Genomic DNA, 144,179 nt, shown 5'->3' on the forward strand with positions numbered 1-144,179 from the left:
ATAGACACATCAATGTTTATAACAGCTCAATTCACCATAGCTAAGCTATGGAACCAAGCCTAGGTGTCCTTCAGTAGAATAGATAAATATAATGCAGTACATATACGTAATGGAATATTACTCAGATATAAATAAGAGTGAAATTATGGCATTTGCTGGTAAATGGATAGAACTGGAGACTATCATGCTAAGTGAAATAAGCCAATCCCCCAAAACCAAAGACTGAATGTTCTCTCTGATATACGGATGCTGACTCACAATAGGTGGGAGAAGGAGGGAGGAGTGGAGGTTCACCCGATTGGACAGAGGGGAGTGGGGGGAAGCAAGGGAGGATGGGAATGGGGAAAACAGTAGAATGAATTGAACATAACTTTCTTGTGTTGATATATGAATACATGACCAGTGTAAGTTTCCATCATATACAACTACAAAAATGGGAAGTTATATTCCATGTTGTATGATATGTCAAAATATATTCTATTGTCATGTATAACTAAAAAGAACAAATAAAAATTTAAAAGAATATATACTGGTTCTTTCTCAAGCCCAAAATGTTTTTAATTACTAATAAAATAATAAATACATTATAGACTTGATCTTATAATTTTTTCATGTAAGATTTAATCATGTTTTATAATTAAGGTTTTTAAAGCTTTAAATAAGAATAATTTAATGTATTTTGTGGTAACACTCTTTCATACCTATATATATGTATGTCCTATATAAAGAGAATAAATTTACATTTATTTTTTCACATTTTCTGAATGATTCATTTTTAAATTCATATCCAAAACCACTTTCTTTCACAAAATTTAATGTACCATGTTTCATATATGTGATTGTAAAAAAATATATATCTGGATCAGGACTAAAAAGAAATACACCAAAACACCCCAATAGTTCAGAAAGAGAAACAAGATAAACATGGAGTTTAGTTTTATAAACAGCAAAAGACAAAGATTATCTAACAAAAATTCTTTTAATTCTTTTTTTATCAATTTATTTATTCTTATTGGACACATGAAAGTTGTACATATTTATGGGGTGTCACGTCAGGGTAAACATACCAATCTCCTTAAATTTATCTCACTTGATCCCATGCTCGCTCTCGCTCTCTCTCTCTCTCTCTCTCTCTCTCTCTCTCTCTCTCTCTCTCCCTCTCTTACCCCCCCCCCCCTTTGTGGTACTGGGGATTGAATCCAGGGGTGCTCTACCACTGAACTACATCATCCTCAGTTTTTTTTATAATTTTCGAGACAGGGTCTCACAAAGTTGCTCACACTCAACCTCTCAATAGCTGAGATTATAGGTGTGCACCACTGGGCTTGGCGCATGTACTATTTCTTTGTGTGAAACCATTCAAAACCCTTTCTTCTAGCCTTTTGAAATACATAGTACAAGTGGGGCATGTTGATGCACACGTGTAATCCCAGCTACTCAGAAGTCTGGAGCAGAAGGATTGCAAATTCAAGGTCAACCTTGGCAACTTAGTGAGACCCTGTCTCAGAAATAAAAAATAATAATAAAAAAGGGCTGGATATGTAGCTCAGTGATAAAGCACCCCTAGATTCAACCCCCAGTACTGACAGAAAAAAATATACATATACTCATACACAATATATTATCGTTATAGCACAGCAGAACTTTTTTTTTTTTTTTTTTTGGCACTGGGGATTGAACCCAGGGGTACTTTCCCACTGAGCTACATCCCCACCCCTTTTTATTTTTTATTTTGAGACAGGGCCTCACTAAGTTGTTTAGGACCTTGCTAAATTTCTGAGGCTGGCCTTGAACTTGTGATTCTCCGGCCTCAGTCTCCTGAGTTGCTGGGATTATAGGCATGTGCCACCATGCCCCGCAGAACTTCTTGCTCCTATCTAGGAATAACTCAGTACCCTGAAAATTTTTGTGTCTGAGCACCATCAAGGAGAAACCTGTTCCAAACTCTTTCTCATTACTCTTGTGCAGGATGATCCATATTTTCCATCTGTTTCATAAAGGACATGGGTAAAGAAGATTTCTTTTCATGTTAGCACGTCTGTCAAATAAGGACTAGAAGCCAAAAGCCTTTACCAAATATAAATTGTTATTAGAACACTATCACCTTCAAATTGAAAATAAACTTAAACAATTGGATCAAGCCATGCAAGTGTTTATATAATCACAGCAGATTCAGGAATTATCACAAATACCTGTCATCGAGTAGAGATAGTCACCATATGCTACCAAGCACAGCTATATTAAATTAAATGCATTCACTCATTTTATTAACAGTGTTGAGACTATACTTTATGTCAGGATAAAACAAACAAGTAACAATGGTATTTTTTATTTATTTTTGGTGCTGAGGATCAAACTCAGGGTTTTGTACATGCTAAGCACATGCTCTACCACTAAGTTACATCCCCAGTCTGATAACCATAGTTTTAATCATGATTTTTTTAGTGAATGATCATCACTTTATAAAAACAAAAGGGTTACAAAATTAGTCAACAAAAGACTTCCGAGGAGCCCATCACCCATAAGGATGCTCTTGTCCGTTTGTGTGTGTGTATGTGTGTGGTGTGTGTGTGTGCGTGTGCTACTAGGGATGGAACACAAGGCCTGTGCATGCTAGGCAAGTGCTCTACCTTGAGCTACATAGCCAGCTCTACACTTGTCCTTTCATGGTCTCAGGACTGCCAGCTACACTGGCCCTGTGATAAAGGGAATCTGCATCAGCAAGACCTTGGAATACAAAATAGGATTTTGAAAAAAACAGACTGGACAATTTTTGTACAGCAACTTAATTCAGATGGCCAGATACTTTGTGGCTCTACAGACACCTAAAAAATGGAACTTTGCTTCTGTGGAGTCAGGGTAGACCCCTAATGTTATTCCCTACACATTTATTGAATGTAAACGTCTTCATTGATCTATTGAGCACACATTTGCATATGTTTTTGAACATACTAAGAGGTTTTTTTGTTGGAACATATTGATTATATTTGAATATGACTATATCACTAGAATTTTATCTGACAGTCCCATCAGAGATGCAAAACATTCCTTAAAATAACACTGCAAATATTTTCACTACGCATGTATTTTATGATGCAAAGGAAATTGAAGGATAAAGCATAAAGTAAAGTGATAAGGTATAGGTATAAAGCAGACAGGGTGAAAGGACTGGGATAGAAACTCTATTTTACTTGATAAACCTTGTTTTGTAGATTTAACTCTAGAATTACATGAATGTTTAGTACAAGAGTAAAACAAATTTAAATCAACATGTATTGGCAATTTTCATTTTCCTTTATTTTTTCTTGATCAGTCTATCCAGAGGTTTATCAATTTAATTGATCTTTTCAGAGACCCAGCTTTTGGTCTCACTGATTTTTTTTTTCTCTAATGCCTTTTCCCTATTTTATTGATTTCTTCTTTGATTTCCTTCTTTCTACTCACTCTGAGTTTAATTTGCTTTTCTTCTTTTTAGTTACTTAAGGTGGAAAGTTGACCTGAGAAATTTCTTCTTTCTTAATACAAATATTTGCACACCTATACATTGACCCATCTGTGAGGATAGTGCCTATGTGCCTGTGTTCATGTGTGTGTGTGCTTGTGTGAGGTTTTGTGTTTTGGTTTTAAATTACAAATTCATTTTTAAGATGGAAACAGGGATATTCAGATTACTTAGTTCTTCTTATTCCAGTTTTGGGAATGTGTGTTTTTCAAGGGTGAAAAAATGCCATGGGTGTTTGTTTTAGTCAGTTTTTTGTTGCTGTGACCAGGAAAAATGCAGAGGAGGAAAAGTTTCACAAGTTTCAGTTCACAGTTGATCTTCTCCACAGCTCTGGACCTGAGATGAGGCAAAAATCATGGCAGAAAGACATGGCAGAGGAAAGTGACTCAGAACATGGTGACAAGGAAGCAGAGACAGAACTCTGCTCCCAGGATAAGACACATACCCCCCACACCTTCAGTGACCTACCTCATCTAACTACACCCTGCCTGCCTGTAGTTAATCCATATCAGTGGATTAACCCACTGATTATGTCACACCTCTCATAATCTAACCATTTCACTTCTGAACCTTCTTACATTGTCTCACACATGAGCTTTAGGGGGACACCTCAAATCCAAACCACAACAGTGCTCATTGAGGTCCCTCTACTTAGACTGACATCTCTGAACTCTGCAGGAGCTATGGGAATTGCAGCCTTCAGTTCTCCCATAGTTCTTTCCTTGCTCTGCATTTCTGGACACTACTTGTGTATTTAACTTTAAGAGGGTTGCTTCTCCCAGACCCTCTCAGGGGACAATGCTAGAAAGTGTAAGTGTATATCCATACACATACATGTGTCTATATTTATTTCTCTACCTGTGTACTTGGAAAACTATGAGTCCACAGGACACCTCAAATTGCAATCCAATCCCACAAAGGATATGTTAGCTTTTCCTTTTCCATATTTGCAGCTCCTTTCTCTGATAGTGAGAAACTCAGTGTCTATTGTTTTCAATAAATTATTTAATGATTCTCTCTCATATGTAAACAACCTTTTAATGCTGCTGCCCTGCTCTGCTACGTGTATGTGTTTTTCTCTCACCTTGGGCTGTCTCCTCATGAAGGGTCACCTCCCCTGCATCATGCCAGGTAGTGCCTCCATCATCAGTCTTCTAACCCTATTCAAACTCTGATGTCCCATGCCAGGCTGCCCCCTGGTGGGAACCCCTCCTTACCCTGACTCCCATGGACATGGACATGCTTCTCATTGTAATTCCAGCTGCTTCTCCACGCACACTTGCTCCACCCTCACTTGCTCCACCCATCCAACTTTTAGTGCTGAATTTTTCTGAAAGAGGAAGACTATTCTACAATATTTTATTTATTCCATATAAGATAGTTATTCTATTAAATTTCTTCAATTTGTTATTTTCAACTAGTAGTATTTTTGGTGGTACTCGGGATTGAACTCAGGAGTGCTCTACCACTGAGCTACATCCCCAGCCCTTTTTATTTTTCATTTTGAGACAGGATTTCATTTAATGGTCCAGGCTGGCGTCAAACTTGCCATCTTCCTGTCTTAGCCTCTCAAGCAGCTGTGAATACAGGCCTGTGCCACCATGCCCAGTTTAATTTTTATACCTTGATCTTATATCCAGAGACATCACCAAACTCATGTTATTAGTTCTAGTATCATTTTCTTCTATTGCATTTTATCAGTGGTCACTGGTGGTATTTAGAAATATTCATTTTTTAAAATATGTGCTCCTGTATCTGGCTACCTTGCTAAATTTACATATTTTAGAGGTTTGAAGCTGCTTCTCTTGGAGCGATGCACATGACAGTTTTATCTTTTCCTTTGTAATATTTATAATTCAAAAATTCTTGTTTTAGTGAATTAGCTATAACATTTTTTATAATGACTACTTTTTTCACTGCTACATCCCCAACACCTAGAACAGTGCATGACATATGTCAGATGCTCAATGAATATTTATTGAATTAATCAAAATTTGGATTTAGTTCCCTTTTATTGTGCTGTTTGAATCCTCATTTATATTGGTTTGGGGCTTCTTCCAAATAAGAATTTCCTATCAGCTGCCATTCACATTGCAAGTTTATATATTGGAAGGCATAAATCCCCAATTCTGGAGACACCTTATCCTCCATGTCCATTCTGTCCATGTGTCTCTGTCTCCAGGCTGCATGCCCTATTCAAAAGTTACTGGAAAAATAAGATAAATGATGCCTTTTATTGTACCAATAGTATGTGAAGACTTCTTCATGCTCAGGAGCTTCTGGGTAGAGAATGGATTTGAATAAACAGCAGGAAGTGCTGTGCACAAATAGGAGACACTTCCATTGTGTAGGGGACCAAAATATACCACCTCTACTGTCCTGTTTAGAGATCCAGGCATGGTGGTGCATGCCCGTTATCCCAGTGACTCAGGAGGCTGAGGCAGGAGGATAGTAAATTCCAGGTCAGCCTCAACAACTTAGCAAGATCCTGTCTCAGAATAAAAAATGACAAGGATTAGGGATGCAGCTCAGTATATCCTACTTGGGCATAAAGATTATTTTGAGTCTGGAGGCAAATGACAATCAACAGATGCAGAAAGTAGCCCTCCCGGGACTTCCCTTATGTGATAAAAAGCAGAATCTTCTGAGAAATGAGGTCCACCACAAATTCACACTCCCAGGGAAATTTTACGGCCTTGAAAATGAGGGAAAGTTGCCTCCCGGGTGGACCTGCAAAAACAAACTTTCTCCGTTCATTACCCTGTGTGTTCACGTTTTGCTCTCTGTGGGAGCCTAAAGCCCTTTTCCTTTGTCCTGCCCCTTCTCTACACATGTATTGTCCTTTGCTGAGATGCTATATAGGCCCAGGTTCTACCACCCCTTTAGGTTACTAATCCCTGAGGTTTCTCTTTCATGATGTGCACTGCACACGTTAATAAACTTCTGTTTGCTTTGCTTTTCTCTTGTTAATCTGCCTCTCATCAGTCTAGTTTGGAGGACCCCAGCCAGAAATCTGTTCTCCTTCTCCTGTAATATCCCAAAGTTTGAATGTGGGTGTTGAATCCAGCCGCAGGATTGGCTGGCTGCTGTGTGGTAAACTGTGGCCACAGGCAGTGGGGAATCACTAAATTCTACAGAAACCACAGCACTGGACATTTTCAGGGAAGCTAGATATCTCAGGGAAAACATTTGCCTTGAACTTGAGAAAAAGCTTAGATTAAAATGCTAATTTTTTGTCTTCTTGGTCTTATGATTTCTAAGTGTCTCATACTATGATGACAATTTCGTCTGCTCTTTCTTAAATTTCCTGATCCTCCCACACCCCAGCACTGGGGATTAAACCCACTGTCATTCTATGGCTCATCTACATCCCCAGGCCCTTTTATTTTCTGTTTTGAAATAGAATCTTTCTCAATTGTCAAGTCTGACATTGAACTCATGATCCTCCTACTTCACCCTACCAAGTCGCTGGGATTACAGGCACCACCATGCCCTGCTGCCACCTGGCATATTTCTGTTTTATTTATTTATTTTTGTTTTTGGTGCTGAGAATAGAATCACAGGCCTCACACATATTAAATATGTGCTCTATGACTGAGCCAAATCTAGCCCTAGAAAGTTTCTATTTTACTGAAGTGTATGTGTGTATACTATAGATTTCAAAAATCCAGAAGAAAAGACTTTGAATGGTTTTATTGCAAGGAAATACCTGATCTGGGGATTAAATTCAGGGCCAGGCACAGGGTGAGCACATGTTGTGCCATGGAGGTACACCTGCAGCCTCAAGAATATTATTAAAACCATGTATGGGTGCTGAATTTTATCAAAACCTTTTTCTGTATTTATTGAGTGTTTACATGTGTTTCTCTCTCATAGTCCTTTTTTAAAATTTATTTTTATTGTAAACAGATGGGATACATGTTGTTTCTGTTTGTACATGGAGAAACAGCATACTATTTGCGTAATCATACATTTACATAGGGTGATGATGTTTGATTCATTGTTATTTTTTCCTCCCCCCCACCCCTCCCACCCCTCTTTTCCCTCTATACAGTCCCTCTTTCCTCCATTCTTCCCCCCTCCCACTCCCCACTATGTGTCATCATCTGCTTATCAGCAAGATCATTCATCCTTTGGTTTTTCAAAATTGGCTTTTCTCACTTAGCATGATATTCTCCAATTTCATTCATTTGCCTGCAAATGCCATAATTTTATTATTCTTTATAGCTGAGTAATAATCCATTGTATATATACATACCACAGTTTCTTTATCCATTCATCAATTGAAGGACATCTAGGTTGCTTCCACAGTCTGGCTATTGTGAATTGAGCAGCTATGAACATTGATGTGGCTGTATCTCTGTAGTATGCTGATTGTAAGTCCTTTGGGTATAGGCCAAGGATTGGGATAGCTGGGTCAAATGGTGGGTCCATTCCAAGTATTCTAAGGAATCTCCACACTACTTTCCATAGTGCCTGCACTAATTTGCAGCCCCACCAGCAATGTATGAGTGTACCTTTTCCCCCACATCCTCTCCAATACCTATTGTTGCTTGTATTCTTGATAATCGCCATTCTAATTGGGGTGAGATGGAATCTTAGTGTAGTTTTGATTTGCATTTCTCTTATTACTAAAGATGGGGAACATTTTTTTCATGTTTGTTGATTGCTTGTAGATCTTCTTCTGTAAAGTGTCTGTTCAAATCCTTAGCCCATTTGTTGATTGGGTTATTTGTATTCTTCGTGTAGAGTTTTTTGGTTCTTTATATATTCTGGAAATTAGTGCTCTATCTGAAATATGAGTGGCAAGGATTTTCTCCCACTCTGTGGGCTCTTTCTTCACATTGCTGATAGTTTCCTTTGCTGAGAGAAAGCTATTTAGTTTGAATCTGTCCCATTTATTGATTCTTGCTTTTATTTCTTGTGCTATGGGAGTCCTGTTAAGGAAGTCTGATCCTAAGCCAACGAGTTGAAGATTTGGACCTACTTTTTCTTCTATAAGATGCAGGGTCTCTGGTCTGATTTCAAGGTCCTTGATCCATTGTGAGTTGATTTTTGTGCAGGGTGAGAGATAGGGGTTTAGTTTCATTCTGTTGCATATGGATTTCCAGTTTTCCCAGCACCATTTGCTGAAGAGGCTATCTTTTCTCCATTGCGTATTTTTGGCACCTTTGTCTAGTATGAGAAAATTGTATTTATTTATTTGGATTTGTGTCCGTGTCCTCTATTCTTTTTTTTTTTTTTTTTTTTTTGTGGTGCTGGGGATCGAACCCAGGGCTTTGCGCTTACAAGGCAAGCACTCTACCAACTGAGCTATTTCCCCAGCCCCTGTGTCCTCTATTCTGTAGCATTGATCTACCTGTCTATTTTGGTGCCAATACCATGCCGTTTTTGTTACTATTGCTTTGTAGTATAGTTGAAGGTCTGGTATTGCGATACCCCCTGTTTCACTCTTCCTGCTAAGGATTGCTTTAGCTATTCTGGGTTTCTTATTCTTCCAGATGAATTTCATGATTGCTTGCTCTATTTCTATAAGGTACATCATTGGGATTTTAATAGGAATTGCATTGAATCTGTACTACTTTTGGTAGTATGGCCTATAGTAGCCCTATAGGTTTCCAAAACCTTTTCTTTAAGGAGAGATCAATATTAGCAGTGCCCAATTCAGACACTATGCAATCCTAGACCAAATAGCCCCTATGAGGACAATAACAATATTGTCATAATAAACAGAATGAGTTCAAATATTATCTTCAGTATAACAAACAGATATGCAATAAGGTCTGCACTTTCTAATTGAGGACAAAGAGGATGCAGAGGGATGTAGAATGTAGCTGTTAATGGGATAAGAAAAGAATATACAGAAGTTCTAGATAATAGAAAGATTGAGAGTGTAATCAAAAGATATTGGATGTTAGCATGCAAAAAGCTAGAAAGACTGATGCCGTCCAGCGGCGTTGATTTGGCGCGGGGGACAAACGAGTAGGGAGGCTCTTGAATTTGGAAAGGTTTATTGTTGAATCAGGAAACCCGGGAACCCTGGCTCTTGAACCTGGAACCTCCAACCTCGAACCTGGAACTTGGGACCTCCAATCTTGAACTCGAACTCAAACTCTGAACCCCGGCGCTCGAGGAGAGCCAGCTTATATCCCCTCCAGGAGGTGAAGGGTAGGGCTGACGCCAATTATGCAAAGATTAGGCAAGGAGTTAGCTGCCCAATCATGGCAAAGTTCAAAACGAGCAGGCATGATCAGGAGCACTTGGGAAAACTTGTGCACATGTTGTGTGTGTGGACTTAGATAGAGCACTTGTCAGATGTGCAAGGTCCTGGGTTCTATCCCCAGTATTTCAAAAACAACAACAACAACAACAAAGGAAATGCCCAGAGCAGATGAAGCAGCATTTTATTTTTGTTATTAGGAGATGTGAAACCTTCCTTGAGAACTTCTGGTGTCTTTAGGAAAACAATCAAACAGAATTGGGTGGGCTGGGGAGGTAGCTCAGTGGTTGCACACTTGCCCAAAATGTGTGAGACCCTGGGTTCCATCCCTAGTACCGCACAGGGATAGGGGAGAATTGTTCCCTATATTTGTCTCATATTTTTGTTTCATATATTTTATTAGGTGCATATGACTTTAAATTTGCTATAACTATTTGGAGAATTAAGTCATTTATTGTAATACAGTGGTTCTTTTAGCTGTGATTATGCTATGTGAATTAAAGATCATTTTATCTAATATTAATATCAGTTAATATTATGTTAGTTTTTTGTCACTGTGACAAAATACCTGAGAAAATCAACCAAGAAGAAAAAAGATTTATTTTGGCTCACAGTTTCAAAGGTTTCAGTCCATAGTCAATTGTACCCTTTGCTGAGGGCTTGTGTTGAGGCAGAACATCATGGTGAGGAGCATGTGGCAGAGCAGAGCTGCTCACATCATGGGAGCCAGAAAGCAGAGAGAGAAAGATAGGCAAGGATGGGGACAAGGTATGCCCTTCCAGGGTACCCCCTCAGTGATTTACTTCCTCAATAGGCCCGACTTCCTCGTTTCCACCACCTCCCAGTCATGCCATCAACTGAGAACCCATCAATGGGTGAAGTTGGAGCCCTCATGATCCAGTCACCTCTGACCATTGCTGCATGGAGGACCAAATGCTCAACATGTGAGCTTTTTGGGGGGACATTCCAGATCTAAGTCCTAATAATTATATATCTTTCTTATATTTGCCTAATATGTCTCTTTCCATCCTTTTTCTTTCACCAATTAAGTTTGCTTATGTTTTAGGTGAGTTTCATTTTATAAATAGCATATAACCAAATTTTTAGAAATCTAATAGGTCTCTCATTATCTCTTTTTTTGGGAGGGTAGTACTGGGAGTTGAACCCAGGGTCTCATATATGCTAAGCATGTGCTCCACCATTGAATTATGCCCACAGCCCCAAAGACCTTTTTTGTATTTTAATTTTTATTTTTTGTGGTGCTGGGGATCAAACCCAGGGCCTTGTGCCTGCTAAGCACATTTTTTATGTCTGAGCTATATCCACAGAAGTTCCTCATTATTTTTTTTTAATTTTTAATTTTTTTAAATTCGTTGTAATCAGTTAGACATGACAATAGAATGCATTTTGACACATTGTACACAAATAGAGCACCACTTCTCATTCCTCTGGCTGTACATGGTGCAGAGTCACACCAGTCATGTAATCATACATGTATATAGGGTAACAATGTCTGTCTCATTCCACCATCTGTTCCACCCCCAAACCCTCTACTCTTCCCTCACTCCCCTTTGCCCAATCCAAGCTTCCTCTATTCTTTCTTACCATGCCCCTCCCCCACCACTATTATGGATCAGTGTCTACTTATCAGAATATATATTTGGCCTTTGTTTTATTGGGTTTGGCTTATTTCACTTAGCATGATATTCTCCAGTTCCATTCATTTACCTGCAAATGCCATAATTTCATTCTTCTTTAAGGTTGAGTAATATTCCATTGTGTACCACATTTACTTTGTCCATTCATCTGTTGAAAGGCATGTAGGTTTGTTCCATAGTTTAGCTATTGTGAATTGAGCTGCTATAAACATTGATGTGGCTATGTCACTATTGAGAATCTTGGTTGAGAAATCAGCTGAGATCTGAATTGGTTTCCCAATATATGTAATGTGATATTTTTCTTTCACAACTTTTAAAATTCCATTCTTATTCTGAATGTTAATCATTCTCATTATAATGTGCCTTGGTGTGGGTCTGCACATTTGGAGTCCTGTAAGCCTCTTGTAGTTGATTTTCCATTTCATTCCTTAGATTTGGGAAAATTTCTGATATTATGTCAATGAAAATATTGTAATTTCTGGGCTGGGGATAAGCTCAGTTGGTAGAGTGCTTGCCTTGCAAGCACAAGGCCCCAGGTTCAATCCCCAGCACTGTAAAAAAAAAAAAAAAGTGATTTCCTTTGGTTTATATCTCTGCATCTTCATCTATCCTGATAAATCTTAAATTTGATCTTTTCATGTTATCCCATAATTCTTGGAAGTTCTGTTCATGGTTTCTTACCATGTTCTCTGTGTGGTCAACTTTATTTTCAAGAGTATATATTTTGTCTTCATTGCCTGAGGTTCTGTCTTCCAAGTGGTCTAGTTTGTTGGTGATACTTTCCATTGAATTTTTAATTTGGTTTATTGTTTCCTTCATTTCAAGGATTTCTCCTTGATTCCCTTTTATAATCTCTGTCTCTTTATTGAAGTGATCTTTCACTTCCTGTATTTCCAATACCATCCTTTATTTTGAAGATCAGTGTTACTATGTACCTTCTAAACTCCTTCTCTGACATTTCTTCTACTGTGTTATCTGTATATTCTGTTGTTGGAATATCTTGGTTTGAGACCCTGTGTTCCCTTGTTATTTCATGTTATTTGTGTGTCTTTCCATGTAGCAGTATGGATCTGAGGCAGTACAGTTTCTACTCTGTAGTCTTAGAGTGTCCCTGAAGGTTTCCAGTACCTCACCTTTGAGGAGGAGACCAATATAAACAGCATCCACTGCAAACAATTTAGACCCTTACACCAAATAGCTCCTATTAAGGCATCTATAGTTTTGTTGCAATAAACAAAAATGATGGGTTTGACTATTGTCTACAATATCAACCGTAAGTCTGCTCAAAGGGTTTTCCATCTCAAATGATGGACAAAGAGGGAACAGAAGTAATGTGGGTTGTGATGTTAATGAGTGAGAAGGAGAGAAGATAGAGGTAAAAATTTATAGTAAGAGCAAAGGAGGAATTAATAGAGGTTGTCTGTTAGCATGAGAGAAGTGAGAAAGAAAATCCAGGGAGACAGATAAGTGAGAGGAAAAAAATGTACAGATTTAAAAAAAAAAGTATAAATTTAAGAATCCACAATAAAACTATAATATTCTATTAAGACATCCCATTCCTCAATAAATTGATGAATGAAAAATATTTGGTTTCAAAGATGGTAGAGATGTCGGGGGGGGGGGGGCCAGAAAGACTCAATGGAAAATCGAACAATTACTTTCAAGTTTTCTAAGCTTCCCTTCTCCACCGGTAGGTGGGGTTGTGTGAAATTTGATGTTAGCTCCAGTCTGTTGGGTGCCTGACTATCACTGAGCCACAATCCTAGCCCCCTCCCTCATCTTTTAAGACAGGAATTTAGAACTTTTAAAATTACTTTAGAGGCAGATTCAGTGACCCATGCCTGTAATTCAGTGACTCTGGAGACTGAGGTAGGAATGCAAGTTTGAGGCCAGCTTGGCAACTTAGTGAGACCCTATCTCAAAATAAAAAATAAAAAAACTGGGGTTCAGTGGTAGAGTTCTTTTCCTAAGCACGTATGAGGTCCTAGGTTTGATCCTCAACCCTGCAAAACACAAGAAACAAAACCCCAATTACTTTGTCAATGTAATTAGAAGAGTTCTTACCAACTTAGTTTATTATTCTAATTTTCTTTATTTTTTACCTTTTCAAAAACTGTTATCTATAGCTCCCCTTTAAGAAAGTGATAGCTCTACTATATTAATAGAAGTATGTTTTCCTTTATTTTCACTTTAGATTTTTTAAAAAACAAGTGTGATTGCTTTTAATTTTTATACATCTTAGAGCATCAACTAGATTTGTCTCTCCTATTATTTAAATACTTTGTTGGAAAGTATTTCTAATGTGGATCTTTTTGTAGTGAACCTTTTCAGGTCTGCTATGCTTGATGAGGTTTTTAAATTATGGTCTTACATTTGAATGAAAGTTTGGTTGTAAAATTTTAGGTTTTAAAATTCTTTTCCTTCAAAAGTTTGAAAATAAGCTTCCTTTGTCTTTTGTATTCAGCACTGCTGTTGAAAAATTGATGTAAATCTGATCTTTGTTCTTTAGAAACAATCTGTTCTTTCTCTAGTTAACTTTAAAATTTCGCTTTGTTGTTGAAGTTCTTAAATTTCACTATTATTGCCAGGTGTAGTGGTATATGCCAGTAATCCCTGTGACTTGAGAGGCGGAGGCAGGAGTAGCACAAGTTCAAGGCCAGCCTTAGCAACTTAGGAGGGCTCTAAGCAACTTAGTTAGACCTTCTCAAAGTCAGAAAATTAAAAGGGCCAGGGATGTGGCTCAGTGGTTAAGTGTCCCTGGGTTCAATCTCTTACCAAAACAACCCAAATAAATAAATAAAATTTAAAAATCACTATTATTAGCTAGGCACAATAGCAACTGCCTGTAATCCCAGCTACTCAGGTGGCTGATGCAGGGGGAGTACTTGAGTCCAAGGGTTCAAGGCCAGTAATGGGCAACACAGCCAGACCCTGTCCCTTAAAAAAAAAAAAAAAAAAGGCATTTTTTCCCATTATTATTTCTCTAGTTTAGCCTTCTCTCTCCTCTTTGACCCTTGTGGCCTACTTTCATGTGAAATCTTTTGTCTTGGTTTAGTTCTGGTGAATTTATCTCCATTATTGTTTTTTTCAATTATTTTTTCCTTCTTTTTGGACTTTCATTACTTTTTTTTCTGCTTAGTTGTTTACTATTAGCAAGACTTTTTTGTGGTAGACAGAAAAATGTCCCTCCAAAGATGTCCACATCCTAATTCCTGGAACCTGTGAGCATTGCTACTGTACCTGGCAAAAGGGAATTACAGTAGCAGGTGGAATTAAGGTTGTTAATTAGCTTATCTAAAAATAAGGAGATGATCCTGAATTTTCCTGATGGGAACAACATAACATTGAGGGCTCCTAAATGTGGAAGAGGGAAATAGAAATGTCACGTCTGAGTGATGGGAGATGAGGAAGTCTCGACTACACTGGCTTTGAAGACAGAGGAAGGAGCAAGAAAGAGCCCACAAAGGTGGGCAGCCTCAGAAGCCAGGAGAGGGTAGAAAATGGAATTTTCCTCATAGAAGGAGGCAGCCTTGCCCACACCGTGACTGTGGCCCTGCAAGACCTGTTTCCGACTTCTAACTTCTAAAACTGTAACATAGTAAATTTATATTGTCTTAAGCCATTAAGTTTGTGGTGATTTGTGATGACAGTAATAATAAATGAACATCCTTTTTTAAACTAATCTTTAAATTTTTTTGCAATGCTAGGGATGGAACCCAGGGCCTCATGCATGCTAGGCGAGCACTCTACCCCTGAGTTGCATCCTCAGTCAACTAACCATTTTTTAAAAATTGTTTTTCTAGTTTCTTTTCCTATCATTTGTTGAATTGATTACATTTCCTTTATTCCATTTTTTTCCTCTCACAATTGGTTTTCAAGGTATGTGGAGTATTGCTGTTATTCTGGTAGTTATCCTTAATATTTTCACCTTTATCTATGTTATACCATGTATTTGGCATAAGAGTAAAAATTTTTGTATAAGTCCTTTTATTTTTATTTTTTTTATTTTGGTACTGGGCAATTAATCCAGGGGTACTCTTCCACTGAGCTACATCCCCAACCCTTTTTATTTTTTATTTTTGAAACAGGGTCTTACTAAGTTGCTGAGGTTGGACTTGAACTTTCAATTTTCCTGCCCAGTTTCCCAAGTCACTGAGATTACAGGTGTGTATCACCTCGCCCAGCAAAATTTTATATAAGTTTTGTCATGAGAAATAGCAGTCTCTTTATCCACCCCCAATCATTTCTTCCTCTCCCCTGGAAACAACATTCACTCATTGGCTGATTCTTCTAACATTTATTACTTTACTTTTAGTAATATGGATATTTTGCTATTTCTTGATTTTTTAGATTTGGACATTGTTGATTTTCCACTGTAGAAAGTAAAGACTGAACTCTTTAAGTATCAATGCACATATAAGCTCACCCCTTCCCAGTTCTCCCAAGCTGGTAGGAGAACGAATAAATAAACTTTGGTATGTTAGTACAATGGATTATTATACAGCTTTGAAAATGAAGGAACTATAGGACCAGTCAACAAAAGGTGTGATTCTGGTAGGAATTGCCATGAGTGAATAAAAGCACATTTCCAACGACCATGCAAAGTGGTACCCTTTTAATAAGATTCTAAACCAGAGGAGATCCTAGATGGCGGATAAGAGGGAGGCTGCATTCCTTGTCGCTCCGTAACTCCGGTTTCAAGCAGAGGATATCTGTTTCTTGGTAAGGCAGTTTTTGCTGCTTATCGATCCCCTGATGTTTACCCCATTTGTCTACTGTGATCACTGCAGTCTGCCAGCTTATCCACGCCTTTTTTGAGTGCAGATTGCTCACTGTCAGGCACCTATAATCCGCCATTTGCCTTCTCTCGCCTGTCCATCACCTGCCTTACACCTATCCATCACCCAACGCACAAGGTTGACCTCCCAATCGTCCGACAACACTCAGAAACTGACCGCAGACCACCAGTGGAGCACCAGCTGCCTGCTGTTGCCTGGAAGTTCACCATTACAGTACCTGCAGGTTTGATTACACGTGGCTGCCACCATTTTGAGACACCAGCCAGGCCCCATAGGACCCCTGACCAGACTGACTGAGCCCCATCTCCAGGAGCCCTCAGCTCGACTGATCACACCTTGCCTCTGGGGCCCTCACATCAACTGTCTGCTCCCTGCTGCCAGGACCCCCAGACCAACTGACTGTGCCCTATCACCAGGACCCCAGACCGACTGATTGCACCTGGCCTCCAGGAGCCCACAACTACTCCAAACACACCCGACCTCAGGACCCCTGCCTGACCAACCGCACCCTGCCTCCAGGACCTACAGCTGACCACATCCACACCCTGAGCTGCAGCTCCCCATTTGCCAACACATTTGGAAGCAAGAGCAGCCATCTTGGATAATCCTGGAAGCCGTAGCTCCGATCTTTAGGTGGGGCAAATCCCATCCTGAGATGCCTGCTGGAGGCTTGAAGCTCATTGTCAGGTACCTCTCATGCATCAGGCTACTGAAGACTGGGAGGATTCATTACTATATGACTGTTATACTGCAGATTTTCTTTTTTCTCCTTATTGAAAAATTTTGTTTTTATTTCTTTACTTTTCTTGCTCTCTTTTCCTTTTGTTTACCTGTTCCTTCAGAGTCTCTTTCTCCCTTTTTTTGCATGCTAACATCCAATATCTTTTGATTACACTCTCACCCTTTCTATTATCTAGAACTTCTGTATATTCTTTTTTATCCCATTAACAGCTACATTCTACATCCCTCTGCATCCTCTTTGTCCTCAATTAGAAACTGCAGACCTTATTGCAAATCTGTTTGTTATACTGAAGATAATATTTAAACTCATTCTGTTTATTAGGACAATATTGTTATTGTCCTCATAGGGGCTATTTGGTCTAGGATTGCATAGTGTCTGAATTGGGCACTGCTAATATTGATCTCCCCTTAAAGAAAAGGTTTTGGAAACATGTAGGGCCACTATAAGCCTATAGGGGGAAATCTGCAATACCCCAGATCTGCACTGCTAGAGGGGAAGATACATGAACAACACGAAAAAACAAGGGAAGAAAATGATCCAAACAAATCTAGATTCTATATTAATAGAATCCAATGACAGTATGTTAGAAGAAATGTCAGAAAAGGACTTCAGATTACACATGATTAAGATGATTCATGAAGCAAAGGATGAGTTAAGAGAGCAAATGCAGGCAATGAATGATAATACCAATAAGCAGTTGAAAGAGCACCTGCAGGAAGCAAAAGATCATTTCAACAAAGAGATAGAGATTCTCAAAAAAAAACCAAAAAAACAAAAACAAACGGAAATTCTTGAAATGAAGGAAACAATAAACCAAATAAAAAACTCAATGGAAAGCTCACCAAAAGATTAGATCACTTGGAAGACAGAACCTCAGACAATGAAGACAAAATATTGAATCTTGAAAATAAAGTTGCCCAAACAGAGAAGATGAACAGAATCTCCAAGAACTATGGGACATCATGAGAAGAACAAATTCAAGAATTATTGGGATTGAGGAAGGCACAGAGATGCAAACCAAAGGAATGAACAACCTATTCAATGAAATAAGAGCAGAAAATTTCCCAAACCTGAAGAATGAAATGGAAAATCAAATACAAGAGGCTTACAGAACACCAAATGCACAAAATCACAACAGATTCACACTAAGGCACATTATAATGAAAATGCCTGACATTCAAAATAAAGATAGGATTTTGAAGGCTGTGAGAGAAAAGCATCAGATTACATATAGGGGGAGACCAATACGGAAAGCAGCAGACTTCTCAACCCAGATTCTAAAAGCTAGAAGGGACTGGAACAACATATTTCAAGCTCTGAAAGAACATGGTTGCCAACCAAGAATCCTATACCCAGCAAAACTAACCTTCAGATTTGAAGATGAAATAAAATCCTTCCATGATAAACAAAAGTTAAAAGAATTTACAAATAGAAAGCTGCATTACAGAATGTTCTCAACAAAATATTCCATGAGGAGGAAATGAAAAACAACAATGTAGGTTAGCAAAGAGAGGAACTACCTTAGAGAAAAACCACTCAAAAGAGAAACCAAGCCAAGTTAAAAACCAAAAATAAGCCCAAATGACTGGGAATACAAATCATATCTCAACAATAACCCTGAATATTAATGGCCTAAACTCATCAATCAAAAGACACAGACTGGCAGAATGGATTCAAAAGAAAGACCCAACAATATGCTGCCTGCAAGAGACTCATCTCATAGAAAAAGACATCCACAGACTAAAGGTGAAAGGATGGGTAAAAACCTACCATGCACATGGACTCAGTAAAAAAGTGGGGGTTTCCATCCTTATATCAGATAAAGTGGACTTCAAGCCAAAGTTAGTCAGAAGGGATAAAGAAGGACATTTCAGACTGCTTGAGGGAACCATAAATCAGGAAGACATAACGATAGTAACTATTTATGCCCCAAACAATGGTGCATCCCTGTACATCAAACAAATCCTCAATTTCAGGAATCAAATAGACCACAACACAATAATTCTGGTTGAGTTTAACGTACCACTGTCACCACTAGATAGATCTTCCAAACAAACACCATAGAACTCAATAACACAATCAATAACCTAGAATTAATAGACATATATAGAATATTCCATCCATCAATGAGCAGATTCACTTTCTTCTCAGAAGCACATGGAACCTTCTCGAAAACAGACCATATGTTATGCCACAAAGAAGTCCTTAGGAAATGCAAAAAAATTGAGATACTGCCTTGTGTTCTATCAGATCATAATGGACTGAGAGTAGAAATTGATGACAAAATTAAAAACAGAAATTACTCCAACACCTGGAGACTAAATAATATGCTATTGAACGACACATGGATAACAGAAAACATCAGGGAGGAGATAAAAAAATTCTTAGAGGTCAATGAGAACGACGATACAACATATCAAAATCTCTGGGACACTATGAAAGCGGTACTAAGAGGAAAATTCATTGCATGGAGTGCATTTCAGAAAAGAATGAAAAGTCAACAACTAAATGACCTAACATTACAGCTCAAAACCCTAGAAAAAGAAGAACAGAATAACAGCAAAAGTAATGGAAGACAGGAAATAATTAAAATCAGAGCTGAAATCAATGAAATTGAAACAAAAGAAACAGTTCAAAAAATTGACAAACCAAAAAGTTGGTTCTTTGAAAAATTAAACAAAATAGACAAACCCTTAGCCACACTAACAAAGAGAAGGAGAGAGAAAACTCAAATTACTAAAATTCGTGATGAAAGAGGAAATATCACGACAGACAACACTGAGATACAGAACGTAATGAGAAGCTACTTTGAAAATCTGTATTCCAACAAAATAGAAACTATCGAAGACATTGACAAATTTCTAGAGACATATGCTCCTCCCAAACTGAACCAGGAGGACATACACAATTTAAATGGATCAATATCAAGCAATGAAATACAAGAAGCCATTAAAAACCTACCATCCTTCCAAAAAAAGCCCAGAACCAGACAGATTGTCAGTTGAGTTCTACAAGACCTTCAAAGAAGAACTCATTCCAATACTTCTCAAAGTATTCCAGGAAATAGAAAAGGAGGGTACCCTACCAAACTCATTCTATGAAGCTAATATCACCCTCATACCCAAATCAGGCAAAGACACATCAAGGAAAGAAAATTTTAGACTGATATCCTTGATGAATATAGATGCAAATATCCTTAACAAAATATTGGCAAACCGTATCCAAAAACATTCAGAAAATTGTGCACCACTATCAAGTGGTGTTCATCCCTGGAATGCAAGGATGGTTTAATATCTGTAAATCAATAAACATAATCCATCATGTCAATAGACTTAAGGATAAGAATCATATGGTTATTTCCACTGATGCAGAAAAAGTATTTGACAAAATACAACACCCCTTTATGCTCAAAACCCTAGAAAAAATAGGGATAGTAGGAACATACCTGAACATTGTAAAGGCTATTTATGCTAAGTCCATGGCCAACATCATTCTTAATGGAGAAAAACTGAAACCATTCCCTTTAAAAACGGGAACAAGACAGGGATGTCCTCTTTCACCACTTCTATTCAACATTGTCCTCGAAATTCTATCCAGAGCAATTAGACAGACTAAAGAAATTAAAGGGATATGAATAGGAAAAGATGAACTTAAGCTGTCACTATTTGCTGATGACATGATTCTCTATTTAGAGGATCCAAAAAACTCCTCCAGAAAACTTCTAGACCTCATCAATGAATTCAGCAAAATAGCAGGCTATAAAATCAACACGCATAAATCTAAAGCATTTTTATACGCAAGCGATGAAACATCTGAAAGGGAAGTGAGGAAAACAACTCCACTTGCAATAGCCTCAAAAAAAAAAATAAAATACTTGTGAATTAATCTAACCAAAGAGGTAAAAGATCTCTACAATAAAAACTACAAAACAGTGAAGAAAGAAATTGAGGAAGACCTTAGAAGATGGAAAGATCTCCCATGTTCTTGGATAGGAAGAATTAATATTGTCAAAATGGCCATACTACCAAAAGTGCTATACAGATTCAATGCAATTCCAATTAAAATCCCAATGATGTCCCTTACAGAAATAGAGCAAGCAATCATGAAATTCATCTGGAAGAATTAGAAACCCAGAATAGCTAAAGCAATCCTTAGCAGGAAGAGTGAAACAGGGGGTATCGCAATACCAGAACTTCAACTATACTACAAAGCAATAGTAACAAAAACAGCATGGTATTGGTACCAAAATAGACAGGTAGATCAATGCTACAGAATAGAGGACACGGACACAAACCCAAATAAATACAATTTTCTCATATTAGACAAAGGTGCAAAAAATATGCAATGGAGAAAAGATAGCCTCTTCAGCAAATGGTGCTGGGAAAACTGGAAATCCATATGCAACAGAATGGAACTAAACCCCTATCTCTCACTCTGCACAAAAATCAACTCACAATGGTCAAGGACCTTGAAATCAGACCAGAGACCCTGCATCTTATAGAAGAAAAAGTAGGTCCAAATCTTGTTGGCTTAGGATCAGACTTCCTTAAAAGGACTCCCATAGTACTGAAATAAAAGCAAGAATCAGTAACTGGGACAGATTCAAACTAAATAGCTTTCTCTCAGCAAAGGAAACTATCAGCAATGCGAAGAGAGAGCCTACAGAGTGGGAGAAAATCTTTGCCAGTCATACTTCAGATAGAGCACTAATTTCCAGAATCTATGAAGAACGCAAAAAACTCTACACCAAGAATACAAATAACCCAATCAACAAATGGGCTAAGGATTTGAACAGACACTTTACAGAAGAAGATCTACAAGCAATCAACAAACCTGAAAAAATGTTCGCCATCTTTAGAATAAGAGAAATGCAAATCAAAACTACACTAAGATTCCATCTCACCCCAATTAGAATGGCGATTAGCAAGAATACAAGCAACAATAGGTATTGGGGAGGATGTGGAGGAAAAAGGTACACTCATACATTGCTGGTGGGGCTGCAAATTAGTGCAGGCACTCTGGAAAGCAGTATGGAGATTCCTTAGAAAACTTGGAATGGACCCACCATTTGACCCAGCTATCCCACTCCTCGGCTATACCCAAAGGACTTAAAATCAGCATACTATAGAGATACAACCACAGCAATATTCATAGCTGCTCAATTCACAATAGCCAGATTGTGGAAGCAACCTAGATGTCCTTCAATTGATGAATGGATAAAGAAATTGTGGTAGATATATACAATGGAATATTACTCAGTTATAAAGAATAATAAAGGGCTGGGGATATAGCTCAGTTGGTAGAATGCTTGCCTTGCAAGCATAAGGCCCTGGGTTCAATCCCCAGTACCGCAAAAAAAAAAAAAAAAAAAAAAAAAAAAAAAAAAAGAATAATAAAATATGGCATTTGCAGGCAAATGGATGAAATTGGAGAATATCATGCTAAGTGAGATAAGCCAATCTCAAAAAACCAAAGGACGAATGATCTTGCTGTTAAGCGGATGATGACACATAATGGGGTGGGGGAGGGGGGGCAAGAATGGAGGAAGGAGGGACTGTATAGAGGGAAAAGAGGGGTGGGAGGGGTGGGGGGGAAGGAAAAAATAACAGAATGAATCAAACATCATTACCCTATGCAAATGTATGATTACGCAAATGGTATGCTGTTACTCCATGTACAAACAGAAACAACATGTATCCCATTTGTTTACAATAAAAATAAATAAAAAAAAAGAATCCAAACCAAATAAAGGAACAAATAATGCATTGTTCAGATACCCAAATATATGATAAAACTATTTTTAAAAGCAAAGGTATGATAAATGGAAAAATCGAAGGCAGTACCTTTAGTTGGTGGAGGCCAGGGGAACAGGAAAGGCAAGGTGCTCATACGTGTTATTGGTAACTTGGGTCTTAGGTTTATGGGTTCATTACATAACTGAATGTATAAGCAAATCACAGTAAATAAAATGAAAGAGGTAATACACAGACTAAATCATGATTCTCTTGTTTTTCTGTACTGGTGATAGAATCCAGGAGTGCTCTACACCCACTAAGTTGCTTAGGCTGGCCCAAAACTTTCAGTCCTCCTGCCTCAGCCTCCTGAGTTGCTGGGATTACATGTGTGTGCCACTACACCTGACCCGGCTGGACTGATCGTATTTTCTATTTTCATCTCTTAGTCTCTTTGCTTTATTTTCTGGTGAGATTTCCTCCACTTTAATTTTTCACTCTTCATTTCTACTGTTAATTTTTTTATTTCCAAAGGTGCATTTTGGGGGGCTGATTGTCTGAGTGTTCCTTTCCTCTGGTATCCTTTCTTTGCAGTATATTTGCCTTTGACTTCTGCATTAGGATTTGGCTTTCTTGATTCTGCTGCATCATTTACTATTTGTCCATTTACTTATTGTCTTGTTCCTGTTCTTACTATTCTCTTCTTCTTTGTGGGCACTTGCCTCCTAAGCAATACTCTGAAATATTTTTTTAAGGAAATTTCTATCCCGAAATTTTTGATATAGATATTTGTAACTATATTCATATCGGTCTCTAGATTTTAATAAGAATCTATATTATCCCTTTAAACAAAATGAGATCTTTTACTTCCCTCTCTCATTTCTTCTCTCTTCACCTCCCATGTTGAAATAATTAGATTTTTGTTCCAGATATTTTTATTTTTTAATCAACACCTTCTTGGAAATATCAAAAAATTATACTGAATTTTTTTGCCCATCACTCCATCTTAAGTCTCACATTTCCTTCCTGGATTCTATAAAAATTATCTATTGCATAAAAAAAAATCACATATTTAGTGGTTTAAAACAAAATACATGCATTATATCACAGTTTCTGTGTGTCAGGATCTAGGCTTGGTTAACTGAATCCTCTGCTTTAGGCTGTCTCTCGAGGTTGCAATCCAGGGCTGGAGTCTCATCTGAAGTTTTGACTGGGGAAAGGGTCTAGAATTTGGTTCTGTTTGGACTATTGGGCTGAGGATCTCAGTTCCTAGCTGAATGTTGACTGGGGACTTTACTTAGGTCCTTGCCAGAGGTTCCTTTCCATAGGGCAGTTCACAACATGTCAGCAGACTTCCTCTGGCAAAAGGAAAGTCATAACTTTTGCTGTATTCTAATGGTAGAACAAAGTTGCAGGTCCTGTTCATACTCCTGGGGAGGAGACTGCACAGGGAAATAGTGCCAGGAGGTTGGGATCATTATGACCCATCTCAGTGTCTGTCTGCCACAAATTCCTGTTTTTCTTGTTGTATGTAGTATATCCTTAAGTAGTTTTTTAACATGTAGTTCTCAGATGGTAAGATGGATTAGAGCCCACAGATCTGAAATGTAATGTAGATTGGGGTGGAATTCTAGGTTGAAAATGTTCTTCCTCCTCAGAACTTGGCCATTATCTTCTTGTATCCAACATTGCCAAAAGAAAGGCTAAAGCCAATCTAGTTTTTTATCCCTTTTTAGTTGATATTTTTTTCTCTTTAAGGAATGCCCTTTTACTTTTGGCATGAAATGTCATTACTCTGTCTTTAGATATAGATCACTTGTTTGTATTCTTTCTTTTTATAATTGAAAGATAAAAATCATATATATATATATTTATGGTGAACAATATGACGTTTTGAAATATACATGTTTTGGAAAGGTTAAATCAAGCAAGATACACAATATCTCACATACTTCTTGTATGTGAAAACACTTAAAATCTACTTTCTTAGTAATTTCCAAGTATGAAGCACATTGTTATCGACTGTAGTCACTATGCTGCCCCATAGTCCTCTTGATTCTATTCCTCTTGTCTCATGGAACCTTTGAATCCTTTCATAAACACCTCTCCAATTCATTCCCACCCCACCATTCCAGCCTCTGGAAATCACCATTCTACTCTGCTTCTATGAGTTCAGTATTTTTAGACTCCACATGTAAGTGAGATCATGCAATACTTGTCTTTCTATAGCTAACTTAGTTCACTTAACATAGTGTCCTCCAGGTTCATCCATGTTGTTGCAAATGGCAAGATTTCATTTTTTTAAAAAGCTGAATAGAGGTAGGTCTAGTTGTGCACACCTGTAATCCCAGCTACTCAGGAGGCTGAGGCAGGAGGATCACAAGTTTGAGGCCAGCATGGGCAATTTAGTGAGACCCTGTCTGAAAATAAGAAATTAACAGGATTGGGGATATAGCTCAGTGGCAGAGCATCCTTGGGTTCAATCTCTAGCACTGCAAAATATAAAAAATAAAAAATAAAATAAAATAAAGGTAAATTTTTATGAGGGAAACTCAATGATACTGGCCCTTTTCCTTTTTTGTCCTTTAACCCGATGTGATATCCAGAGGACAGAAGTCATAATGAGACCATGAGGCAACTCTATACTAAGCATAGTGAGGTGGAAAGGTAGAAAACCTGTTTTCTTTATTGGGTCAGGGGCACTAAACCTGAAGAAACTTATCTCTAGACGTGTGTGTGTGTGTGTGTGTGTGTGTGTGTGTGTGTGTGTTTGTGGTATTGGGGATTGAACCCAGGGGCACTCTGGCAGTGACCTACAACCCCCAATCCTTTTTACTTTTTACTTTGAGGCAGGGACTCCCTAAGTTACTGAGTGAGGCTGGCCTCAAACATGCAATCTTCCTGCTTCAACCTCCTGTGTAACTAGGATCACAGGCATGTGTCACAGTACACCAGGCTCTCTAGACATCTCATGATGTGATTTAATTGAATGCCTTTTTTTGCTTGAGCCACTGTTAGACAAATTTGTTAATATTTAACATTCCTAACTAAAGAGGCCAGTATGTGAAAAATGTCACTGTTTGCTATGTACTGAATCTAATCATTTTGTGAAGGAATGGGACAATCTGCTGGGTGGGTTAAACCAATAACTTTATCTTTTTCTTGCTTCTCAGTGTTGGTGGCCTTCCAGGGCACTACTCTACTTTTTGAGCTCAAGTATCCACTCCTGACTGCAGGCAGATGCCTCTGTTGTACTCTATTTGAAATCGGGGCGAAGTCCCAAGTTTCTACTGCAGTGCCTCAACTAACCATCTTCAAAGTTTCCCAGAGCTTGTGGGCATGATGCCACACACACCTGTAATCCTAGCTGTTCAAGAGGCTGAGGCAGGAGGATCACAAGCTCAAAGCCAAACTCAATAACTTAGTGAGCCCCTTAGGAACTTAGCGAAACCCTGTCTCAAAATAAATAATAAAAAAGGGCTGGGGATGTGGCTTAGTGGTTGAGAACCCCTGGGTTCAATCCCTGGTACCAAAATCATCATCATCATCATCATCATCATCATCATCATTATCTTCATTTCCCCAGAGCTTCCTTCTATTCACCATATCTCCCATCTCTGAGCACAGAACTTCTGAGGTGCGCTAGACTTCTAGAGCAGACTTCTCTTGCATGTGGTTTATTCTGTGGTTTCCTCCTTCGGTCTAGCTCCATTCTCCTGTCTTTCAGGGGCACCTGATCATTTCTGTCTACCGAGAGCACTCTTTTCCGGTGATATCCCACCATGGTTCGTGGGCCCACATGCCTTCCTATCTCACATCTGATCCAGTAACTATGATTTATATTCATGAAAAGAATAGTCAGCATTATTTTTTAAGTATCTAAGTTCTCTTTTAGGACTCTATCCAAAGAAATAGCAGAATTGTGGTCCAAGTTTTATATTCAAAGATTTCTTTTCCAGTGATATCCATGTAATAGGATTGATATCTCAGAAAGTATGAGTCTTTTTAAGAACATGACCTTCTTTCTGTGTGACTTGAAGCATTCCACTGCCTAGAGGCATAGCAGAGTTGTGGGAAGAGAAGAAATATTAAGGTTTACTAGAATTCATCATTTCTAAGGCATTCATTTCTTTGAGATTGGATGTGTCCTACAATCAATATTGCTGACTCTAGCTGTTGGCCAGGCAGCAGTTATGATTAGTTATTACTGTCCGCACATTTGCAAATTTGGTCTGAATGTTTTCTATAAGATTTTAAAAAATAATTTTTAAAAGGCCAGGAGGTACAGGATGATAACTTGCAGAATGGTTATCAACAGCTTGGGAGAAAATTCTAGAAGCTGTGGTGGAGCCTTGGTTAAGAGATCCTGTGTCAACAATACTCAGAATGCACAGGCAGGAACGATGTGTAAAAAGACAGTCACTACCAGCTTCTGAAAAGGGATTCAGAAGCCAGGTTTGATGGCACACAACTGTAATCCTAGCTACTCAGGCTGAGACAGGGGCTTACAAGTTCTAGATGAGCTTCAGCAATTTAGGGAGACCCTGTCTTATCAAAAAAAAAAAAAAAATGGCTGGGGATGTAGCTCAGGGGTAGTGTCCCTGGGCTCAATCCCCAGTACCAAGAAAAAGAAGAAAGAGAGAGAAGAAAATGGATTCAGAAGAATCAGTCTCTAGGTTAAGAAATATTCATTTATTTATTTTGTGGTGCTGGGGATTGAATCCAGGGCCTTGTACACGCTATCTGAGCTACATCCCCAGCACTTTTTACTTTGTTTTGAGACACAGGTCTCATTGAGTTGCTCTGGCCTTGATTGACCTTGAACTTGTGATCCTCCTGCCTCAATCTCCCAAATTGCTGGGATTATAGGTGTGCACAACCATGCTTGGCTATAAAGAAGTTTTGTTAATACCTTCCACTTTATGTCCCTTAGATTTTCCTTTTTATTAATGTACAAGAGCTAACTATAATAAAATATGTGTTTAAATATATCTAAAAAGAGCTTTTTCCCCACTAAGTTTCACCAAAAATTCTAAATAAAAAAGCATTGTTCATAATTTAATTGGCAGCTTGTTTTTCTTTCTCAGGAGTACCTAAAATAACAGTACAGCTCACAGCTGACGGCACTGGTTTCAGTAAAATGAGAAATCAAGGGAAAAAAAAATGAAGAGAGAAGAAGGAATTAATACCCAGATTCTGACATTCAAAACAGAGCTGGTGCAGCGGTAAACACCAGCGAATGGGAGGGAGGTAAACACCCCTGGGTTCAATCACTAGTGGAAAAAAAAAATTATGCAGCAACATATCAGACTTGCCAAAGGGCAGTTTGTCTTAAGAGAAGATCTCCTAAATTATTTTCTTTTGATCCTCGGCACATACACACCCGCCTTCTTTATCATTTCAACAACCAAGCCTGGAGGCCCCATCTTGCCTGTAGAGTCCTCCCCTAAGTGGAGATGACAGCCCTTCTAGCTGTAGGAGTAACGCGGCAGAGCCAGGTGGAAGATGCCCATCAGGCCCTGGGGAAAGTGGGAAGGTGCAAGAACAAAGGAGGAGAGCAAGTCAGGCTGAAATGCCACCAGAGTTAGGTAAGGCAGCAACGCAATGACACGGCGAGGAGGAGGCTTTGCAGCTCTTACCACTTGGACCCCCCCACACACCCAGAGGAGGCTGCCTGGAACTTTTTGGCTCAGTCACGACAATTTAAGGCACAGCTTGGGCAGGACGGGGGAGGCCTTGCACTTCGGCCTTCCAGAACCTCTACCCAGCGTAGACCAGATCCTGATGCCACTGGAATGGGCTATGAAGTTGCAAGAGGGGTCATCCTGAATTCATTCAGAGGGACCTGAGGGCCAAAGACCCTGAGGTCTCATGGGCCACCCTGCCCCTAGATCTCAGGGGCCTCAGGCCTTTTGCTAACACTTCCCTGTCAGGATTTTGGATAGCAGCGAAGGACTACCCCTTTGTCCAAGAGGCTGAGCCTTGAGTGTAAGGGTTATGAGATAGCACTAAGTTTTAAAGGCACCCCCTGCCCATTGGCCAGAGAATAGAACTTGGGAAGAAAAGAAAAAATAAAAGAGCTACATTTTTTTTCTTCTCATCCCAGATATGATTAATCTGCATTTTGAAATCCTACTGCAATCACAAAAAAGAAAGTGTGGAAACAACTTAATTGTACTGCAAGAGAAGAATGATTTAAACAATTATTACATATGCCTAAAATATATTTTCTCATAGTTATTAAAATTGTTTTATTTTTATTTAAACATTTAAAATTTTATGTTTAATTTTAAAATTAAAAATTTTAAATAGAATAAATATTTCTAACAATAAAATTTTAAATAAAGAAATTTTTAATTTTAAAATTATATTTTAATTATATAATAAGTGGAAATCAGGAAATAAATATGGATATATTAGAAGATCTCAGTCACATATAAAAAATTCTTGTTTCGGTTCTGGGGATTAAACCCAGAGGCAGTCTACCACTGAACTTTACCCTCCACCCTTTTTATTTTGAGACAGTGTTTTACTAAGTTACTGAAGTAGGCCTTGAACTTGCAATCCTCCTGTGTCAGCCTCTAGAGTAGCTGGGATTATAGATATGTGCCACTGCACCCAGCATAAATAAAAAATTGGGGAAAATTGAACAAAACATTAACAACATACCAATCATGGTGGTGCATGTCTGTAATCCCAGAGACTTGGGAGAATGAGACAGGAGGATTGCAAGTTTGAGGCCAGCCTGGATAACTTAGAAAGAACACCTGTAATTTAGCAAGACTCAAAATTAAAAATTTAATGGACTGACGATATAGTATAGTTCAATGGTAGAGTACCCCTGTGTTCAATCCCCAGTACCAAAAAAAAAAAAAAAAAAAAAAAAGACAAAGAAAAAAGAAGCCATTAACAACAGCTATTTTGAATAGAGGACTATGAATGGTTTTAATTTTCTATACTTCTCTATATTTTTAAAATTTTTCTATAATGAGCATGTAGATCTTAAAAGTAATAAATATTAAATTTTAAAACAAAAACTCACATAGAAAATGTCACAAATGAAGTTCTGAAGTCCCTTGCTCTTGCCAAATCAGCACAACCCAACTGCAATGGGATAAGGATGGCCTGACTGAGGGACAGTGTGGGAAATGATCACTTTTCCCTGTTCCCCAAAATCCAGTTCAAGAATGACAGTTGTCTAACAGCAATCCTCAAAGCAGAAATATGGCAGTAGAGTTTCTCCAAGATTTGTTCCAAATGTTACCATTTGACAGTACCCATTTCTTTATAAATCCATCGGTGAGGAATTTTCCATTCTGATGGACGGTGCTGGCAAACTCCTGAAGGAACTCGCCATTCTGTCATTCTAATTCTCAAAGATCATTTATTTCTCCATGGGGTACATAAGACAAATAAAGATTTAAATATGATCAAAATGTGTCCAGATGTCCAAGCAGTCAGGCTATCTGTTCAGGCAGATGATCTTCAGCTGTCAGACCAGAGGAACCAGTGGGCGGCCCTGGAATGGACACCCACGGGAATCACTCTGCCACATTTGTCTGGCCTCCTCTGCTCTGTCAAAGGGTTTCCCTTAAAGTCAGCTTTAAGGCATTTACAGTATAAGGACAAATGTTTCTAAAACTCAGTGTCTAGCAGATAGCTTCAAGGAGAAGGGGCAAAACATCAGGAGTCAAGTGTCTGGGCATCCCCGTAACCACAGTGGCCCCTTAACAGAACTGTGCGCACTAAGGAGGCTTCTGGTCCAAGAAAAAAAAAATGTTTAACCTTTTCCTGGAAACAGAAAAGTTTATCAGGGGCTCTGGACAAATCAGCAGAGTTAAACAGCAGGTAACAGCAGGGATGATTGAGTGAAAGAGGACACTATAATATTGTGGGGAAAGTGGGTCTGGAAGTAAGTGGGAACACTCTCTGGGGTTTCTCGCTTCAAATGGCTGAGTGTGAGTTACCATCACTCTGGTTTTAGTGTTCCTGCTCTGCAGACAGAGACCACATGGGAGGGGCAGCATTATGATGTCCTAGGCCCTGAAGATTGATTGACTCTAATTGGTCCAGAATAAATATGCCTAGAAAGCCAAGAAGGAAAATTCAAGGTCAGACAGAGGTGCAAAAGGGAACTAAACATATTGGTTATTAGAATATCTTATAGAACATGGACAAATCAGTGGGTCAGAATAAAAGGCTAAGAAATATTTGTGAGTACCCCTATTTTAAAAAAAAGATGTCATTTAAATATCATTCTATTCTAGTTCTGAATAGAATGACAAATTGGGAGAACATATAAGGAGCTGTTATACATTAATTAAAAAGAAATCAACCTATCAATGCAAAAATGGCTTTGAAGTCACCCACTAGTACTTCATGGGACCTGGGTGAGGGTGGACAGGCACAGGCTGCCAAGGTTCCCTGAAATCCTTGCCTCGCTGGTCCTGCTGCTCATGCTCTCCACCAACCTTCCTCATATATGATTTTCTTTAGAAACTTCCTTCTTTCTCCTGCTAGTACAGCCTCCTTTGGCAGACTTCAGCCCATACGGTTCTGTGTATGTATGTGTGTGTATATATGTATCAGTCTTCAAGTTCACAGACATGGAGTATTAGAACCCTTGTGCTCTATTGGTGGACATTAGAATTACCATATGATCCAGCAATTATAAGTTGGGGTATGCATCCAAAAGAATTGAGGTCAGGGCAGGTGTAGTGGTGCACACCTGTAATCGCAGCAACTTAGGAGGTTGTGGCAGGAGGATTGTAAGTTCAAAGCCCAGCCTCAGCAATGTAGTGAGACCCTGTCTCAAAATATAAAATAAAAAGTGCTGGGGATGTAACTCAGTGGTAAAGTGCCCTTGATTCAATCCCCAGTACTAAAGAAGAAGAAGAAGAAGGAGAAGGAAGAGGAGGAGAAATTAAAAGCAGAGGCTTGAAGTGTTTTTTTGTTTATTCCTTTTGTGTGTGTGTGTGTGGGGGTGCACCAATCCTTGAAGTACGCTATATCAGGGTAATGTGTGGAGTAGACAGAGCAAGTTCCTGTTCCATCTCCCTGCTCCAAACATCTACTTAACATATTGTCTTTGGATAGATGATGGATCAGATATTAAATTGATAAGAACAGATACTACACATGATCCTAATCAAAAGGCTGAGAAACAAGATGGAAGCAACCCAAGTATCCATTACTGGGTGAATGATAAACAACATATGGTATATACATACAAAAAAATTATTCAATCCTAAAAAGGAAGGAAATTCTGTCATAAACTACAAGCAAGATGTCCCTTGAGCACATTATGTTAAGTGAAAGAATTCAGTCATAAAAGGACAAATATTGTATGATACCACTTACTTGAGGCACCTAGAACAGTAATATTCATAAAAACAGAAAGTGGACTGGTACCTGCCAGAGAAGGGAGTTGCCGGGAAGAGAAGAAGGAAATGGTGTGTTGCTATTTAATAGGCAGAGTTTCAACTTTGTGTTTTGTTGAGTGCGCGTGTGTGTATGTGTGGTTGGTTGGTACTGGAGATTGAACCTAGGGGTGCTCTACCACTGAGCTACTATACTCCAGCCCTTTTTTATTTCGAGACAGGTTCTCCCTAAGGTACCCAGGCTGACCTTGAACTTGCAATCCCCCTGCCTAAGCCTCCCAAATCACTGGGACTACAGGTGTGTGCCACCGCACCTGGGATCAGAATTTCAGTTTTGCAAGATGAAATGAGATCTGTGGGTGGATAATGGTGAAGTTTGCCCAATAATATTTAAAACCACTGAAGTGAACACATAAACATGGTTAAGATGGTAAATGTTATGTTATGGGTATTTTTACAACTGAAAAATAAATTTGAAAAGCAAGGGAATGATAAACACAAAATTCAGAGTGGTGATTACTTTTAATTGGGGGAGGCTGGGCTTGGGGTAAGCCAGGAGCCATAGATAGTTATTTGCAATGTTCTAGATGGTGCTGGGTTAATAAGAGTTCCTTATAGAAATAAAAACATATACAAATGTGTACATGAATGAGTCAAAGTAAATAAAATTAAAGCAATCATACATAGATTAAACCATGAGAATGTGTTCTTAACTAAGAATTACACTCTAAGTACATACATTTGAGGCCCAAAAAAGTAAAAATTATTTTTTATATTCACCATAAATGAAGAGACTGTGCATAGTCTAAGACTTATTAACTTTTGTTAGTTTTTGCAGTCTTCATAAATGTATGGGCACATGCTAAAATTGGAATACAGAACCTTCTCCTTCTTAGCTTTTTCATCCAATAACAAATTGATAAAAATTTTGAGGGTCATTAAATATTCTTTAACAGTCTTTAAAATATAGACATACAATTCTATTGTATAGATGTAGCCTCATTTATTTATTTATTTATTTATTTTTGCGGTACTGGGGATTGAACCCAGGGCCTTGTGCTTGCGAGGCAAACCCTCTACCAACTGAGCTATATTCCCAGCCCAGCCTCATTTATTTAAATAAGTGACTCATTAGAATTTAAACTGTCCTGTCATTTCCCTGATATCAACATGCTGGAATGACTATCCTTTGAGCTCAATATTTGCACCAGTCTGTGGTTCTTTCCTGTGGGGACATTCACGGACAAGGAATGATTGAAGCAAGGATCTACCAAAACAGTTAAAGCCCTTTGATATCAAAATAGTCAGATGATCCTCAGGCAAGCTTTACTATTGCTCATTTCCATAAATAAGATATACAAACAGTAAAAAAAAAAAAGACTTTTTTTTTCATATTCTCATCAACTGTGAGGTTTATGAGTTTTTAAATCCTTCCTAAAAATCTTATTTCCTTGATGTTTTAATTTGCATTTCTCTGATTACAAATGAGATTGAATATTAAGATGTTTCCACAGTTTAAAAAATTAACTAGTTTTTAATTGAAAAAGTAATTCAGGCACATGGTAAAAATATCAAACAGCATTTAAAAAAACTACGTCGTGAAACATAAATCTCTTTCCTACCCAGTCTCCCTGAGGCAGCCACCATTATCAGCCTTGTTTTCTTTCCAAAAATATTATGTACATAAACAAGCATATATGCAAGAAGAAATACATTTTTGTGTATATGTATATTTTTAATTTTTAATTAAAAAATTTTTTTTTGCACACTGAGAACACGTTTCTAGAACAAAATGCAAATTCCAAGACTGCCTACCTCTCAGACCTGATCTTACTACTCTTCCCTACTGGTCAGTCACTGTCTTCAGCTTATGATATTAATGGACAACTCAGTACATTTAGCTCTTTCCTGCCTCTGGGACCTTGTTGTTGCAGGCCCTGCTGCCTCAACTCAGATGGCACCTCTTAGAGAAGTCTTCCTTGAACCTGTTCTAAAGCAGCACCCTGCACCAAATCTCTCACAGTCCTGTGTCTTAGTTGAATTTCCTTCTAGCATTGACCCCTCTATCTGAAATCTCATTTCTGGGTTATTTTACTTGCTCATCATTGTTTTCCTTTACCAGAATGTCAGCTTGAATCTGACCTGTTTGGCTCACCTCTGTATCTCCAGCACCTAGGACAGTTCCTGGCAGAGCAGAAGTTCTCAATATTTCAAAGACTGCTGGGTACCCTATACTGTGCTTTCCTTTTTGCACTTAACAATAAGAGGAATATTTTAATATTGTGCATACACACGTAAGCATATGTTGTGTATATATCTGCTTCATTCTTTTTTATGGCTCCATAGTTTTTTTTAATAGATTTTTTGTTTTAGTTGTAGGTGTACACAATATCTTTATTTTATTTTTATGTGGTGCTGAGGATCAAACCCAGGAATTTATGCATGCTAGGCGAGTGCACTATCACCAAGTCACAATCCCAACTCTCCATAGTACTTTTTTAAACATCTTTTAGTTGTCAATGGACCTTTAATTAATTAATTAATTAATTATGTATTTTTATGTGGTGCTGAGGATCAAACCCAGGAATTTATGCATGCTAGGCGAGTGCACTATCACCAAGTCACAATCCCAACTCTCCATAGTACTTTTTTAAACATCTTTTAGTTGTCAATGGACCTTTAATTAATTAATTAATTAATTATGTATTTTTATGTGGTGCTGAGGATCGAACCCAGGGCCTCACACATGCCAGGCAAGCACTTTACCACTGAGCCACAACCCCAGTCCTCCATTGTGTTTCTTCGAACTATTATTTCATAAGTATTTAGCCAGCCCCATATGAATGGACATTTAGGTTGTTTTTAGAGTTTTGCTATTTTGACAATAAGCACATACATATTGTTTCACACACAAGTATTTCTTTTCCTAGAAATAGGACTGCTGAAGCCAGGCTTAGTGGAGCATACCTCTAATCCCAGTTACTCCAGAGGCTGAGGCAGGAGGATTGCAAGTTCAAGGCAAGGGATGGGTTGTAGCTCAGAGGTAGAGCATCCCTGGTTTCAATCCCCAGTACAAAAAACATAGCATTGCTGGGTCAAAAGACACATGTGTTTATGATTTTAAAAGACACTGTCAAGTGTCCCTTAAAAAAATTCACATCAGTTGACATATGAATTTTTCCTCAAAATGTATGGAAGTGTTTATTTATTCAAGATGTAGTCAAATCTGTATTAATAAAAGTTTTGACCTTTACCAAACAGGGGCAGGGAATGGGTGAAAGTCAACATCTGCTTTCACAGAAAAACTGAATATAACTGGTTTATAAAACATGTTAAAAGAAGCTCAGCCTCATTCATAATTAAAGGTATACAAATTAAAATCATGGAGTGAGGTTTAGCACAGTTTAATATGTTGACAAGCCATTTAAATCAAGAATAGTGCTTCTTCCCCACCACCACCACCCTTTTTCATGCTACTGACACATGAGTGCAAAAGCATGAAAATTCATGGAATAAAATTTGTCATTTTTTTTTTATAGCTGAGCTTTAAACTTTTTTTTGTTGTTTAGAAAGGCCATCCCACACTTAGACTAGTAAACTTTTCCCCATGTTTTCTTCTAGTATACTTACAATGCTTTTATATTTTTATCTTTAAGGGAGTTGTCCTAACACTTACTGGATGACTAAAAAAGAATTGGGTCAAAACTCATTAACTGTGTGAGTTCTATAATTTGTGCTGCTTCTTCCTCTTCCTCTGCTGCTTCTTCTTGGTACTAGGAATTGAACCCATGGACACTACCAGTAAGCCACATCCTCAACCCTTTTTATGTTTTATTTTGAGATAGGGTCTCCATAAATTGCTAAGGCTGACTTCAAACTTGCGATCCTCCTACCTCAACCTCCCGAGTAACTAAGATTACAGGAGTGCAACACTGTGCCTGACTCCATAAACCTACTTAACAGTAATACCACGATGGCATTGCAGGTCTCCTAGTTGCAGCACCAGTTAAGAACCATATTTAACAATCCTGTAAAATTCTGAGTAGTCTCTTTGCCCTAGTGCACAGTTATCCAGTCAAGTGGCCTCTGATTCCCTGGGAGAAAGACTAGAGGACTACTTGCATACTACTTGGGTTGGTGTTCCTCACAGGGGCCCAACTTCTCCTACAGTCAATAGACTCTGCAACCAAAAATTGACTCAGGTCAGGAAATGAAGTAGGCACTGGAATTTTCCTTTTCAATGAGGATCTTTTGCCCCTTAGCTCTAGATTTTTTTTTTTAAAACACAAATCAAGGGCTGGGGAGATAGCTCAGTCGGTAGAGTGCTTGCCTTGTAAGCACAAGGCCCTGGGTTCTATCCCCAGCACCCAAAAAAATATAAATAAATAAATAAAACACAAATCAAGCATCACTCTTGTGGGTTCTGTTCATCCACATTCAAGTCAGACCACAAAGCTTGCCAAGGCATCCTAACTGCCTGCACTGTCCTTGCAGCCCCGTTCAGTAATTACATCTACCTGGTCTGGCAGGGAAGGGCTCCACAGGCCTCTGCCATCCCAAATACTTCATTCGCTTTTACCTGGGAGTCTAGTTCTTTGGCAGTGTCTACTCCCATCAATCCCACAGGGAATTTCAAAAATACTTACCTAATTTCCTCTGGGTCTGTCTGAGCAGGTCGAATGGTGGGGTCTTAGGTCTTACCTAGTAGACCCACTCTAACGTTCCTCTCTCCTTGAACCTTGTGACCTCTTCCTCAGAACTGTGTCAAGGAAGCTCTGGTATTTCCATCCCATTGTCATGGGCAAGTTTCACACTCAAGGTATCACCTTCAAGGTTCTCAAGGTACAAGGTTTTCAGGCTCACCTACCGCAGGTCCCTAACCCAAGTTCCACTCTTTTACCCTGGTGGGACCATGAATGGGACAGGAGAGTTATCAGGACAGCACTTTCAGACTCTGTTGGTCTCTCTGTACTCTCACAATCAGTTGCTGAGCCTAACTTTCAGCAGTTGACCTTGAAACTTTAAGACATGAGTCTCTTTAAAAACTGCAAAAAGGAGCCCCATGGCATTCACATGACTTACTTTGGGTGTTAGTTACCCTGAGCCTATCATTCTGTTTTGCTGTTAATAAAAGCTGGCTTTGGGACGGGGCTTGTAGCTCAGTGGTAGAGTGCTTGCCTAGCATGTGTGAGGCACTGGGTTCCATTCTCAGTGCCACATATAAATAAATAAAATAAAGGTTCATTGACAACTAAAAAAAGTATTTTTTGAAAAAGAGGTTTTCAAGATGGCGGACTAGAGGGCGGCTGCATTTCATGTTGCTCCAGGACACAGGATTCAAAAGAGGAGATAGTGAGAGACTTGGGACCAACTCAAAGCCGCCGGGTGAGTCTCTCCTGTTGGGGAGGCGTCCCGGATGGGGCAGTAGCCCCGGAACACAGGGAACTTTGTGAAGTAGAGTTGCTCGGCGAGACGCCCCTCCCCCCGCTGGAGCGGTAAACACGGACAACTGGGATCATGGCAGAGGAGGCGGCTCAGCACAGCGCTTGGACTCGGAGCAACCACTGGGGCTCCGGGCGGCTGCCTGAGGAGAAGCTGCGTGGCGAGCTGTCTAGACTCAGAGCGACCACTTCTGAACACCTGGGGGGTTGGCCGGAGGAAGAGGAGAAGTGCGGCGGGTCGCTTGGTCTAGGAGTGACTGCATCAGAGCCACAGGCGGTTGCCAGAGAGGAGGTGAGTGGTGAGTTGTTTGGACTCAAAGCGCGCGGTGGGTCGCTTGGTCTCCGAGCCACTGCTCCTGAACACCCGGGGGGCTACCCCGAGGAGGAGGAGGAACAGGGCAGGGCACTGGGACTCGGAGTGACTGCCTAGGGCTACAGGCGGTTGGCGGGAGGAGGAGACTCGAAGTGAGTTGCTTGGACTCCTAGTGACTGCGTCGGGACACCGGGAGGCTGTCCGGAGGAAGAGGTGTGTGGCGGGTCTCTGGGTCTCGGAGCTATTGTACGGGGCTCCAGGTGGCGGCTCAGAGGAGGGGCCGCATAGCCAGGCGATTAGGTGCAGAGCAGGGTCCCAGGATCTAGGCGGCTTCTTGCTGGAAGAGCCGCACAGAGACACGCCTAGGGGAGGAGCAAAGTTTCCAGGACTGCAGGCAGATTCTCTGAGGAGAGGCAGCCTAAGGAGACTCATCTGTGAAGGGTGAGGCTCCCAGGCCCAGGAGGTAGGTCCGGGCCCCTGGGAACGTTGCAGAGGAAGACAGCCCACCCCAGGTGGTAGTTGTAGATTGAGGGGAACCTCTAGGAGGGCAACTGACCAGCGAGACCTCCCCACCGAGTGAGTCTTCCCTGCCGGGTGAGGTTTTCCCACAAGGACGGTAAAACCAGAGACACAGGCACAAACAGGCCTTGCCTCAGCCCACAGCCTAGTTCCCCTTTGGATGACCATTGGTCAACAAGTGGAGGCACCTCTGCCCACTATCAGGGAATATACCCCACCTGAGGGTCACCAACCCTAGAGAGGCAGCTTCCTTGTGGAGCACCACATTATCAACTTCCTCTAAGACTGCAGGCTACTGTAGGATAAGAGGGGATATACTAGCAATCTTCAGGGACATTATAAGTCAATAGAGGAAATCTGCAATATCTTAATGACCCACTGATTCCTGAACAATATGAGAAAACAAGGGAAGAAAATGCCCCAAACAAATCTAGATGTTACATCAATAAAATCCCACGACAGCATGGCAGAAGAAATGACAGAAAGGGAGTTCAGAATGTACATAACTAAAATGATCAGGGAAGCAAACGATGAGATGAAAGAGCAAATGCAGGCATTGAATGATGAGATGAAAGAGCAAATGCAGGCATTGAATAATAGCACCAATCGACAGTTAAAAGAGCAAATACAGGAAGCAAAAGATCATTTCAATAAAGAGTTAGAGATATTGAAAAAAAACCAAACAGAAATCCTTGAAATAAAGGAAACAATAAACCAAATTAAGAACTCCATAGAAAGCATAACCAATAGGATAGAACACCTGGAAGACAGAACCTCAGATATTGAAGACAAAATATTTAACCTTGAAAACAAAGTTGAACAAACAGAGAAGATGGTAAGAAATCATGAACAGAATCTCCAAGAACTATGGGATATCATGAAAAGGCCAACTTTGAGAATTATTGGGATTGAGGAAGGCTTAGAGAAACAAACCAAAGGAATGAACAATCTATTCAATGAAATAATATCAGAAAATTTCCCAAATCTGAAGAATGAAATGGAAAATCAAGTTCAAGAGGCTTATAGGACTCCAAATACACAAAATTACAACAGACCCACACTAAGGCACATTATAATGAAAATACCGAACATACAAAATAAAGACAGAATTTTAAAGGCTGTGAGAGAAAAGAAACAAATTACATTCAGAGGGAAACCAATACGGATATCAGCAGATTTTTCAATCCAGACCCTAAAAGCTAGAAGGGCCTGGAACAACATTTTTCAAGCTCTGAAAGAAAATGGATGCCAACCAAGAATCTTATACCCAGCAAAACTTACCTTCAAATTTGACAATGAAATAAAATCATTCCATGATAAACAAAAGCTAAAAGAATTTACAAAGAGAAAGCCAGCATTACAGAACATTCTCAGCAAAATATTCCATGAGGAAGAGATAAAAAACAAAGAAGAAAATCAGCAAAGGGAGGAATTATCCTAAAGGAACTGTCAAATAAAGGAGGAACCAAGTTGTGTCAAAAAAATAAATCAATAAATAAAATTTAAAAAATGAACCAAATGACCGGGAATACAAATCATATCTCAATAATAACCCTGAATGTTAATGGCCTGAATTCATCAATCAAAAGACATAGACTGGCAGATTGGATTAAAAAGAAACATCCAACAATATGTTGCCTGCAAGAGACTCACCTCATAGAAGGAGATACCCATAGACTAAAGGTGAAAGGATGGGGAAAAACATACCATGCACATGGACTCACAAAAAAGCTGGAGTATCCATCCTCATTTCAGATAATGTGGACTTCAAGCCAAAGTTAGTCAGAAGGGATAAAGAAGGACATTTCATACTGCTTAAGGGAACCATAAATCAGCAAGATATAACAATCATAAACATCTATGCCCCAAACAGTGGCTCATCCATGTATGTCAAACAAATCCTTCTCAATTTTAGAAACCAAATAGACCGTAACACAATAATACTAGGTGATTTTAACACGCCTCTCTCACCATTGGACAGATCTTCCAAACAAAAATTGAACAAAGAAACCATAGATCTCAATAACACAATCAATAATTTAGACTTAACAGACCTTTATAGAATATACCATCCAACCAAGAGCGAATACACTTTCTTCTCAGCAGCACATGGATCCTTCTCTAAAATAGACCATATATTATGCCACAAAGCTAATGTGAGCAAATACAAGAAGATAGAGACACTACCTTGTATTCTATCAGATCATAATGGATTGAAGTTAGAAATAAATGAAAGTAAAAAACAGAAACTACTCCAACAACTGGAGATTAAACAATATGCTATTATATGATGAATGGATAACAGAAGATATTAGGAAGGAAATTAAAAAATTCTTAGAGGTCAATGAGAACAAAGAAACATCATATCAAAATTTCTGGGACATTATGAAAGCAGTACTTAGAGGAAAATTTATTTCATGGAGTGCATTTAATAAAAGAAGTAAAACTCAACAAGTAAATGACCTAACACTACAGCTCAAAGCCCTAGAAAAAGAAGAACAGACCAACACCAAAAGTAGTAGAAGACAGGAAATAAACTCAGAGCTGAAATCAACGAAATTGAAACAAAAGAAACAATACAAAAACTTGACAAAATAAATAGTTGGTTCTTCGAAAAAATAAACAAAATTGATAAACCTTTAGCCACACTAACAAAGAGAAGACGAGAGAAAACCCAAATCACTAAAATTCGGAATGAACAAGGAAATATCACAACAGACACGACTGAAATACAAAACATAATTAGAAGCTATTTTGAAAATCTATACTCCAACAAAATAGAAAATTTTGCAGACATCAACAGGTTTCTAGAGACATATGAATTGCCTAAACTGAACGAGGAGGACATACACAATTTAAATAGACCAATTTCAAGTAATGAAATAGAAGAAGTCATCAAAATCCTACCAACAAAGAAAAGTCCAGGACCAGATGGGTTCTCAGCCGAGTTCTACAAAACCTTTAAAGAAGAGCTCATTCCAATACTTCTCAAAGTATTCCATAAAATAGAAGAGGAGGGAACCCTCCCAAACTCATTCTATGAAGCCAATATCACCCTGATACCTAAACCAGACAGAGACACATCGAGGAAAGAAAATTTCAGACCAATATCCTTAATGAACATCGACGCAAAAATTCTCAACAAAATTTTAGCAAATCGCATACAAAAACATATTAAAAAGATAGTGCACCACGATCAAGTGGGTTTCATCCCAGGGATGCAAGGTTGGTTCAACATCAGGAAATCAATAAATGTAATTCACCATATCAATAGACTTAAAGTCAAGAATCACATGATTATTTCGATAGATGCAGAAAAAGCATTTGATAAAATACAGCACCCCTTCATGCTCAAAACACTAGAAAAAAATAGGGATAGTGGGAACATTCCTTAACATTGTAAAGGCCATCTATGCTAAGCCCATGGTTAATATCATTCTAAATGGTGAAAAACTGAAAGCATTCCCCCTAAAAACTGGAACAAGGCAGGGATGCCCTCTTTCACCACTTCTTTTCAATATCGTCCTTGAAACTCTAGCCAGAGCAATTAGACAGACCAAAGAAATTAAAGGGATATGAATAGGAAAAGAAGAACTCAAACTATCCCTATTTGCTGATGATATGATTATATACTTAGAGGAACCAGGAAATTCCACCAGAAAACTTTTAGATCTCATAAGTTAATTCAGTAAAGTAGCGGGATATAAGATCAATGCACATAAATCTAAGGCATTTTTATACATAAGTGATGAATCCTCAGAAAGAGAAATTAGGAAAACTACCCTATTCACAATAGCATCGAAAAAAATAAAATACTTGGGAATCAATCTCACAAAAGAGGTGAAAGACCTCTACAATGAGAACTATAGAACACTAAAGAAAGAAATTAAAGAAAACCTTAGAAGATGGAAAGATCTCCCATGTTCTTGGATAGGAAGAATTAATATTGTCAAAATGGCCATACTACCAAAAGTGCTATACAGATTCAATGCAATTCCAATTAAAATTCCAATGATGTACCTTACAGAAATAGAGCAAGCAATTATGAAATTCATCTGGAAGAATAAAAAACCCAGAATATCTAAAGCAATCCTAGGCAGCAAGAGTGAAGCAGGGGGTATCGCAATACCAGATCTTCAACTATACTACAAAGCAATAATAACAAAAACGGCATGGTATTGGTACCAAAATAGAAAGGTGGATCAATGGTACAGAATAGAGGACACGGATACAAACCCAAATAAATACAATTTTCTCATACTAGACAAAGGGGCCACAAATATGCAATGGAGAAAAGATAGCCTCTTCAACAAATGGTGCTGGGAGAATTGGAAATCCATATGCAACAGAATGAAACTAAACCCATATCTCTCACCATGCACAAAACTAAACTCAAAATGGATTAAGGACCTCGGAATCAGACCAGAGACCTTGCATCTTATAGAGGAAAAAGTAGGTCCAGAGCTTCAACATGTCGGCTTAGGATCAGACTTCCTCAACAGGACTCCCATAGCACAAGAAATAAAAGCAAGAATCAATAACTGGGATAGATTCAAACTAAAAAGCTTTCTCTCAGCAAAGGAAACTATCAGCAATGTGAAGAAAGAGCCTACAGAGTGGGAGAAAATCTTTGCCAATCATACTTCAGATAGAGCACTAATCTCCAGAATCTATAAAGAACTCAAAAAACTCTACACCAAGAATGCAAATAATCCAATCGACAAATGGGCTAAGGAAATGAATAGACACTTCACAGAAGAAGATCTACAAGCAATCAACAAACATATGGAAAAATGTTCAACATCTCTAGTAATAAGAGAAATGCAAATCAAAACCACCCTAAGATTCCATCTCACCCCAATTAGAATGGCGATTAGCAAGAATACAAGCAACAACAGGTGTTGGCGAGGATGTGGGGAGAAAGGTACACTCATACATTGCTGGTGGGGCTGCAAACTAGTGCAGCCACTCTGGAAAGCAGTGTGGAGACTCCTTAGAAAACTTGGAATGGAACCATTTGACCCAGCTATCCCACTCCTTGGCCTATACCCAAAGGACTTAAAATCAGTATATTACAGAGATATAGCCACATCAATGTTCATAGCTGCTCAGTTCACAATAGCCAGATTGTGGAACCAACCTAGATGTCCTTCAATTGATGAATGGATAAAGAAACTGTGGTATATATATACAATGGAATATTACTCAGCTATAAAGAATGTTAAATTATGGCGTTTGCAGGCAAATGGATGAAATTGGAGAATATCATGCTAAGTGAGATAAGCCAATCTCAAAAAACCAAAGGACGAATGATATCGCTAATAAGTGGATGATGACACATAATGGGGGGTGCGAGGGGTTAGTGTTAGGGTTAGAGTTAGGGTTAGGGAGGGGGGCAAGAATGGAGGAAGGAAGGACTGTATAGAGGGAAAAGAGGGGTGGGAGGGGTGGGGGGGAAGGGAAAAAATAACAGAATGAATCAAACAACATTACCCTATGTAAATGTATGACTACACAAATGGTATGCCTTACATCATGTACAAACAGAGAAACAACATGTATCTCATTTGTTTACAATAAAAAAATAATTAAAAAAAAAGAAAAAGTCAGCCTACTCTACATTTCTTCGAATGATCATTGCCCCCATACCAGTCAAGTGCCACATGCACTCCATTTCCCAGCCCAATTTCACCTTCCACCTGCACCTCGCTCTAACTAGCCATAGGTGACAATCTTAGTAATTTTGATGCTACTCCGTGCCAAGAATTATCACCACTCATTCATCATTAGTTATAGTGCCACTATTCCATCAAAACAGGAAGTAATTCAGTTTCACAATCCTGTCCTAGGATTCTTTTTGCCATGGACACTCTTGGGACCATCTGTCTCAGGGGTAAAGTGATCAAGAAGTGAAGCATGTGGAATATTGTTTCTTGTGAAATCAGTGGATGCTGAAGCCAAGTTGGTCACTATACAGAGGCCAGGACAGGCCTAGAGGAATGTGACACTTAGAGGCACAGAAGATGTCCAATTCAAAGGCATATCAAAGATTTGCTTTCCAAACAAGATTTATTTCATTTGCATTTATTGATGTAGTGTAATGGCATCTTATTTTATGTTATGCTTTCTCTCTTGAGTGCTTCCTTTGTTTTGTATCTTTTACTCTGTGGTGTGGATGTGTATGTTCTTCAGGCTGTTTCACTGCATTGGTGGCAATTTAGCAAGCTATTTGCTTCTGGAACCACCAGACTTTGTCAAGACAAGATGTGTCAGATATGCTAAGATGTGATCTGATGCATGAAATCTAAGAATCCACACACAAATGCACTTCTTGTTTGCTTTATTGTTTTATGTGTGCCCTATACAGGAATCCTGATGAATTTTATTTTGCCCAATGACCAGAGAAAGGGAGACAGAGAGAAAGGTTGGTGTGTTTGTAATCACTTGCACCACTTTAACAAGAACATTCCTGAGAGAATTTTGATTTGGACTAGGGTTAATGAGAAACAAATCCTTCACTTACAATTTCACCTGATGACTGGAATAAATTTCTGCACACCAGCTTCTGGCTCTGTATATTGCACACCTTGTTTCTTCTTCATTACCCACAAAGTCTCAATGCCAGGCACTGTAGGACATTTTCAACTGTGATGTGTCACCTATTTTATGCCCCGTACTGGGTAAGTCAGCTCAGAGGGGGTAGTGGATCCCTACACTAAGATGGCTGGCAATGATTTAATCATGGGTGGAAAGACTACAGACCACATGAATTGATTCCATTGAACCCAAACTAAACACATCCACACCAAGGTCCCTTTACTTAGATCTCACTCCCCCATCAACTGACATGAGGCAAAGGAGAATTCTGGGCACAAAAAGATAGCGGTCTTAACTGATTGATGTGAAACTACCTTATATATGAAACTTTTACAAAAGTACATGCCCAGGTGAACAGAATGTGAGGTTCATCCATTGTTGTTCTCAAAAGGGGTCTATGGTGGGGGCACATGCACGTAATTTCAGCAAATTGGCTGTGGCAGGAGAATCACAAGTTCAAGGCCAGCCTGGGCAGTTTAGTGAGATCCTGTCTCAAAATTAAAAAATCAAAAATAATGTAGCTCAGTGGTAAAGTGCATATGAGATATGAGTTGAATCCCCAATGCCACCAAAAAAAAAAAAAAAAAAAAAAAAAGACCCATGGACTGAAGGACCAGAGCTTAAGTCTTACACCTATAAATCTGCTTCTGTTAATAATATAAAAAGACAAATTGAAAAAGTTTGATAGTGACAAAACTCACAGCAAGGGATGTCAGTCAGCAGCAAGATTCAAATGTTATATAGTATCAACTTAAGATAACTTGATATTTTCTCCATGGTGTACCTCTTGGTTATAATTATAATAATATATTATTATTAATATTATGTTCTGGAAATTGAACTCAGTAGTACTCTACCATTGAGTCACATCCTTGGCATTTATTTATTCTTCTATTTTTGGTACTGGGATTGAACCTAGGGGCATTTAACCACTGAGCCTCATCCCCAGCCCTTTTTATTTTTTATTTTGAGACAGGATCTTGCTAAATTGTTTGGGCCTTGCTAAACTGTTGAGGCTGGCCTTGAACTTGCGATCATCCTGCCTTAGCTTCCTGAGTCAGTGGAATTACAGGTGTACACCTCCGTGCCTGGTTCAGTGGTTTATAATTTAATAGACATTAATAAATGTAAATTATGTAAGGAAAGTCCAACAAAGTTCTGGATTGTTCCCCTCAAAATGTTCAACTTTTAAAAAATATTTTTAGTTGTAGATGGACACAATACCTTTATTTTATTTATGTGGTGCTGAGGATCGAACCCAGTGCCTCACACATGTTAGGCAAATGCTCTACCACTGAACCACAACCCCAGTCCATAATGAACATTTTTAAGGAAAATAAATATCAAAAACTTTTATTTATTTATTTTTCATGCTCTATTAGGTTCTAATTTATCTATTTTTCATGCTCTGCCTTGCTGGTGCCTGGTCTATAGATGAAGTTGTAGAGCCCAATAAGAAGGAGATAACTGTTTTATAAGAAAGGATTTAGAACAGCCCTGTCCATAGAACTTTCTGCAATGATGACAAAGTTCTGCATTTGTGCTGTCCAAAGTGGCAGCCACTTACCATGTGTTACTGTGGAACACTTAAAATGTGGCTAATGGGACTAAGGAACTGAATTTTAGATTTTAAGTTTAATTAAAGTATCTTTACTTATTTATTTTTGGAGGACTGGAGACTGAATACATGCTAGGCATGCACTTTAACGCTGAACTCCATTCCCAGATCTTTTTATTTTCTTTTTAGGCAGGGTCTTGCTAAGTTGCCCAGACTGGCCTCAGAACTTGATCCTCCTGTCTCAGCCTGCCCATTAGCTGGGAGGCTAATTAGAGACTTTTGAGGAGAAAAGACCAAAGGACAGTTCTGCCCAGAGGTCTTTTTTCTTTTTCTTTTCCTTTCTCTCTTTTCTCTTCTCTTCTCTTCTCCTCCTTTCCCTCCCCTCCCCTCACCTCCTCTCCCCTCTCCTCTCCTCTCCTCTCTTCTCCTCTCCTCTCCTCTCCTCTCCTCTCCTCTCCTCTTCCTCCTCCTCCTCCTCCTCCTTCTCCACCTCCTTCTTCTTTCTCTCTGTCTCTCTCTCTGTTTCTCTCTGTCTCTCTCTCTCTCTCTCTCTCTCTCTCTCTCTCTCTCTCTTTTCAGTACTGGGGATTGATCCTAGGCACATTCTACCAGGAGCTAAACCCCCAGCCTTTTCTATTTTTATTTTATTTTATTTTGAGACAGGGTTTTGCTAACTTGACCATGCTGCCCTCCAATTTTCCTGCTTCAGTCTCCTGAGTAGTCAGAATTACCCGGCATGGGCCGCTGTGCCCACATTAATTTCTGAAACAAAAATTAGGCCAAATTAAAGTTTTAATATTCAATATTAATATATTCATTCTTATACGAATCCAGTGCTAAAATGGAATTTTAAAACATTGTTAATGGAGGAAAGGGGTTCTTGAAAGCTAAAGTGCCTGGGACACACGAAAGTCGTGTTTGGGGGAGAAGGTGCTTCTTCCAACATTGACAGCTCATCCTCCCAGGTGTCTGCTTGACTGCTGCCCCTTTCAGTGTTCTCCCAAAGGGTACACTTGGATTCCTCGCAGGAGCTCGCTTGTCCTAGGGACGGGCACGAAGGGCCCAAACCAGAGAATCAAGGCTTCCCAACAATCCTAGGGTCAGAGGAGACCCCGGTGCCCAGAACTGGAAAATGAGCCTGCAGACTGTTAGATACTTGGGCAAAGGGAATTGGGGACCCCGGAGGAGAGCAGGAACTGTGTGGGAAGAGGGCTGGCGGGCGGGTAATGCTATGCTATGGAGAGGGTGAACTCATTCATTTTTACAACCCCTCTGATAGGCTCCATTCTACAAAGAAGCGTAGGCTCAGAAAGGCTGAGGAACTTGCCCCCGCTCATACCTCCAGCAGGGATTCAAACTTCCGTATGTCTTTAGTCTGACACCCAATCCCAGACTCTTTCGTCACTAATCCCTGGGACTCCTCCCCCAACTATTGTGGGACTGCGGACCTGGCAAAAAGGGCTGCTTCTGTGCTGACCACCCTTTCCTCCCTAAGGGATGTTCCCTCTTCTCCATTCCCGATCTCTGGAAAAACATCCTTCCAGAGTTAATCCTAGAAAGATCCTCTAGGATCTCTAGGTCTCCATTTCCCCTTTGTGTGTGCGCTGGGGCAGGAGTTTCCTTTTAAGTAACGGGGAAGGAGAGAGAGAGAGAGAGAGAGAGAGAGAGAGAGCAAACAGAAGGAAGAGAAGGTGACTGGTGATAAGCGCCAAGCCTCGAGTGCTTTCGTAAACCCTCTCCTCTCTCCAGTACCGCACACTGTCCGGCGGGCTGGAGTGGGGTTCGGTCCCTTTAAATCCCGCCCGGGAACGCCCAGGGCCGAGCCGCGCGGCGGGGATCTGCAGGCCCCGCAGTACCGATCACGGCGCGGCCTCCGGGCTCTTTCCAGCGTTGTGCACACCCGGTGCGCCGGGGCTCCGGGCACTGCACCTCTCGGCCTCGGCGGTCAGAATAATGAGCCGCATCTATCACGACAGCGCCCTCCGGAACAAGGCGGTGCAGAGCGTGCGACTGCCCGGGGCCTGGGACCCCGCCACCTACCAGGGGTAGGCATTGCTACACCCGGGCCGGACCCAGCCGCTGCCGCGGGGAGACTGTGCAGCGCCCCGGGACCTGGGCGCACGGCCTCGGCCGCCTCCCCTCCCAGGGCTCCGAACCCAGCTGCGAGGCTGGGGTGGGCGAGTGGGAGGAAGAGCCGGGGTTGCCAGGGACGCCTTTAGGGCCCCCAGCCCACTCCTCCCAGTTCCCCAGGCCTCACACCTATTCCCACCCCAGGAAAGGCAGATCCGCTTAAAACTCCCCTCCTGTCCGCGCACCCTCGGGAGAGAATCCAACCGAAGCTCCAAAGGCTGTGCTTCGGTTGCCTATAAATTCCAGCCACTTGGCATGCTGCTGTGTTTCCAGGCCTTTGCACAGGCTTGGGCCCTGCCCCAGAAGGGACGGTGGCCATTAGTGACCGGAACAGCGGTGGGAGTCGGTATGATGGCACCGGGCGAGGGCAGGAACAGCTCTGGAGCCGGGAGTGGAGGATCCCGGTCTGGCTGGAGGAGTGAGGCCCTGCTCCGGGTTATGAGAAATATTGATTATTCCATACAATTACAGACACTAAAGAATTATGCTAAGCGAAATAAGCCAGACCCAGAAAGGCAAATACCTTATGATCTTCTATGTGGAATTTTAAAAAGTGTAACTCAGAAACAGAGAGTGGATCGGTGGTTTTCAGAGACGGGAGACTGGGGAAGAGGAGAAGGGAGGAAATGAGGAGATGATCAAACGGTACAGTTTGATTTATATGAGGAACAAGTTCTGGGGATCTAATGTACTGCATGGGTGGTAATGGATGTTTGTTAATTTGATTGTGATTATCATTACACAGTGTGTATGTATATCAAGTTATTACCTTGTACACCTTGAATATATACAATTTTTTTCAGTTAAATATTTAAAAAAATAATTTGGGGGGAGGAGTGGATAGAGGCAGATGAGGTGGTGTGAGTTTTTGCTTTCTGCCCCATCCCTTTCCACTATCTTTGGTGGTGCTCACTCTTTTCCCTTTTATGTGATTCTGAAAAAGGAAGCACCACGATCTGCTTTATGAAAACTAGAATCGGGAAGTGGGGAGGAGGGTCCAGTTCCTCAGAGGGCAGTACCCTCTGATTTTCAGCTGGTCTCCAAACGTCTCAGTCTCAAGTTCTTCACCTCTGTAGTGACAAAAGCCATTTCTTTGGGTTGAGGACCACATGGGTATGAATGAGAACAACAATATGAAAATGTTTTAAAAAGGGAAGATAATTTATAGCAGCTTAGACACCTGACCCAAATTTGCTTAAATAAAAAAGTAAAATCCTTTATATTTAGTAAGCACATAAAGTTTACAAAATACTTCCTTTTTTCTTTTTCTTTTCTTTTTTAAGAAACTGTTTTTTTATTCTTTTTTAAAATTATTTTTAAAAATTTATTCTAATTAGTTATACATGATAGCAAAATGCATTTTGACACATTGTACACAAATGTAGCACAACTTATTCTTCTGGCTGAACATGATGCAGAGTCACATCCCCCTCATGCAATCATATATGTATATAAGGTAACAATGTCCCTCTCATTCCACCATCCTTCCCACCCCCAAATCCCCTCCCCTCCCCTCACCCACCTCTGCCCAATCCAAAGTTCCTCTGTTCTTCCCTAACCCCCCCATTATGAATCACCATACGCTTATCAGAGAAAATGTTTGGCCTTTGGTCTTTTGGGTGTGGCTTATTTCACTTAGCATGATATTCTCCAGTTCCATCCATTTATCTACAAATGCCATAATTTCATTCTTATTTAAGGCTGAGTAATATTCCATTATGTATACATACCACATTTTCTTTGCCCATTCATCAGTTGAAGGGCATATAAGGTTGGTTCCATAGTTTAGCTATTGTGATTGAGCAGCTATAAACATTGATGTGGCTGCATCACTGCTGTATATTGATTTTAAGTCCTTTGGGTATAGGCCAAGGAGTGGGATAGCTGGGTCAAATGGTGGTTCCATTCCAAGTTTTCTGAGTCATCTTCATACTGCTTTTCAGAGTGGTTGCACCAATTTGCAGTCCCACCAGCAACGTATAAATGTACTTTTTCCCCACATCCTTGACGACACTTATTATTGCTTGTATACTTGATAATTGCTATTCTGACTGGAGTGAGATGTAATCTTAGAGTAGTTTTGATTTGCATTTCTCTAATTGCTAGAGATGTTGAACATTATTTCATGTATTTGTGGTCAGTTGTATATCTTCTATGAAGTGTCTGCTCAGTTCCTTGACCCATTTATCAATTGGGTTATTATTATTATTATTATTTTGGGGGGGGTGTTAGGTTTTTTGAGTTCTTTATATATCTTGGAGATTAGTGCTCTATCTGATGTGCATGTGGTAAAGATTTTTTTCCCATTCTGTAGGTTCTGTCTTCACATTATTGATTGTTTCCTTTGCTGAGAAGAAACTTTTTGTTTGAATCCATTCCGTTTATTGATTCTTGATTTTACTTCTTATGCTTTAGGAGTCTTGTTAAGAAAGTCAGGTCCTAAGCTGACATGGTAAAGATTTGGGCCTGCTTTTTCTTCTCTTAGGCTCAGGCTCTCTGGTCTAGTGCCTAAGTCATTGGTTTATTTTTTGCGGGGCGGGGTACTGGGGATTGAACTCAGGGACACTTAACCACTGAGCCACATCCCCAGTTCTGTTTTGTATTTTATTTAGAAACAGGGTCTCACTGAGTTGCTTAGCGCCTCGCTGTTGCTGAGGCTGGCTTTGATCTCTCTATCCTCCTGTCTCAGCCTCCCTAGCTGCTGGGATTACAGGTGTGCACCACTCCTGCCTTGATCCACTTTGAGTTGAGTTTTGTGCAGGGTAAGAGAGTTTTAATTTCATTTTGCTACATAAGGATTTCCAGTTTTCCTAGCACCATTTGTTGAATAGGCTATCTTTTCTCCAATGTATGTTTTTGGTGACTTTGTCTAGTATGAGGTAACTGTATTTATGTGGGTTTGTTTCTGTGTTCTCTATTCTGTACAACTGGACTACATGTCTATTTTGGTGCCAATACCATGCCATTTTTGTTACTATTGCTGTGTAGTATAATTTAAGGACTGGTATTGTGATGCCTCCTGCTTTACTCTTCTTGCTAAGGATTGCTTTGGCTATTGTGGATCTCTTATTTTTCCAAATGAATTTCATGATTGCTTTTCCTATTTCTATGAAGAATGTCATTGGGATTTTAATAGGAATTGCATTAAATCTGTATAATGCTTTTGGTACTATGGCCATTTTGACAATATTAATTCTGCCTCTCCAAGAGCATGGGAGATCTTTCCATCTTCTAAGATCTTCTTCAATTTCTTTCTTTAGTGTTCTGTAGTTTTCATTGTAGAGGTCTTTCACCTCTTTTGTTAGATGATTCCCAAGGTTTTTTTTTTTTTTTTTTTTGAAGCTATTATGATTGGTTTTATTTATTTATTTATTTTTTGTGGTACTGGGGAATCGAACTCAGGGCCTTGTGCTTACGAGGCAAGCACTCTACCAGCTGAGCTATCTCCCCAGCCCTTGTGATTGGGATAGTTTTCCTAATTTCTCTTTTGGTGGATTCATCACTGATGTATAGAAATACATTTGATTTATGGGTATTGATATTTTATCCTGCTACTTTGCTGAATTCATTTATTAGTTCTAGAAGTGTTCTGTGGAATGTTTTGGATCTTCTAAATATAGAATCATGTCATGGGGAAATAGTGATAGTTTGAGTTCTTCTTTTCCTATTTGTATCCCTTTAATTTCTTTAGTCTGTGTAATTGCTCTGGCTAGAGTTTGAAGGACAATGTTGAATAGAAGTGGTGAAAGAGGGCATCCCTATCTTGTTCCAGTTTTTGGAGGGAATGCTTTCAATTTTTCTTTATTTAGAATGATGTTGGCCTTGGGCTTAGCATAGATAGCTTTTACAATGTTGAGGTTTGTTCCTACTATCCCTAGTTTTTCCTAGTGTTTTGAACATGAAGAGGTCAGATGCTTTTTCTGCATTTATTTATTTATTTATTTTTATTTATTTATTTATTTTGCGGTACTGGGGATCGAACTCAGGGCCTTGTGCTTGTAAGGCAAGCACTCTACCAGCTGAGCTATCTCCCCAGCCCTTCTGCATTTATTGAGATGATCATATGATTCTTGTAAGTCTATTGATGTGATGAATTACGTTTATTGATTTCTGTATGTTGAATCAACCTTGCATCCCTGGGATGATAACCACTTGTTCATGGTGTACTATCTTTTTACTATGTTTTTGTATGTGATTTTCCAGAATTTTATTGAGAATTTTTGCATCTAAATTCATCAGGGATATTGGTCTGAATTTTTCTTTCCTTGATGTGTCTTTGTCTGGTTTTGCTATTAGGGCAATATTAGCCTCATAGAATGAGTTTGGAAGGATTTCCTCCTTTTCTATTTCATGGAATAATTTGAGGAGTATTGGTGTTAATTGCTCTTTGAGGGTCTTGTAGAACTCAGCAGAGAATCCATCTGGTCCTGGGCTTTTCCTGATTGTAGACTTTGGATGGCATCTTCTATTTCATTGCTTGAAATTGACCTGTTTAGATTGTGTATGTCCTCCTGATTCAGTTTGGATAAATCATATGTCTCTAGAAATTTGTCAATGCCTTTGAGATTTTCTATTTTATAGAAGTATAAATTTTCAAAATAGTTTCTAATTATCTTCTGTATTTCAGTAGTGTCCGTTGTGATATTTCCTTTTTCATCATGAATTTTAATAATTTGAGTTTTCTCTCTCTCCTCATTAGTGTAGCTAAGGGTTTATCAATTTTATTTATTTTTTCATTTTGTCAATTTTTTGAATTGTTTCTTTTGTTTTAATTTTATTGATTTCAGCTCTGATTTTAATTATTTCCTATTTTCTACTGCTTTTGGTGTTGATTTGTTCTTCTTTTTCCAGGACTTTGAGTTGTAATGTTAGGTTATTTATTTGTTGCCTTTTTATTCTTTTAATTAATGAGCTCAATGCAATGAACTTTCCTCTTAGCACTGCCTTCATAGTGTCCCAGAGATTTTGATATGTTGTATTGGTGTTCTCATTTATCTCTAAGTATTTTTTTATTTCCTCCCTGATTTCTTCTGCTGTCCATTCATCATTCAATAGCATATTATTTAGTTTCCAGGTGTTGGAGTAGCTTCTGTTTTTTATTTTATCATTGATTTCTAGTTTCATTCCATTATGATCTGATGTAATATAGGATAGTATGGATGTATATATTATATATGTGTGTATATATATATTTATATATTTTATATATATATATATATATATATTAGTTGTCAATGGACCTTTATTTTATTTATATGCAGTGCTGAGAATCAAACCCAGTGCTTCACACATACTAGGCAAGTGCTCCACTACTGAACTTCAATCCCAGCCCCTCTGTTTTTTTGTATTTGCTAAGATTTGCTTTGAGCATAACATATGGTCTGTTTTAGAGAAGGATCCATGTGCTGCTGAGAAGAAAGTGTATTCACTCATTGATGGATGAACTACTCTATATGTGTACATTAAGTGTAAATTATTGATTGTATTATTTAGCTCTATGGTTTCTTTGTTTAGTTTTTGTTTGGAAGATTTATCTAGTGGTGAGAGAGGTGTGTTAAAGTCACCTAGTATTATTGTGTTGTGGTCTATTAGATTCTTGAAATTGAAAAGGGTTTGTTTGGGGGCTGAGGAGATAGCTCAGTCGGTAGAGTGCTTGCCTTGCAAACACAAGGCCCTGGGTTCGATCCCCAGCACCCCCAAAAAAAAAAGAAAAAAAGAAAGAGTTTGTTTGATGTATGTAGATTCTCTGTTGTTTGGGGCATACATATTTACAATTGTTATATCTTGTTGATTCCCTTAAGCAGTATGAAATGTCCTTCTTTATCCCTTCAGACTAACTTTGGCTTGAAGTCTACTTTTTCTGATATGAGAATGGAAACCCCTGCTTGTTTATGCAGTTCATGTGAGTAATATGTTTTTTCCCAACCTTTCACCTTCAGTCTGTGGATGTCTTTTCCTAGGAGGTGAGTCTCTTGAAGACAGCATATTGTTGGGTCCTTTTTAAAAATCCAATCTGTCAGTCTATGTCATTTGAGTGATGACTTTAAGCCATTAACATTCAGGGTTATTATTGAGATATGATTCGTATTCCTGGTCATTTTGGTTCATTTTTGGTTTTCAACTTGAGTTAGTTTTTCCTTTGATTGACCTTTCCTTTAGTGTAGTTCCTCCCTTTGCTGGTTTTCATTGTTTTTTAAATTTCCTCCTCATGGGATATTTTGCTGAGAATATTCTGTAGGGTAGGCTTTCTAATTGTGAATTCTTTTTAACTTTTTTTTTCATGGAAGGTTTTTATTTCATCTTCAAATCTGAAGCTTAGTTTTGCTGGACATAAAATTCCTGATTGGCACTGATTTTCTTTTAGAGCTTGATATATATTATTCCAGGACCTCCTGGCATTGAGGGGCTGGTTTAAGGAATCAGCTGAAATCCTAATTGGTTTCACACTACATGTAATTTGATATTATTCTCTCACAGACATAAAATTCTTATTTTAATGTTAGTCATTCTCATTATAATGTGCCTTGGTGCGTGTGTACTGTAATTTTGTACATTTGGGGTCCTGTAAGCCTCTTGTAATTGATTTTCCATTTCATTCCTTAGATTTGGGAAATTTTCTGATATTATGTCATTGAAAAGATTGTGCATTCATTTTATTTGTATCTCTATGACTTCATCTATTCCAATAAATCTTAAATTTGGTCTTTTCGTTATGTCCCATATTTCTTGGAAGTTCTCTTCATGGTTTCTTACCATCTTCTGTGGTCAATTTTATTTTCAAGAGTATATATTTTGTCTTCATTGCCTGAGATTCTGTCTTCCAGGTGGTCTAAGTCTGTTGGTGATACTTTCCATTGAATTTTTAATTTGGTTTATTGTTTCCTTCATTTCGAAGATGTCTGCTTGATTCCTTTTTATAGTCTCTGCCTCTTTATTGAAGTGATCTTTCACTTCCTGTATTTCCAATACCATCCTTTATTTTGTAGATCAGTGTTACTATGTATCTTCTAAACTCCTTCTCTGACATTTCTTCTACTGTGTTGTCTATGGATTCTATTGTTGGAACATCTTGGATTGTTTGAGGTCCTTTGTTCCCTTGTTTTTTCATTTTATTTGTGTGTCTTCCCATGTAGCAGTATGGATCTGAGGCAGTACAGTTTCTACTCTGTAGTCTTAGGGTATCCCTGAAGGCTTCCAGTACCACCCCTTTAAGGGGAAGACCAATATTAGCAGCCCCCAATGCAAACAATTTAGAGCCTTACACCAAATAGCTCCTATTAAGGCATCTATAGTTTTGTTGCAATAAACAGAATAGGGTTTGACTATTGTCTACAATATCAACAGTAAGTCTGCTCAAAGGGTTTTCCATCTCAAATGATGGACAAAGAAGGAAAAGAAGTAGTGTGGGATGTGATGTTTATGAGGGAGAAGGAGAGAAGATAGAGGTAAAAATTTATAGTAAGAGTGAAGGAGGGGGCTGGGGCTGTAGCCCAGTGGCAGAGCGCTTGCCTAGCACATGCGAGGCATTGGGTTCGATCCTCAGCACCACATAAAAATAAACAAATAAAAAATAAAGGCTCTCCATCCACAACTACCAAAGTAAAAAATAAAAAAACTTAAAAAAAAAAAAAAAGAGTGAAGGAGGAATTAATAGAGGTTGTCTGTGAGCATGAGAGGAGTGAGATAGAGAATCCAGGGAGACAGATAAGTGAGAGAAAAAAATATATATACAGTTTTTTTTGTAAAGTAAAAATATAAGAATCCACAATAAATCTGTGATATACTATTCTGATATCCCATTCCTTAATAAATTGATGCATGAAAATTTTTGTTTTCAAAGATGGTAGAGATATGAGAGAGAGACGGAATAAAAGAAAGTCTCAAGGAAAATTGAACGATTGTTTCCATTGGCTTTCAAAAGTTTTCTCAGTGTCCCTTCTCCACCAATAGGTGGGGTTGTCTGAAGTTTGATGTTAGCTCCAGTCTGGTGGGTGCCTGACCAGTTGAGTGGGTAAGCCAACAGCAAGATGCCCTCACACCTTCTTCCAGTCTTCCCATCCATTGTAGCTGCCCTCTCCTTTCTCCGTGCACTTCAGGACTCACTGAGCTAGAGAGAGCCCCATTCTTTCCAGTTTCTCCAACCTGTGCTACCCCCAGGGAAATGCCTCCAATCTTCTGCTTGCCACAGTCTTGCCAGGCTCAGGCTGGCTCATGCAGACCCAGCTGCAGTCTGACCAATCTGGGCTTCAGATTCCCAGGCTCTGCCTCACTGCAGTCCCAGGATCTCAATGCCATTCAACTTGCAGAGAGACCACCAGGGATGTGCTCACATAAAGGAGCGACTCTGCAAAGAGGCAACAAGATGGCGGCCACTAGCACACTCAGCAGGAAGACCTCAGGTGCAACTGAACCTGCAGGTACTCTGACAATAGCAGCCCTGGCTGGTATTCCCAGTCTGAGGCAGCTGTGCCCTGAAGATGGCAGTGATGGTGGCAGCAAATCTGTAGGCCCTTTGGACCTGGACTCCCAGGCCCTGACCAGTGTCCCAAGATGGTGGCAGCAATGTTTAACCAAATCTGCTGATACCCTGACAATGGACCTCTAGGCAGCAGCGGGCAAGAGGTGGGCTGTGAGCAAACCAATGGCAATCTTCAGGCAAATGGGACATTAATGCCACCTCACAGAGAAACTGTATTTCCTCTGCTTGAATCCCAAGTCATGGAATGACTAGGAATGCAGCCTCCCTCTAGTCTGCTATTTTGAATCTCTTCTCTTTTATTCTTTATATAGAAATTTACAGTAGTTTTTGGTGTATATAATTCATTGCATTCCTTCCCTCTGGTGATATAATTCTAAGAAATTAGTATGTGTGTAAAGATGTTAGATCACACTGAATTAAAACTCAAGAAACCAATAACTTATTAAATGTGGGTTTATATTAAAACATTCCTGATCAAGGAAATACTTTCTTGTAAATGATCTCATGCCATCTTCAGAGGAGCAAAGTGAGGTAACTTTTTCCCCCATTTTCTAGATAAGAAGACTTATAAGACAATAACTCCCTAGAGGAGGGGATCATAGCTTGATCTTAGGGCTGGCTGACACAGTTCCTTCAGTACTTTGGGCAGTGCCCCAGCTTTTGGAAACTTTGGAGGGATAGAGGTTCCTACATGGGAAGTGCAGAGAGGGGCTGCTCAGGGCCGGGTGAACAGGAGTTCTGGTGGGACTTGCTTTTGCTGCAGTACAGGCTCACATGGGCTACCAAACTTGAGTCATGGGTCTTTCCTGAGGACTGACAGAACCAGCCACCCCTTCTTTCATTCTCATCCCCAGGGGAAATGGCATCCTGCTGGAGGGAGAACTGGTGGATGTATCTCGGCACAGCATCTTAGACGCCCATGGCAGGAAGGTGAGGATGTATCCTTGGTGGCCCTCAGAGGGCCACCCTTACCCTCTGAACCATCTCAGTCCATTCCCATGAGTTATCTTTGTGTTGCTGGGTTCTGACTTGGGATCTAGCCCCTTTACTGATGGGCTCACAGAACAGGTGGGGAGAGCAGTGACCAAATGGGACCAGCAAGTAGAAAGAAGATAGGTTGGGCTGTGCTGGGTAGCAAACAGATGGAGGACCTGGTTCTTGCCAGAAAAGCCTGGGTCACAGCTGAGAAAATAGACCAGGACTTACTACTACACCCAATCTAACCAGACTGTGAAGTCAATGTTGCTGCCTGGACCTTCAGTTCCTATACAATTTCCCTTTTGACATTTGTCTTCTCAGCTTCTTCATCATGCTCTTTATTTCCACCCCATCTCAGGTGTCCATGGACACACCTGGCATTCACCATCCTGTACTAGCCTGTGTCTCTTCTGAGCACTAGTTCTGCCTTTCTATTTTCTCTCTCTCTTTTTTTTTTCTTTTTGGTACTCGGGATTGAACCCAGGATCACTCTACCACTGAGTTACATCCCCAGCTCTTCTTTTTTTTTTTTTTTTCTTTTTTTTTTTAATTTCGAGACAGTGTCTCTCTAGTTGCTGAGGCTGGCCTTGAACTTGCTATCTTTCTACCTCAACCACTTTGAGTTGCTTGAAGTACAGGCAAGTGCCATAGAGATTTGCTCCTCCCCTTTCAAGCAGCCCTACCTGGACGTGCTGATCACCTTATCCTGGTCTGTAAAACTTAGCTCCTCAAAATGTCCTCTGGTGGGTCAGAGGCCTGGTGCCTCCATGGAGCCTGTTTCTCTCACAGATCCCACAGAACAGCTTTGGCTCACTACTATTTTCATGCCCAGAGAGGCTTTGCCCACACTCTCTGCTCCTTACTATTCATTGAGCAGGCAGGCACCTCAATCCAAAGCCCCAAGCCAGCCTGCCTAGGAGAGCCTGGCGTACCCCAACACTGGTGTCTGACTGGCTTTCCTTGGCTGTGCTCACACAGGCAGGGGATTTGCCCAGCCCTTCTTCAAAATTGTCTCCTCCTAATTCCTCATTCCTGATGATAATGTAGTAGCCCGTCCAGTCACTGGTCTGCAAACCCCTACTGTTCCCTCCTTCCCGCTGCCAGGTAAGCAGTGCCACATCCTTCTCGGGCTCTTACCTAATCATTTCTTTCCCTCCCCTCTCTTCTCCTTTCTGTGTCTTCCATCCTCTGATGGGTCCTCAGCTGGTTCTGACAAAACCTTGCACCTGCCCTCCTGCCTTCTGACTGCTGCCAAAGCTCATCCCTGGCCTGCTGCCAAATTGTTTCCAGAAAGACATCTCTGAGGGTCTCAGTGCTGCCCCTAAATCTTTCAGGATTCTTTCTTGTCTACTAAATAAAATTCAAACTCCAAATGCCAACTCAAGGCCTGTCTCAAATCAGTCCCGCTTGTGTTCCCAGCCTGAGCTCCCAGGAGGCTTCCAAATGCCCTGTGTTGCTCAGACATGCACGTGGGCCTCTTGACCTTTACTTTCTGCACCTGTCTCGGACTTTTAATATTCTTTCTACACCCTTGTTCCTACCATTGCAGGTTTTGCCACCTTTCAAGACTTTGCCTTCCTTGTTTCTCCCAAGAAGTGATCTCTGCTTCTACAACTTTGGGGAACATTTGTTCCACCTGTTTTGATTAGAATAGTTGACAAACAGCATTTATAGGGTCCTTACTGCTTTGTGCTGTGCTTGCTTCTCCAGGATGTCACTGAGCTCATACAACACTCCTGAAAGGAGGTATCACACTGCTTCCAAATGACAGGAGAAACTGAGGCTCAGGAGGATGAGAATGTTTTGCCCTGGGCATTACATGTGTTGAAAGGGGCAGAGTGGCTGCCCACCCATAGGGCTCCTCTTCAGTGCCCTCTTCATGGTACTCCCGCTTTTTGATATTTGGGATCCCTCTTGCTTAAGTTATGGTTTCCTGCATGTATTTTCTGTCTTTGGCTGTTCGGAAGCCCTGGGGTCAGACCCTGTGCCTTCCCTGTTGTGGACTTCCGGCATGGTGCATTGTGTGTGGCAGGTGCTCTAGTGAACATATGTAGAGGGCGAGGACAGCAGGGCTGCACCCAGAGTCCAGAGTGTGTGTGTGTTGGGGTGGGGAAATGAAGCAGCCCTCCTCACTCTGTCTCTGCTTGGCCTCAGGAACGCTACTACGTGCTGTATATTCGGCCCAGTCTTATCCACTGTCGTAAATTTGACCCCAAGGGAAATGAAATTGAGCCCAACTTCAGTGCGACCAGGAAGGTGAACACGGGCTTTCTCCTGTCATCCTACAGTAGGTATCCTCAGTCCTTTCTCCCTCAGGGCCCTCCGACAGTGTGGCTGGTCTGTCTTCTGAGCCTCTTGGTCCCTATAAAGGGGCATCTTGGCATGTTTGGCCTTGATTCCAGGTGTCTGGCCTGAGGGCCCCTGCTGGACTGCTTCTTTCCCCACACTTGCTCAGAGGATCCCCGTTGCCCCACCTCTGTGCCAGGGGGCCAGGCTGACCTGCCCAGCTCCTGCCATTTCTGCACATGGCAAAATTGTCCACAAACTTGGCTGTAGGTTCTCACTGTCTTTGCATGGAGCTCCAGAGCCCAGACCAGGCCCCTGGGATCTTGTTTTTCTGCCAAAATTCCCATTTGGTTCTTGGGCCCTGTCTCAGTCCACTTGTACTGATATGACCATATTTTAGATTGGGTAATTTATAAATGACAAATTTATTATGCATAATACTGGAGGTTGGGAAGTTCAAGATCAAGTTTTCAGCAGGTTCAGTGTCTGCTGAGGGCTTTTCTCAGCTTCAGAGTGCCTTCCTCCTGCATAGCTCCCTCTACCTTGGTTATCTATTTATTTAGTTAGGTATTGAGGATTAAACCCAGGGATGCTTTACCATTGAGCTATATTTCCAACCCTTTTTATTTTTTATTTTGAGACAGGGTCTCACTACATTGCTGAGGCTGGCATTGAACTTATGATCCTCCTTCTCAGCCTCCCAAATGGCTGAGATTACAGGCATGTGTCACCATGTCCTGCTCCTTCTACCTCTTTTAAAAGGACACCAATCCCATTCATGAGAGCTTAATCACCTCCAAAAGGCCCCACTTCTCAATACTCTCACATTTGTGATTGTCTTGGTGAGATTTTTTTGCTGCTAAGACTAAAAGATCCAACAAGAACAATTTTAAGGAGGAAAAAAGTTTTATTTAGGGGTTCATGGTTTTAGAGGTCTCAGTCCACCGAAAGCCAGCTCTATGCCTTAGGGCTTGAGGTGAGGCACAACATCATGGCAGAAGAGTGGAGAAGGGAAACAGCTCACATGATTATCAGAAAGCAGAGACTCCACTCATCAGATACAAAATATATACCCCAAACCATGCCCTCAGTGCCCACCTCCTCTAGCCACACCCTACCCACCTTCAGTTACCTCTCAGTAAATTCCCATCATGGGATTAACTCGGGTTAAGGCTCTTATAACCCAATCATTTTTCTTCTGAACCTTCTTGCATTGTCTCACACATGAGTTTTGGGGGGTACCTCATATCCAAACCATAGTGATTAAATATCAACATGTGGATTTTGAGGAGTCCCATTAAGACCATAGAAGGTACTCCATGATCTTGTTCCATTTCCCAGTTTTGGCTGCATAGGGATCTCATTGCTGTCTGTGGCTGGGTGAGAAGGTTTTGAGATGGAGTTGGTATCTCTCATTTTACTTTTTCATATTTTTAGTTGCTCATTAATTCTCTGAATATTTCGTGAGCATCTATCACATGCCAGGCCCTGGGCCATGTACTGGGACTCCAGGGATGAACAAGACTTCATTTTGCACTCAAGATAGTCTCAGTTGGTAGAGGATATAGACTGACTGGTGATTGGAAACTGGGAAGGGTTCTGAGCCCCAGGTATACATAGTCAGTGGTGCTTTGGATGAGAGAACAGCAGTACTGAATCATGATAGAATTAGCTGGGTGCTAGGGCTTGGAAGGATGTTTCAGAGAGGAGACAGTGTATCAAAGGATAGGGACTGATCTGGTGACAAGAAGTTGAGCAGGCTCAGTAGCAAAGGGGGCAGGAGCACGAAGGGGCTGAACTTAAATGGAGGCTGCTGGGGAGCCCTTTATTGAGTGCTATTAGGTAGGTGAGTGTTGTGATTAAATTTATTTTTATTTTATTTATTTTTTGCAGCACTGGAGATTGAACCCAGGGGCACTCTACCTCTGAATTACATCCCCAATGCTTTTATTTATTTATTTTTTTACTTTTTGAGATACCAGGTATTGAACTCAAGGGCACTCAACCACTGAGCCACATCCCCAGATCCTATTTTGTATTTTTTATTTAGAGACACGGTCTCGCTGAGTTGCTTAGCACCTCACTTTTGCTGAAGCTGGCTTTGAACTTGTGACCTTCCTACCTCAGCCTCCCAAATTGCTGGGAGGCAATGCACACTGTACCTGGCTCCCAGTGCTTTTATTTTTTTATTTTGGGACAAGGTTTTGCTAAGTTGTTGAGGCTGGCCTTAAACTTGTGATCCTCCTGCCTCAGCCTCCCAAGTTGCTGGGATTACAGTTATGTGCCACCATGCCCAGCAAGATTTGTTTTTAAATGCTTTGGGACAGTGAATCAACTGGAGACCAAGGAAGCCTGTTCAGAGGCTGTTAGTGTAACCTGGGATGGAGATAAGAGGACCAGACTGAAGGATATGTCATTGGGGAGTGAAACTGGACCAATTCCATATGGAGCTGGACAGAGACCTCAGGGCTAGACTGGATATGAGGCAAGAAAGTGGAAAGAGTCAGGGGTGTTTTCATAGGTTGGACTTGGGTGCCAGACTTGAGGGAATGTAGGTACAAGGGGAACAGGTTTAGGGAGAAGAGCACTGTTTGGCACACACTGGGTTAGAGCTGCCGGTAGCACTTCTACTGGGGACTTGAAGATAAAGTCCTAGAACTCAGGGAGAGACTGGACTGGCAGCACAGTATGTTGGAGTAATCAGCCTAGTGAGAAACTATGGAAGTGGATGGCATCATCAGGGAGGAGGAAAGAAGTAGGCCCAGGGAACAGCAGCAGTAAGAGGTAGGTAGGGGACAGAATCCATAGGAGTGGGAAAAGAACCACTGGAGAAGTCCGAAAGAAACGGGGAAGGTGTTATGTCCCTGAAGGGAAGCAGGAGTGGGGAGCTAGCTGTGCATGCAGGTGATGTCCAGGGAATGGGACGATGGGAAGAGGGTTGGGGGTGAGCAGTGAAGAGCAGCCCCAGGACTGTGATGGGGGTGGGCAGAGTCTGGGGCAGTGGGTGTCAAAATCAGAATACAGGAAGATGTTGAGAAAAGATCAGGGAGTGGGGAAGGAGAGACAGACTCTGGAGGAATGTGGGGTTCTGGGCAGGAGCGGGGATGTCTTATCCTTTGAGATAGAAGGAAAGGAGGAGAGAGTTTTTGTAGTTAGATGCAAATTGACAAGGTGTTTGGTGTCAGATAAGCAAGAGGCACCACCTGATGGCTTCTGCTAATCTTGAAAAGTAGGTGAGATGGTTATTTGGGGGTTATTGGCCAGGGGAATGAGTGGAGGTGGGAACAGAATATTTTGAGTGTCCTCCGTGTGAGGTTGTTTGGGGAGTCCTAGGGGTGACCCTGACTGCTTGGCCAAGGTTATGGTGCCATGAACGGATCCTGTTGGGTAGACATCATTTTTATCCCTATTTTTCAGGGACGGAAGTTGAGTCACTTGTCCAGATTTGTTCCAGGCAGCCCAGCTCCAAAGTCTGGCCCATAGCTCCTCTGCTGTAGAGTTCCTTGATGAAAACTAACAGAACGGGTACTGAGAGCCCTACCCTGCAGGTGTATGACACTCAGCCAGCCGGGCATGGTGGCACATGCCTGTAATCCCGGCTACTCAGGAAGATTCCAGCTAAGGCAGGAGGATCTCAAATTCAAGACCAGCCTGGGCAACTCAGCAATATCCTGTTTCAAAATAAAAAAAAATGAAAAGGGCTGGAAATGTAGCTTAGTGGTAGAGCATCCCTGGGCTCAATCCTTAGTACTACAAAAACACACAGCAGTCACCTGGTCCCTAAAAGTCCCTTTGAAAGTCCTTGATATTCCAGCCATTATAACCTACCTGCTCTGCCTGTGTGCCTGTAGAAGTGGAAGCCAAGGGAGACACCGACAGGCTCACACCCGAGGAGCTAAAGGGGCTGGTAAATAAGCCCGAGCTGCTGGCACTGACAGAGAGCCTCACCCCTGACCAGACAGTGGCGTTCTGGATGCCTGAGTCAGAGATGGAGGCGATGGAACTTGAGCTGGGGGCCGGAGTACGGCTGAAAACTCAGGGCGATGGCCCCTTCATAGGTGAGCAGTGTGCCCTCATGCTAACCTGATGTTCTCCTGTGGTCCATGGGGGCTTGTAACATCCCTTCTGAGGCTCCCAACCCCTCCTGCTTAGAATTTATAGGTACAACAGGTCTAGCCTTCCGTGGGGACCTAACCAACCCTTTGAGATTTATTCCTCAATGTATAAGTGCCCTGGGCTTATTGACCTGGATGCCTAAGGTGCAACCCAATCCTAGGGTTCCTGTGACTGACCTCTGCTATCTAGTGATTTCTGGGTCCCACCCATGGCCTAATGAGGTGGTCATCTAGATCTGGGGAGAACAATGACTTACCCCGGTCTAGGGGACACCACCAGAATGGGCTCAGCCCCCACTGTTCTGCCACAGAGAGAGAGAGGACATTCAATTTCTTCTCTTCTTTCAGATTCATTAGCTAAACTGGAGGCTGGAACAGTGACCAAATGTAATTTTGCTGGTGATCGAAAGACAGGGGCATCCTGGACAGACAACATCATGGCCCAAAAATCTTCAGAGGGGCCTGCAGTGGAGATCCGAGAGCAAGGAGATGGGGCAGAAGACGAGGAATGGGTAGGACAAGGAGACGGCATTGGTGTGCTTATATCTCTTGGCAGGAATTTTGTACATACTGGTTGTGGTTGGGGCTCAGATGAGCAAACAGCAGGATAAATTGTACCCCCAGCTTTTATGGAGTTCTGCAGAATTTCCTAGAGTATGTAAAGGAGATTCCTTTAAGGAGATCTCTGAACCTCTGAGTGATTGTGGTTTTTTTCTCCTTGGTCTGGGCTCCCTGCCTGATGTGGCCGGAAAATGGCTGACTTGGTCCTTACTAGTGTTTCTTTTACTAAAGGTCAGCCCTCTAGTTGATCCTCAGCTGATTCAAAGCCAATTTTCTGAAATACATTTCACCTGAAGATTTGAACTGATGTAAAAACCCAAATGGAACAGTTAGAACAAAGAAGTTAAAGAAAAATGGTATTTTCCTCTCAGTGATGAAGATGATGAGTTTGGACAAAGAAAGCCAGGGCAGGTAGTGTGGAAGGTCTGGAACCCTTCTGTCCTAAAGCCAATTGACATACAATAGAGTGGCCAGCTCTAATGATGTGAGGTCAAGGCAGGTGGCCGAGGTCCTGTGGACATTGAACCCTTGTTTGATGACTTAAAGAAAACTTCTATGAAAGATGCTCTGTTCACCTCTCTTTACTTTACCTGCTTTGGATTTCTCCAGGATGACTGAGATTTATGGAGCAGATGCCTCTGGGGCCCACCTGCATCTTCTGTGGCACCACGGAGAATTTACATCAACCTTCATCCTGAAGCTGGAGACAGCAATCCACCAAGCTTTACCAGTTCTTCTTGTAACTGCTCTGAATACCCTTTAAAACATGTCCAAGACCACGAGATGGGTGGAGGGACCCTGGACTGTGGCTCATGGGGAAGTACCTCCTTGGATGCAGGTCCAGCCTTCCTAGACATTTTCATGACACCTCCTGCCTTAGTGACAGCCTTGTTTTGGAGGCAGGTGGTAGGAGAGTGCCCCAGGGTAGTTTGGGAGGAACTGGACTTGGTCTTGGTGCAGCATTGGGGATTATTCTCTCATCTAAAGACAGAGGGGCTCTGAGGAGAAATTAGTGGGTTCTTTCCTTTGGTCTCACTGTTCCCTGCTTCCTTCCACCCCACCCCTTCCCCAGCATTCCACTATAGCTTCTGCTCCCCTGCTTCAAGCCTCCTTGTCCCCCATTCCCACCCATCCCACACCCAAGGTGTCTTTCATTGCTCCTCTGATTCCATGTTCCCTTGGGGGTTCCTGTCTTCTGACCTCCCTGGCTGCTGTCATAGGGGTAGCTATTCTTAAGGAGGTCAACAGCCTTCACAGGTATGGCTGACTGGTCTTCAGCTCTCAGACTTGCTCTGCCAGGCCACATATTTTTTTGTTTTTGTGGTGCTGGGGATCAAAGCCAGGGCCTCGAGCATTTGAGGCAAGAACTCTCTGCCAATGAGCTGCATCCCCAGCTCTACACTACTTTTTTGATACCCACACCCCTTTTTTTTTTACTTTGAGAATTTTTCACAAATGATTAAATTTTCAGGAAAGAACTGGGTTCCTGCTGGTGTTAATGGTCTTGAAGCTGAGCAATGTTCCTAGGAGGAAGCCATTGGTCTTTGGTCCTGAACATTATCCTGGAAGTGTTCTATGACAGCCTTGTGACACCCAGATGTGATGAGATCTGGAAAGAATTCTACATGTCCTCAGTTGAAATCTGCATGTCCATGGCATATGAATCCTCTTGATTGGGGGAAAAGAGGATGGTGGGAAACTAGCATTTATTGAATCTTCCTAATGTGTCAAACATAGTGTTGGGTGCTTCCCATCATCATTACAGCCACTCACTATTGTGTTCTTCCTGGTGTTAGTACTTGTGCTAAATACTTCCAATATCTTACCTAATTGTCACAATCCCATGAGGTACACACGATTATTGTCCCAAATATTTCATTTGAAACTGAAGGTCTGAGGCTCCATGAATAGTATATAGTGAGAGAGAAATTTAAACCCAGGCAGTCAGGTTTTCAAAGACCACATTAACTATTCATTTCCACATGCACATTATATGAGGAGAAAAGGGGACTCAGAGAGGTTAAGCAACTTGCAAGTTAAAAAAATGGCAGAGTGGGATTCAAATCCAGAGCTGTCAAAGGTGAAGCTTACATGCCTTCCACTATGCTCTGCTTCCTGGGCCTATAAAGAGTTTTGGATATAGAGGAGGTGGTAGCTAACTCACTGGTGACTGATATCTGAATGGGGCTGGCTTACAGGCAACTGAAGTTGGGCCCTAATCCTTGGGGATGCTCAGGAAGGTGATTAAGCAGGAGGTGAACTGGGGACATTGACTGAGGGTAGAGGTGCCCACTGGGGGCACCCTGCTATCCAAAGCACTGTGGTTGATGGTAATCTTATAAGCAGGTCACCATTGCCAACAAGGAGGCCCGTTGTGTCAGTGGGAGAAGTCCTGAGGCAACAGGAAGGGCTCAGGGTCTTGGAGGACCTGAGGAAGGGAAAGGCCATTTTTGCCAGAGCTCAGATGGTAGGAGTTGGGTGTGGGGAGGTGTGATAGAACTGAGGCTAATGAGATGGAGATCAGGCACGGCATCATCTTCAGGCGTGTTAAGGCTTTAGGGAATTATCCCTACATCTTGGAAGCTAGTGATCCCATGGAGAGGGTAAGATCTGATTTCTCTGTTTCAAGGCTCACTTGACTTCAGAGAAACTGGAGGCAATGAGTTCATATGAGACCCTCACAATTGTCTAGGTGAGAGGTTAGTGATTTGGGGGTCTATAGCACTAACAGGGTGGGCAGAAGAAAATAGTTCCTGGGGCATACAGGGGCGGAATCACTAGGACCTTGGAAGAGAGGATGGGCCCACGAATTATATCCAGATTCAGGGCAAACGGTACTGTGGTACATAAGGTTCTGCAGAAGCCCAGCCTGTGGCTAGGAAGTGTAGAGGGGGAAGGAGAACCACAGGGGCTGAGAGTTCCAGGCTCAGCAGGTAGGGAAACTCAGGCAAAATTCTCTTCCCCAAAACTAGGGAAATGGAAGCTGCTATGTCTCAGAACCTGTGTGGGGACCAGGGCTGATCATGGCATTCTGGATGGGGGAGTAAAAAACAATTTCAGCCATGTTCATAATTTTTTTAGTATCTTGTTTTTTTAATATGCCTACACATAAAATCTGATATTACTTTTTGCATTAATGTTACATAATCACTTTCCATACTGCTACATAGTCTTTATACCATCACTCATAACATCGACTACTGTTGAATAGTTCTATTATGGTCCAATTTGGGGGTATTTAAGTCTATCTCTATTTAGCCAATATAATTGTTTCAAAAAATGTTGAAAAGGCAATGGGCTCCCTCAATCCTCTTCTTCTCCACCACACTCTGTATTTTTTGGTTATTAGAAACAGATTCCCAGGAGTTAGATAACTGGGAATCTTAGAATTTTTTGTAAAAATCTTGTTTTGTTGCCAAATTGCTTCCCCAAAGGGTTGTTCTAAACTGTAATTTCCCTAGTAATGTAGGAGAGAACCATTTTCATGCTATTTTTGCCAGAATTAGATTAAAAAAAAACATTTTTTTAAATGATACCTGATAAGGTGAAAATAATACCTAGGTATATTTTAATTTGCCTTTTTCCCCTATTTGTAGTGAGCTTAAACACTTTCATTTCCTATATCTATTTCCTCTTTTGTTACTCAGTTCCTTTACTCATTTATCTACTGTATTTTATTTTATTTTTATTTTTTATATATATGTTTTAGTTGTAAGTGTACACAATACCTTTATTTTATTTATATGTGGTGCTGAGGATCAAACCCAAGGCCTCACTCATACTAAGCAAGTACACTACTACTGAGCCACAACCCCAGCCCCTATTTACTATATTTTAAATATGATCATTTGCCATATTTCAACAACTATTTTTTCACTTTTAAAATTCCTCTTCATGCAAAATTATAATCTTCATATAGATACAGTCGTTGACATGTTGTGGTTTTTAAAAAATTGCTTCCAAGCTAATACATATTCTCTTTTCAGATATTAAATATTCAGTGGTCAGGCATTGTGGTGCATGCTTGTAATCCTAGCTACTCAGGAGGTTGAGGCTGGAGGATTGCAAATTCCAAGCCAGCCTGGGCAACTTAGAGTGACCCTGTCTCAAAACAAAACCATAATAATAAAAAAAAAGTATTGAGGATATAGCTCAGTGATAAAGTGTATCTAGATTCAACTCCAGCATATTTTCAAATTGAAAGTTAGGCAACTGCTTATTTTCAAATTACTTATCTGTTACTTTAACAGTATTTACTAAATTCTTTCACTCTGTCAAATTATTATGTCTCTTACATCACCTATTAAAGTTATATTATGCCACATTATCTGTTATATCTCAGTAAGTTTCCCTTTAATTACAAGTCAAACCAGCCTAGTAGGTCTTATTGGTTGGTAGAGCTAGTTCCTCTTAATTCTGTTTTAGAATTTTCTTTGATATTCCTCCTCAACATTTGAAGCATTTTGTTAAGTTTCAGTGGAATTACCTTCTGGATTTTTACTTATTAAAAATCTCTGACTACAAAAGCAATATATATTTATTAGAAAAAAACCTATAATCCGACCACCCAAAGATGTTTTAAAATCACTTATGTAATACTCAATTATGTGCCATACACTCTTTCAAATACTAACCAATATTAATTCCTTTTGTGTTTATAACAACTGTCTGGGGTGAGTAGAATAATTTCCCATTTTTCCAGGTAAGGAAACTGATATTATGCCTGTTCTACAAATGAAGACACTTACCCAAGGTGCCAGAGCTGGAATTTGAATCAGGACAGTATGATTTTAGGTCCTGTGCTGAACAACAAACCCTGCCGATGCAGCCATTCCACCAGATACAATTATTATTCATATTTTAGTGTATTTACTTTGTCTTGTTCAAAGTGAATTGTCCCTGTACGTACGGTGTAATCTTTTCACTTAACAGATCATGAACATTTCCCTGTATCATAAATCATTCATAATAACCATTTAGAATTTCTCATACGCGTGTAGAACAATGCACTTAACCAATTTCTCATTTTGGAATAGCTTGCTTCCATTTTCTTCTGTAATTATACTGCTGACATGTACCTTCTCTTTTCCTACACCCACATTTTATTATGAATTCTAGAGTTGGAATCTAATGTTATATATATGACATAGTTTAAAGTCTTTTGATTCACATCGCCAAATGGTCCCCAGTTTGCAGCAGAATATGCGGTCATCCGCAGTGTAAGGACATGCTCCATCTCATCCATATTAGGTCATTAGAAGACAAAACAAGAACATTATCAACTTGGGATCTACGGTACCTTTTAAATAGAATTGCATTAAAGAGCCCGTAATTCCACCATTCACCATCTACCGTGGAGACGCAGCCTATTTGCACGATCAGACATCTATATAAATCACTGCAGCACTGTCTGTAATATTGAAAAATAAAAATGAACCGAATGTTCCCTAACCGAAGAATGGCTAAACTCTTGAGGCTTCCCCACTCCGGGAGCGCTCTGCGAGCCACAGGGGCAGGTCAGGAGTGTGTTTGGTGCGGACGGTGGGAAAAGCAAGGCTCACAGCCTCTTTCTTCTCCATGGCAGGAGCAGCTGCTTCAGGATCAGCTTTTCCGACGTGCTCGGATTTGCGCCAGGTCGGGATTCTGGAGCCAGCGGTCGGTCTGTGCTGGGGTGCACAGATCGGGAATTAAGTTCGGGTCAGGCTCTGACTGGCCAACCGATGCTGGCGGGGACGACAACGGTCCTTGATGTCCACGCTTGCCCTCCCCAAAGAGGCCGGACCCTTCGATGGCCGGGCTTTTGAGTACCTAGTCTGAGTTTCCGGGAGCGGCCCTTAGCAAGGCACCATCCGGAAGTGTCCGTGTTGTGGCGGAAGGAGGCGCTTTCTGGGAGCAGCAGGTTCTGAAGGAAGCGTGCCTGGCAAAGATGATTCAGGCGATTCTGGTTTTCAACAACCATGGGAAGCCGCGGCTGGTCCGCTTCTACCAGCGTTTCGTGAGTGCCGCCGGCTTCACCACGCCCTTTCAGAATGCCCGCGCGCTTTTCCCTCCCCCTGGGGCCCCTAGCCTTCAGCGGGCACTGCCTGCTGATCCCCTTGGGATTCTGCACCGTGCATGACCCACACGCAACTTAGCCTCTTTCCCTGAACTGGGGTGGGTGTCAGGCCTTTGGTTTCAAGTTCCGTTGCACCCACTCTTCTCTGATCATTTTCTAGACCCCATATTTTCTGTGTTATTTTGTGACACTTTCCCTTGGGTCTCAGGGCACCAAGTATAAGCGACGGCGGGGAGTATATCTAATCGAGAACTTGAATGATTGAAGCCACTTTCTTTAATCTTTTTGTTTGTTGACTAGTTTCTCGAGGAAACATTCAGTTTCTTAAGGTTTTTGTGTTCTAGGGGATCTGGAAAAGTTCTTGGAATCCCCCCCGCCCCCGGGTGGTGGCTGGGTCTGCTTAGGGACTGCTACCCTTCACCCCGTAGGGTTAAAGAAAATCACTTTGAAAATGGAAAACTGAAGAGGAATTTTAAATGCTGCCACGTGAAGGCTCAATAAGCATTCCCTTTGCATTTGAATTTTCCAAAAACCTTCCTCTGGAAAAACAGAAACATTATTATCTGCTGCCCAGCACCCCCGACAGTTTATTTCTTTGCAGCCAGGTTTCAAAGTGTTGTATGACAGGGAGACTTGTGAAACCCAAGAGGGAACAGTTAGAAAACTGATATTCAGGCCACGGGTTCCACCTTTTCTATTCTTGTGTCTATTGGCAAGTTAATAAACCTATTTCAGACTTATTTTCTCTTGTCAGATAGAAACGAAAAAATAATTTACTCTTTTTACAAGATTTTAAAAACTAGGTTGCATTTTATTGTGTCGATTACATTGAGGTTAAAAAAATGAGCATTCAGTTTAACTAGTCAATTTGTAGTTGAGAGCAGCCCGTGTGTGTGTGTGTGTGTGTGTGTGTTACAGACAGACGAAAGTCACATAACATAACAGTTTACCTATTTAAAGTGTACAAATGGCATCCATTATGGTTAAGATTAAAACATTTTTTATCACCTTCCTGCCCCCAAAGCAACTCCTACGGTTAACAATGATTCTCTATTTCTCCTTCAACTCCCCCAGTCCCAGGCAACCTTTTATCTACTCTTTGTTGCTCTAAATTTGCCCATTCTGGACATTGCTTATAAATGGATCCATGACAGTTTGTGATCTTTTGTGTCTCTTTCATTTAGTAAAATGTACTCAGAGTTCCATGTTGTAGCATGCACGTATCAATGTTTCATTCCTTTTTATTGTCATAATGTTCCATTGTATGGATAATACTAGATTTTGATTGGCCATCAGTTGTTGTTTCTACTTTTTGCTCTTGTGAATAATGCTGCTATGAACCTTCATGAATAAGTTTTTGTGTGGACATACGTTTTCATTTCTCTTGGCTATGCACCTACAAGTAGAATTGCTGGATCATGTGGTAACTATTGTGTATTTTTTCAGAAACTACTAAATAGTTTTACAAGTGGCTGAACCATTTTATGTTTCCATTAGCAGTGTATTAGGGTTCCAATTTCTCCACATTCTTACAAAAACCTGTTTGTCTTTTTAAAATTAAAGTCATTTTAGTGGGTAGAAGGTCATTTTCATTTCTATTTCCCTAATGACTAATGATGTTGAGCATCTTTTCTTGTGCTTATTGGCCATTTGTATGTTTTTGGAGATCATAGGATTTTTATAAGAACCCATGAGTTAATGAGTGATGATACCTTGAAAACTGCAGAGTACTAAAAAGATAGGAAGGGTTCTTAAAATAACTAAGCATGGAGGCAATTGGTAGTTTGCCTTTTTTGTTGAACTAGGAATTAGTTGGCCTCATCATTTCATACCACTTTCCTACTGCTGCCACTTCCCTCTAGAGTCAGATGAAAGACTTTAGTTCAAAAAATGTTTTTATCAGTTTCAAAAAGTGCTGATACTTGGCATGTTTTGTATTTCTGAGCACAGAGTTAATCTTTTACGGCCTCCTGGCATCTGTGAACTTTGTGTGTTCTTTAGGTAGAAACTAGGAAAATAGTGTTTGGTTTACTCTAATTTACAGTGACCAGCAAGTGTGGTTTAGCAAGTTTGTATTCATTCATTCATTCAGTAAATACTGAGCCATTCTATACCCAAACTGAGTCAAAGTAATTTCCCCACAATGACATTTTCCATTTTTTCTTTCTGTTTAATAACTTCTTAGAAATTGATTGTATTTTCTGACTCTTAGGACAGGTCCAATCTGAAGTTTTGTTTTTTGTTTTTTGTTGTTATTGTTTTTAAATTTTAAATAACTGCTTTGCTACTTATAGTCCCCAAATCAGCAGCATTGACATCACCTGGGAGCTTGTTAGAACCAGTCTTAGAACCTAATCCAAAACTCCTAAATCAGAATCTACATTTAAACAGTAGTCCTAGCTGATTGCTTGCACATTAGTAGCTTTGAGAACTCAGGTCTAGAGCTTTTAATTACTTTCTGTCTTACTGACTGGCGTCTCCCTCCTATTGTCCTTTTTTTTTTTTTTTTTTTTTTTCCCCAACCATACCAGTAATATTATGAAACATGTAGAAGTGGAAATGAAATGTGAGTTATCAAGTGTGTGGTAACTGAATGGTAAGTGCAAAAAATTTATTTGTGGCTCTGTTTAGCTGTTCTAAATTCTCATCTGTACATAGAACTTTTTTCTCTTTCTTGATAATACTTTGTTGGTAACATCATCTTTTCTTTTCTTTTTTTTTTTTTTTCCCCTTAGCAGTACTGGGAATGGAACCCAGTAGCACTCTACCACTGAGCTACACCCCAAGCCCTTTTAAAATTTTTATCTTGAGACAGGGTCTTGCTAAATCCAGGCTGGCCTTGGACTTATAATTCTCCTGCCAGCCTCCCAAGTGCCTGGGATTACAGGCATACATTGCTGTACCCCACTGGTAACATAACATTTTTTGTGTAGTACCTGTATAACCAGTATAAAAGAGGGCAAATTAAGTTTCTTGAAACATGCACATGATTACATCTTGATCTTCATGGAGTGTTAGAGCCATTGGGGTTTGTTATTTACCTGTCATAGATGTTTTCCAGAAGAAGACAAAATACTTTTGGATGAGGACTTTGGTTATTCTTTGACTTTGTATGAGGTTTTTATTTTTATTAATTTAGCTGTGCTGGGGATCAGACTTAAACCTCTTTATATTGCTAGGCAAGTATTTTACCACTGAGCTTTATCTGCAGCCCTGCCTGACAGTTTAATTCTGCCTTCCTTGTTTAATATCAGTTAGTGACCAAGATACCAGGGTACATATACCCTGTCTTAATTCCTATTACAGATTCTGTTTTTCTGTAGTCACTCTAGTAGTTTTTTCTCTACTCATTGTTTTTATCTTTTTGGGAAACTAGTACTAAATGTTGTTCCCAGCTTCAAAGCACTTCTTTCCCTGGCCTTCCTCAATGATGGGATGTAGTATTTTAAACCTGTCTACTGATTTACCTTTGTTGTTGTTGTTGTTGTTCCATAGCCAGAAGAAATTCAACAGCAGATTGTTCGAGAGACTTTCCATTTGGTCCTCAAGCGAGATGACAACATCTGTAACTTCTTGGAGGGTGGAAGGTAAACTGTCTGCTTCACTTTGCTCTCCATTATCATCACTTTTGGGTGGACTTCATCATTATTACTTCTTCTTTCATACTCTGGTGTCAGGTGTGTACTTGATGCAACTTGAACTGGTCTCAGCATGATTTGTTCAAGAGCCCAGCTCTCTTTGAGAAGCAGTTGCATTATTGTGCTTCATGTGTCATACATGTAGATGTTTGGTGCCTGGGAGGATAGGTAGGAAAAAAGGTGAGGTAAGGTGGCTTTAGGTATCTCTATCAAACTTGGTTGCCATTTACCTAGTAGAAATGGTCTGCTTCTAGCATTTAACCTTCCCTTTTCTATTGGACTTTTTCTTGTTCCTTGGCATAGAGTTTCTCTGTGATGTGTTTAATTATGATACAGGTGTTTAAATGTTTCCCATCTTCCACAGTTTGATTGGTGGCTCTGACTACAAACTGATTTACCGGCACTATGCTACCCTCTACTTTGTATTTTGTGTGGATTCATCAGAGAGTGAACTTGGGATCTTGGACCTCATTCAGGTAGGTATGTGTAGTCAGCTAATGATGCAGAATTTTTTAAGAGATTGCAGGTGCTTTTGAAAAAACAAACCTGTAGTTCCTTTTGTCCTTCTCCTCATTGATAGTAGTAAAAGTTGCTGGATGTCCACCAGATGGTGCTATGGGAAAGCTCAGGAGCAACCCTCAAAGACAGCTTTTGGATTTATTGGTTTCTACCCAGTCCTTATTCTGCCCTTGATCTTCATGTTTTAAATTTGCTTTCATCTATTAAATTAAATGACGCTTAACATTTATGCCTTTTGTGGGGGGGGGCGATTTAACCTAGAGAGGCTTAACCATTGAGCCACTTCCCTAGGCTTTTTTATTTTTGTGAGGTAGAGTCTTGCTAAATTGCTGAGGCTGGCCTTGAACTTGAGATTTTCCTCCTCAACCTCCCAAGTTGCTGGGGTTATAGGTGTGCACCCCCATGCCTAGCTAAAATTTGTGCTTTTTATTTTCACCTAGTTATAGCTTAAAGCAAAGAAACTTGACACTTTAGTCTATGTAGTCTTTTTTTTTTTGCGGTACTGGGGATCGAACTCAGGGCCTTGTGCTTGCGAGGCAAGCACTCTACCAGCTGAGCTATCTCCCCAGCCCAGTCTATGGAGTCTTGACATAAATAAAAATGATTTTTGTTGTGCTTTTTAAAAATTAGAAATTACTTGAAGATTGTTTTCATTACCTTTGTAGAAACTGAAATGTGGGGTTGGGGGTGTAGGCTTTGGTAATATGCATAGCATGTGCAAGATCCTGAGTTCCATCCCGAACACCAAAAAAAGGAAAAAAGAGAGAAATGTAATTTTATAATTTAATGGACATTTATTAAATATTTAGTGTGCATTGGATTTGGGATGATAAAATCAGTGGATGTAAAAATAATAGAAACAAGAGATTTGATCTTTGAAAAAATAGTAAAAATCTATAAATAGTTGACTTATATATGATATAAAGAATATAAAAATCAGTAGAATAAAACATTATTTTTAGGAGCTGATATTAATGTATTAATATTAATATTATCAATAATTAATATATTTGAAATAGCTGACACAAAAAAATAAATGCTTAAATGAGGTCAACACAAAGGTACCTGGAATAATCCTATATTAGGATGAAATAAGAAATGTTTAAAAAAAAAAGGAAAGAAAAAGAACACCTGTCTCCAGAGGTTTTTAAAATCTAGAACAACAGCAGTAGTGACAAAACCATACTGCTTAAAGTGTATTTTATGGAGGAAAATACTATTCAAATATTTCATGTTGATATTGGTACAAAATTAGAAAACAAACAAACAAACAAACAGACTTAAGCCAAATATTGAACCAAGGGATTGTGAGTCTTGGTTTCTCCCTTCCTCCATTAATAAACAGTGTGTCCTTCAACAAATCATTTAAGTTTTTGGCTATAGATGTTTTTGTTTGCATTTAGACCGTTCTGTGTATTTGAGCTTTTCTGATTTACAGAGATACCAGATACTCTGTTTTTCTTTCTTTTTTTCTTTCTTTTTTTTTTTTTTTTTGTCATGCTGGGGATTTGAACCCAGGGCCTTGTGCTTGCCAGGCAAGCACTCTACCAACTGATCTATATCCCCAGCTCCCAGATACTCTTTACTTACCCTAAAATTCTTTCTCTGTCAGGAATACTGCACATTAGAAGAATTACAAATTGAGCATTCCAATCAAAAAACCTAAAATCTGATGTATTTCACAGTCCAAAATTTTTGAGCATCACAAGTAGAAAATTCTATATTTGACTTCATATGATGGGTCATAGTAAAAAAATGCAGGCCCACTGAAAATATTATATAGTTACTTCAGTGATATGTAGATAGGTATGAAATGCAAATGAATTTTGTATAGACTTGGATCCCCAAGATGTCTCAATGTGTTTATGCAGACATTCTTTTTTTTTTTTTTTTTTTTTAAGAAATGGGAGTTACCTCACATGTCAGTTGATTTTATATATAATTTTTTTTTTTTTTTTTTGGTAGTCAATAGACCTTGATTTTTTAAAATTTTTATGTGGTGCTGAGAATCAACCCCAGTGTCTTACACCTGCTAGGCAAGTGCTCTACCACTGAGCCACAGTTGTAGCCCCAGACATTCTTAAATCTGAAAAAAATCCAAAATCTGAAGCATTTCTGGATCTGGGCATTTTAGATAATGAATACTCAACCTATATCAATTGTCAAAATTATATTTATCTTTGCTGGGTGTGGTGGCACATGCTTGTGATCCCAGTGGCTCAGAAGGCTGAGGCAGGACGATTGTAAATTCAAAACCAGCCTCAGCCATTTAGTTAGGCCCTAAGCAACTTCTAGAGACCCTTTCTCAAAATAAAAAAGGCTGGGATGTGGCTCAGTGGTTGAGCACCCCTGAGTTCAATCTCTGATAACAAAAATAACAAAATTATATTTATCCTAAGAATGCAAGTCTTTCTTAATAAAGAAAAATTCTTATAGAGTCTATTATAGCAGTAAGAGAAGCTAATATACATGTGTCAGTAGATGCTGAGAAGTGATTATGCAGATTACATTCCTAAAACATATTCTAAAATTGGAATAAGAACGTTTTCGATAAAAAGTATACATGTATTTATTTGGTATAATTTAAAAAAAGTTTTTTTAGTTGTTGATAGACCTTTATTTTATTCATTCATTTATATGTAGTGCTGGGAATCGAACCCAGTGCCTCACACATGCTAGGCAAGTGCTCTGCCACTGGGCCACAACACTAGCCCTAAATTTTTTTTTCTTTTTTTTTTTTTTTTTAGGAAATAATATATATGCTTCAGAATTCTAAAGGTACACATAAGTATCCAGTGAAAAATCTCCTCCTTCCCCTCTCTCCCAGTAACCTATTTTACTTTTGTAGATGCAACCAGTTTTAGTTTTAAAACTTAAGAGCCAGAACCTGGAACATTTACTCCGCTTATACAAAAACAAATGAATGATAAAAGAGATGGAAAGCTGGGCATGGTGGTTTACATTGTAGCCCCAGCTACTTGGGAAGCTAAGCGGGAAGGATTCTGGAGTTTGAGACTGGCCTCGGCAACATAGGAAGACCCAGTCATACACACGCACACACACACACATACACAACTGATAAAAAAGAAATCAACTAGAAAAAAAAAATTATATGAGTAAAATGACAGAATATGAGATAAATCTATCAAGATGGAATTTCCTGTTTCTATGAAAACGTAGAAAATTTGTAAAGAAATTTCATTACAATAGTATTTAAGCATAGGGTTTGGAAATTACCATATAATATTTGATGTTCATTGCAACAGAATTGTAAAATCTTTTTTTTTAATATATTTTTTAGTTGTAGGTGGGTATAGTACCTTTATTTTATTTTTATGTGGTGCTGAGGATTGAACCCAGGGTCTCGTGTGCTAGGCGAGCACTCTACACTGAGCCACAACCCCGGCCAGAATTGTAGAATCTTTTTTTTTCCTTCTTTATATTTATTTATTTATTTTATTGTAAACAAATGGGGTACAACTTGTTTCTCTGATTGTACATGAAGTAGAGGTGTACCTTTTGTATGTAAAATCTTAAAAGAAAAACAAAGGAATGTTTGTTGGGAAGCTTTCGCGTGGTTTGGAAGAGTCAAGCAAAGATGACAGTAATCTCAGAGGTAGTAATCAATACATCATATGGGAAATGAAGTATTGTTCCATCAGATCTTAACCCAGTAAAGGGAAACCTTATTAGGGAAAATGAGTGACCAAGAAATGCAAAAGAATATTTTGAGGAAAAAAGGACAGTAAAGGATAGGCTTTATTAGGCTTCAGAATACTTAAGAGTTGGAGATGAATTAATTACCTAGAAAATCCACATCAACTGGAAACAATTAAAACCATTATTAGAGTTTAATAAGGTTGCAGGATACAAGTTTAGCTTATAGAAATTAGTAGTTTTCTCTTAGAAGGAATAAACTAGAAAATGTAATATTAGAGCAGCTTATTCATGGTAGCAATAAGTTTTGATAAGATAGAAATATAAAAAAATGTGTAAGATCTAAATGAAGAAGACTCAACTAAAAATATGAAAAAAGAACAAAGTTATAAATGAATATAAATACATTCTTTTCCTGTTGAGAAAGCTTTAAAATACCAGTGTTTCCTAATTATATTTTAGTGAAAACCCAGAGTCCTAGTAAGATTGTGAGGTGTATATGTAAAAAAAATAAAGATATACCTATACAGTTTAAAGAATGCTAATACAATGAACATCTGTGTACCTGTCAATGCAGAATATTATGAGTACCATAAAATCTCCTAGCTGAATCACTCCTCAGACTGTTTTATTTGTTATTGTTTGCTTGCTTGTTATGTAGTCTTGGTATTAAATCCAGGGGTGCTCTACCACTGAGCTACGCCCCCAGCCCTCTTAGTTTTTTATTTTGAGGCAGGGTCTTGCTAAGTTGCCCAAGCTGGCCTCAAACTTGCCATCTTCCTGACTTAGTCTTCTGAGTAGCTGAGATTACAGAAGTGTACTACTGTGCTTAGCTCTTCAGATTATTGAGTTGATCGTTCTTTTGCTTCTTTTTATGGTTCTGTGATGTAATGAATATCCCTAAGTGATATTTTGCTTGGTCTGGAAAAATCAAGTGTGAAGCACAAACTTAGCTGTATAGGAAATACCAATTCCCTTCATTAAGGTTATGGCTATATTCCATTTTGGCGTCAGTCCTTTGATAGTTTGTAGAGCTTCTTTGGGAAAAAAGTCAGAGGGCAAGGTCATGTAAGTGAGCCCAGGAAAACTTACTGCATACTACAGGCTCTGGTATTTAGCAGAAACATGGGCTTCACATTTTCTGCTTCTGAGTTTGTCATGACTTACCTCTATGTTTTAAAAGTAGGTTAAAGCAGAACATAAAATGAATGTTCTCTGCTGAACCAGTCTGCAGAACACCTAGGAAAACAGGCACTACATACTTTTTTTTTTTTTTTTTTGCAGAATTAGGGATGGAACCCCAGGATCTGGCACATACTAGGCAATCGCTCTACCACTGAGAACTTTTTAGCATGTTTTTTAAAAAAATAACATTTTAAAAATAACATTTTTTTAAAAAAATGTTGTTTTGAGACAGGGTTTTGCTAAGTTACCCAGGCTGACCTATTTCTTCTGCTTCAGCCTCCCAAGTAGCTGGGATTACAAGCATGGACCACTATGCCTGACTCTATGGAGTCCATTTTAGTATTTCTTTAAATTAATACAAATTAAAACTTCTCTGATTCTTTATGCAAATTATTGTGCCTCTTTGCACCTCCTAAGAATAGAATGCCAGGATAAAAGACAATTAATATTTCTAATGGTAATGCTTGTTGCTAGGTAGCTATTCAGAAAGACTTAATTTTTAATGCCTCCAACACTAAGTTTGTATTCCTTTCTAGCTCCAACACAGAAATATGTCATTTTAAATGTCTGCTCAGAGATAGAGATATCTCACAAATAGTTGAGTTTTTATTAGTCATGCCTAGTTTTTCCAGGTGTAGATTTACATTTTTCTTTTCATGTCAACCTTCTATGATATAATTGAACCGCTCATCCACTGATGTCTAGATCCTGGTTTGTAATACTGCATTTCATTATTCTAGGATGAACATTTATCACACTTCAATAACTCCAAAATCAGTGTGTGTATTACCATACATGACATCTTATGACTATAATTGACAGCAGTTTTTCTGTTAACACATTAAAACAGTGGTTTGCCTTATAATCAATGAAAAAATAATTCTTTTAGCATCACAGTTTAACACTACTTGGCTGGATTTATAGCTCAGTGATAGAATGTGCATGAGGCTCTCTGTTTGATTACAGCCACCAACAAAAAACATACTTATTTAAAATGTTTTTCAAATTAATTTTTTGAACTGTTACAGTCAATTTAAATAATCCATTTTTGTCTCCCCTCTTGAAGAAATTTTAATGTGTAATTTACTAAGTTTAGAGTGAAATTCAAACTCCATATCACAGCCTGTGAAGCCTAATGTGGTCTGGCTTCTTTGTCATTCTGATCTCACCTTATCATTCTGTTCATTCCTGTACTGTACCTTCATACTCGTCTTCAAAGTGAAGTACTTTTTTACCTCAGGATCTTCATACTCCTTCTGTCCAATGGAATGCTTTTGTCTAGGTTTTTTAATTGTTGTTCTAATGACTGACTGCTTTTTTATCTCTCATGTCCAGTTCCAAGGTTAATCCTTACAGAGAATTTCCTGGCACTCTGTCTGAAAATGTAACTCCCATCCCACAACATTCTATTTACTTTTCAAAGACTTTTTTTTTTAATTGTTTGTTTTTGGTACCAGGGATTGAACCCAGAGGCTCTTAACCAATAAGCCACGTCCCTAACCCTTTTTATATTTTATTTTGAGACAGGATTCTGCTAAGGTGTTTAGGGCCTTCACTAAATTGTGGAGGCTGGCTTTGAACTTGAAATCCTCCTACTTCAGCCTCCTGAGCAGCTGGGATTTCAGTGTGCACCATGCTTGGCTTCCTATCACAATACGGACAAAATTCTAAACCATATATTTCCAGTTTAAAAAATATATAGTTATTAATCTGTTAAACACAAATCAGGTTTCTTTTGATATTCTGAGATGTGGAACCAGTTTACTTTTTGTCTATTCCTTTATCCAGTTTCTCCAATAATAATTATAAATTACTCAATTTCCCATTGTTTTGCTACTCCTAATTCAAGAAACTTTCTGTATAAATTTAAGCCTGTTTCTGGAATTTCAAGCGTATTTTTTAATACCTTTATTTTACTTATTTATATGTGGTACTGAGGATCAAACCCAGTGCCTCACACGTGCTAGGCAAGCACTTTACCACTGAGGTACAACCTCAGCCCTCAAACGTTATTTTGTTTTTATTTTGGGTTTTTAAAGTTACACAAGTAGTATATGAATAATTCTTGCTGTAAAGATTCAAACAACTAAACTTATTAGATAGAATGGAAAAGTCCTAACCCTTAGTATTCATCCCTCTCAGTCCTGTACACCATTCCCCTTTCTGGAGGTAATCACTACTAAGTTTTTTAATGCATGTATACACATGTACTCCGTATGTATTACATATTTTTGAAATAAAAATAATCATACTGTATGCTAGTTCTATAGCTTGCTTTTTATCACATTAATAAGTGTTGAAGCTTTTTCCACATTCATACATTCTTTTTAATGTGCATGATTTCCCATAATATGGATGTATCATCATCTTTTATTTAGTACCCTACTTGTGGGCATCTCCCAGTTTGTTGCTATTGCAAATGATACTGCAGTGACATCCTACACATACATCTGTGTACACTTATATTAATTTCCTTAGAATAGATCCCTAAAATTGTAATCATTGTTTTAAGAAGGATGTGATTTTTATTTTTATTTTTTAACTTTTATTTTTTTATTTTGCAGTGCTGAGATTCAAACCTAGAACCTTGGTGCATGCTGGGCACGTGCTCTGTTGCTGAGCCACAGCCCAGTGTGCTTTCCAAATTGACAAATATTGCCACATTGCCTCCTAAAAAAGTATTTGCCTGTGATATTCTTACTAATGGATTGTAATGTGCTTGTTTCCCTATAACCTCACTGACTTTTTTGAATATTAAGAGTATTTTCAAATTTTTGCCAATATGATGGGTGAAAAAAAGGGGCAATTCCTTGTTTTTTCTAAAACTTTCCTGAATACTAGTGAGACTGTGTATCTTTTTATTTTTACTGGACATTGGTATTTGGAAATGTCCAACTGCATTATTTATCCACTTGTCTTATGGCTCATTAGTTTTATTCATTTGTGTGTTTTGGTTTTTTTCCCCAACTTTGTGAATCTAAATCCTATTTTTTATTGCAGTTATTACAAGTATTTTCTCCAGTCTATTGTTTTTTTAACTTTATGGAGTTAAATCTGTTGATCTTTTCACTTACAGCTCCTAGGTTATAAAACTGTTATCTGGTAGTTTTGCTGTTGTTTTTTTAAAAAGATATTTTTATTATCGTTACCACCCAGCTTATTTGTGCTAGATTATGTGCCAAAGGCAAGATCTTTTGAAGAGTATCTACATCACATTTCTTTCTTGTTTAGGAGATGGAAATAGCTGCATAAGCCAGCAGACCCAAAAATCCTACATAGAGTAGTTGTCCCTTCATAATTTCAGGGGATGGTTGTGCTTATAAAGTAGCATAATATTTGCATTTAACCTACCCATAACCTTCCATATACTTTAAATCACTTCTAGATTACTTACAATACCTAATAGAGAGTAATACTGTGTAAATGGTTGTTATAATGAATTGTTGAGGAATAACAAGAAAAAGATTGAACATGTTCAGTACACAGTTTTGTTGTTTTTTAATATTTTTGCATCCACAGTTAGTTGAATTTGCTGATGGGGAACCTGTGGATACAGAAAGCTGACTGTACTAGAATTTATTTTACTTGTACCTTTTATATATCTGCAAAGTAGACTACCCCCAAGAAACAGCAGCGGGCTTCTGAGCCTAAGGAAGCAACAGTCGGGATAGCTAAAAACCTACCTGATACATATTACAGAGTCCTGAAAGGACAGAGCTGGCAGCATAGTCTCAACAGGGGTATGGGTGTAGAGTGAACAGAGAAAGCTATCTGGGAACCAGTTAGATCCCTAAGTCCTCTATACATTTCCAGTTGTCTGGGCAATTGCTCTTCCCTAAGTATCAGGTTATTTCCTACAGAGGGTTAAAGAAAGTGTCTCTGGTTTGTGGGGTACCAGGCATGATCAATGATGCAAACAAGAGGGATTAAATGAATGTATGCCTTCTGATACTAACCTTGCAACCCTTTCCCTGCTGTTGGCTCCCGAATTTCTGGCAGCTAGTCCTTTACTCTCCAGGCAGAAGATAGAAAAAAATTCACTGGAGAATTTGACTAATTTAAGCAGAAAGAAATTTTTAAATTTCGGTCAACAAGTAGCATGATTGTAGAGCTTTTCAATCAGCCTTTTATTTTGATGAATGAAAAAGCAAAAAAAAAAACAAGGATTAGAGGAAGACCTGTAATATGGAAGAAAGAGACAAAATGAACAATAGTTAAAAAGCAACTTAGAAAAAGTGGACACCATACAAAGAAAGGAAAGGGGTAAAATGAACAAAAAAAACCCAAACAACCCTACAGAGAAACAAGACAGACAAAAATGGATGCTAAATAAATGAAAACACAGAACAAAATGATCTCTTAGAAATTAGAAGCCTGAGAGGAAATGGGAAAGAAACAAGAACCTACCTCATTTAAGTGTTAGAAAATCAAATTAAGTGACTCTCAGAACAGACAGAGGTAGAAAACGGAGTTGGAAAGATAAACAAAACAAAAAAATAGAATACTGAGCTCTGGTTAGCAGTCTCAGGGCAGGACTTCAGAAACTTCTTTGTCCCCTACATCTTGTTATCAGAGTCACCTAGGAAAATACAACTGTTGAGCCCTGGACGAAACCATATCTTATGTGGAGAAGAGACGAAGAAGATCAGCTCCAACAATGTGCATTAGGCCCTAGTGGATCTCCCCAATAACCACCATAGGACAGTTTGCCTATGTCACCTACCTTGGGCCACAGCAGGATACTGCTGCTTTTGGTCAGTTGGAGGCTTCACATAAGACCTATTTCCTGTAGCATTGAACAACTAATGACATTACTGACACAAGGCTATTGAAATGAGGTCATTCTCTAAGAGAGAAATCAGAAGGGCTGAGGATATAGCTTAGTGGTAGCCTGCCATGTTCAAGGTCCTATGTTTGTTCCCCAGCAAAAAAAAATTAAGATATCTGAATAGTAGTAATATAGTTACATTTATTCTGAAAATTAAGACCTACTTATGTCATTTGTACATTTGTACATTTTTATGTTATACTAAAAAGTTAAGTTAAAAAGTAAAAAATAGCCAGGTACAGTGGTACATGCCTGTAATCCCAGCAACTCGGGAGGCTGAAGCAGGAGAATTGCAGGTTCAAAGATAGCTTCGGCAACTTAGTGAGGCCCTGTCTCAAAAAATAGAAAAGGCTGGGGATGTTACTCAGTAGTTGAGCACCCCTGGGTTCAATCCACAACAAAATGAAAACAACAAAGCGAAAAATAGTGTAAACGTCAAATGTGTAAATTGTTGATTCATGGAAAGATGTTTTAAAGTTAATTAAATGGAACAGACAACAGTTGTTAACATTGCAATAATGAAAATTTTTTTATAGATGTGAATATCAAGGCTTAGGAAAAGGACATGGAATTATAAATTATTTATATTTTAATTTGTTTTTCTTTTATATAATTAGCATCTTATAACAAAGGAAAGAAAGCCATGTGTGTCTGCTTAGTTGTATTGCTATACCAGAAATAAGGTTTTTCTATCTTAGGTTGTCCCCCTGAATTGGGATAATTTCAAATGTGACATTTATGAAGCTGTGAATATGTTCTCATTTCTGTTCTTTATTTCTCCTTGTTTTCTAGGTTTTTGTAGAGACTCTGGATAAGTGTTTTGAAAATGTATGTGAATTGGATTTGATCTTCCATATGGATAAGGTATATTCTCTCCCAAGCAGGGTTACTGAAAAACTATGATCCTATGGTATCTCTAGCCACCTCTACATCTCTACATGTTCATGTTCTTTCTCTTGGTTTTTACTGTGACATAGTCATAGAACCTATTTATATTTAATAACTTCTGTTTAATAGTTTTGGGCTTTTTTTTTTTTTTTTTTGCTAAGATCTATTAATGGTTTTAGCATCTACAAGATTTTCACTGGGCTGGGCCCATGTTGTGGTTCATCTGTTCACAGATTTCTTGGTATAGGGCTGTGATGACTCTAGAGTAAGTGGCCACCTGGCCGAAGGTGAAGATACATAGTTTTATGTTGCTTATAAAATAAGTTTCGTAGGCATAGTCCAGTGATAATGAATCTTTGGAATAATCATAATACAGGGGCTATGACTTAGTAAAATTTATATCTTTCCTAAGGAGTAATATAGTGACTAATACACCTGTGACATAATTTGAGGTCAAGTAATAACTGTTGGAAAGCACACTCAGAGACAGAATTGAGAACAAGTAGTGTTCTCAGATTTGTTTTGCTAGCATAATTGTGACATGGTCTTTGTCCTTTGGTGCCAAATTAAACATAGGTGATAGCCAGCAAGGGGATGGAAACATTATTTTATCCAGCTGGGCGCATGCTGTCCCTAGTGTTTGCTGGTGAATCAACTAATTGTTGTCACTATGGTTCATGGCCCTTGGAACAAGATAGAATTTTGGGAAACTACTGCTCATTGGCCATGATCCTTTATTAATCTGTTTTCATCCTGACAGAGCAGTTTTGAGATCTATCTTTAGTAGCAGTTGCCATCTAGGGGAATCTCTTGTTTTTAGTAGGATCTTCTTCAGTCTCAGTTGACTCTACCAGGATTTGTAGGTGCCACTGTCTGGGCTGTTCCAGTCAGTGCATTCTTATTTCGATGTTGGAAAGGTGTGAAGTTTTCTTTGAACATCCAACTTGACTCTGGCTTCAGCTTCATCAGCAGCTTGGTGCAGGAGAATCATGGAATCCTCTTCTTTAGATATGTCACATGAGACTTTGAGAGCTTGCAAGATGTCCAGAGCTCACTGATGATTTTGAGGTAGTCTCTCTCCTTTTCATTTGAAAGGATCTTGGAAATTTCAGAGATCTCTTAGTCCCTTCTCTTTGCAAGTACTAGAATTATTTTTGCTTGTCAGTTATTAAATGTGCTGCTGTGTTGTAATTCCTGTTAAGGAGAGTAATAGTCCAAATCTAGTTCTCTTCTGTACTAGTGAGAGAGAAAAAAAAAATTAGTATTAAGAAACTTGAGAATATGAGGGGAATGGAGGAGTGTCCTCCATCTGCCTTGTTGTTATTTTATTTTTTATTTATTTATTTATTTATTTTTGGGTGTTGGGGATCGAACCCAGGGCCTTGTGCTTATAAGGCAAGCACTCTACCCACTGAGCTATCTCCCCAGCCCCATTGTTGTTATTTTAAAACACTGTTAAAATTGTAAAATATGGGACTGGGGTTGGAGCTCAGTAGTAGAGTGCTAGCCTAGCATGCATGAGGCACTCGGTTTGATTCTCAGCACCACAAATAAATAAATAAATAATTAAAATAAAGGTCCATTGACAACTAAAAAAAAGTTTTTTGGTAAAATATGAGGTGTTACCTTGGTGATTACCACCTGATGTGCCAAGTGAGTTCCTTTGTGGATGCTACCTATTATTTACTAAGCCAGAGATGAAGTTTTTCAATTTCTCAGAGCATAGATTAAGGGATAAACTTTACTGGGTGAAGGGGAATTTTCCAAGTAAGAGAAGAAAAAGTATAGATCCCTCATCCTCCCATTGTCCCCCTGGAGGTGCGTTGGGGCTGGTTTCTGCTGTAGTGGCTCCTTCTTGACTGTTCCCTTAGTGCTCTCTCTCTTTGTCAGGCAACCGTGGGAGTAAAGAGATACACAAAGTTCTTAGACACCAAACAGTCTGCATTTGCACATCTGCTGTTTATAGAAGTTTGAGATGCTAGATACCTGAAAACTTGAGGACCTGTGGGATAATACACTTTGAGGAGACAGTGGTAGATTATTATGGAAAATTGAACTCGAGTGCAGTTCCTCTTACTGGGAGGAGGAGCCCTTCCAGTCCATCCTAGTTCATGCTTCCAAGTGCTTCCAAAGTGACTTTCAGAATTATAAAATATTTTGTGTCTTACTCCTTTGCTTGGTGTTAGTTGTAAGAATCCAGTTTGTTGTGAGTTGCCTTAGAAGATTTCATTTCATTCTGCATAGGAATCCATTATATGAATATACTATAATTTATCCATTCTTTGATACATAAATTTAGATTGTGTATGAAATATTCTGGCATGAATATTATTGAAAGTGTATGCTATCATACATTTCACTTATAATAGTTATAACTTTTATTTATTTATTTTTTGTTGTGTTGTTTTCGGGGATTGATCTTGGGGGCACTTGACCACTGAGCCACATCCCCAACCTTGATTTTGTATTTTATTTAGAGACAGGGTCTCACTGAGTTGCTTAATGCCTCACTTTTGCCGAGGCTGGCTTTGAACTCTCTATCTCCTGTCTCAGCCTCCCAAGCTGCTGGTATTACAGGCATGGGCCACTGCACCTGACCAGTTAAAACTCTTGATAGTGGAATTGCTGGGTCATAGATGGGACCCCTAAGAAGGAGAAGGGGAAGCATGAAGTTCCTGTTGGGCAGCAGTACTGGCAAAAGACAAACCTGAGTCCTAAGACCTGGTAAGCCTCACTATAAGCCACTGTACGTGCCACTTTTTTAGGTATTTCCAGACTTTTCCAGAGTGGTTGTATCAGTATACTTTCCCACCATTGAGCTGAGTGTTCCCATGCCTCCATATCCTTACCAGAAATTTATATTCTCAGTGTGGTCATCATCAGAACCGTTCATCCAGTATTTCTCCTTCAGGACATATGGTAGAATTATAATTCTGTGCCCTCTTAAATTAAGTATAGCTGTGTGACTTAGCCAACAAAATGTGAATTTAGCTAATGAAACGTAAGTGAAAGTGGTGCGTGTCCCTTCTAAGAAAAGCTTTAAGAGCCAGTGCACAAGTCTGCCTTGTTTTTCTGTGTTGACAGTCATGGATGAAACATGGACACAGACCCTCTGCCTGGGTCTTGAGTGAGGATGAAGGAGAGTGCCCCCAAGTGGTCAATTTTGATAAGTTTGGTAGATGCGTAGTGGCATTGCATTGTGACATGCCTGGAATTTCTCTTATAATTCATGAAGATGAACATTGTTTCTTATGTTTATTGGCCATTGGGAGATCCTTTTTGGTGAAGTGTTTATTGCCTTGGTCTTTGTTCATTTTTCTATTAGATTGTCTTTTAAAATTCTATTTGTAGAAGTTCTTTTTAATTCATTTATTTATTTTTAATTACCAGTGATCAAACCCAGGGGTGCTTAACCACCAAGCTATATTCCCTTTTTAATTTTTTGTTCTGAGACAGGGTCATGCTAAATTGTTTAGGGCCTCATTAAATTGCTGAGGCTAGCTTTGAACTTGCAATCTTCCTGCCTCAGCTTCCCAGGTTCATGGGATAGTATGCACCACCATGTCCAGTCATAGAAGTTCTTTTCATTTTGGTACCAGGGATTGAACCCAGGGGCACTTAACCATTGAACCACATCCCTGACCCTTTTAATTTTTTTTTTGGGGGGGGGGTGGATACAGTCTTGCCAAATTGCTTACAGCTTTGCTAAGTTGTTAAGGCTGGCTTTGAACCCGCAATCCTCCTGCCTTAGCCTTCCTAATAGTTGGTACTGCAGTCATGTGCCACTATGCTTAGCTCTTACATTTGTAGTATCATTCCCCTTTTGATTAACAGAAGTTCTTAATTTGAATTTGGGGAGAACTTATCAGTCTTTTTAGGAGCTTTCGTGTCTTGTTTGGGAAATCTTTTTTCCCCTTTGGTTATAAAAATATCTTTTGGTGCTGGTGATGTAACTCAATGGTAGAATACTTACCTGACATTCGTGAGGCCCTGAGTTTGATTCCCAGTAGTGCAAAAACAAACAACAACAACAAAAACTTCTATAAAAGCTTTAAAATTATAATTCACCTGGAGTGTATGGTAAGGTCCAGTGTCACTTTTTTTCCTAATATAGACACCTGAGGATTCTAGCACTACCTGTTGAAAAGATGCTCCTTTCTCTTCAGTGTCACCTTTATGATGAAATAAGAATCCATATCCCTGTGGATCTGTTTTCTATACTCTATTCCATTTTCCTAGTTCTATTCCATACCACATTGTCTTAATTACTATAGCTTTTTAAGATGTTTTTGAAACTGTTAAGAGAGGAAATTATACTCTTTCTTCTTCTTTAAGAGTAGCTTGACTATTCTTGGTCTTTTCTTTTTAGAGTCTGCTTATAAATGATCTACACACAGCCCTGTTGGGATTTTGGTTACAATTGCATCAAATCCATGGAACGTTTGAGGAGAATTTACATTTTTACAGTATCAGATTTTACCCATAGTATGGTATATTTTGCCATTTCTTTAGGTCTTTGAAGTTTCTCAGTGAACATTTATAATTTTGTCCCTATAGAAGTTTTACATATGTTTAAATAAATTTTACCCTAGATATATGCGGGGGTTTTGTTATATTTTTCTTTTTTTGTGTGGTGCTTGTGATCAAACCCAGGGCCTCATGTATGCTAGGCAAATGCTCTACCACTGAACCACAATCCCAACCTATATTTTATGTATGTGGTACTTGGAATATTCATTTTTTATTTATTGGTACTATATAGAAAATCACTGTTTTCAATTTATTGATATCAAAAACAGAAGTTATATTAAATTCTTCCTGATCCTGTTTTATCTGTAAACATTTTGCTTATTTCTTTCTAGCCCTTGTACCTTTTCATCTTTTTTTTTTTCTTCTTTCCTTACTCTGCTGAGTAGGATCTCCAGTATTGTATTGAATAGAAGTGGGGATAATGGACATCCTGTCTTATTCCTATTCAAAAGGAGCTTTCACTGTGAAGTATAGTATTTGCTATAGGGTTTTTGTAAATGTTTTTTATCAAGTTAAGAAATTTTTTCCCCTTCTCTTCCTAGTGGATTTCTAATCTTGAAAGGATGTTAAATTTCATTAAAAGCTTTTTTTCCATCTCTTGAGGTAATCATGATTTTTTGCCTCATTATTCTAATGCTGCTTCTTAAACATCTGAGAGGATGTCTGCTAAGGCATAAAGTAATTCCAGTCCTATTTTTATTGGACATGGCTTTTAAAAGGAAATTAAAAGCCATAAAAATGTTGCTTGTTCTGATATGTCTTATCTTCAAATAAGTTCCATGAAGTATTTTGCTACTGCTGCAAATTTAGCTTACCATTTATAAAACTGTTTATTTTTAGTTTATGTGGCACTGGGAAATGATGGTGCAAGGAGTCAGAATCTTCCCTTAGTCAGCTTTAGAATGTCCGAAGGTATTTTTCATCAGGTGACTTCCTTTTTATGAGATTTCCAGTTTATCTTTGCCCTCATATAAATGCAGTTGCTAAATCAGGTGAGCCTTCTATTGATAATAGAACCTGTGTGTTATGTGTGCATACATTTTTAAATTTCTACTTATATATGCAAAAGACCTGTCATAAGGCAATAGAAATATCACTGTGAGCTCTATCTTTCTTAATTGAAGACTCTTCCCACCTTGGGGTCAGAAACTCCCATCAGGTCCTAGCCATAGGAGATCTGCATTAACTAGTCTTGGGCAGCTGCCCATCACCTTATGTGGATATGGCTAACATAGGCCTGTGTAAAGATCAAATAGGACCCAATTCTTGCTGCTTTGGCAGGTTGCCTATTTCTCATCTTGTAATTTGTCAGTTTCCTAAATTGTTTTTGTTAATATTCTTTTTTTCACTGTTTTTCTATCCTTTTCTTCTTGTCTCTTCCCAACATGTACCATAATCTTGCCTTTTAACTAGTTTTTGAGGTGTCTTTGTTTTTGTTTCTACAAATTCCCAGATGCTCTGACCTCTCATAGACTACAGCTCTCCCTGTATATCTGTTGCTCCCTCCTAACTGTAGTTTCATTTCCTTATTTCATTCAAGACAATTTTCTTGACTGAGCGAGTACTTTACATCCAGTCTTTCGGGTCTCCTTCACCTGTTCTCTTTCTAGAACTCTGTAGCCTGGTTTTCACTCCTGCCCAAAATTCTTGGATAGTTTCCTAATCATCAAATCCTATAGCTTTTTCCTGACCATCATAATATGTTGTGTATAATTATGTATAATTAATATACTTGGGAAATTTAACATTAATAAAACCTGTTTTCCAGTATTAGTTTATATTAAAACTTCCCCAGTTTTCTTGGTAATGTACTTTATATACCATATTTTTTAAATCTCAATTTTTTTTTATTGTAAACAAATGGGATACATGTTGTTTCTCCGTTTGTACATGGAGTAAAGGCATACCATTTGTGTAATCATAAATTTACATAGGGTAATGTTTGATTCATTCTAAATCTCAATTTTGATTATGATTCAAGTATTATCTTTAGTTTTCATGTCTCTTGATTTCATGTGTGCCTATCAGATTTTGTAATTTTAGTCTCCTTTCCTTTTTTTGTTTTTTGGGGTTTTTTTGTTTTGTTTTTTGGACTTTACATACTAGAATTAATGAGTTTTCCTGAACTACTCCTTGGCCAGATAGTCAAGGCTCTCCAGGATAGTTTGTCCCTATCCTGTCTTGGCTTTATGTGGCATTGCTTCTTGCCAGATACTCTCTGCTTCTTCTGCCAGGTCTTAATCACTTTTGTAGTTCCTGCCTCTGTACTCTCCCCAGATTGACTTCACATCTTTTCGTATGTTGAATCCTGCCTGTCATTCAAACTCAGCTCAAATCCTACCACCCTGGAGCTTGTCCTCATCACCTAGCCCATTGTGATCTTTTTGGATCCTGGTAGAGTAAAATATCTATTCCTGTGGGACTCTAATTTATATGTTTGGATGTTTTCTCTGCTTGATTACACTGTCATTTTTATTTTTACTCTTGTATCCCCCACTGACTCTAGAATGATTTTTTTTTTACTGAGTGGGGCTACTCTTCAGGGGAATGTTACCAAAGAGTTCCCAAGATTTTAACCATAAAATTTGTGATTTAAACTGTCAGAGGCTGGAGTAAGGCCTGATTTCATGGTCTTCAGGGTAGCCATCAATTCTTGATTGTGCTGTTTGGAATTTATCTTGCCCAGGGCAATTTATTCCCCTTTGTTTTCCGAATTCCCTCAACACAGCTCAATATCATGACTGAGTTGGGTGTTGGTGTTAATTATGGTAAATTGAGTTTTGTTTGAAGAAAACTATGTAGATGACCTAATGTTCTAATCTACCAGTGTCTCAAAGGCAAAGTGGGACTTGGAACTTAATTGGTCTTTCAAGATTTAGTCATCAAAAGTCACAGTTCTGTAGCTGGGTTAGACAGTATTGTCCTCTTTACAGATTTCAGTCTGCACTGGGTTCTCTCAGGAGAGCAGAACCTATGCTTCCTGCTAGGCTTGCCCAAGAAAACCTGGTAGTATGGGATTAAAATTGCTGCTGAGTATTTTGCTGAAATGGGAAAATGCCAAGTGTTCCAAACTGAACATGTGAGTGCTGAGATGAAAGGATCATAACAGTAATAAAGGATTGTATTCATCAGATGTCCCTTCTGGGGACAGATCTAATGATAACAAGGCTCATTAATGCTCTCCACACCCTAGTGATTTTGAAACAGGTAACTTGATTCCTGGTTTCCAGACGTGGAAGAGTGAAGGGCACATATTTTGTGTTTTTGATGAAGGAGGAGGAGTTGTTTTGTTCTAGAAGAACAAGACATTCTGTTTGAGTTTTAGTTCTTGTAAAAGGTGCTGGTTAGCATGTCTGACCATCCCTAACCACCTGTTTCTCTAATCTGAGAGAGAAGAGGGGAGCCAAAGCCAGCCTGCATGGCATCTCCAGCCCTTCTCTGCTGATGCTTGATAGATAAGAATTTTGTGTCAGGGTTGGTGTTTTTTGCTTAAGTGATGAGGAAATTTAATATCTTATATGCCCAAGGGCCAGCTGGAGGGCAGGTTAAAGGAAGATTTAGACAGCAGTTTGTTACTGTTGTCAAAGACCCAGATACTATCTATCTGATGTCTTCACTCCTTTATGTTGGCTACAGATGCATATGTTTCAGAGGCCAGTATTGTATTCTCTCAGGACAACTGACAGAGATTACAAGTAATGATTTCTTAAATTTCCAAGATTTCTGTAGTTTGTTTAAAAAAGAAAAAAAGAAAAGATTGCTTCAAACTACACCTAATATATCCCCAGTACACACTGTCCTTATTTCAACTTTGTGCTGCCTCCATGCAAACTCTCATTGGTTGCCTGCTACTTGAAATAACAGGAGCCTCTTTGGTTTGTTTAGTCATTCTTTATGACTAGTTAAGAGCAGTGTGCTACTAGTGTACACAAAACAGCAAAATTTGACTTATAGAGTTATTACATCAGCCAGCCTTTTCAGTAAAATCTGGTGTTAAGCCATTTAAGAGCAAAGGTAATTACCAGTGGTATTACTTCATGAGTTGCACATGAAAAAAACTATATACCATGTTGGCTGCTCTTTGTAAGTGTCCTTCAAGGCTGGAATTGAGATTTGATTCTACTGTTCTTGCTCTTATTCCTTACATTACAAAAGAGGATGAGGCGACTCTGAGAAAAGGAGCAGAACTTCTTGATCCCTGGTGAAGAACCCTAAGCTGGACTTGATTTTCTATCAGACAGCCTAGACTCAGTAATACATAACTCCAAAATCCTAATAGCGTATAACAGGATTTATGTCTTACTCATATTTTGTGGCCATAGTGGTGTGTCTCTTCACTGTAGTCACCTGGGAATCCAAACTGATGAAAGTCCTTTTCACCTTGTATTTCTACCTGGATACTTGTGTGTTGACCCATTATATTCACATTTCAGTAATCAGTTTAAGACAGATGCCTGTGCCCAACGGGTTAGGTAAGTGCAGCCCTACTCTATGCCCAGAAGGGAGGAGAACCTCCCTTTGGAGTTTGGTTATGTGTGTTTTTTTAGTTACACGTGATAGAATGTATGTTGATATGTTATACATACATGTAGTATAACTTCCCATTCTTGTGGTCGTACATGATGTGGAGTTAACACTGGTCATGTGTTCATATATGAACATAGGAAAGTTAGGTCTGATTCATTCAAATGTCTTTCCTCTTCCTATCCCCTTCCTTTCCCTTCATTCCCCTTTGTCTAATCCAATGACTTTCTGTTCTCTCCCCCATCCCATTGTGTGTTAGCATCTGCATATCAGAGAGAACATTTGTCGTTTGGTTTTTTGAGATTGACTTATTTCACTTAGCATGATAGTCTCCATTTCCATCCATTTACCAGTAAATGCCATAATTTCATTCTTCTTTATGGCCAAGTAATATTCCATTTTGTGTATATACCACATTTTCTATATCTGTTCATCTGTTGAAGGACACCTAGGTTGGTTTTACAGTTTAGTTATTGTGAATTGAGCTGCTATAAACATTGATGTGACTGTGTCACTGTAGGATGCTGATTTTAAGTCCTTTGGGTATATTCTGAGGAGTGGGATAACTGGGTCAAATGGTGGTTCCCCTGGAATAGTTTTGAATATTACTAATGACTGCCTCAGTTTTTTTCACATGTTCTTTCAGAGAGAAAGCTGATGTTTGATTCACTAGCACTTTATAGACAGGAACCTAGAAATTGTAATATTAACAAAAATAGGGGTATGCTTTTATAAGAAGGAAATATGTTGAATCTTAAGGAAAAGCATGTCTAACAGAATATTTGGTATTTATTTCTTACATAGTTCCCATGTGAATTTAAGGTGACTCCAGAAATTAAAATTCTCTGACAGAATAACTTGCTTCCCTGAGGAAAGAGCCTCCCTCCTTGTGTGGGCTTTGTGCAAACCATCTCCCCTCACCTTGACTCTGATCTTGTTAGAAATACTGATGTGTGTTGAAAGTGTTTTTTGTCTTTTTCTCTTTGCTTATTAAAACAACAAACATTTATTAAGCATTCACTGCAAGAAGGGAATCGCTAAATATGGAGATACAAAAATAATGAAGATAAAAATAAAATTAGTCTTTTAGACAGATTCTCTACCTGAAAAAACACATAGTTTGACTAGAAAATAGGTCACTTGGTCATCTGATGGTCTCAGAGTAGACAACACCCTTAGGAAACACCTTTCCCTGCAGGCGTGATGTTGTATGAGGGAGCCCTCATCATACACTGCTTTTTATAGGAGCATTCACAAGCACTGCCTTAGTCACATATACATAGAATATCTGCATATTGCATTTTATACATTCAAAGGGCATATATATTATTTATATAGAATGATACAGTACCTCATCACAGTTCTTTTATTTAATGATATTAATCAGAGGTAGAGAAAAATGAAACTTTGAAGAAATAGCTATTTCTGAGGCCCGGCTTTAAAATGGAGGAAGGCAGGGTAGATGAGAACTTGGGGCCCCAGATAAGGGAGCATATCAGGCAGACCCCTGCCTGAGTGCCAAGCCTCCCAGGTATGACTTGCCATATTCAGATAGCTGGGAAGAAAACACTGGTAATATGAGGTAGAAGATCAGTGCCAATGAGAAGAATAATGAGGACCTTATAAATTCTGGGAGAAAAGAAATCATTAAGGGAAAGATTGGGGATGTTGCTCAGTGGTAGGACAGTTGCCTAGCATGCATGGGACCTCGGTTTGATCCCCAATACTGCAAAAAGTGGGGGGAAAGGAGTCATAGAAAGGCAAATTAATGTTGGTTGAGTAGGTGCCAAATACTGTGCTGGGTACTTTTTCTTAGTTATCTTTTATGAGACAGGTGATAGTACTCCTGTGTAACAGATGAGGAAACAGGCTTAAGCTAAAAGTACCTGAAACTTTAAAACCCACATTCTAAGCCACAGATTTGAGAATTTTAAAGCATGACTGTTAAGATAGATAAAAAACGCATATCATTTGTCAATTTCTTTTTCCAAAACCAAAATCTTAGGAGATAAAACAGAACAAAGGCTCAAGGTATGACAGAAGATGGGGAGGATATGTGTGTGGTAGGGATGAGGGCCACAGAGATTTGAAGCTGCACATAAAACCTGACTAGACAATGGGTCTCCTGGCAGAGACACTGTTGTCATTTTGGGTTGTATGATTTATTGAATTGCTGGTGTTCAGTATCCCTGGTCCCTCCTGGTGAATACCAGTGGGGCCCCCACCTGATCCATTTCCAGAGATCCTCTGGGGTGGGAGTGGTACTATCTTAGATTAAGAGCAGTGGGTTGGAAAGCTGGGTGTGGGAGTTTGAAGGAGTAGACAACAGTGCCATGTGGAGAGCCTTGTCCTCTGTGTTGCTGGACACTTTCCAGGATCCATTTTCACAGAGATTTTTTGATGCTTCCTCATTCTTAAAACATTTTTTGTTCTTAGTTTCCATGACACACATTCACCTGGTGGTTTGTTTTTTGTTTTTTGTTTTTTTGTTTTTTTCTAGTTTTCTAACCATTTCTGACCTTCTGGGTTTCTTATATCCTAGAGGGTCCCTCTTTTAGACACTTTCTTCTCAGGAAATCTCCTGCAATCCCGTGACTTCACTAATATGTCTGCTGGTTGACTCCTTAGTTGCCATCTGAACTCACTGCACTTCATACTCCAAAATAGAACCACTAGCCCCCTACAGCTCCAGACAGACAGTTCAATCCCACCCTTCAAGGAAGGTTCGTCCTTAGAAGGCGATTCCTGGCACTCACCTTCCACCCATAGTAGGCAGTCTTATCTGGTTCCCCCAGCACCTTTAACTACTTTGCCATAGCATCTGTGGGGTTGAGTTTTTGCTTATTTGCATGGTTAAGAGCACAGACTCCAGCGCCTGCATGGCCAGGCTTGAATCCTGACTCTTTCTCCTATGAACTGTAGACTTATACCTCAGAAACCTGTGTATAATGGCACCTGGCTCATATGATGATTGAGCAGGTTCAATCTATGTAAAGTGCTTAGAATGGTGCCTACACATAGTATTTCATTATTGTGTTTGTTTTCTCCACTAGAGAGTACTATGAAGGTAGGGATTGAACTGTCTTATTCACCACCATATTTCCAGTTGGCATATACTAATTAGTTAATTACTGTTGAATTCATATACCCATCCACTATTCTAGTTGCTAGGGAAACAGCTAGTAAAACATCTTATCTTCATGAATCTTACATCTAGTGTGGGAGAGAAGATAAATATGTTAGGTAGTGATAAACGTAGCGGAGAAAGCACAGTAAGGTAATGGTTGGGTAGATATGACTTGATGTTTTATACAGGGGTAGTCAGGGAGGTGTCTGATTAGATAGCATTTGAGCAGAAACCTGAACATAGAGAAGTAAGAGATATCTGGTTCTCCAGAGAACATTCCAGGCAGACAGAACAGCAAGTACAAAGACCTTGAGAGGCAAGGAATACTTGAAAGCAGGCAAGCCATTATGGCTGGATCTCAGTGAACAAGGTGGGAAGGAATAGGAAATGGGGGAGAGTGAGGGAGGTCACTATAGGTCATGGTTATAGATGAAACTGGTAAGGGTCTTTGACTACAGACGCAAACTGGAGAAGTGTAGGAACTGACTTTTCAAAAATGTTGTAACATGCACTTGTTGCCTGTGTTTCATCTTGGGTTTTTTAGGCCCAGTACACTGAAGAGTATAGGCAGACCCTTCCCCTCCTCCTCCTCCTCCTCCTCCTTCTCCTTCTCCTTCTTCTTCTTCCTCTCCCCCCTACCCCTTCAGCTTTATTGCCTAGCATAGTAAACAATTGAATCACTCTCTGTTGCTGTAGAGCAAAGTCTGAGTTTGGGGCCAATAAAATGATTGTCTACAGATTGTCCCTTCCCTGACCTAGGAACTGTGATTAACTCCCAGAGCACAGGTGGGGAGGGCCAAAGGAGTGTGTGCACAGTGAAGGTAGTGGCCCAAAGTCCACCTCAGTACTCATTTTTTCAGTCTGAAAGTTGATAGCTGTACATGCTTGGAGAAAAGAGTACACTACATTTATATCTTGGTCACTTAAATCTTTGTTGCTGAATCTTATCACTTCAAGAGTTACAGTTCACATTCTGTAGAGAGTAAGTTGTTGAACCTGTTTTTGAAGTCAGCCAGGGCTGACAGGGATGCCAGGCTGTCCTCTGTCACATAACTCCCGTTAGCACTGAAGGGGAATCATCCTGGAAAAATCTGAAGCTACATATTTCCTGGGTTTTGGAAAGTCACTACTTTTGATTTTCAGAAGGCACATACCTGAATCTACCCTATTTGGTATTATGTTTAATGTTGGTTATAGAAGTGGCAGGGCAGGATTGTTCACCAGCCCTTGGACTTTTCTATGAAAAAGCCCAAGGGATGAGCAAGTCCTTGGGCTTTACCTATCTATAGAACATGTGGGAAAATGGGCATATTCCTTACCACTGCTAGCCCTTTTCTTTAGATAGTCACCCTCAAATGCTCATCCACTTTGACATAGGGTCACAAATCCACATCTAATTCTGGCCCAGCCTAAAGACTGAAGCTTCCAAGTCTGTGTAGCACCTCTGCATCTGAATGACCTGCCACCACTGCACACTGTTGTACACCAAATCACTCAGGTCTCCTCCCTGCTCCACCTCATTTCCTACTGGCCTCTTCACTTGCTTAACGTCCTCACCCATCTTTTTTTCTTAATTTCCTTGGTTCTCAGAGATGCCATCTTTCTTCAAGGCATGAAATGTCAGGGAGGCCTGCTTTGCCTTCTACTTCTAACTAGTCACCAGACAACATTGCTTCTTTCAGTATTTTCTTCAGTTTCTTTCTTCTGGGTACCTGATTCCAGGTATCTAATCTACGTACAGAATCTCTGGAATGTGCTCTGCTCTGGGACACAACCCCTCAGGCCCATCAGCTTTTTCCCTTTGCTTTCCATATATCATGCCACTTCCCACTCCGAAACACCTTCTCTCCCCCATCAAGTTTTCCACCTTAAAGACCCAGCTTAGGTTCCACCTTTGGCAAAGCCTTCTCTGAATTCCACTGTTATAGTTCTCCAAATTATTTGTGTTCTTGCTCATAGTCTAATGTTTTTAGTCCTAATACTTCCCAGTGGATTATAAACTCCTTTGGCACAGCATTGGTATGTAGCACATTAATTAGATAAACATTACAGGACACTCTTTACATAGGTGATTGGTTGACTTGTAATAGATGTGTTTCCTAATTCTGTGAGTTTATTTTAAAAGTACTTTTTAAAAGTAACCTTTGATTGGCATAGCGAGAGGCCTATTTGTAAAAACTGGATTTTAGTTAGACCTGACTTTTAAGGTTATGACCTGTGAATACTCATAGTTTCTTTGCCTTTGCTCCTTTGAGAGATGACCTGTGGGTGGACACAAGAGGAGCTGTGTGTTCCTTGCATGAAGTAGCTTTGTAGGCTTCCAGCTTCACCAGATTCTAACTGTGTAATTAGGCCACCTTTGTAAACACCTTTTGGTACATCAGTTTTCTTCAGTTATAAAATAGGGATGTCATATTTCATCAATTCTTAAACTTGTTTTGGAGGTAACATTTGTGATTTTAACAAATCAAGAGCTGGCTTATCAGTGGCATATCATAGTTTAATTGGCAAAATTTTCCTTTTATAGTCATACATAATGGTGTGTTTTAAAATCAATGAAGTCTTGGATTTGATGAAATATGGTAACATACACCATTTTCAGGTATTTTGAGAGTTTGGCCTTAGTGAGTAATTGTTTAGGTCAACAAATGGTGAATATATCTTTATTTTTTACTTTTTTCCTACCAGTCTCTCTGCATCCAGAAGTGTCCCCTTAAATCTATCCTTTATACACCTGCCTGCTGACATATTTTAAAATGTGATCTTGATTGTCTGCCTCCCTTGTTTAAATGATTCAGAGGCTCTGTGTTTCTGCCTGCAGTGATCTTAAGGATAAGAGGAACATGCCTCACTCCTTTCTTCCCCCCACCTCCTTGAAACTCTTACAAATGTTAAATGACACCAAATGGTTGAGGAAATTGTGTTATTCAAGTGAATTTTCATGATTATAGAAAAAAAAAATGTAGGGACCACTACCAGAAGGATGAAGCTGAGGTCCTCAACATCATATACCACAAGACTTTTACGAGCTTTCCCATCCTTCCTTTCTAACCTTATCTTTTGCCATTTCCTGCTGTAAACTTTGTGCTTCAGCAACACCAACCTATTTATATGACTTGTCATTAGGAATGTTATAGCTTTGGAAATTTTTGGCCCAGGTTGAGCAGATGGAGTGAGGCCCAGTGCTGTTCCATGGGCAGTGATGTAGAAGGAACGGAAATTATGGGGATAAAGGGTATTGCAGGAAAGGTTTCTGGACCCAGGCATTGCATTTGGAATGTTTTTTGATGGTCAAATAAATTGTAATGTACTTACCTGTCTGCTATTTGTTTAGATTGGGCAAAGTGATAGAATTCCAGGGTAGAGGACAGGGACATTTCCTCAGAGGACAAAAATAAGTCCCCCATTTCCTTGAAACTCTTACAAATGTTAAATGACACCAAATGGTTGAAGAAATCGTGTTATGCAAGTGAATTTCCATGATTATAGAAAAAAATATTAGGACCACCACCAGAAGGATACAACTGAGGCCCTCAACATCCTATACCACAAGGCCAGCGATGGGAATGATTGATGTACTTTGTAGCTCAATATAGTTAGGAACTTTCTGACAGTTGTTGCTGCTCAACAGGGTAGCTCAGAAATAGTAATGAGCTCCCTTCACCAAGATGAATGATCTGTCACATTAATGAAGGATCTATACCATCTCAAGAGCCACAGAATAGTTTTTAGCATTGAGAAGGAGGTTGGACAGGATGGCTTTGATTATAACTTTCAGATTCACTAGCAGCCATCAAGTACTTCCTATTTATCAGGCATGTAGTAGCTAAGTTGTATTACATACAGTGTAGTTTAGATGATGCAGGAGCATCATCTTTTTTAATCCTTAGAATAGGCCTTATAACTAAGAACTCTGGTTCTCCACATTTTACAGATGAAAAAATTTAGAGGTAGCAAGCCTCAGTTTCTCCAAGATCATACAGCTAATAAGTGACAGCCAGAATTCTGAGCCTAGACTCTCTGATTCTGGGAATGTACTTTGTCTACACCATGCTACATCATCTACAGTGTACCCTCCTGCTTTAGCACTTAAAACATGGAAAAAGTTCTACTTGGGGCCATATTTTGGCAGAAACCAACCAAGTCAAGAATAAAATTCAAGAGGACAAGATCTGGATTGTTTTCTAAACTCAATAGTGTTTGACATTTGAGTCTAGTTCTGCAAACAGGCAGGAGATTAGGGGAGATGAAGTAGTAGACTAGTAGAACATTTTTAAAAAATAAAAATTGGGGAACATAGCTCAGCAGTAGAGCACTTGCCTAGCATGTGCAAGGTCCTAGGTGTGATCTATAGCATTAAAAGACAAAAAATTTTTTTACATAGAATCTTAACTAATAATAATTTTTCAGTTAGTTTTAAAAAAATAATAATGTGCAATGAGCATACTTTGCTGTAGTCAGCTATTGATACTCAATACTCAAAGAGCATAAAACATGAAGCCACTGAGTGGTGATCCTTTATTAAAGAATTCCTAGAATATGAAGAACAATGAGCTGCTAGGTGATTTACCATTCTCTCTGCCTGGATGCCTTTTCCATTTGCCAGTTAATTTCAACCATTCCCTACCCCGTCCCTGAGCTAATGTAGCATATTGTACTTGGGTCATGATACTTTTCACAGTCTTCCTTTTATTGTAGTTGAATCTGTACATGTTTTATCTTCCTTCCATAATTCCAAGCCCTTTGAGGACAGGGTCCACATCTTATCTTTATTTCCTCTTCCAAGCTTTTAACGCTGATGTTAAACATATTTGAAAATAGACTTTGTTACAAATTATGTTCCTTTGGTGAAATGAATGAATGCCTGGAACATGTTACCTTGCACAGTAGGTAGAGTAGAGTCACATATCCACATTGAACTTAAAAGAGTAGTTACGGGATCGGGGGCGGGGGGATGGAGAAAATCATTTATCCTCAAGTTACTCAGTGAGTGTATTCTGGAGTAAGTGTGAGGTAGAAGATTTGAGTCTATTTTTCTTTGCCTATGCTCCTATGTGCTTCTCATAAGCATGTTTAGAATAATTACAGAGCTGGGCACAGTGACACACGCCTGTAATCCCAGTGGCTCAGGAGGTTGAGGCACGAGGATCATGAGTTCAAAGTCAGCCTCAGCAACTTAGCAAGACTCTAAGCAACTCAGTAAAACCCTGTCTCTAAATAAAATACAAAAAAGGGCTAGGATGTCCCTCAGTGATTAAGTGACCCTGGGTTCAATCCCTGGTACCAGCCCCCGCCCCCCCCCCCGCGCCAAAAAAAATAAAAACAATTCCAGTGCTTAAAACAAATTTAGTCTACGTGGTCCTTAAACAAGCTAACTACTTCATCTGGTACTCGATTTAAAAGCACAAACAAAAATATTAAAACCATAATCACTTCTGTTGCTTGAGGAAAATTAGCTGTGTGGGATTACATAGGAAATTTAAAGGATTTGGAACTAGGTAAAGTTTCTGTCTTACTTTGTGACTTCAGAACTAATACTTTCTGTAAAGTGATAGCTACTAGATTTATTCATTGCTCATTTTAAAAAAGGTATGATTTTTATGAGTGAGAAAGAGAAATCACGGGCTAGGGATTGAGTCTTGTGGAATTTTATTACTAGAAGAAGACATATGAAGAAAATTTGAAATGTCTGGTAAGAAGATCAGGGAATATCATAAATGTGGTTTTGGATACACTAAGATCAGGTAAATCCTTGTAATCCCAGTGACTCAGGAGATTGAGGCAGGAGAATCAAAAGTTCAAGACCAACCTCAGCAAATTAGTGAGACTCTGTCTCAAAATAAAAAACAAAAAAGGCTGGGGATATAGCTCAGTGGTAAAGCACCCCTGGGTTCAGTCCCCTGTACCTCAAAATGAATGAAAGAAAGAAAGGGGGGGGGAGAGGGGGAGAGAGAGAGAGAGAGAGAAAGAAAGAAAGAGAAAGAAAAGAGCAGAACTTTACAAAGCAGGTTGCCTTCTTGACCTGCTTTCTGTACTTCAGTAGGGCTGCTTAGACTTAAAACCCCTCAAAACAGTCAAGAGTAGGAGTGATCTCAACTCCTCTGATGACATACCAACCTATCTCACGTCTCTTCTTCCTACACACCTGGACATATGTGACCTTTCAGTTTTCTTTTCTGGGAAACTGTCACATCAAAAAGAAGAACTTGACTGGTGTAAGCTGAAGATTCAGCAGTGGTTAGGGGCAACTTTGGGGCTCCTGGAAGGTGTGAATCTCCTGAAAAGCTTAAATTGGAGCTTCTTCTCTAAAACAAAGGCCTGATGAGCAATTCTACTGTAAAAACTCACACAGAAACAGAAAAATAAGACTAGAATTTATCATAAGAGAGTTAAATAACTGTCTGGGACCAGAAGTGTAGCTCAGCACTAGAGTGGGTGCTTAGCACATATAAAGAGAAGAGACAGACAAGTGAAACAGGGTGGCAGTACACTGAATTAATTGCCTCAGTAGATACCCATACTAGGCACAGCAGTGTCACTGAGAGGAGGGTGATAAACTGAACTTAGAGAGGGCCTTAGCCTTTCTTGAGTTTAGTTGACCCAACCTTTGAGTCTTAGCCTCTTAAACCTGAAAGAATGTTAACATGAAGTACAGTAGGAGGTAGTGAGGATGAGGATTAGCAAATAGCAACAAGTTGGCAGCACTATAAACCTTTGTTGTGATTCAGAGAAGTACTTTCTTTCCATCAGGATGTCCCAGCAGCTTAGACACATTTAGTTTAATTCAGTTTACTTTATGGTGTTGGAAATCAAACCTGGGGTCTCTCACATACTAAGCACATACTCTGTCACTGAGCTACATTTAAGTTTCTTGATGACTTTCAGTTTTATTTTCTTGTTTCTGTGTGTTTTTTATAGTAGAGCTGTTCATCAGGCCTTTGTGGCCACAGAAGTTCTGAGGTAAGCTTTTCAGGAGATTCATACCTTCCAGGAGCCCCGAAGTTGTCCCTAAACACTGCTGAATCCTCAGCCTACACCAGATGTTCTTCCTTTCATCTCTTAGTAAACTGGGTCAAAGAAAACATGAGTACAAAATTCTGTGTCTCTGTCCTGATTGGGGCATTCATACTGCCTATAGGGAATGAGACGAGGAGGGTCTCAAACATAACTTCTGTTAACAGAAAATAATTTGGGAGCCATTCTGGATGCCCAGTGGATCCAGTTATAGAAGCATGCACCTTCAGGAGAGGGACGATGATGTGATAGCTTCCCAGAAAAGAAAACTGAAAGGTTGCAGATGTCCAGGTGTGTGGAGAGGAGAACACAAAGATGTGAGAGTAGTTCTAGACTATAGTCAGGAGTTGACATTTTAGCCAGCATCACTCCTACTCTAGACTGTTTTGAGGGGTTTCAAGAAGAAATTTAAATAGAACAGAATTATAAACACCAGCTTTTACTCCTTAAAGCATGGCCAAAAATTTATGTTCTTGATCTTGAAAAACATCAGTTTCTACCTTACATTTTTCCTTTTACAACTTCAGATATGGGGGGGTGGAAAAGAAAATTTCAGACACAGGGCTGGTGGGCAGCTCAATGGGAGAGTACTTTGCCTAGCATGCATGAGATCCTGTACCACACATGCATCCAAAAGATTTCAGATACATCACCCAGTGTTTTCCCCTTTGCCTTCTCCTTGTATCAGGTTATTCTGTTAGTTTTTTGGGGTTATCTTAATCTTTATGTTCCGGGTGAAACTCTTCCTGGTTGCAATTTTTTTGTCAGATTACTATTGGATTTGCCAAGAACTAAGAAATTAATGCACTTTTGTTTAAACTCTGCTAAATTCTTCCAAATAAATTTTGCTAGTATCATTATTTTAGGTGGTTGCTAAGTTAGCAGAAAACTGAATTAGTACTTGATAATTCATATTTGTTCAATGCACACCGTTAGGCTGAGCTTCAGACTATTAAAGACCTTTGCCTTCTTGCCCAACTTCATTCCTGTGCTTTTGAGTGCTATGTACATGACTCTAGTTCCAGATTTCCTTTTCTCCCAGCCCCCCTCTGTTAATCTGGTATTTTAAACTCTCAGTGTTCTTTCGGGTATTTATCTAGATTTCTGCTGGCACCCGTCAGTCATTCCTGTCCTTAATAGAACCCTTCTTTATGCTCCAAGTATATCTCTAGTTTATTAAGTGCCCGAGTTCAGTTTCGATTCTTGGCTATCTGCTTCCCACACCTATGCTTGGCAATCTCCAGTTTATCAAGTCTCCTCTATCTCTATTCAAAGAAATTTTTCCAATCTGTCGTGGTCTAGTTCACTTCGTGCTCAGTAGAAGAGGACTTAACTGACTTGCAAGGCCTCCATCGACAGCTACTTGCTAATCCTCTGCTCACTCACAGCAGTGTAATCATTGTGCTTATTAACAAACGGTGGTTGTGATGTTTTCAGATCTGTTTATGCTAGTATACTGATACTGTAGTTGTATAGTGTAATTAAATAATATACAGGTGAACCAGGAGTGAGACGAGAAGAATCATTCTATGAAAATAAGGAGGATGCTTTAGGAGGACAAATTATTTAAAAAGGAAATAACATAGAATTAGGTTTAGGCAAAGGAGAAAACACAGGGTGATGCATCTGAAACCCTGGGGGAGTGGGGAATCCTTATCAGTCCAGAAGCATTCTATGCTTCAGAGAAACTGAATATTGTAGATAATGCATTCTGAGTGAGTTTTGCACAATAATGACAGAACTCTAATCAGCAGAGAAGATCCTCTTGGCCTTAGTTGGTGACTCGCAAATTTTAAATGATGGTAGCCTTGGACTTTGGTGGGGAAAGTCACAATTTAAGTCATAATAATCATTACTTGAGTTGTAATACTCCATGGAAGTTACTGAAGGTGAGGAAATCAGTGTTCTTAGTCTCCTCCTTCCTTTTCCCCCCTTTTCTTCCTAATTTTTGCTAGCCGTGGTTTTCTACATTTGTGAGGCAAGTCATAGAGCATTGGCATTGTTTTGCTGCCCTGATCCCATTTTATTCTTAGTCCTCCTGTTAAGTAGCTTTAGCACTCACTGATGGTCTTTTCTTTGTGTCATACTTTTTCCAGTCATGCCTGAATGGATTGTCACAAGAATTTCTTTCTGTAGATTCCTCAAAAAGAAAGATTCAGCATAGAATTCCCTGTCATGTTACACTTATTGTTACTTAACTGGGTACAAAATCCTTGAATCACACCTCATCTTCTTGAGAGTTTTTTTCGTTTGTTTGTGTACCAAAGATTGAACCCAATGACAGTTAACCACTGAGCCACATCCCTAGCCCCTTGTATATTTTATTTTGAGACAGCGTTTGCTGAAACTGGCTTTGAACTTGTGATCCTCTTGCCTCAGCCTCCTAAACCACTGGGATTACAGGTATGCGCCACTGAGCCCCATTTCTTGGGAGTTTTGTGGGCAATTGTCCTATTTCCACTAGTGTTAAATATTAATGTGAAAAATTTCAAGGTCTTATCTCTCTTTCTAGTGATTTGATCTTTTGCCTGATTGCAGAAATCTAGAAACTTTCCCCGAAAGGTGTGTCTGGGCTCTAGCTGTTTGGGTGTTTTCCCTGCCATATGTATGCCCTGTGGTATGTAGATTCTAGTCCTCTTGCAGTTGAGAAACAGTGAACTCCCTCTTTATGTGATCTTTATGAACAAATCTTTACATGTGTTTTCCTGTTTTGTATTCATTTCCTTCTTGCATATGCTGCATCTCTTTTGCTGTCTTCTGTAGCTTCATTACTCCTTATTCCTTTTTAATTCTTTTGTTTCATTACTTTTTTCCATTTTCTCCTTTTGATCCTTACTGTGTTTTTAGCAGTGTCTCTTCTCCCTTTTGCTCTTTCCAGTTTCACCTTCAATTCTATGGCAGTGGTTCTTCCTTCCACTTCTTCCCCGAACTCTGCTAGTCTACATCTTCTCTTCTTTTCTTCTACCCCTGCCCTAAGCTCTTGTACTTCTTACCCCTGCTTTGAGCTCTTGCTTCACAGAGACAACTATTTGTTCATTGTTTTCTCTTTTTAATTTTGCAAAATACTTTATTATAATTTTAACTTCTCCATGGCAGCATTTTTCTAATGTCTACCATTTGTTTTTTTCTATTTCTTTCCTTTTTTTTAATACACACACACACACACACACACACACACACACATACATATATACATATATTTATGAGAGAGAGAGAGACACTATGCATATTTCTCTTTTATAACATCATTAAATAGGTTAGTTTTTCAGGGACCAGCTATTTCCAGGATTCTTGTTTCTTGCTTGAGGGAGGTACCAAGACTATTTCAGGCTGGCCACAGTGTTCCTTTGATGTAGGGTTTTGTGTGAGTTTATTTAACCTTTCTTTCTTTTTTTTTTTAATATATATATTTTTTAGTTGTAGATGGATACAATGTCTTTATGTATTTATTTTTATGTGATGCTGAGGATTGAACCCAGTGTCTTGCATGTTGGAAGCACTCTACCACTGAGCTGCAGCCCCAGCCCTACCCTTTATTTCTATACAGTCAATGAAAATAGGCTGAATAATTTCTACAGTGCAAAGACTTTCTTTTCTGCTGCCATAGAGACCAGCTCTGTGGGGCAAATAAAGTTTATTTATATAGTTTCTTGTATAGCTCCAACTCCTGGGAAGTTCCTGCCCTCCACAAACAGGGAATTTGTTGGTAACATAGGGTGTGTGCTTTACCTCTAGAAAGTATTTTTCTAGACCTTTCTGAGGTCTCCAGCTCCCACATCCTCTCTCTGCAGCATCCTTTTTTCCTTTCTTTCTATGAAGCAAAAGATGCCTGGCCTGAGTTCCATACTTTTGACACCTTTTCCACTTGTTTGGGGTTTGCAATTTGTATTATCTTCTAATTTTGTTGGAAAATGAAGTTTGCATTTTTTATTTCTTCTTCTGCATTTAGAACATATTTGTGTCACTTTTGAAAATGCCAACTTTATGGTGCAATCTACAAATTAGAAATCTTAACTGATTTTTTTTTTCTACCAACCCACTACTGGTCTTTGCGACATCATATATTGGAACTTTTACTACAACTTCTCCCTAAAACCTTCACCACCACACTATCATCGGTCTTCTAAGCCCCTAAAGTTGAAGAAATATGCCACTCAGATGTATGGAAAGCTTTCATTCGTTCATTCAGTATGCCTGCTCTGCACTGGGCATTGTTCTAGGCCTGGTGGAGAATCATACAAGATTTCTGACATATCAGAGGCAAGTTTAAAATGATTCCCAATGGACTAGAGGTCAGGAATGAAGAGAGTAGAAGACAGAGTTTGGGATTCTGAGGAAGTACAGTGTAAAGGGCAGAATGTGAGCTCTTGAGTAAGGCAGACCTAGGTTCAGCATTCACTTCTGCCATAGGAATAATTTTATTGACTTCCATATATATAAAAAACTAAGATTATTTTGCCTCCCTCAGGTGAACATTGTAAAATTAAAATAAGTTACATGAAGTACTTGGCACATGGTAGACAACAGGTACCATTTTCTACCTGTGACAAAGGGGTTGGTTAAGCAAAAAGAATAAATATTACAAGTACTAGGATAGAAACCTGTTTACCTGTTTACCACTTTTTAATTTCACAGTTCAGTAGCATTAAGCACATTCATGTTGTGCAGCCATCACCATCATCCATTTCCTGAGAGCTTTATCTTACAAAACCAGATCTCTGTACACATTAAATAACAATCATCATTTCTTTCCCTCCTAATACTGATGACCTCCATCCTACTTTTTCTTCTATAATCTGATCACTCTAGGTCCCTATCCTACAGTGTTTTGTCTCTTATGTCTGACTTATTTTACTTAGCATAGTGACATCAAGATTCACCCATGTGGTAGCATGTGTCTCAATTTCTTTCCTTTCAAAGACTGAGTAATGTTCCACTGTATGGACACTTCACATTTTGTTTATACATTCTTACTGTCAAATATTGCTGCTGTGAACATAGATGTACAATATTTCTTTGAGTCCTGCATTCAATACTTTTGGGTATATGCCCAGAAGTGGTATTGCTGAGTCATACAGTAATCCTATTTTTAATTTTCTGTGAAACTGTCATGCAGTTCATACATCCAGAGGCTATTTCTTGATGGGGAAATGTAAATAGTGGAATTCCCCAGGAAATAGTTTTAAAACCAGTCTTGTGTAACGTTTTGTAAATTACCTAAATATGAGACTTTCACTATTAAGTCTCCATTTACATATAGATAATGCATAATTCACATTGTATGACATTCAGAACACCTCATGTGTAGTGTGTGTACATAGACAGAAAAATGGTTAATGAGGCTCAGTGTGGGCACATGCAAGGAATGCTCGTGCTTTCATGTCCTTCTTCCCAAAGTTCAGAGTTAATATCATTCTTTCTGCTTACTGTGGGAAAAGCAGGGAGAACTGATGTGCCAACAAGCTCATTTATCAAAAATGTGCAGGTGTACAGATGCAGACATCCCTCTTCTCGGCTTCTCATTGCCTGGAAAGAAACTTGGCACTTGACTGAAGACTAGACCAGTGGTATTCAACTAGGGTGAGCGTGCCTCCTGGGATATATTTGGCAATGTTTGAAGACATTTTAGGTTGTCATACTGGAGGCGTGCTATTGACATCTATTTGGCAGAGACCAGGAACAGACTATAATGCACAGGACAGCCCAACAGAGAATTATGGAGCCCAAAATGTCACTAATGCCCAAGCTGGGAAATCATTCTGCAGATGAAAACTACCTTCCCATCTTTGATTTTACTCTCCCTATTACACGAAACTGCCGTCTCAGCCAGATCCAGCAGCTCCCAACACCTGTCCATACACCAGCTGAAGTTTCTTCCAGGACCTTCCACCTGAAATCCTCTTCCCCTCTTCTCTGAGGCTCTCTGCTCTCTCCAGCCATTGTTGTCTTGCTTCTCTAGCCTCCTATGAACTATTCTAATAATTTGGCACTTAGCTGACAATACAAGGTGGTGCTTGCCATCTTCCCAACTTGACTGAAAGTACCATAAAGGCTATGTTAATATGATTTCCTTTGAAATATGAACTGCTACCCAATGGGCACATCTGACTTGACCCAGGGCTTTCCATGGCAGCTTTGCTGATACCTTGGGCTACAGGGACTGCGTCAGCTCTGTTCCTTCACAGCAGTGGAGTATCTGGGGACTCAGCTTTGTTTAGGAAACAACTAGCTGGGTGGAACCTGAGCACAAATGAGTATCATGATTAGAAAAGTATTTATGCAGAACCTGCTTTCTTATTTAAGTTATAAGACATAGGGTGAGGATGGAAATTCAGGAATGGGCTGTAGTTTGCTCTGATCACTTCCAACAGAGTGTAGGCCAGAAGATCTATCTCAAGACACCTGGGAGATATTTCATTTCAGCTGTTTGGTAGTGACTGATCCATCATAGCTGGACCTGGTGATTGTTGTTGGTGTTGATGAAGATGATAGTAGTGAAAACTATCACTACTTATGTAGAACCTAGTGTGTGCCAGGCATCAGCTGAGTTGCTTTATACACTAGTTATTTCATCCAACCTTCACTACAGTCCTAGAAGGAAGCTGAGCCCTGAAAGGATAATTTGCCTGAGGCACCTGGCTAAGAGATAGCAAGCTGGAATTTAAACAAGATATGTCTGACTCCAGAGTGTCAGCCACCACCTCACTGTCTTGAGTGTAGCCAGGCACCTCTGCCACTGCTGATGGAAGATATTTGTGCTGCATGGTGTGCCGAAATGGGAGACCCCTTGTGGTCTCCCTGGAGAGGTGGCTATGCCAGCAGGCTTAGGAGCCTTGAGTTGTGAATCAGGACCAGGTGTTCCATTTGAGCACTCTGCTGCTGCAGGAAAAGGCAACCTCGTGGGCTGCACACTGACCACTGCTGTGTGCGCTGACCTTCTGATTTTTGCTTCCCTTCTAGGTGCACTACATCCTCCAAGAGGTGGTGATGGGTGGGATGGTATTGGAAACAAACATGAATGAAATTGTGGCTCAGATTGAAGCTCAAAACAGGCTGGAGAAATCAGAGGTGAGAAAGAAATTGTGTGCTTGTGTGGGCAGAGGAGTGTGTGTAAGTGCCAGTTTGTGTTGCTGTGGATCCTTAGGAAATGGTTTATCATCTTCTCGCTCGCTTTTTTTGTTTGTTTTTTGTGGTGCTGGGGATCGAACCCAGGGCCTTGTGCTTGCAAGGCAAGCACTCTACCAACTGAGCTATCAGTCCCCAGCCCTTCTCACTCTCTTTAATCCGTCAAAGCTTACTGATTTGAAGGTTGGTCCTGAAAACTGAGCAGGTCAGGAGTTTTGAAATCTTAGACTTTCAGGCTAGGAGTGTGAATGGAAAAGGCAGATGGCAGAGGAAGGCACACAGCTTCTAGCTTGTGGGGTGATGGCCTGTTTGTGGTTTGTAATTCCTTCTCTCAAAGCCACATGCTCCCTGGAGAGACCCAGAATTCTCTTCTCCAATCCTACTGTGGTTTCCTAGTTTGTGTGCTAAATGAGTCTTATCTCCCAGCCATTTATCATGGTATCTTTCAACCCTCAGAGTTGCCAGTGTCCTCATTTGTAGTTAGACGTTTTATAAGGCCACAGCAGAGTTGGGACCAGGCTTGAAAGTACCATTTCCAATCCATCCTCACATGGCACTAAGCTTGATAAGAAGCTCTCAGTAAAGTCAGTCCTGTCCCCTTGACATCTTTCTGTCCCCTTCCTCAGCCTTAAAAGAGATAAGCAGTTACAGGCATATACCTTCACATATGCAGAAATAGCAGAACAAATTACCTCTTGAATTATCTGAGTGTCTTAAAGGGTGTCTTTGCCTTGTATAATGGAACCTGATCTTGCGAAACCAGAATTTCTCTACGTGAGGACTGGCAGTCCTGCTGAAGAAGCTTTTCCAGGCCACAGTTCTGTGGCAGCTTTAGTTCTTTGAGAAAGGCAGATTGGGAAACTTCCAGAAATAGTGAGTGAGTCAGAGGCAAGGGGTTTGGAAACCAGAAGAAACAGATATTTGCTGGGTGAGGGTGGAATTGGAGTTGGTATCCTGAAAGCAGTCAATAAGGGAAGTGATTTTTAGAGAGCCTTTGTTAGCTCTTCCCCTCCCCACACTGGGAGTGAGCCTGGAGGCCTATTGCAGAAGTCTCTGCTCTTTGTGTTTGTTACCTGTCTTCTGTGTCTACTATGCTGCACCTCCTGCATGTCCACGCATCCCAGCTTACTGCCACGTGACTTTTCTATAACACATTCTTAGTTGGCAGGCAGTTGCCCTAAAGCTGTGACATTCCTCTTCTTCTTAAGAATATCCTGTGGCTTTGCCCTTATCTATAAGATCCTCTCTTGAGGAAAGGATTTTGTTTTGTAACTGAAAAGCACTACTCTCAATGCTCCTTATGGCTTGGATATACCACTTCAAGCCAGCATTTGTTAGCACCCACCATGGACCAGATGCTGTTAGATGCTGGGGCTCTGGAACTGCATAATACACAGCCCTACCTTTGAGGAGCTTGCAGTCTGATAGTGCAGGCTCTGGGTCCCCATACCAAGTCCCAGCTACTTCAAAGAATATTTTGTTGGCTACCTTTGAGGAATAAAGATGAAAATTTAAAATTTCTGTTGTGTTTACTCAGTTTGGGATTTTTCTAGGTCTCCTTCATCTGTTTTTGTTTTTGTTTTTAAAGTATTAAGTGAATGACACTGAAAATGGTCTCATACTCACCTCTCATTCCTCCTCAGGGTGGCCTTTCAGCAGCACCTGCACGGGCTGTGTCGGCTGTGAAGAACATCAACCTGCCTGAGATCCCACGGAACATTAACATTGGTGATCTCAACATCAAAGTCCCCAACCTGTCCCAGTTTGTCTGAGGGTGGAGGGTTGGGCTGAATTGGAGTCCTTAAGACAAGCAAAACCATTTAAGTCCGGAAACCACCCATTTTGAGCCTTAGAAGAGTCAAGCCTCAGGACCTTGAACCTTTCTGTCTGGGAAGACCGTTTGGAGTGAGGAAGGGATTCAGATGCCACTGCATGGTGTGCTCAGTTCTCACACTTGGCAGTCATGCCACTGATATACATGGCCACTGGAGACGTGAGTGGGGAGTCAGCGTGGCGCAGTTTATCTCCTGTACACAGCTGCTCCCAGGGACTGAGGACTGTGGATCGAGCCCACCGTGTCCCAGTGCTTTCTCTGACTAAAATCATCTTCCTTAGCACCACAGGCTTCTGAGGTCCCCTGGCACTTACTTGTGACAAAACACCTTAAGGAAGACAACCAGCCCTTCAGACCTGGGGATGTGGCGAATGACAAGTAAGGACAGGGTTTATGAGAACCACAGATACCTGCTGGCTCTCCTGGTTGTACCCAGAATCCTTTTGTATAGCCAAGCTTTCTGGTCACCATCTCCTGCCAAATACATCCTTTATGTCCCCAGTTCTGTTCTCACAGGTGTTTATGTGCAGGACAGAGTCTAAATCATAAGCCTGGTGCATTTCACCATACGTCTGCCGGTAGGGAAGATAACTCTTACCACAGTTCGAGAGGTCCTTCTCCCAGAGAAGAGGCTCTGTCTCTGTTGGAGATGAAAACTGCCAGTGTGTGGAACAAACCAGAATTATGATGCTTCCCAAGTTTAAAACACATTTCCTTTCTCAGAGCAGAGGGTCCAGTTGCTGTGTTGTGAATGATGAGTCCCCCCCATAAGTAGGAGACCCACTGCCACCGGTGCCAGCTTCTGGAACATGAGAGCTGGGGCTCCTTGCAGGGTCCAGACCAGGAGCACGCTGGTGAGGACTGGAGCAGGGCTACATCTTCTCCCTCCCTGAGCTTGACTTTGGATGCTCCCAGTTCCCTCAGGTGACGGTCTCCCAGGGCTTTGGAGGCCTATAAATGTTTACATGTGCCTAGAGTCTTTCTTCCTGTAGCTAATTTGAAGCTAAAACTGCTGCTCATAGTAGGGCCTCATACTCCACACTGTCCCACTGGCCAGGTCTCAGGGATGCTGTGAGCTGCCTTGAGATTAGGTAGCTGACTGCCCTTTCACAGAAGTCTCCCAGCCTGGGGACCCAAACTGGTTCCTCAGGCCTCCTGACGCAATTGCAGAGCAGGCCTGAGATGGTGCCCATCAGGACCCTGTGTCAGGGCCACATCATTTTTCTTTTTTGAACAGCACTTCCCATGGTTTGTGCCCATTTCTCTCTGCAGCTTTCTGTCCTAACTCCTTCAGTATCTCTGTAGTAATCTCAGAGACAGGCAGCTGGCCAGAAGGTGGGCCTCTGGTAGGTATGGGAAAAGGGAGAGTAGATGAATCAATCTGATGCCAGAACCTCTCGTACCATTCCCCTAAAGGGTTTGATTTTTTTTTTTTTTTTTTCCGGTAGACATTTCAGCACATTGGTATCCTTTCATGTTTGCTGAGCGTGAACTAGGAATAAAAGAAGGCAACTGATGCCATGCGCGGTGGCGCACACCTGTAATCCCAGCAGCTCAGGAGGCTGAGGCAGGAGGATTGCAAGTTCAAAGCCAGCCTCAACAACTTAGCAAGGCGCTGAGCAACTCAGTGAGACCCTGTCTCTAAATAAAATACCAAAAAGGGCTGGGGATGGGGCTCAGTGGTCGAATGCCCCTGAGTTCAGTCTCTGGTGCAGAAAAAAAAAAAAGACAACTGATATTTACTCTGCACCTGCTAGCACCTACTAGAAGGTGAAATAAGCAAGATTCTTCAACAATTCTTACAATAGACTTTCTTATCCCCATTTTGCAGATGAAGAGTATAGATTCAGGTCTAGTAACCTGCTTTTAGGTCACAAGGGACTAAAGTTTAACACCATCTGCCTGCCTGACTCCACAGTCCTTTTTTCCCCTCACTCCTGAAGATGGCTTCTCCCAATTTTTCATCTTCATAGATAAGGAAACTGTCTCAAAAGGATTAAGCATCTTCTCACAAACTATAAAAACAGGCTTGATTTTCTAAGGTAGCCAGTGACCACATCATGGACTAAGACCTGAAAGGATCTCTGTCTCCCTCTCTTTATCTGTGGAAGCCCAGAGTGTTAAATATCACGTTGAGGATAACCAAGTCATTGTTCTTGAGTTTTATGTGTTATGTGACTGAATGTATTACTGCAAGATAGTCACATGAACTGAATTTCCTGGGATAGTCTTGGTTTCAAATGTTTTTCCTACCAAAAACCAGTGGTTCCCCAAAACCATTGACTGGCCACATGGATTACAAAAGTGAACATCGGGCAACCTCCCTTCACACCACCTCTTAAAAAAAATGCATAAAACTTCTGCTTGATTTTTTACTTGGAAAATTCAATCCGTCTAGACCAACCACAATATTGTTCATTAACTTTAGGTTGCCTGTAAATCCAACCAGCTTTCTTTCCTATTTTTTTAAATAAAGAGAAAATCTTCCGTGCCCCCCCCCTTCTTTTTTAAAGAAGGGAACAGATTTTGCTACTAAAAGTTGTTGGTTATAAAAGCAGGGGCTAAGTTGGGTGTGGTAGTGCATGCCTATAATCCTAGCTACTCTGGAGGCTGAGGCAGGAAAATTGTAAGCTTGAGGCTAGCCTGAGCAACTTAAGACCTTTTGTCAGAATTTCAAAAAAAACAAAAAAAAATTTTTTTTAAAGGACTGGGCATGTAGCTTGGTAGTAGATCATCCCTGGGTCCAATCCATAGTACCAAAAAAAGAAAAAAAAAGGAAGATCTAGGTTTGGGTTTACTTTAGGAATCCATGGCCCTGATGGTTGGTTTAGAATACTGGATTTTTAATGCTCACTGCTAATTAAAATCTGAAATTCTATTATGCAGTGTCTAGTTGCCTGTTGAACTTAGTTCTCAGCTCTGAAGATAGAGAAGGAAATGAGTCTCTGCTTTCTTAGCTGTCTATGATTTTCTGAGAGAACATTTGCATTCTTGGGAGTCTGATGACAACCTGGAACTGTGGAGACTGGAAATCAGTGATTGTGATATTGTGGAATATTTAAATGACTAACCCATTTCCCACTCTGGCTGACCACATCATGCTGGCTGGGCCATGCCCAGAACAGCCCACCTTCTGGACCTGGCCATTGTCCTGTGAGTGCCACATCCAGGATGTCTTGAATTCCGGAAAGTTCCTGTTTATCAGGCCTTTGCCACTTGCAGAGCCAACCCTCCCTCCACACCACCTCCACCCCACAGAACCAACACAGGGGTGTTTGGCTTAACAGTCGGGGGTGGGGGGTGGAGAGCGTGGGACAGGATGGGAATGTGGCTAAAACCAGGTTGCTGGCTAAATCTTAGTCTGTGGCCCAGTGTTTGGTAGGGGATTTCTTTAGTATGGCAATATGTCCATGGCTTTCCAGATAAGATACAGCAGTGAGTGGTATATGAAAATAGAGAGGCGTGGGCCTAGTCCAGTTGTAGCAATAACCTAGATGGAGAGGCATGGAAGAGACCCAGAGGGAACACCTTGATTTTCCACCTCCTAAGTGTGCTTTACCACCAAGAGGTAGCCCATCTCACTGTGGTGACTGTTGGCCTAGAGTCCACACACACTTGAACACCAGCACATGGCTGATGCTCGTGGATGCTTGAATGGCTGTCCGCAAGTTGAAGGCTAAGGCTGTGTGCAGGCAGTGTTCCCACGGAATTGGCAGATAAGAAAATGGGTCCCTCAAGGGAGATAGTTGCATGAAAATGATTAATTCTTTGCAAAAGACTTAAAATTTTTTCCTATTTCAGTTTTTCCTTTTATAAAAGGAAATGACATATAGTTCAAATTTTAAGAAAAGACTGGTCAGCAAAAGATAACTCATTGTTACTCTTATCACTAAGCCCCATCCCTGGAAGCAAAAAGTATTTCCAAAGTACAAAGAAACAAAGTCCCTGGATCTTCATTACCAAAACTGAGGGCATAGCTTCTTGATAGTGTGAGTTACGTTCCATCAGCCCACCACAGTCATGCCAGCCTCTTCAGGGAGGAGGATCCTTAGCTCAACCAGTGTAAAACAGCACCCCCAATTCAGCACTCCCATCACTACTCAGCCTTACCTTTTCCAGGGCGCTCTGACATACTACTTGTTTGGATTTAAGTTCTTGTCTGCTGGGATGTAAGTTCCTCAAGGGCAAGGTTTCTTTTTTGTCCCAGTTGCTATGAATGGTGCCTGGTCCTTACTATTCAATAAATCACTGTTGAATGAATGAATGGTTGAGGCAGATGGTAATTAATTTTTCCAGTCACTCAGCTTATGCTCTCCAGGGCCCTGTGCACATGGGAAGGAGAACCAGGCTGGTGGCATTGGGAGCTGGAAGTGGAGGGGGGCTGGTGATAGCTGTGGAGGAGGAGGGAGGGAGAAGGGTGAGGGTGATTGATGTTGGTAGGTGGAGGGGTGGCAGGAATGGTGTTCCTCAGGAGGATGTTGGGGTGGAGGGTTGGTGATCAGGGGTTTGGATGTGGACATGTTAGGTTGCAGTCACCTAGGGACAGATGTCCACAAGCAACTTAATGGACAGGAAAGGAAATGAGTTTTCATCCCTGAGATGATGTTTGGAGCCATGAGGGTGAGTGATGTGGCAAGGGATGAGAGGGTTAGGGACTAGTCCCATGAATTGGAAGAAAGCAATGTCTAGTCATTGGAGTGACTTCTAGTCAAGGGAGGACTCAAGTGGGGAGAGGGACTAAGATGAGAGGATCTGGGCTTGTAGCTGCTCAGCCAACCCCCCTAAGTGAGTCAGCAAAATCAGAGACTGTTGAATAGGTGACTAGCTGGTGGTGGGACAAGGTCCAAATGGTAAGGTGGCTGTATGGGTCACCATCCAGCTCTGTAACAGCCAGAACCTTCCAAAGGTCAGTTTTCTCATCCATCAAAGGGGGCAAAAGCCTGGCACAATGGCACACACCTGTAATTCCAGCAGCTTGGGAGACTGAGACAGGAGGATCTTGGATTAAGCCAACCTCAGCAACTTAGTAAGAACCCATCTTTAAATAAAAAATAAAAAGGTCTGGGGATGTGGCTTGGTGGTTAAGCGCCCCTGGTTTTAATCCCTGGTACAAAAAAAGTGGGGCAGGGGGAGTAATCCCTGCTTCAGGATTGTTACGAGGATTCACAGACTATTAATGTAGACCACAAAGAGCCCCACAAACAGGCAGCTGCCTTTGTTGGGGTTTTTGCAAAGGGAATGGAAGTTGAGGTAGGTGAGTTATGTCAGAAGTTAGTAGTCCCGGGAAGAGAGGTGCAGTATCTAGTGCTCAAGTCCTGGCAGAAGCAGGAGGGGACAAAAGGGCAGTAGCAACCAAGGGGCCTCAAGGAAGGGTGCTTCAGAGGGAGAACAGGAACAGTGGCTACTGGCCTGGCCTTAGTGGGGTCCCAAGCCCATGTTCCGGGGAGCTGCTGGATAAAGCTATAGAGGAGGTGGCTGGGCCTAGGAAAATGTAGTTTTCCTAACCATTGGGTCCCATCATCCTACATATAGGACACCTATAAGAGCCTTTAAAATTTCATAGGACACCTATAAAATTGCTCAATTTAAGTTTTTATGGGTATCCTCTACATGGGATGATGGGACAAAGTAAGTTAAGATGAGGGGAGTTGAAGACACAGAAGAGCAAACCCATGCTTGGTAGGACCAGCCCTGTGTGGGCAAGAGGGGAGAAGGGCCTGGAACTTAATTCCCTGGTGTCAGGAGGTGAAATCGGGAGGTCCCAGCAGATGCAGTGAAAGGAACCAGCAACTGCTGAGGACCCAAGTAACAACTTTGGCCAGGCAGATCTGGATGAGGGAGGGAACAAGGGGACTCTAGCGACTCCACAATTCCTTTAAGAAATGAGACCTTTGGGCCTTCTCAAGGGAAACCTTACATTTTTTGTTCAGTTCTGACATCAACCTGACCTGGGAGCATTTGGAAACAGGTGCTACCCCTCAGCTTCTCAAGACTGGACCACCAGTTGGAGAGGGGCAAGGTGCAGGTTATCTGCATTGCTACAGATGCATATCCTTTGCAAACCCACAAGATAAATGTACAGCTTAAATGATAGAAAGGAATTCCTGGTAGTTGTCAAAGATGGGTCTGTTGCTTCACCAAACTGAAATTATATTCAAAGTACAGACACTTTTCAACTTATGATGGGGCTATATCCTGATGTACACATTGTAAACTGAAAACTTGCATTTTGAATACAAGTTGAAGTGCATTCAAAACTCCTCACCTACAGAATGGCACAGCATACAGCTCTGCACCGTAGCATCTCCATAGTTTCCCTGTGATCCTGTGGCTAACAGAGCTGTGACTGCTGCCACTTCCCAGCACCACGGGGGAAGATGGTACTGTGTATTGCTAGACTCAGGCAAGGTCTGTATTTAAGTACAGTTTCACAGGGCGCAGTGGTGCATGCCTCTAATCCCAGTGATTTGGGAACCTGAGGCAGGAGGATTGTAAGTTCAAGGCCAACCTCAGCAACTTACCAAGATTCTGTCTCAAAATAATAAAATAAAAAAGGCTTGGGACAGAGCTCAGTGGTAGAGTGCCCCTGATTAAATCCCTTGTGCCACAAAATAATAATAATAATAATAAATACAGTCTCTATAGAATACCATTTGCTTTCTCAACATGGCAAAGTACCAGATTTTAAGTCTGGATCTTAAAAATTTTGTGTCAGTACAAATCAGGCACTCATCAGTCAAGGTGGAGGCACCAGATGTTGGGAGTCTAGGGGTTACTGATGACACTTGTTGGCTCTCCTGAGTCTGCAGAGGGAGGACCCTGCAGACTACATCTGGAGACTGCTGTCATTCATCATTTTGCTGACCTGGGAGATGCAGAGAAAAACTCATGGGTTGCAGGTGTGTCTTTGTGGGACAGCATGCTGCCTCTATCCAGGTACTGTGATGACAGGGACAGGTGCCTTCCTACCCCCATGCACTGGACCTCCCAGGCTGGAAGCAAAATGGGGCCAAGAGACTGCTACAAGCCAAGGTACTACCCACTGTTAAAAGTCACCCTTTGCTCTGAGAAGTGCCTGGGTGAAGGTGTTTCCCAACCTCTCAGTTGCCAGCTCCAGGTACCTGACACCATTCCAGCCCTCCGAGTGGCTCCCCAGCTGGCTTCAGGCCACAGGGCCACAAGTCTTCCTCACCAAAACAAGCTAGAATTTGAACTGCCAACCAGCTTTTCTGGAATTGGCTTTGCATGACTGGGAAGTGTAGCTGATCCCCCGCTCAGCCAGCTCACTCCTCGTGTTGGACTCAGCCCTTTGGGGACAGGAGTTTTCTGCTGAGAACCTGTCCTGGACTTCTCAACCTGTCTGCCTTTTTGCACTGGCTGTACCTGCGTTGTTGACCCAAGGAACTGCCACATAGCTCAACAACTGTTTAAAGTACACAGTGACATTACAGGGTGGAAGGAAATCCCAGGGCCCAAACTCTGTGCTAAATAACAGGTAGACGCCTGAGGTGGGCTATACCTGTCAGACCCCACACTGAGCCACAGAGCTTGGAGTGGAACAACCTGTTCTTGACGTGTCACCAGATTCCCAGCCCAGCCCTGTAGAGCTGCTCAGGACTCCCTTGGCCCCAGAGAAGCCACAGGCTCCAGGCCAGGTCTGTCTTCAGATCACACAGCTTCCCTGGCTTCCATGTGTCCTCACAGTTGGCCCTGTTGCTCTGGGCCCACAGTCCCCAGCTTCGTTCCTCACTGGGGTTCAGGTGATACCACCGTTTAACGGTGATGAGTCCTGCTTCCTCAGTTGTTGAAGTATAATGCCAGAGAAGCATGCTGAGGCAAGCGTAGAGTAGAAGGTAAGAAGCTTTATTAAAGAAAAGCAGACTTCTCCCTGGTGGAAGAAAGGGACCCAAGGCGGAATCTGTAAGATGAGCAAATCTTGTCCTTTTTATAGGTTTTATTCTCCTGTTCTTTCCCCCTTATCTCTTTCCTTCCTGCCTATGTGACTAGGCCCGGTTTTGCAGGTGAGATACATAAAGTGAGAAGCAGATGGGCAGGGGGAGGACCAAAGTGATTTAGTCAGGCAAGGGGGCATTAATTAGCAGCTCCTTGCCTGCAGTCCCTGACAATGGCAGGTAAATTTGGTAATCAATGGGCTCCGCAGATCCTTGATATTCCATTCTCCCAGTGGCAGTCTCCAACTTCCTGAGGCAGATGACTTTCATGGCCTCCATTTCCTCCATCTGACCTGATCCCCTATTTCTACACTAACTGCCTGTCTCCAATGGCTTCATTGGCATCCCAACCCCTATCTTCTCATCCCTTGATAGCCCCAAGCCTAAGTCCTCTTTCCCTGGGAACTTGCCACTAGCCCCAGATGATGCTGTTTGGTGTCAGTGTCCTGGAGCCTTTATCTCACAACCAGACCCTCTAGCCGATGCCCTGCCCAGATACCACCACAGCCCCCCACTATCTCTCTGCCTCCCCTTAGCCTTCTGCAGCCCATCTCATCACTTAACAACCGGTGTGAACCTTCTAATGCATTGATCAACCACCCATGACCCAGCAGCATCTATAGCTTTCCGAAGGCTTCCCACCAGCCTCAAAATACAAGACCTTGCATGGCTGCCCCCACTGCCATTCTGTCCTTATTTTGCTGTGCCTTCCTGCCTCCCTCCAGCCTCACCTCATGCAATTTCTTAAACGTACCAGCCTTACTCCCACTGCAGGGCCTCGGCCCTTGCTCTCTGCCCATTTTCTGCTCTCCCTTGCTCCTCCCTTCATTCACTTCTGCCCAACGGTCACTTACAGTCCAGCCTGGCTAAAATGCCACCTGTTACTATTTGGATATGAGGTGTTCCCCAAAAGTTCCTGCATTGACGAAGCAATGTTCAGAGGTGAAATGAGCAGATTGTGAGACTTGGAACCTATTTTGAATGGACCACCTGGGTGGTAACCGCAGGCAAGTGGAGTATGATTGGAGAAGGTGGGTCACTGGGGGCATGCCCTGGAAGGGTGCATCTTCTGGGGCCCTTTCCCCCTCTCTTCTCTCTGCTTCCTGGGCCATCATGAATAGAGTGGTACTCCTCCTCCAGGCCCTTCTGCATGATGGTCTGTCTCACCTTGGGCCCAAAGCAATGGACTTGGCTACTCATGGGCAAAGCCTCTGGAATGATGTGCCAAAATTAACTTTTCCTTTTCTGAGTTGTCCTTGTCAGGTATTTTGGTCACAGTGACCAAAATCAGATCAATGCACCACCCTTCTGTAGGCACTCCCTGTCTGGTGCCCCACTTGATCCTCCGTGCCATTATTGCCTGACATAGGCAATACCAATTCTCTCTCTCTCTTTTTTTTTTTTTTTTTTTTTTTTGCTACTGTGTCGTTGGTCCCTAATACAGTGTCTGACCCATATTGTCCGTAAATAAATAATTGTCGACAACTACATGAAAGAATGCAACTACCCTCTCCATGCACCTTGAAGCTCCATAATCACTCTCCAGGGCAAGAACTTCTGGAGGGTGGGAGGCATGGAGCCTGACTCTTTTGTTGTTGTTTTTCAATACTGGGGATGGAACCCAGGGTCATCTCTTGCACAAACTAGGCAAATGTTCTACCAGTGAGCTCTATCCCCAGCCTGAGCCTGGCTTCTTGATTCACTGTGTGACCAGGGACAAGTCATTTTTACATACTTCTAATTATTAGGGAAAGTTATGAGAAAGACACCAGGTTCTGAATGAGATGCAAATTTAGTTTGAATCCTAGTTCTGCTGCCACCAGCTGTGTGATCTTGAAAAACAGACCTAACCTTTCTGTGCTTCTGTTTCCTCATGGGAACAAAATAGCTCCCTTGTATAAGTTAGGATTCTTGTATGAGTTGCAACAAAACTAGCCAGGCCACGGGCAAAAAATCCTCTAGAACACTCTACTAGCACTGCCTACACTGGAATTTGGGGCCACAAACCTGCCAACCTTGTCTGAAGAGGCAAACTCCTAGTAGGTACCTCTAATTGGTGAAGCTCGGATCATGGGCAAACCTTATGGTAAGAAAGGAAAGGGAGACCCAGCCCCAGGATCACACAGTGGGGAAGAGACAGGACAGCTGTCCTTGACAGTGGCCTGCAAAGGGTGGTTGTGAGAATTAAGTGTTGATCCAGAACTCTCATGCATAGCTGGCAGAAATCCTGGGAAGCTTTCTGGTGGAACCAACTAGAGTTAATACATGCTGACCCTGTCACTCAGTGAGACCAAAGGAGTGCATGTATCCATATCTTATGCCCACCAAAAGATGTGGACAAAGCATCAACCGCACTATGCATACTCAACAAAAGCGAGAAACTACTGAAGTGACACCAACAACAGAATACTACAAAGCCCAGGAAAAGAACACACCAGGGCTACATGCAGCAACTTGGATAAATCAACAACCTTGAGCATAAGAAGCAGGTGCACAGGAAAGGGGATTGTATGATTTCATTTATTTGAACCTCAAAGACAGGCAACATGATTCTATGGCATTAGCTGCCAGGGTAGTGGTGCCCCCTTAGAAGGGTAGAGACAGAAGGGGATGCAAGCAAGTTTCCTGGGGCACTGGAGGGCCTCCTTTCTTCATCTGCATGCTGATTTCCCTTGTGCGTTCATTTTGTGAAGTTTCATTGAGTTCTCCATTTAGAATTTGTATTTTTCTCTAGGCATGCTATACTTCATTAAAGCAAACAACATACAGGTTTATGAAAAAAAAAATAGTGCATGAGAAGCACCCAGGATAGTGGTATGAGCCGGATAAACATTAGGTCATCCTGCCGGGAGGGGTGGTGTACGCCTGTAATCCCAGCAACTGGGGAGGCTGAGGCAGAAGGATCGCAAGTTCCAGGCCAACCTGGGCAACTTAAAGAGAGCTTGTCTCAAAATTAAAAATAATAATAACAAGGCTGGGAGTGTAGCTGAGTGGTAGAGAAACCCTGGGTTCAATCCCCCCTCAAAAAAAAAAAAAAGTTTGGTCATCCTTATTATTATCACTGTTTTCTTTGTCATGTTTGTTCTCTCCTGCCCACCACTTCCCTTCCACCATTCTCATGAGGTTGGAAGTTCTTGAACTCTTACAGCAGAAAGAACGGATGCCCTAAGTACAAGCTCTGAGCTTGTGTGTGGGATCCCTGTAAGAACCCAGAAACCACTCCGGAGGCGGGAACTCACATAAGAGAGTTTATTAAGCAAACAAGCAGAGTGTCTCCCCTGCAGGGTAAGAGAGAAAATGAGAGGGAAAGAGAGAAAGCGCATGTAAGACAGAGAGTGAAATGGAGGAGAGCATGAAAGCGAGGAGGAGAGAGAGAGGAAAATGGCAGGGGAGCCATTCTTAAGCAGTGGAATTCCACGGACTAATAGGGGACCAATAATGGAGAAGGACACTTGCAAGCTGACTGATGAACCAATAACTAGCTAGGATGTTCACAGACTGACAAGCTACATTGTAAGTTGGGAGGCGGGGAAATGACTGCAGCGTAAAGGGCGGGACCCTTGTAGGAGTTTCACCAGTCCGACAGGGCGCACGTGTGAGAGGAGCCACTGTCCTGTCTGTGCTGCTGTAAGGGACTGCCATGGACTGTAATTTATAAACGGTTCTGGAAGTGGGGAAGTCCTTCATGCTGCATAAATCCATGGAGGAAGAGCGAAAGGCAAGCTGACTCTTATGACAAACCCATTTTGATAAGATTTTATCTATCTGGAAGGCAAAGTTCTTGTGACCATGTCACCTCCTATAAGGGTTTAAGTTTCCAACTCATAGACTTTGGGAGACACAGTCAAACCTAGCTCAGACTAAGGGACCCCAAGGAGCCGAGAGCAGGAGTGGAGACTCTGAGGCTGGAGGAGGTGAGGGAGAGCTGAGCCTGGGGTGGAGGGGGCGGATCTGGAACTCACCCTGAGGGCAGCAGTGGGCCCCAGAGAGGTCTGTCTGCATTGGTTGGGGTTGAGGGAACGATTATGTTTTCATTTCTGCATCTGGTTTCAGTATGAAGAATGAAGGAAAAGAAAAAGAAAAAATTCTCAGACTCCAATTAGGAGATACTTCGTGGTGGCCTAGAGTAGGTCAAGGTGAGACATGGGGATGGAGAGACATGGGTTTAGCAAGACCTAGGGTTTGGATTGGCAGAGCTTAGAGACCATCGCTGATCTTGGAGGGAGGTACAGAAGGGAGAGGCAGGAGAGACCTTGTTGGCTACATGGATAATGGGCCCCTGCACTGATTGGTCACTGGGGGGAACAGGGAGGGGGATGCCCTGAGTTGGGGGAGCAGAGTAAGAAGGGACTGAGACACAGTGGCCACCACAGCTGTGGGGAAGTCTGTGGAAAATGGTGGGGGGAGCTGACCAGTTTAGGCATGCTTAGAGAGGCTCAGTTAGGAGAGTGTGGGGCCATGGAATGAGGGTGGTGGGCTCAGTGGAAAAGGTGAGGGAAGGACTGTCAAGGAATAGGTGTGTGGAGTGCACCATGGCCGAGAATGACAGAGACTTGGACCCAGTGGACTTGGCTAATCCCTAAATGTCTAAAACAGTAACCACTTCTCTCACGAGGTGCTGGTGGAGTACTCTGGCCCCTGAGGAGGAGCCAGCCCAGCCTGGGGTGATAGTGCCTGGGACAACAGGCTGGGACAGTGTGGGAGCCCCTTGCATGATCTCCTACTCACAGAGGGTGTGAGTAATAACAATGATAATAGCAAAGGCATCTGGGGTAGATGTTATCACTGTTCAGAATTGTTATTGCCCCTCTGGGGAAGGGTTGCATTTCCCACACCTTTGACATCAGACTCAGCCCCATGACTTGCTTTGGTCAGTGACATATGAGCATAAATGAGGTGTGCTGCTTCTAAAAGACAATTTAGGAGTCATAGAATAATGCTGCAGGGTTCATGTCATCTCTGCTTGGAGCTAGGCAGTGCTTCAAATAAGGACTGTTCCTTCAACCTGGATCTTGACTGGAGTGTGGCCAACCCACGACAGATAGGTAGTGTGAACAAGAAATAAACCTGCTGTAAGCCACTAAGACCAAGGACTCTTTGTTACTGCAGCACAACATAGCCTCAACTGACTGATACAGCAACTTGTGGATTTGGAGGTTTTACTGTACATCATGCATTGTGCAAGGAATTTTACATGGATTTTCTCAGTTAATTTTAAAACAATTCATGAGCAAAAGCAGCCAGACACAGAAAAGCACACTGTGTGATTCCATTTATAAAAAAAAAATATGAACTAATCTCTAATGCCAGGAAGGAGATCAGTGACTGCCTAGGAACAGAGTGGGGAAGAGAGAGACAGGAAAGAAAGGGACATAAGGAAACTTTTGAGGTGATCAATGTGTTCCTTATCTTAATATAGAGATGGTTTAGTGAATATGAACATGTCGGAACTTGTAAACTTTAAATCTGCGCACTTTAAATATGCAAGCACACCTAAATAATGTTGTTTAAAAAAACCCAATGAATTCTACTATTAAAATATAAATTGAATGGAATTCTCTTTTATTTTTTTGTGGTGCCCAGGATGAAACCCAGGTCCTTGCACGTGCGAGGCAAGCACTCTACCCCCTGAGCCACACCTCCAGCCTCTAACAGAATTCTTATCACTATTTTACAGATGAGGCAAATGAGCCTCTTCAGGAATAAAATCCTTGCCAATTGCCACACAACTTTCACAGGGCAGATTCAGAATCAGAGCCAGGTGTGCCTGAATCCAAACTCTGTGTTTTCTAACTTGGAATGGAGTTTGATTGGCAGAGCAGTGTTCCACTGGCTACATAAGGAAACTCAAAAACAGTTCCTGCGTAAGTGTAGCAGCCCCAAAGAGTCACCTGGGGGTGAAGAGAAGGTGGGTAGAGGTCAGTAGCTCCTGATCTCCCAGAAGGGAGGGTGCAGCATGGCACAGTTGGGTGCTGAACCCAGTTTCTACCTGCTGGGGGGAACCAACTGTTAAAATTTCAGGAATTTGTTGGGTGAGGTGGTGCGCACCTGTAATCCCAGCTACTCAGGAGGCTCAAGCAGAAGAATTGCAAGTTCTAGGCTGTCCTTGGTAACTTAGCAAGACCCTATCTCAAAATTAAAAATAAAAAGGGCTGGGGTTATGGTTCTCCAGTACCACATTCAGTCCCCCGTACTGAAAAAAAAAATTTCAGGAATTTCACTAGTCAGTTATTAAACATAGCCATTGTCAAAAATTATATATACTCATAATTGAAGTATATTAAAAGTAAAGGTGAGCCAGTCACAAAGGCACATGCCCACAATCCCAGAACTTGGGAAGCTGAGGCAGGAAGATTACAAGTTTGAGGTCAGCCTCAGCAATTTAGCAAGGCCCTAAGCAACTTAGTGAGACTCTGTCTCAAAATAAAAAGGATTGGATTGGGAATGTAGCTCAGTGGTAAAGCACCCTTGGTTTCAATCCCCAGTACCAAAAAGAGTAAAAGTGGAGCTGGGGAGTAGGTCAGCGGTATATATGTACTTAGCATGCTGGAGGTCTGGGTTCAACATAGTACTCCCACCCCAAGAAAGGCAAAAGTAGCATTCAAAAGTCATTACCTCTAATTATTTTGCCATATTTGACACTTACTGATGCCCTTGAGATTATTAACCTGTTACCTCTGTCCAGTGGAGATTCCACACAATGGTGTGCTATTGGGTAAACCTTTCCAACTATGCTTCCTGCAGTAGCTTGAAATCGGACAGGGAGGTTTCTCACACCATGAAAATGGGCAAATGCTAATGGAACTAACCCCCGACAACACGCTCTGCCAGTTAAACATTTTTGCCATCTCATCACTGAGCCCTAAGGTCTTGAACACCTGCCTGGGTTGTGGCAGGATGGGGGCACAGGAGGTTCAGGTCTGGAGCTGAGAGAAGGACAGATAGAGCCAGTGACCAGGTTGTCCAGGGCTGCTTGCAACCATGATGATAAAACGGCTGGTGCACACTGAGCTCTACGCCTGACAAGTTCTTGGTGCAGTCGCTCCACTCTGTGAGCAAAGCGCAGTCACTGTCTGCAGATGAGGAGACTGAGGCACAGAGATGCTATTTACCCAGGGTCATCCACTAGACCCCAGAGCCACCTAAGCGCTCTGAAGAGGAGAAAGTCCTGGAACACAGCAGCCTGAGGGAACTCTCAGTTTGGGAACTCTCCAAGCACTGCCAGCCGCCTCCCAGCCCCTCTGACAGTGGGCATGTGCCCCTGACAGTGGGCATGTGCTAGGCTCTTTGCTGAGGGGTTCTCAGTTTTCACCCCAGGGAGGGACTAGATACAGTGCATGGTGCCTGCCCACCCTCTTGGGGAACCACTCATGGTCCAGAGGCGGCAGATGCACGGAAGGTGAGAGATGAAGTGGTAGCATTCTTTGTCTGGAGTTTGACCCTAGCAATGATTCGGTTCTGACAGATTATAAACTCGGGGAGGGAGAGACAGAGACATCTCTAAAGGGCCCACCCAGCTGGCAGTGGGCAGAGGTTGTGATGAGGACAGGGGCCACTATGGAGGCTAGAGGGGCCAGGGAGGGGCCCCTAAGGTAATGTTCAGGGCATGGGATGGCCGGTGCTGAATTGAGCGGGTCAGGGGTTGATTGAACAGGGAACAGGGAATGGATGGCCTTGCAGCTGGTGGCATCACTGGCCAAGGATGAGGATTGATGGCAGTCAGCTTAGGGGCAGGAACATGACAAGTTTGGTTTTGACATGTACTTGCAGAGCCTCCAGGGTATCCTGATTCTCTGCCTACCCAGAAGCTGTTTCCAGGGGTAGGGCTGGGCAAGATGTGCCAGGTCATAAGTGGAGGTGGGGATGGTGTCTCCAGGAGCCAATGAGCCCTTGGGAAGTATTGGGACATCTCTGATGGGAAGAGAGGGGACTCTGCCCAAGCAAGACTGGAAAGGGTCCTGTGGTAGGCATGATAGAGAGATGGCAGTGAGCAGGAAGTGTGGGGTCATGGGAGCTGGTGGGGGACAGCAGATGTTCCAGGGAAAGCCAGAGAACGAAGTCCCAGGGTGGCTCTGGGGAGTGGAGAGGCCTGTGGGTTGAGGAGGCAGTTCTAAAAAGGGTCTTAGACTGCCAGAGGTAGAAGAGGAAGCACAGGGAGGAGAGCAGGTCTCCCAGGTACCTAAGGAAGGATGCCTGGTGGTTTTCTCTCTCATCCTGGAGGTTGGGAGGCTGCAGTACGGGGGGGTGGGGTAATGGGTGAGTGGCAGTGAGGATGGCAAAGACTGAGTGGGGCTGAGGAAGGCCATAGCACCCTGCTGGGAATAGTGGGCTGAATGGTGGCCACCAAAAGATACGTCTGCTTCCTGATCTTAATTTGACTTGGTAAAAGTGCTGGTAGAATTGAGGATCTAGAGATAAGGTCGTTTTGGATTAGCTGGGTGAATCCTAAATACAACGGCAAGTGTCCTTACAAGAGACACAGTGAAGTCCTTGTGACCACAGAGGCAGAGATTGGGGCCAAGGGAATGCTGGAGCCACCAGGAACTGGAAGATTGACTTACACAAGGATCCTCCCTTGAGCCTCTGGAGGGAGCGTGGCCCTGCTGACACTTGGATTCCAGATTTCTGGACTCCAGGACAGTGGGAGGCTAAATTCCTGTTGTTTTAACCCCCTCAGTTTGTGGTCATTTGCTCTTAAAGACCCAGGAAACCAACAAACCAGGGATGAAAATGAGTATATTACAGAGATTCCTCCAGCAGCCTGGGTAGCCAGGGCAGGAAGGGTCACAGACCAGCCTGGGTGGGTAGATGCAGGGAGCACTGTGGATAGGCAGCTGGAGGTCACAAGAAGAAAGGGCTCAGAGGAGACAGAGGAAAAGACTGCCATGGGAGTTGAGCTGAGGGATGGGTAGGACCTTGGGGGAGGGCAAACTCAGAGATAGGGCAGTTGCAGGAGATGGCAAGTCCCTGGGAGGGGCTGACGGCTGCAGGAAGAGGCATGTAGGGACTTTTCCAGTGCTGTGGATTTATGGAGAGTGAGGCTGCCATGCCCAGGGACAAGTGTGTTGGAAGGGTCCCAGGTCAGTTCCATTCCTTCCTAGGATAGACTTGTCTGCAGTTTGCAGAGGCTGGGCTCTGCTCTGCTCCCTGGGTCACTTGGGGCATGCCTCATGCCCTCATGCCAGAGCTCTGTGTCTTCCCTTCTGGTGAAATTGACCTTTCTCTATTTGCTTTTAGTGTTGTTCAAATGGACCTTAAATGCTTGGGGAGATGCTCTTCATCTCAAGGCTAGCTATGTAATTTGCAGGACCCAGTGCAAAATGAACATATAAAATATTTTGTTCAAAAAATATGAAGAATTTCAAGTGGGCAGTGCACTGCATTAAATCACGCTTGGGCCCTTAGACAGGAGGTGAGTGTGAGTGGTCAGTCCTGCTTTGGTGTCCTCCCCCACACCCAGGAGGCTTCACTGCCCTGGCCCTGCAGTAGGGTTAGGAGAGATCAAGATCATGCATGCAGAGCATAGCACATGCCAGAATGTCATAAGTGTCTGGTGAATGTGAGTTATTAGAATTATCATTGTGGTTGTGAGGTCAGCATCCTGGCCCTACCCCAGTGACCTCAAGCAAGTCACTTGATCTCTCTGGGCTTAATTTTCTCTGTGTGATGGATGATCTCCAAGCCTGGACAGCCTAGTTTGACCTCCGTGTGGGAGGCACAAGACAGTGAGAAATAGCTGTTGCAGACTCTTCCCCACAATTGTCACTCCAATTTGGAGGTCAAGCACTGGTCCTCCTATGACTGTCTTATGAGTCTTCCATTGAAAGCCAACACCTTGACCCTGGAAGTCACTGCAGATACACCATCTTAGAGGTTTGACCCGGGCCCCAACTGGAGTCCCCTAGAGGGGACAGATGCCTTGGAGGCGTGAGCCATGCCAGGCTGGTTAAAGACTCTTCCCTTGAGATGAGATCCACAGAGGAATCGTTCACTGAATACTTCTTATAAACACCACACAATCTTTCTCATTTGATTCTCAAAACAGTTTGGTGAAGGTTTGTTCCATTTCACAGAGGAGGAAGCTGAAGGTGAGGGAGAGGAATCTAACCACCCAAGACACATCACCCAGCTTCTAAATATTGCAGGCCACATCTGTGCTGAGCATGGTAGAGGCTGAGGCAGGAGGATCACAAGTTTGATGCCCATCTGAGCAACTTAGTGAGATCCTGTCTCAAAATAAAAAAATAAATAAAAGGGCTGAAGATGTGACTCAATGGCAGAGCACCCCTGGTTCTATCCCCAGTCTCTCTCTCTCTCTCTCTCTCTCTCTCACACACACACACACACACACACACACACACACACGCGCGCACACACAGAGCCACAACTGTGTTCCTCCTACTGGGCATTCTGGGGGCTCCCTGACCTGTCACTGGAACCTAGGGGAGCCAGTCTGTGGGAGCCTGTGACCAGTGCAGTAGTACTGAGTGTTCTGTAGGAGGGGAGCCCATAGGAGGCTGCAGGGCTCAGTTCTGCCTTTCTATCCCTTCTACTCTCACACCAGCCTCAGGGACTGTCCCTCCTGCTGGGCTCCAGGTCCATCCTGTCCCCTCCACAGCCCAGGACAGCAACCCCTTTTTCACTTCCTGTTTTCTATGTGAAAGTGTGCACTAAAAGCTGCTCTTTGTCCTACTTTTTTTTTTTTTTTTCAAAAATGTTTTTAATCAATTTCGTAATAAAACCCAAACTGAGTTCTTGAAAACAACAAATAAAATATAATAAAAACAAAAAACAAAAAACAAAAAAACTTAGCTCAGGAAACACTAACTCCCCCAGCCTTCCCCTCCTAGCCCAGAAGTAGCCCTGGGAACCTCTTTGTTCCTTCCTTAGTTCCTGGTCACTGGGTCTCTTGTCTCCTAAATATCCCCAAACTGTACCTTCCTAAAGCCCCTTTTCATGGCCTGGCCTGGCTGCTGAGGCCTCTCCCTCTGGAGGGCACCTGCCTGACCCACTGCTCCGCCTGCCTCCTATCTGGCTTCCTTGCAAGCTGGTCCCAAACTCTCCCCAGGGGTTCTCTCTAAAAAATGAATCTGACCCATAAGGGTTCTTCTCTCAAAATCCATCAGGTTCTCAGTATCCTCCAGAAATAGAACCTATATTCCATAGTCCAGCATTCAAGACTCCAGCATCTAGCCCCTGACCACCTCAGCCTCGCCTCTACCACACGACTAACCCCCTGGACTTTGCACACGTTGGTCCCTTTGCTCCAGACACTGTTTGAGAAAAAGCTGCTATATGAGAACTGGCCCCAAGAGGAAGAAGGTGCAGAAAGAGCGAAGCAAGACAGGGACAAATCCAGGACTGTAGAGTGCAATTTATTAGGGTCTTATGGACAGAAGTGTACCTGTACCCCAGGGCAGGAGGAAGGAGTTTATATGCTAGGCTAGGAAAGGGTAGGGTATGGCCAACTGGAACGTATCTGGGTTTTCTCAAAAACTAACATGTCCAACATCAGTGTCAGAGTCCCACCGACACACTCTACTGACTATCTTAACACCTACAGGGTTTGGGATGCATGTCAGGGTCACCTGGTAGGCAAGATGGCAGTTAGGACCAAGATGCCTGGAGCAGGTCAAGCTGGAGCCATTCCTCCCTGTCCATCTGGTCAATGCAACTCATTCTTCAAGACTCAACCCAAATAGGCCCTCCGTCTGCTGACCTTCTGCCCCACCCCAGGCACAGTGAGGGGCCTCTCCTGCTGTCATGACCATTGTGTGGAACTTGTTTCATTCATCTGATGTGTGTCAAGTCTTGGGGACAGAACAGACAGGGTCCCTGAGTTGTCCAGGTTTATTATCCCTGTTCTTGTTGCCTAGGTAGATTTGGGGTCCCCTGAGGACAGCTACCACCTGTATCCACAGAGCCCAGCACAGAGTTCAACACAGCTAGTGCATCTTAAATGCTCAATGATTGACCGACCACCACCAAGCAGCTTTAATGAACCCTCTTCTTCCTCACTGTCTGTGGTCCTGGGCAGGGGCAGTGGCAGGCCTGAATTGAATCACCAGCATGAGGCAAGTACTCAGTTCTAGGAGAGGAGCTCCTGACCCTGGGGAGAGGGAGGTGTGTGTAGGCAAGGGAAAAGGGGGAGAAAGTGAGATTTCATGTCCCCAAGGCTGGGGGTGCCCAGGAGGCCAAACCCCTCTCCTACCCTCACCATACTATTTCTTAACTCATAGGGGAGGAAGACCCTGCCTCCACCAAGGAGCTTCAGCCTGGGGCAGGGAACTTTGGGGAACTTCCCTCATGAGCTCCTCTCAAAGCTGGTTCCTGCCCCACACTGACATCTGGCACTCCTCCCTGAGGTTCCACCTCACTTGGCTCAGGGCACTGTGGCCAAGATCAAGTGGCATTGAGGGGCCCCACGTAGAATGACCAGGGTATCATTTCCAGCCTCACCCCCACATTCATCTCCCCCTTTCCCAACAACTTGTCTGTCCTTCCTTCCTTCCTTCCTTCCTTCCTTCCTTCCTTCCTTCCTTCCTTTCCTTTCTTCCTTCCTGCCTTCCTTTCTTCCACTTTGATGCTGGGGATTGGACCCAGGGCCTGGTGCGTGCTAAGTACACTCTCTACCACTGAGCTACACCACAGCCCTGCCTTTTCTAAGTAGTATTTTAATGGTATGCCTGGTTGCTACAAAATAGCATATATGTACTAACAATTCAAAGAATACACAGGTGTATAAGGAAAAAACTAGTAGTCTTTCCGCCCTCTCCTTCCCCTAACCCCCCAACTCCGCCAAATCTACAAAGTAGACTCACAGTTTGGCTCTGCTTCCATTCTGTACTGGCATCCACAAGAGCAATACCCACTGCCCCCAGGGAGCCCCTTCTTATGGGAATGATGTGATAGGAAATGTATGGCATCGGAACTTGCTTTTGTTTTTTTTGTTTTTTTTGGTTTAACTTGCTTTTTAAACTTAAAAATATACTGTGGATATCATTCCAGGTTGATCCATACAGCATTATTCTCTAATTCTCTCATTCTCTAATTGCTGTAGATTCCCTGTGGATCACCAATAACTTAGGGGCACTCTCTGGACACTTTGGCCTTTTTTATCTTTTCTAACAAGAATGCTGTGATAAACCTCTTTCTACATGGGTCTGTAAGTACTGTCTTCCTTCTACCTGGGTTTAGGACAAATTCTTCAAAATAGGGTCACTGGGTCCAAGGGCATATGCATTTAGATGTTTAAATAGGTCTTGCCATTTTACTTTCTTAAACAAGTCCCCCCCCCCCCCGCCCCCACAGCCCTGGGGTATATGAAAATGTTCCTCACACCTGGTCAAATCTGAGCGTTGTCAATTGGTCTAAACTTTGCCGGGATTGTGGGCAAAACCTCATTGTTTTGAAATTGCATTTCCTGAATATGATTAAGGATGAACATCTTTTCCTGTGTCAGTTGGTCTTTTTTATTTCTTCTGTGAATTTTTGGATCTAATCCTTTGCTCAGTTTTTTTTTTTTTTCTTTTTTTTTTTTTTTCAGTACTGGGGATTGAACCCAGGGACTTGTGCTTGCAAGACAAGCACTCTATCAACTGAGCTATCTCCCCACCCCCTTTGCTCAGTTTTAATCATGTTTTTTAAACATTATTATATTACCTCCATGCTCCCCTGCCCGCTGTGATGGGAATCAAACCCAGAGCCTCACATATGTTCTGCAAGCCCTTTATAACTGAGCTACACCTCCAGCTCTGATGCAAATACTATTGTGCAGTGTAATATTTGTCTTCTGCCATATTGAAGTTGACATTTGTGTATATAGCATTAACTTCTTTACCTTTTATTGCAGAAATTTGAATAATACACTCAGCTGGGCATGGTGGCTCATACCTGTGATCTCAGCGACTCAGAAGATTGAGGCAGGAGGATGCAAGCTAGAGGGTCAACCCCAGCAACTTATTAAGATCCTCAAGCATTTTAGCAAGACCCTATCTCAAATTAAAAAATAAAAAGAACTGGGGATGTAGCTCAGTGGTAGAATAATCCTGTGTTCAATTTCTAGTACCAAAAAAAAAAAAAGGAAAATAAAAAGAAAATACACTCAAAAATAATTTAAACAGTATAGTGAACCCCAAATACACCTATGTCTGAGTTTAACAATTACCAACATATGGCTAATTTTCCTTGATATGAATTAGAGCTTTTGATTTTACTTGTGACGATTTTTGCAGTGCATTTATCAGTCTTTCTTTTGCAGCTGCTAGGTTTTGTATCATATTTAAAAGGGTCTTCCCAATCCAGGACTCTTAACAAAGCAAAACAAAAAATATTCTTCAAGTACTCCTAAAACATGCTCTATGCTGGGCATGGTGTTGCATATCTGCAATCCCAGTGGCTAGGGAGGCTAAGGCAGGAGGATCATGAGTTCAAAGACAACCTCAGTAACTTATAGAGGACCTAAGCAACTCAGAGAGATGCTTCTTCTAAATAAAAAACTGTAAAAAAGGGAATGTGGCTCAGTGGCTAAGCCCCCCTGGGTTCAATCCCTGGTATTAAAAAAAAAATGATAGCATAGTATTTTTTCATATGGAAGATCATAATTTATTTAACCAAATCCCCAAATACTGAACATTTGATGGTTTCTTATTTAAAATCATGCCATATTGAGCATCCCTGTTTCTCTACCCTGTTTGGACTATTCAAAGCAAACCCCAGGCATCAAAACATTTCATACATAAATATAAAAGTCTTAAATTTTTATATTGTAAAATCTGTTGATCTTCTGGTCTTTTTGTTTATCTTGACATTTTATTTACATTTTGACTAGACAGGGTATTCACATGGTACAACACTCAAAAGAATAAAAGGATACAGTGGGAAATCTCTTTCTCCTCTCTGGGAAACAACCCATGGCCTCAGTTTCTTGTGCATTCTTGGAGTCATTATACATACATATAAAAGCAAATTATGTGCCTGTGTGTTTTTCTCCTTTTAAAGTACAATTGATAATCTACCTGAACACTCTTCTGCATCCAGTTTTTATTACTTAACAACAGGTCTTAGAGACTGTTCCATAAAGTACATCCTGATTTCCACCGAAAGGGCAAAAAATAATTATTCGTTTATCTTGTCTCTACTTGTGGATGTTTAGGTTATTACCAGCTTCAAACAATATTGTAGTGAAAAGCAAGTCCTTGGGCTGGGGTTGTGGCTCAGTGATAGAGCATTTGCCTAGCATATGTGATGCACTGGGTTAGATTCTCAGGACTTTATTTAAAATAAAGGTCCATCAACAACTTAAAAAAAAATTTAAAAAGCAATTCCTCATCTCACTTATGTGTGAGTATTCTGTAGAATAAGCTAATAGAAGTGCTGAATCAAAGGGGAGATGTGTTTAAACATGTGGTAAGTATTACCAAACTGCTTCCGTTGAGGTCTAATCTGTCGACACTCCCATCACCAACCAGCAATGCAGAAGGGGCTGTCTTCCTGCAGTCCTTGTAAACAGCATGTTATCAAACAATTTTTTTCTTTGCTGATCTGATAAGTAATAAATAGTATCTTTTGTAGTTATAATGTTCACTTCCTTTATTATAAGTTATTGAACATCTTTTCACATCTTTGTGGGCTCATTTGAATTTCCCCATTAACTATCTCTCTATATCCTTTGACCTTTTTTCTCCCCCAATCTGAGATATTGGTTCATTTTTTAATGATTGGAAACGCTTTATATATTAGAGAAATTAGCCTATATAGTAGAGAAATTAGCATATTAAGGGTTGTAGCTCCTCCCAATCTCTACCAAATTAGAGTTTGTCTTTTGACTTCAATTGTGGCGATGCAGAATTTTATTTTATTTTTGAGACAGTTGCACTACATTTTCCAGGCTGACCTTGAACTCCTGATTCTCTTGCCTTAACTTCCTGAGCAGCATGAGCAACAGCACATGACTAGAAATTTAATGTTTTTATGTGGTCTAATTTGTCAATTTTTTTCTTTGGAGGCTTTAGGTTTTCTATAATATTTAGGAAGACCTTCCCACTGAATTGTTCTTTTTAATTCTCCATGGTTTTCTCATTAAGTAACTACAGAATTTTTTTTTTTTTTTTCCCGTCCTGGGAATTGATCCCAAGGCCTTGTGCATGCTAGTGCTCTACCATTTAAGCTACACCCTGTATTTTGAGACAGGGTCTCACTAAGTTGCTGAGGCTGACCTCAAACTTGCGGTCAGTCCTCTTATATTAGCTTCTTAAGTTGCTGGAATTATAGGTATGTGCCATCATACGTGGCCATTTTTCTTTTGTTTTGCTTTGATTTTTTTTGATAGTTGTTGTTTTGTTTCTGGTGCTGGGGATTGAACACAGGACCCTTTACCCCTGAGCTACATCCCAAGCCTTTTTTATTTTTTACTTTGAGACTGGATCTTGCTAAGTTGCTGAGGCTGGCCTCGAACTTGTGATCCTCCTGGCCACATTTTTGTTTATTTCAATACCAGGGATTGAACCAGGGGTGCATAACCATTGAGCCACATTCCCAGCCATTTTTATATTTTATTTTGAGACAGGGTCTAAGTTGCTTAGGGCCTTGCTAAATTGCTGTGGCTGGTCTTGAACTTGGTGATCCTCCTGCCTCAGCCTCCTGAACCACTGTGATTACAGGTGTGCCCACTGAGTCTAGCTGGCCACATTATATATACTTTAAATGTGAACACATATAATTTAATTTTTGTACAATTGGGCTCAGTTATAGAACATGTATGCATACACACACATGCACACACACACACTTTTTCCTTTTCTTTCTTCTTCTTTTTTTTTTGTTTTTTTTGTGTGTGTGTGTGTGTGTGTGCTGAGGATTGAACTCAGGGCCTTGTGACTGCTAGACGCAGCTGAGCTGCACCCCCAGCCAAAACATGATCTATTTTTAATAGTAGCATAGTGTTTCATCATATAGGAGAAGTGAAATTTACCTAGCCAGTCCCCTACTGCTGAACACTTATGCTATGTCTAATTTTCCAGTATTACAAAAACACTACAGAAAAAAACCTTGTACCAAAAGACTCACTTAGGCTAAATTCCTAAAAGTGACCTTCATTCCTATCCCCCAACTGCTCTCCAGAAAGCTGGGATGCACTCTGCATCCCAGAAACGCTGAGGGGAGGAGGTGGAGACCCAGGGTGGAAGGTCTAACTTAGCCTTTTCTTTGCTGGTCAGTACAGGCAAGATTATACCACTTATGATGGAATAGGTAGGCAGGCCTGAGACTAGAAGAGAGAAAGCCCAAAATACTTGGGCTTCCATCAGAGTCCACTTACTCTTACTTTGCATACAATTCTATTTTCCACTCACTTTGACCTGGTTTTTAGGTCTACAGCATCACATTAGGAAGGGGAAGCAAGGCTGTGTCTCAGCAGCACCTGGCCCTCAGCAGTTTCCAAGGAAGTGCAAGTACAAGTGTGATGGTAAACACAGTCAAAAGGAAAGCAATCTTGACTTGCAGAGTGGGGCTAAAAGTCTCATAGGTTCCAGCAAGGAATGAGGAAGAGCTGATTCAATTGGATAATTTCTACATTGCTTCCTGAATCTGAGATTCTGGAAGTTGTCTTAAATATTATGTTAGGCACAAATCTCTTCAAAGACGCACTCATTTTAAAGCCCAGAATCCATGACAATGTTGTGCTACATGGCAAAGGGGAATTAGAGTTGTTCATGGAATTAAAGTTGTTAATCAGTTTATTTAAAATAGGAAGATCATCCTGGATTATCTGGGTAGACCCAATGTAATCACATGGGTGCTTAACAATGGAGGGGAGAGACAGAAAAGTCAGTGTCAGGGTGATACAATGCCAGAGACTGGACGGTCCACTCCTGGCTTTGAAGATGGAAGTGGGATGTGAGCCACGGAGCGCAGGCAGCCTCTAGAAGCTGGAAAAGGCAAAGAAAAACCATGCTTCCTCGGAGTATCTGGAAGGAGGACAACCCACCATCACTCAAGATTTTAGTCCAGTGAAACCCATTTTGGACTTCGGATTTATAGAACATGCTGGTAATAAACCTGTTGATTAAAGTTTGTGTTAATTTATTACAGCAGTCATGGGAAGCAAACACAAATGTCATTTGGTACTGCTTAGTAAAACACTACAAAGAGAGGGACAATGCCCTGCCAGAGGACGCACAGTGCTTGGAAGTAGAATCAGGATGAGAAGCGGAAACTCCAGATTGCAGTCAATTTTTTCCCTCTAGACCGTGTCGCAACTGTTCTCAAGGACAGGCCCCAGGTAACAAGATAGTTACAGGATGTCCTGGTGAGCTTCAGTTATCTGAAATGCCATCTCCAAAAGATGCTCTTTTTTCTGGAAGAGGGAGACTGCCCCTCCCCCAGTGGCAGATGCGGTCCAGATGTGGAGGCGCGGGGCCCTGGGACTGCGGCGACAGGGGTGCGGGTCGGGGCAAAGCAGGAGGTCAGAAGCCCTGTTGCGACCCCAGGCCCTGCCCAACAGCCGTCGGAGCAGTGGCCTCCCTGCCTTCAGCCCGGGGCCCGGGAGGAGTCCGGGCGGAGCCGCGGGTGGGCGGACGGCCTGCTAGGGGTTAGCGCGGGCGGAGTAGTGGTCGGGTCAGGTTACTTCCCTTTAAAAGGACAGGAAAGGAGGAGTCCCGTCCTGGCGGGGCAGTGACAGTGCAGCCCGGCGTCGGGCCGCGCTCGGTGCCTGGGGAAGAGGCTCAGAGCCGCGAGTCCGGCGCGCGGCGACCCCAGGCAAGTGGGGCGCGGTGGGAGAGGCCGCGGGGCTGGGGAGCTGCGGGCCGTTGGTGGGCGGGAGCCGGAGGGGCCGAGCGAGCGAGCTGGAGACGCCGCGCGCGCTGAGCCGGACAGCTGCTGCGGACCACCCCCTTCTCAGATGGGTAAACTGAGGGCCAGGGAGCGCCGAGGATTCTTTTGGCCAAGTTCCCACCAAGATCTCATGGCCAAGTGGGTTCCCTAGCGAGCTCTCAGCAGCTCAGAGGCCCTCCCGCTGAAGGGTCTCCAGGGTGGGGGGATAGCCGGAGTCCGGGCGGGAGCCTAGGGAGAGCCGGCAGGGCAGGGTGGGGACTCAAGGTGCGCGCCTAGCGGCCTGCGAGGCGCAGCTGGGAGGTCCGGCCCGCGGTGGGCGGGCGGACCCAAAGCCTAAGGGAAATCCCACTTGGCTCTTGGGGTGTCCCCGCGGCCCCCAGAGCGGGCAGTGGGTCGGGGCGGGGCTTGGGGGAGGCCCCTGGGCCAACTTTTGACTTCCTGCCTACGTCGGAAGCCCTCCGCCCCAGCCCTGGGTCAAGAGGAAGGGAACTTAGTTTTAAATACCCATTTTACAACCTTGGTGTCCGCTGCTGGGAGCACAACCCCATGTAAATGCCGGGTTTGTGGACGCGGAACTGAGTATTAGGGACTGTGGCGTCTTCTGAGCGCCCTCCCTGGGGAGCAACCGAGACTGGTGAAGATTCTCATTGCAAACGGTGCTTGTTCTAGGGAGGGGCTCCCCGAACAGGAGTAATGGGGACCTAACCCGCTCACCTCCAAAGGCCCCAGCTATGCTTAAATCCCAGCTCCTTAGGACCTAAACGGAGCCATGAGGTTGGGTGCCCTCTGTGACTGACATTCAGACCTCAGGTCTGATGGTGGCATATCCCAGAGTCACAGACTGCCCCAGGCCTCCCTGGGCCTCATTTGATTCCTCTGTGCAAGGGGAGGCTTGGACAGGTGGCCCCTCAGGTCATGTTTTGAAGAGGGGAGGTAGACATGTAGGGTGGGGGTATATCCAGGAAGAGGTGGGGATGGGCTTCCATTCTATAGGAAGACTGGCCCTTACCCAGTGTGAGAGGAGCTGGGGAGGAGAGGAGAGGGCTGACTTCCTGCTTTCTCCCAGTTGCCTGGCATCCTAGACCCAGGCCCAACCCTCATCTTCTCTAACCGGCCTCCCTACAGAGCACTAGACCCAGACTTGTTTTGAGTGCAACAAAGCTACCCAGAGATGACAAAACAGGCTACACTTTTTAAGTCAGCCCAGCCTCAGGCTCTCCTGTTCCCCAAGAGCTTTTGAGCGGTGGGGCCAGTTCCTTACCATTCCTACAACATTTAGGCCAAGTCTTCCAGCATGTATGGCAGGCCAGCTACTCATACTGAGGGCCCTATTGCCCTTATCCGCACAGGCCAGCAATAATTTACTGCCAGCCTGAGCCCAATCCTGGGTGTCTGTCACCAGAGGCCCCATTGACCCCAGCCATAGCTGTAGAGGCAGGGTCAGGGTCCTCCACAAACCTGTGTGTGATTCCCTGCTTATAGGAAGTTCCATTTCTCAGAACTACTCCCTGCTCATAGTCCTGTCCTGACTAAAAGAATGGGTCTTCTATTAAGGTCTTTAACTCTCTGGGGCACTGCTACGTAGCAAATGCAGGGGCTGTATGGGAGGATGCTTTTAGGTGGCATATGTAACTAGGTTTGTAGAATCTGCTGCTAACTAGCTGCGTGGCCTTGAGCAAGTCACTAAACTTCTCTGTGCCTCCATTTCCTTATCTGCAAAAAGGGATGATTATCCTAGTGGGGTGCCTAGTAGATGCTTTTATACAGATGAGAGCTGCCAGGTAGGATCTGCCTCCCAGCACGGCCACTCCATGTCATCTACTTCCCCAAGCTCACACGGACTCCTCTGCTCCCTCTGTCCCGAGTGTCCTGCATTGGGCTACAGAGGCTCCATGGTCTTGATGGGGTTCTCACAGGATGGACGAGTCCAAGGCTCCCAGAGGAAGCACCCTGGGGTCTGGCCCAGGCCCAACTGACACAGCTGTGGTAGAGGCCAGAGCGGGCTAGGAGAAGGCCATGGTCAGAGTGTGCCCTGTGCTGTGACTCAACCTTGTGCTTGCCCCACTGACTGCTTCTTCAGGACTTCATGTTGTCCCCTAACTCCCTGCCTGCCCAGCCCCACATTTCACAGGTGGAGACATTGAGTGAGAGTGGGTAGGGACCTACCCAAGGAGATAGTGGTGTAGCCTAGATCACACAGCGGTTCCCCTGACTACTGGTCCTCCACTTTACAGCCTTAGCCCTTCCCGGCTCCTGGGTCTTTGTGGTGGAATAGAAGGCATCTTTACCCTCACAACTGAGACAAAGTAGCCTTCTCCCTTTCAGGTGACATCTTCTACACATGTGGCCATGCCTACATATTCTGCACATTCTGTAGTACAACTGTTGGCAGTATGAGTGTTTTGTTTTTTAATTTGTTTTTCTAGGTTAGAAGAACTTTTGTTTTCTAGTCTAAAACATCAGCAAGGCAGAACTGTAAGCCTATAGAGAGGCTGTCTTGGTTGAGATGGGCTGGGGTCTTGGCTTTGACTCCAGTAAGAGGTGAACAGTTTAGAAAGGAAGGTATACATTTTACTCACCTGTAGAAAGATCCCATGCCAAAGACATCCCTCGGGTGACAGCACCCCCAAATCATACAGGGCACAGCAATGGTTCCCAAGTGGGTATAGCTGTAGAAGATGACTTTAGATGAACAGGTTTTTGTTGTTGTTTTGTGGTACTAGGGACTTAATGTTGTACCACTGAGCTACACCCCAGCACTTTTTAGAAATTTTTATTTTGAGAGAGGGTTTTGCTAAATTACCCAGACTGCCCTCAAACTTGCAATCCCCCTGCTTCAGCCTCCTGAGTCACTGGGATGACAGATGTGTGCCACCATGCCCAACTAAGATGAACAGTTTTTAATTCAATAGTCATGAGTTGAAATGTGTATCAGAAAATATATATATAATTTAACACATCCAACCATGATTCCATTGTCATTGTTACTCAGAAGGAAGCTAAGAAAGAAAAAAAGTGAATTGATTGAAAGAAAAATATTAAATAATACTGTGCAGGTGGATCACAAACCGTCGTTCCCATGCACAACCTAGGAGTTCAGGAAGGAGTATGGAGACAGGACCTGCTCTAGGCTTGAACTCCACCTTTAGCTGCTGTCTCTTATTTCCCTATCGATGCCTCCATTTTACAAGCCCTGCTGTTGCTAAGTGCCGTGCCCAGGGGGAGGCTTGGGTGCACACTATGCTATCCCATGGGGACCTGGCGAGGACCGCCGTGGACAGCATCACTGAAGTGAGACTCCAGGACACAGGGGCAGGCGATGTGGGAAGGGCTGGCAGATTTTCAGGCCCTGAGGGTCCCAGCTTGTGTGCATATTGGTTGAAGGAGGGAAGAACATGGTGGGCTTGAGGAGCCCGAAGAGGCCAGTGGGATGGAGATGGGGCTGAGGGCTGGAGATGAGTC

The 144,179-nt window shown here is 41.3% G+C and overlaps 2 protein-coding genes and 1 non-coding gene across 5 annotated transcripts; 2 read left to right on the forward strand and 1 right to left on the reverse strand.

Annotated features, from left to right (window-relative positions):
• Positions 1-31,631: 31,631 nt before the first annotated feature.
• On the reverse strand, positions 31,632-31,821 carry LOC124978494 (U2 spliceosomal RNA). Its single transcript, XR_007107482.1, has one exon. It is a non-coding gene; the product is annotated as a U2 spliceosomal RNA (small nuclear RNA).
• Positions 31,822-48,275: 16,454 nt separating this feature from the next.
• Positions 48,276-73,643, forward strand: Arpin (actin related protein 2/3 complex inhibitor). Of its 2 annotated transcripts, none has more exons than XM_047538639.1 (7): positions 48,276-48,506; positions 57,925-58,000; positions 60,203-60,335; positions 64,186-64,392; positions 64,798-64,961; positions 65,620-71,005; positions 73,597-73,643. In XM_047538639.1, the coding sequence occupies exons 1-6, from the start codon at positions 48,415-48,417 to the stop codon at positions 65,626-65,628; spliced, it is 681 nt and encodes a 226-aa protein (XP_047394595.1). In that variant the 5' UTR covers positions 48,276-48,414; the 3' UTR covers positions 65,629-71,005; positions 73,597-73,643. The 2 variants fall into 2 exon arrangements, with proteins under 2 accessions (XP_047394595.1, XP_047394596.1); XM_047538640.1 differs by lacking the exon at positions 48,276-48,506 and adding an exon at positions 56,541-56,602.
• Positions 70,805-115,720, forward strand: Ap3s2 (adaptor related protein complex 3 subunit sigma 2). Of its 2 annotated transcripts, XM_047538642.1 has the most exons (7): positions 70,929-71,005; positions 73,597-73,661; positions 74,561-74,652; positions 75,068-75,179; positions 85,685-85,756; positions 111,936-112,043; positions 113,744-115,720. In XM_047538642.1, exons 2-7 carry the CDS (start codon positions 73,659-73,661, stop codon positions 113,870-113,872), a joined length of 516 nt encoding a protein of 171 aa, XP_047394598.1. In that variant the 5' UTR covers positions 70,929-71,005; positions 73,597-73,658; the 3' UTR covers positions 113,873-115,720. The 2 variants fall into 2 exon arrangements, with proteins under 2 accessions (XP_047394597.1, XP_047394598.1); XM_047538641.1 differs by lacking the exon at positions 73,597-73,661 and having other exon boundaries at positions 70,805-71,005.
• The last annotated feature ends 28,459 nt before the right edge of the window (positions 115,721-144,179 follow it).

The sequence above is a fragment of the Sciurus carolinensis genome, chromosome 2, assembly GCF_902686445.1.
Source record: "Sciurus carolinensis chromosome 2, mSciCar1.2, whole genome shotgun sequence".
In the NCBI taxonomy this organism is placed as follows: Eukaryota; Metazoa; Chordata; class Mammalia; order Rodentia; family Sciuridae; genus Sciurus; species Sciurus carolinensis.

Coding starts and splice junctions, on each gene's coding strand:
- Arpin (XM_047538639.1), top strand. CDS start 48,415: ATGAGCCGCATCTATCACGACAGCGCCCTCCGGAACAAGGCGGTGCAG. Junction 48,507..57,924: donor GACCCCGCCACCTACCAGGG/GTAGGCATTGCT, acceptor TCTCATCCCCAG/GGGAAATGGCATCCTGCTGG. Junction 60,336..64,185: donor CTTTCTCCTGTCATCCTACA/GTAGGTATCCTC, acceptor GTGTGCCTGTAG/AAGTGGAAGCCAAGGGAGAC.
- Ap3s2 (XM_047538641.1), top strand. CDS start 70,937: ATGATTCAGGCGATTCTGGTTTTCAACAACCATGGGAAGCCGCGGCTG. Junction 75,180..85,684: donor GGATCTTGGACCTCATTCAG/GTAGGTATGTGT, acceptor CTTGTTTTCTAG/GTTTTTGTAGAGACTCTGGA. Junction 112,044..113,743: donor ACAGGCTGGAGAAATCAGAG/GTGAGAAAGAAA, acceptor ATTCCTCCTCAG/GGTGGCCTTTCAGCAGCACC.